At 38.3% G+C, this 144,179-nt stretch overlaps 2 protein-coding genes across 5 annotated transcripts; one reads left to right on the top strand and one right to left on the bottom strand.

Moving 5' to 3' along the window:
* Positions 1 to 56,385: 56,385 nt before the first annotated feature.
* PKN2 (protein kinase N2) lies at positions 56,386 to 109,521 on the top strand (the record flags this gene model as incomplete). 4 transcript variants are annotated; one of them, XM_082003306.1, is made up of 22 exons in its annotated part: positions 56,386 to 56,433; positions 80,195 to 80,495; positions 88,590 to 88,741; positions 93,291 to 93,408; positions 95,020 to 95,165; positions 95,270 to 95,483; positions 98,194 to 98,379; positions 98,688 to 98,797; positions 100,613 to 100,756; positions 100,895 to 100,970; positions 101,295 to 101,469; positions 101,744 to 101,861; positions 102,327 to 102,481; positions 102,578 to 102,653; positions 102,741 to 102,832; positions 103,892 to 104,068; positions 104,666 to 104,728; positions 104,831 to 104,907; positions 106,279 to 106,421; positions 107,424 to 107,531; positions 109,156 to 109,236; positions 109,318 to 109,521. In XM_082003306.1, the coding sequence occupies 22 exons, from the start codon at positions 56,386 to 56,388 to the stop codon at positions 109,519 to 109,521; spliced, it is 2,964 nt and encodes a 987-aa protein (XP_081859432.1). The 4 variants fall into 4 exon arrangements, with proteins under 4 accessions (XP_081859432.1, XP_081859433.1, XP_081859431.1 ...); XM_082003307.1 differs by having other exon boundaries at positions 101,744 to 101,873; positions 102,345 to 102,481; XM_082003305.1 differs by having other exon boundaries at positions 101,744 to 101,873.
* A 5,437-nt stretch (positions 109,522 to 114,958) lies between these two features.
* On the bottom strand, positions 114,959 to 136,783 carry GTF2B (general transcription factor IIB; the record flags this gene model as incomplete). The annotated part of the gene is made up of 7 exons (XM_082002661.1): positions 114,959 to 115,128; positions 116,757 to 117,038; positions 117,664 to 117,793; positions 117,930 to 118,076; positions 124,698 to 124,831; positions 134,077 to 134,183; positions 136,767 to 136,783. The coding sequence occupies 7 exons, from the start codon at positions 136,781 to 136,783 to the stop codon at positions 114,995 to 114,997; spliced, it is 951 nt and encodes a 316-aa protein (XP_081858787.1). The 3' UTR covers positions 114,959 to 114,994.
* Positions 136,784 to 144,179: the final 7,396 nt, after the last annotated feature.

Below are 144,179 nucleotides of genomic sequence, written 5' to 3'. Positions count from 1 at the left end.
ACAGCTTTTATTAATGTCTATTTTTTCTTTCTTTCCTTTCTCCCTCTCCCCCCCCTTCTGATTCTTAGGGTGCCTATGTACTCCATGTTCTGTTCAACTAAACATTCCAGTATTGTATCTACATAGACTCCATCCAGACAGCATCCTGAAATACAGATCTTCAGCACATCCCTGTTTTGTGCCCCAGTGTTCCAAAGAAAGTCTGACAGAATTTAGCAACTCTTGCAGGAAATTGTTTCATTTTAAGTTTCACTTGATCTTAGCAGATATTTTTCAGGGACAAGCAAATTACATTGCTTTTAGTCCAAATAAACTAACAGATTGGATGATATCTCATTGCAACGGAAGGAAAGGACTAAGGCTCATTCTTCCTTTTCCCTTGATTTCTGCAGTCCTTAAGTAGAGCTTGTGGATTTTATCTGCAGAGCTACTCAGTAAATCTGGCCAATGTCTTCATAGGCTAAGTCAATCTGGGAAGTTGTGTTAGACATTTTGTACTCTACCATTCAGCTGCCATGTTTCCCTCTATAGTCGTAATTAACTTGTCAGTGTAATTGCTAAGGAAACAGGCTTTCTTTGACCACTCCAACTGTTTATTTTCATTGCATCTTGAAATTGTATATGATGGTCTTCCATGCTAACTGTCCCTGAAGACCATAAACTTCAGCTAAGTGTCCTGCAATATTTGTAGAACAGAAGAATAAAAGATTGACTGGCTGACAGGACTTCTATCATACTTTGGGAATAGATTTATTCCTGTGTGAGATTTTTCTTCAAACCTTACACCATTAACTAAGTTGAATTTTATTGGAATTTTCATGTTTTAAATGTTCCTTTTTCTTTTTTATTTGCTACTCTGTAGCTTTTACTAGGTTAGTAATGGAGAAGACAGGTAAAAAGGGTGTCACATAAACTTCTGACCATGGCTTAAAAATTGAGAAAAGTATCTCTAGAGATTGTATTGCTTCCACCCATTCTCATAACTAGGGCTTTAACTCATACTGTTATGTATTTAGTCATAGCTGGTGACATCTGGTTATGCAATGTGCTTTTTTCTTCTAGTAAAGGAGGAGATTTATTGTCACGCTATACCAACTTCCATATAACTGCAAGTAGCAATGGGCAATTGAAATAATCTTACTGGAAATCTGTTGCTGAAGGGTTATTTTGCCAAAAAATTAAACTCACTATTTAATTGTACTAATAGCGTTATATAGAATGAAGAAAATCCCAGGGGAAAATCTTTGCCTAAAAATAGTCCTGTCACTACAAAACATTAGATTCTGGAACAATTTTCTCTAGATTGTTCAGCATCATCAAACCGTTCATTCTAGGTGGTACTTTCAATGACATTCCCTAAGAGGGACAATATTAGACATTCACTTGCATGATCTTCGCCTTGTATGAAAAGAATGAATAAAAAATGAAGTTCTTCACTGTGAACTATTCCAGCCTAGCCATTTTAATTTAAAAAACTGTTTATTTTACTTTGACAGTCTGAAGGTTAAATTAACTCTGAGTTTTCTGTTCTTCTACTGTGAAGCTAGTGGGAAGACTCAGAGCATACTGCTGCCTCTTAAGATGGTAAAGGTAGCTATAACATATGGCCCAAATGTTAATACTCTAAAACTATTACATGTGCAAGTCATAGACTCATCAAAAACTTTTTGAGCACTCATACCTTGTTCTGTCAAGAATGTACAGGATCTTGGTTACTGATACAGAGCTACTGGAAATAAAAATTAAGACAGTCTTTCAAAAAAAAAAACATTTTCAGTGATGCATTTTGAATGCCATGCAATGTTTCCTATGTGTTCCACAACACACAGCTACGTACTTTCAGTAAAGATACTATTCCTGAGCCAGAAACGGAAGGGATTTAGATTTTGTACACACAGAAGGATTTGATCCCAATACTGGATTTTACTGCCATTGCCTAAACAGAAGGGAAGGTTTTGACCACCCTGACTACGAAAAAAGCATAAAAGGCCATGCACTTCTTAATAACAACCATAAGTAGAATTTGGGACATACTCCGCATCACAGATTTTGTAATTGCCTCCACATCAATAGTGAATCTTAACTGAATTCACATGGAAGAAGAGTTTTCTAAACAGTGAGGATTTTTTGAAAAAGGTGAAGTTACCAGGCCCCATCTATGTGGGCAATTGTACATGTCACTGCAGTCATGTCACAAAATACATACACTGCACTGGGCAGCTACACTGAGCGCGCCATTCCAGCTTTTTCTAGAATACACCTGTAAAGCAGACCAGTACTGGAGATATTTGCTACTACCTCATACAGAAATGAGTTCAGAGCCTTTCAAATTACTTGTTCAGTGCTCTAGCTGATAAACCCCAGCCTATTTGTTATACTATTTATGCCTCATTGTTCAAAATTTACTTGCCTATCATGAAAGGCTGCTATATTGTAACTAAATGTAAATCTTAACTACACAAAGTCTTATCAACTGTATGTAGAATATCTTTTTAAAGTATACCTTTAGTTGGATAGTCAGACTGACTACTTGCCTTAATTTATGCAAATGTAGCCTATGGCTAAAAGCTTTGTATATTTTGTTTCCCTGTGGTATTAGTATTAAAAAAATAGGACATTCTTTCAAGGGCATTTTATAAACGCAGAACTATAATTTATATAGCAAATTAAAGCTCATACAAAATGTGTGCACTGTGGTACAGATTAACATATTTAATTTCAGTATTACCTGCAAACCTATTTTTTTCCATGCACTGCTCTAATTAGCGATATAAAATCAAGTCAGTATATTGTAAGCAATTATTTTAGTGGGAGTAGAAAGAGAATCTGAATTAAATATATGGTAAGAGATAATATCTTATGGAAATTAATATACTCATTTGTATCAAGAAAAATGTGTTCTAGCTAAATTTTATAAGATAGTTTGGAGTTCAAAAATATGACTCATGTAGAAGTTGTAGTTTTATAGTTACTAAGATGTTAGACTGTGGAACCGCTTTTAAGTTCCATATTAATGTGCCAGAGCTCATTCTTTGATATCTACAGATTGTCAGTAACTACTAATGTCATTCCATATTGTGAAATTTCTCCTATTATGAATATTCACTCCCCCTACAGTCAAATGTGTAAACTGTTAGTAACCCTGTGTGTTAAAATAAGTTTTTCTTCCATCATTTAAATGTATATATCATACTTAGCTCTTCGTATTTTCACTTTTGTAACTATTCACTTGAGAGGATTAAATGATGGTAAAAATAAAAATGCAATTTTTGTTTCATTGAAACCTAGAAGTAATCCTATAAACAGTATTTTTTTTCTTTCCCATTTTACCCTCAAAAAGTCTGAAAGCGAAATATGAGAATTATTTAGAGAATGAGAAAACAAAAAATTATCCATGTGATAATGAACTTCAGCTGTCTCCTCCTAGTGCAGTTTCTAATTGTGATGGGATTCAGACAGCAGAAACCATTTTCTAGTAGTAAGAACGTTTAGCTAATCAAGTTGCTGTAATTCAGAATTTTACACTCAATTTCAATTGTAGAGTCAGCAATACATGACATAGTTAAGTTCCCCTTATAAGAAAGGTAACAGACCTAGGAATTTCCTCCTACTCCTTATTCATGGCATCAGGATATCCCATGAAGACCAATACTAACCACATGGAAGTCTGATGCCTGCATAACTGTCTTCTGGCCTTAAAGCAACTCTTCCCCATCTCTTCGCACAGAAGTTCCTGTCTGACATGGCTGCCTCATACCTCCACTCTGCCCTGGGAGAATGATAACAAGGAATTTTATTGCTTGGGAAGACCCTCAAAAACAAGCAAGCAGATAATAAAGCCTTTTAGAAGAGAGGTACAAAAAAATTGAACTATGTTTTTGCCTTCCTGCCTCCAGTATCACACAAGAGCAGTTAATGTGCAAAAACTTCCTGGATGTAGAACTGTGAAGAAAAGTTTTTCCATCTCATGAAAATCCAAAACTTTCAAATACTTCATTGTTTCATATCTGGATAAACCAGTGACAACTACAAAAATACAGTGCACACAAGTGCAGACAAGCATGTTCTAGTTCTGCCTTTAGTGTTCCCTCACATCCCAGCTGAGCATCCTGGCCACCTGGAAGTCTGAGGTAAGTTGTCCTCAAATTGCCCACTGAAGCCTTTTCATCTTGTGTAAACAGAAAATTTTCATAGGACAAACCTGTACCTGGACAGAACATTAATTACTGGCCAGTCTTAAGCAGCTGAATTATATTTTTTTTTAATATATATATATATACTCAAATAGGGAAAATACATACATGTGTATATACATACACTTATACACATATTCCTATGAAACAGCTGGATTTGGACAAATCATCATCTTCGGTGAAACTCATCCTATTTTACAAATCCCAAATAGTTTCCCCAACTATAGGAGGAATAATTTCCAATCCTCTATATTAAAGTGTACAAGTAAAAGGAAGTGTGAATAAAATATTTTTACTTAAAACATCCCTTAACATTGTAGGACAAATTGGCAACATGGCCTCAACCCAACCTCTAGAAATATGTGGAAAGACTTCAGATGTGACAGCTAAACCTTGCACTCAAGATAAAGTGCAGTAGGAGTGACAGAAAAAGTGGCAGACAAATTAAAGAGCTACCTCTGTTTTAGCAATTTTTTGTGACAGCATTTTAAAAGATTGCTGGGCAATTGCTCTAAAATGACAGTGTGCTGCTGAGCGGGTAGTGCACTGAGTACGTAAAAGAACTTGTCAATAGCTATTTCAATAGAGACTTTCAAACTCACAGGAACTTTAGTATGCATCATTACATCATTAAAATATTAAATTATTTCAGCTTTCACAGATGTAAAATTTTTGCGGTGCCAATTTTGCTAGTTACCTACTTCAGAGATGGTTCATATCTTCAAGCTAGTTACGAGTCTGTGTGTTGAGTTAACCTGCTTGTAGTATCTTAGAATAAGAATGATCCAAACTTAGTTTACATCAGAATTATTCAAGTGATTCTAACGCCTTTGGTGAAAAATTTTAATCCTGGATAAACTCTGCTGACAGAGGAGGGTCAAGACACAGATAAATACAGTTTTTCATTTCCATGTTACCAGTTTGAACCTATTCTACTTTAGTACTGTCCAAAAATTATCACTGCTGTAAGCTGGCCTGTGTGAAGTTACTAGAACCAGTACTAAAACAGATGGAAGAGAATCTATGATATACAAGACAACAGTATTTTGTTATATACTGAAAAGACTGTTTATGAGCCATCCAAGACTCCATTCTATCCCTCCAAAGACATTTAATGTTAGCATGTAAACAGCAGGGGCGGGAAATAAATGCTATTCAGAAGGACCTCCTATCAACCATCACAAGTATTTCACATTGTGCTCTTTCCCCAGTCTTTTATATGGATTTGTTCTTCTTGTCATCTCATGACTCCTGTTTGTGTGCTTGACCTTGCATTCTGCTGCTACAGAGCAGAGCCAATGTGACAGCCTAGTGCCAGTCACATGAATTTTCAGTTTCTTAAATATTTCTAACTTTTAAAAGCAACATACTGAGCTAGTACTGGTGGAGCTAAAGCCAGTTCATAATTTTCTGAAACGAAAGTGTTTTTCAAAGCAACAGAATACATACCACTCCCTGCAGTTAGAGATAGGCTATAGCTGGAGTGAGCATGTACCCCACACTAGTACATGCTCAAACCCAGACTCAGATCAGTTTCTGCATTCAGACAGGAAATACGTGGGGAAGGTGTTACCAGTGAAACCATACCCAGTCCTGTAGTTAAAGTCCACACTGGAACTCCAGTGCATTGGCTCCAATGTGTCACAAAGTTCTGTATCTACCTCAATGCCTACCCTCTACCTGTCTAGAGACATTGCACTGCTGAAGAATAGTTCACAGGCTCTCGTGCACCATTTACAAAATGTATGTCAAATTTTGCACCTGAAGATTCTCTTCAGAAAAGTTTTATTCAAACAGAGACTGCAATACCTAGATTCTCATCAATAAGCATGGCATTACTACAAACTAACACAACTCCCTGAAGACCAGGTCTCCATTAGATCCTGCAAACCAATATGCAGGATGTGTGGTATTATGTTAAAATGGTAATCTTAATCTTAAAATATTTATTAAAAACTGACTTCATAATTTTTAGTTTTGAGCTACATAATGCCATTAGATTTTGACAAGTAGTTATATGCATGATTCAAACACAATTCTAAACATCTGAATGGTCACTAGCTTTACCCTATTTAAGTATTCAGTCATCCTCATTGATTTTACAAGAAAATTACCAAAACCCACAACACAGCAAGGAAATGCACTGCTTTTTAAAATGATACAATGGTTATAAAACAATTTGCAAAGTGATGCATATCACTACACATAAAATGTATCTTTTACAGATTTGTACCACCTCTTTGATCACACTCATAGTAAACGAAATAATACAAAAGCAACAGTACAGAATTGAGATACTATTCACATTAATCAATATATCAGCTACAACATGTATTATGAAGTAAACTTAAACCTACAACACCAAGGAAATTCAGCAGTAAGAAAACAGTTTTTCTCTGATGAGTATACAGAAACTTGCAATAGACATTTATCTCGCTGATTTAACTTCTTCCTAGCTACTACAGTCCAACTGGAGTGTTAAAGAATGGCTTTTGTAACACATGGGCTCAATTTGCATTCAGGCAAAACTCCCATCAAAATAAATGGGAATCTCTCCTACAGCTCCGATTCTGAAAATGCTTACACATGTGCCTAACTTCAGGCTTAAGTAGCCCTACTGAAGTCCACAGGACCACATGCTTAAAATTAATCTCACATAAATTTGTGGGCTCAGAGTCTGAAGAGGGACTACAAAACTGAGCCTTGCATTAACAATGTCTCAGAGTTTCCAAGAGGAATTCCTTAAGAAAGCTTACATTAAGGCTGCAATGCCTAACTCTTCTTGTCTCCTTTGAAAATCTCTTTCTTTGCCCCAGCTATTTCCTGAATAGTTCAAGGCTCCCATGGGCCAGAGAAAAAAGATAACACATATCCTCACTGCCTTAACTCCAGGATTCATGCACTATATGAGTAATTTTGATCTAGATCAAGTTCTACACTTTATCAAATGGCATAAATATTTAATATGATAATGCTAGACCTGTATTCATTAGTGGTTTAGTTGATGGGGACATATGTTTGTAACAGTAACACACTGTCATTTAAGAGGGAAGAGATCATTTTGTGACAGGCAAATTATTGCTATATCTCATTAGGAATGTTATGTTCCTGTGCTGAGTTACGACATACCAATTGCAAAGTGGTAATCATCATAATATTATCAAGATGTTGCTATATTTGAATATGACATGAGCTTACCATCAGAGCAGCCCATTGTCACCTACCAGCTTGGAGTACAGAGAAGATACTGCTCTACAGTGACTCATGCGCAGAGAAGAAAAAGTATCTACTATGAAAACCTATTAGGAGATGTATTTAGTAATTTGTTTCTAGAAGCCTGTGATTTTACAATTGAAGGGGGGAATATTTTGAAAGTTTCTGAGGCTGCAAGGAAAGGTGTCTGATTTATCCAGTAATGCTATCTGTCTACAGCTTCTTATTCTTATTATGTGATAGCTGGCGTCTTACAAAATTATACAAATCTGCAAGCCTGAATCAGTTACACTAGAGCACTGTTTGACTCTGATAGTGGAAAAGGCCACTATCCCCGTTTGGACTCCTTTTACTGCTAGCCAGCTCAGTCAGTCTTCAATGAAAAATTATACCCTCCCAATGAACAAGTCTTCAGATGCAAGAGAATTGCCTCTGACAAACCGAAGTGCCACAAGGGTTCAAAGTCTCCTACATTTGATAAAATTCTCTCTCCCATTAGAAAGTGTAAATATCTAATACATAGAAATTTGGAAAAATTTCCCCCTCTACTCTGCACTAGTGAGGCCTCATCTGGAGTATTATGTCCAGTTCCGGGCTTCCCAGTTCAAGAGAGACAGGGAGCTTTTGGAGAGTCCAACAGAGGGCCACAAGGATGATTAACGGACTGCAACATCTCTCGTATGAGGAAAGGCTGAGAGACCTGGGGCTGTTTAGTCTGGAGAAGAGAAGGCTGAGAGGGGACCTTATCAATGTCTATAAGTATCTGAAGGGTGGCTGTCAGGAGGATGGAGCCAGTCTCTTTTCAGTAGTGCCCAGTGATAGGACGAGGGGCAATGGGCACAATGCAGCACAGAAAGTTCCACCTCAACATGAGAAAAACTTCTTTACTGTGAGGGTGACGGAGCACTGGAACAGGCTGCCCAGACAGGTTGTGGAGTCTCCTTCTCTGGACCTTCAAAACCTGATTGGATGCATTCTTGTGCAACCTGCCCTAGGTGATCCTGCCTTGGACCAGATGATCTTCAGAGGTCCCTTCCAACCCCTACCATTCAGTGATTCTGTGATTCTTCTCAATTATCTTACTCTAATGTGAGTTCTTCAGTTATGGACGGCTAGAAGGTGCTTCTAAATGTATTCCAAGACAGTGCCACGTGACAGAAAGTATCTCCCTTGTTAAATCTTACTCATAGAACTGCAAGCTCATTTGTGACATTAAAAAAATGGGTTTTCATCTGCCCCCTCAATGCCTGAAATTCCCACTGACACAGTGACACACAGCTGCACAGAGATCCCTGGGACCTCACAGATCACTATGAAAGGAAGAAGCATGTTCTCTTCTTCCCAAGTTTACTGATGTTGGCAGTAGAAAGTTGGTAATTTTCCCATTACCCTTTCTCCTACACAACAAAAGAACCTAATACATACTGCAGAGTAAGCATATTTTCCGATGCCCAGAACAGCACAAGTACTTCAGTTACACGGGATCCAAAGACAGGTGAATAATTTCTTTCCTGGAGACTCCAATACAGTCATCTTCATTTCTGGCTAGCCAAGGGAAGTCTGGCTCCAAAAAGATTGTGTCAAATTTTAATAATTGGAGTGATCTAAGAAACCTTTGTTTTAGCCTGATGATTTGCATGGCTTGCATCTGCAAATACTTCTCTATATATACTTAAATTTCAATTAGATAAGTTAAAGTTTTACATTTTTAATTATCTGCAAATTATGTTTTAATTCATCTATCATATATACAGCAACATCTAATAATCAAACAGAAAATTTAAGGTTTTAAAATTACAAAGAAAATTGTCATTTACTAATGTGTTTGGCAATCACTCAGCTTCACAGCTGAATGACAGTATTCTAAGCTTTCTGGCTGTCTTGGACAACCTCATCTAATTACAGATCCCTGCCTTTTATTGTTTTACGCTTTCTCCTCCCTCAGCTACACCTGTGGAAAGTGAATCACAAAATACAATGAAGAAACACAGAATTACTAATCTGGTCCTAGATATTTCTCCACCACTACCAAAACAGTTCCCCATGATGAACCAGTGGAGCCTGCTGCCATTATAAAAGTGGAACCAGCACTTCCTTCTCCTTGAATATTTCCTCAAAAGTAAAAACAAAATAGGAAGAAAAGAACTGAAGAAATTGAGCTCTATTCTTCTAAAGGGGAAAATATTTTTAAAGTCTGTATAAGCTTTCATTAAGGCAATCTAGAAGTAAGAAGAATGTGTTCCCAGTAGGCCTGCAGAAAAATTTCAGTTCAATTATCAACACTTTCCAATTAATTTCTGCTACCCTTTCTCCCATAAAAGCAATAGTCCACACCTATACTGAAGAAACAAAGCTTTCTTTAGATGAGCAATTCAGCAAGATCCTGTGCTTATAGATACCAGCTGTTTCTCTAGTGCAGAATCAGCTGTGTAGTATCATCTTATTCAGCAAGGAGGTCTTAGAAATGTTTCTGCCTCGTGCTAGGGACTGATGATAGTTCCATCTGACCATCAGTTGGTCTTATAAGCAATTCTCTGTCCTCACAGCCTGCTGACTGTGCCAGTCTTATACGGGATTTTGTTGGATCTGTACTGAAGATGACAGAAACTTGGGACCTCAGAATTTAGGTTAGGAATACTGACATCCTTTCCTCCTGCTGACACAGCTAAAATAAAACACAAGTAATATCAATTCTTCTAGTAAAAGGCGTTTCAAATGCATCTAAAATTTCCTGTAAAAAGGAAGTCAGTTCTTTCACACTTACTGCACTGACGAGCCCCTCCTGATTTACATTACAGTATGTGAAAAAAAAATTGGTATCCTGTATGTCAAAATGTTACCTGATAAATTTTTTAGAATCAGAGATTGCATCACAAATATTTTTAATGGAATCTAAAAACAGATGAGTGAATTTAAGCCTCTAATTCATTAAGAACTAAACCTTCAAGGCTGAAGGACATATGTTACTTCTGAGGGATTTCAAAGGAATCTAAATTTTTCACCAGAATTTTAGCATTATAGGAAATGTGACAGTAGTAATAATACGTGATATTATATACTGCTAGACAAGTTGGACAAATTACATCTGCTACCAAATAGATGTGGAAAGAGTCTGTATTAGAAAACTTCCTGCTGGGTCACAAACATATATCAGTAACGGTTTGTTTTCAGCACAAGAAAAATTGCCGTTGTCATATTCTAAAGTGAGTGTAAATTGTTTTATTATAAACTCCCTGTTGGTCCCTGTTTAACTGAGAAATCATTCAATCTAAATTTATCTTCTCTCTGCATGGCATTGCCATATGTTGGTATCACCAAACTCTGCCTCAGTAACAAAAATAGTATTCCCTTAAAAGACAGACTGCACCCTTGATATTAAGCAACTTTGCCATACATTAACTCTTGGTTTGCCCCCACTTACTTTGATTTGTAATCCAAGGCTCTCAATTTCACGAAGTCATGGCTTCATTGTTACTGATTCACAAGCCAATCTCCTCAAACTTCCACCATGCTTGACAATTAGGCATTTATATTTCACATGTATGTATATTGATATATAAATTTTGAAAACTATTCATATGACTTCCTGTAGCTTCAATAGAGGAAAGCCTAGTCCAGACTAGCAATGATAGATATACCTATTCCTGCCATCCTCCATTCAAATCACTTTTTTATTTGATTTCCAAGTAAGCTGACCTGCCTAAATAATACCACATAGATGTACGCAAAACAAATATGTAGCCTTTGTAGTTCTCCTTTGCATTTTTTACTCTTCCATCACATTTTTAGCATCTGATGGAAGCAGGGTAAGTGCCAAAGAACTGTGAAGCAACCGAGGCTCTATTTAGCATGAGGTCTTATTGTTGTCTCCAAGAGCTCCACCAAGGAAGGCTTTGTTGAAGGTGTAATTTTTCACGCTTAGTGCCATGAAATGCCAACCTCAAGCAAAATCAAATCCACCACACAATATCACAAACAGCTCTATTATATCAACAAGAGCACATCTGAGGAAAGCAAATGAATCTGGGCCCCCAGTAAATACTTATCTGATAAAGATTGAAAGTTTTATACTTGCATTTATTCATATTGGAAATATTATAGATTTGATTTTGTATGTAAACATCTGCCCACATTCATAAGGGGACAAAGTTGTTCAAAATAAAACAGGAGGATTTCTGTCATTTTCCTTAATTGGTGATTACAAACAAGCAAGGCATCAGACAACACTTCCTATCTGCTAATTTAACCTCTGGGGAATAGGAATATATTTTGTGTCTTACCACTCTTCACTGGAAACCTGGAGCAATTTGTATATTTTCTTTAAGAAAAGACAGGATGTTACTAGAAAATTAGGTGATCCAACCTTTCCTGTATCCAGCTTCTCCACATTCTCACTACCCAAAGTGGCAGCCAGCTCAAACACTGTGACTTGCACAGGCAAGCCAAGCCAGGGCATAGGTGCTGTCTCAGAAGAAAGCAGGAAGGCAGAATTGCTTCTTTAATTATGCTAATCAAGGGCATCCTTAAAGCATATAATTCATTCCTCTATTACAGATTTTTCCAGAAGAGGAAAACTAAGGAAGGGTATAGCAGAAGGGTGACTCTTCTTTCCTTCTGGGTATTTTTTTTGTGGTTTGTTTTTTAAGAATCCATGATTTACTGGGTGGAAAAAACATCAGTCTTTCCAAATCTCTTTTTATAAAGGGGTTTTTCCAGTTCCTGCACCAGTTTCTGCACCAAGTGTTTTTAGCATATCTGGAGAAAGTAGAAGCCGTAGGTGGTGAAAAATGGTAGTTTGCTTCCAGGTGACTATAAGGTCATCTTCAAAATTAAGGAAGTTTGCCTATTATTTTTCCTCAGAAATTTAGGCGGTCATCTGGAAAGCAGGTGTTACAACACAGCTTTGACTTAGTTAAAACTGAATAAGGGGTATTTCCTATGAGAGGAAAGATAACCTGAGTTCGCCACTGCCCTTCTCTTGCCTGAGTGCTGTTTTTCAGTTCAACAGCATGCAATAGAGAAGCCGTGAGTGTTCCTGAAGCAGTCTGCCACTCTCCCTGGCAGCTAGTAGGTCCCAGCTAGTCCAGCTGTGGCTAATTTAAGAAGTCACAGGTGCAGCAATAATCTAGCAGCAGGAACTGAGTCATTGTGGATATTCTCTTGGATATAGAACTGCAGCTACAGGCTGAGATCTGTCTCGGGTATGAACTTCCATCAGATCATGGAAGATAGTTAAAGTAAATCTTCAGCAGGGACCTCAGAAGTTAGAGAGGGAGAGAAAATTTAGCTGTATTCCGAATTTTGGACATGTGTGGCATACCGTATTATTCTAGAGTTCCCCTAGACTAAAATGAGATAAAAATTAAGAGTATTTGTAATGAAAAACAGTGCTTGTCTTTATTACTGGGAAAAGCAGTATGTGAAATATTATTACATAGTTTGCTGTAGCTGCATGATATCTGTTTATTAGAACCCACTGATGTAACTAGGAAGCATAAACATTACATTTGCCAATAAAACTATTGCTACAGAAAAGCACACATCATCACAGTTATTGTCTTCAAAAGGGTATGTTCCAGAGAGACTTACATCAGACCGATCAACAATTTGTGGGTTTTCTGTTAAAGAAATCAGTGTCTCATGATACTCAAGCATAACTTTAATCTTGCTTTGGACAAGTATCTAAAAACAACAGGAGAATGATGCATTTGAATAAACAGCCTTACAGAAAAAAAAATTCCTATTAATCCAAGTCAAGAGCAATAACTGCACAGAAGAAATGCATCCAAAATACCATACGCTTAGTGGTAGGATCTCACTTACTCCAAAGCTACCAAAATCAGAAATCTCTTAATGAAGTATAACTGTATAATTCAGATGCAAAAATGAAGAAAGTGTTCACACTTGCTATTTTTATGTTAATCCAGACTGTTTTAAATAGACTCTGCTATTTGCGGTGCCCTATGAAAAGCAACACAGAGACCCCATTAAAGGAGGGATGAGAGCTGGAGGATGCAAGTTAGGAAACCAATATAGATAAAATTGGAATAAAAAAAGAACCAGCACATACTTGATTTCTGAAAACATTTGAAAAGGCACTAGCTGAGAAAAACAAAGGAGAAGAAATCAAAACAAAGCTTGTTTTCTGACATTCCCCTGCCAAGACCAGAAAAATGCAGATAGAAAAAATAAATGCAATATCCGAGGATGATGTGAACACACTAACTGGCAGGCTGGAGAGTGAGTAACTGAAAGGACTTACAAGGTGAACAACATTCTGAGTGACCAGAGAAATTACTTGTATGTTAATCATTCACAATCTGGGAAGGAATTAAAATGCCTACGCACTCCTCCATGATCATAATTTCTGGGTTTTATTGTGGTGGGAATATTGTTTAAATGGAAAAACATGCAAAAGAGTTTAAAAAAAAAATTCTGTTTCACAATACATTTCAGCGTGATCATTATTCAACTAACATGAAGTTCTAACTAGAAAAAGCCCTTTTATACCTGAATCTCTTGTTCCATTTCAAAATTCAGCTAGTCAATCTGTTTATCTCTACATTTTAAAAAACGTGTTTTGAATTAAAAATATCCATAAAGATCAGTTTAATGCCATGCTTTCTAAGGCCTCTTTCCTCCCATCTCCAATTTTGTTACTTCTAGCTGTTTGTTACTGCACAGCTGTAGTGCACTATGAACACTGCAGGGGGAAGGAGAGGTGAGGGGGTTTGGGAAGGACATCTGGTTCAAGGTTAAACTGAGATAAAGCCATAACTTGCTTCCAACTTATCTATGTCTTATCTCAACTGTGTGATACGACCCTCTCTTCTGGCTGAGCTGCATTATCTGATTTTAATACTGTGTATCAGCTGACAGATTCCTTGTTGAGCTTTATCCTTGCCACTTTGGTTTCAAAAGGTGGCTGCAATGAAGTATGGACAAATAATTTAGCAAACCTAAGGAAATTTTGAAATAATTTTACTAGATAGTTCTATAGTAAACTATTTGGCAACAATCAGTAGTTTTCAAACACAAATCAGCTAAACCTGCTTTTTGTAATAAAATAAGTACAATTATTCTCAGTGAAATTAAGGTTTCATTAATTTCCAGTTCATTCTTAACAGTGTCTTGCTATTTTTATGTTAATCTGGACTATTTTAAATAGACTCTGCTGTTTGAGGTACCCTATGAAACATTTTCAAAAGTAACCAATTGGAGAAACACCAGGAGCACAAGTTAAGGTAGAAAAAAGCAGCAGCAGAAGAAAAGGCTTTAGGGCCTTTATTTAAGACAGCCAAACACTGTCTTAAGAAAAGAGCAGGAGATGGCTAGAGAGAGCACAGCAGGTTTTGAGATTTCATTTGAATTCTGGAACTAATAGGTAGTGATATTATCCAAGCCACCAAACTTAAGAGGCTTTCAAAAGCTTCGGCTTTGGCCCACTTCAGTGCAAAAACAATGATGTTGACTCTAGAATACTTTTGACTTCCTGCATTACAGAAACAGCTCACAGTGCTCTACCATTAAAGACTGATTAGAGCTTTGAGCTTCAGCTGGAACGGGTCCAGAGATGCTTACATCTGTCTTTATACTTCAGTGACCACTGACTCTCACTAAAGAAAAGTAATAGTTTGGATTTTGATCCTATTCTACTCTTGTGCCCTAACTGTTAAAAGAAATCCTTGCCTTCTGTCTCCCACCAACCATTCCAAAATGTCTTCTCCCAAGCCTATGTGTTTGTTTATGAGATTAGCTTCCAAGAGTTTAGATTTTCTGTTCAGACCAAAGGATACTGCATTTACCAATAGATTCCATTTATGTTGCTTTTTGCAGGTCCCATACCTGACGTGTTTGTCAGAGCTTCTGATTTATAAAACTTAAAGTTATACCAGAGGACAACCATGGGCCCAGAAATACCCTAACTGTAAAATACTTGCTTCAATCTGATTTGATTTATTCTATTTCTTTGATTAAGCCTTATTAAAGGACAGTTAGGTCTTTAGTACAAATGTTACACAATGTGCAAAATCTGTAGGTTTTGTTATTCCGCTACCTTTTTGATGGCAAAAATAAATTTTCCTCAAACAAGACCAAAAACTATTTATGGACTGTGCCCTGCTCTGTTTTTCATTCAGCATCTAAATATTCAAGATAATCCAAAGATTAACTCCACAAATTATGAAAACTACGATTTAAAATTAATTTATGTTTAATATGACCTATAAAACCTTTCTTCTAAATATCAGTTGAGATATCTGTTGCTTAAACATATTCAACACATTTAGCAGAATCCTATCACCTCTCCTGTTCTTATTTAATTAAGAATTACTTTTGCCAGCCACAGAAGAATCAGAAGAGCTTTCTTTTGAGTTATTCACAACGTGGTAAAAGAACACATGCAGATACAGCAGCTGATAACATAAGCAGGGTCAGTGTTAGGACAAACTGGCCAAAAAGAGCAGCTTTCGGCCTAATTTTAATCAGTCCTTGGGTGCATGAAATGTCATAGAGTTTCATATGAAATGAAATTATCCCTTTCTCTTAGCTTATTTCTGTTCCAACTAATCCTCTAACTCTTTATTAAACATTATCTTTACCATCTGCTCTGGGTGAATGTTCAACACCTTGCAGAAGAACTCTGGGCTGATTGGTTTTTATGGGCAACATGATCTGAGTTTTATGCACATACTTAGGATTATGTCAAGGACAAAGAGGATAAATAATCCATTAACTATAATAAGCAAGAACCCATAACAGTGCAGCTAGAACATGTATTATGTTTCAAAAGCAAAAGATGAATTAGAGATATGAGGATCATAAAATACCCATAACCCAGGACCCTCTCTATACTAGGACATAATTTCCATACATAGACACTCCACTAAACAGCATTTCTGGAAGTGACATTTCAGTCTTGATGAATCAGACTTTTTAGTGCTGAAATGGCATTTCCAAGCCTACAACATGCAAAGAAATAGCTCTGCTGAATTGGACATTTCCTCTAACGTGGACCAGATGGCAGCAAGTATCTGCTCCATGCATAGGTCTTTCAACCACATCTATATGGTCAATAACATAATGTTACTCTATTTTCATACTTTTTGTAAGCCTCTAAAATAAGCCATCAAGGAACAGCTACCATTTAAAGTCACAGTCTAAAATTTACATTTAAAAAAGTAATTGTCAAAGATTAGTCAAATGTTGCTATCAATTAGATCCTGTTATTGCTTCCACTCTTCGATAACCACAAACATTAAAATAACATTATCACTATTAATCATAATATTTAGTGTAATGTGTATCATCCTACCAAGACCTCATTTGCCATAAAACACATAATTGTAAGAGTTTGGTTCCTTGCTCACAACATTTCATGTAATTACTCACCTCTCTCACCTTTACACATCTGTTGCAGTAATTTGTCTTCCTTTGGCTAACCTTTCAGGCCAAAGTATTTACCCTCTCTTCCACTATAAAGGTTTATGATCCCATAATGAACAACAATTATGATGGTATCTGATCACAGTGTGTATATTAATGGCAGAAAATAGCTGGACAATATGTCTTTACTCATCTCCTTGCAGAAGGTTTGCACCAGATATCCTTGCAGTGTGCTCTAAAATGTAATGACAGACTACTCTTCTAAATATTTTCAGCAATTTGCAGAGAATTATTTGACCCACAGTGAGCAATATACTTCACTTCCATATCATTCTATACATGAAGGGAAGGATCAAGGTTTTCTACTGGTGTAAGTCATCTAGACTCTGGTGGTTTCAGAACTATGTTAATTTAAGCCAACAGTGTGATCTATAGACTTTTAGAATCAGTGACACAGTAAGGGCTCTGAGAGAGGTAGACATTACTAACTACTGGATATGCTGCTACAGACTACAAGGGTTGTCCACCTGAGAGCTTTCACTGGCAACAGAAGGCTGTATTAAATCCTGGTATTCCAACCTCAGTACTGTACATGCTTAGGCTGACCACGGATCTTGACTTCTTTACCTGCTCCGCTAGTACCCACTAGGAGTAAAACAAGTAAGAAGAGAATAACTGAATCTTTCCACCATGTACCACGCTCCGGACCACTGCCCTTATAGCGCACTGGATTAGAGCGAGATCAGATTAGACCATAGCTCATTTATTGTATGGGAACCTGCTGAAGTTGCATACCCTAATCTAAATCTTAGGTGTGCTAGGCAGTAGATTAAAAATCTACACAATAGTTGCATAGCTTGGGTCCTTGGTAAACATATTTTCCTAAACTTCAAGACTAGTGACCAGCTTAGAAATACAACCTATTCATAAAAAAAGAATAGAATTGAAAGAGCCCCAAACTTCATTATATTGAATGGCAAACAATAACCTAGTATATTCTCCAAGCCCTCTAGCCACAGGCAGCATTCAGTGGTAGGAAGAGGTAGGCAAGGAAGGATCCAGATACCAGATGCAACACTGCACATTTCTTTCCTCTCTCCCTTTTCATCTGCAGGAGTGTTGAATATTTGAAAAGTCAAAAAAACCCACAGTTATCAGAATCAGCAAATAAAGATGTGGTTTCACCTGATTTTAAGTTTTAGCAATTGTACCCCATTTCACACTCCTTCCTCTTCTTCCATCCATCTATTCATTACAGATGTCAGATAAGGCTAATCCTTCATGTGATACTACTACAGATGATTACATAGGGGGCTTAAACCAGATGCTGATTGTATGGGAATACAATCCACCCAGGAATAAAACAAAAATTCACATTCCTACTTCATCACAAACACAAGCACAGGAGCCTTGGGGGATGAAGAAGGAAGTGAAAGGGAATGGTATAAGGAGTCCTATCGGCTTTTCTAGCTGAGATCTCAGCCTCCAACCATCAGTTGGATTTTTGCCCATCAGAACCACACTTCACTACTTTGATTAGTTTAAACTTGAAGTCTCCCATTCTCAGATTTAAACAGCCAGTACATTCTTCAGTTACATCTATTATATCTTGGAATCCTTATTTCACAGGAATATGTATGTACCAGTGAAATAAATACGACATAAGATGGCACATACTTTGAGTGTTGTCTACATTTCTGTAGTTGACTATGTTTATGTCACAGAATTTCTCACTGGCTGCTTAACACACACAGAGAGTTCTTAGACTATTCAGTCTTTGTGAATCCCCCAATTCAGAATACAAACACCATTACTAAATTAAAGTCTTCCAACTAAAAGTCTACATAATATTCAAAGTAAATCCCATTTAAGATAGGATACTTCCTACTCCTGAGTAGACAGAAAAATGGGTTCCAAACACTCAAGTCTGGTCAGAGCTCTAGGCCACTCACCAGAAGACACTCTTATCAGCTCCCATCCTAACCGCTGAAGTTCAAAGACTCTTTGAAAATACAGAATGGAGTTATTTTTTTCCTGGTAATACTTCCATTAGACCTCTTCATATGAAAGAAATTAAAGTTACTTTTCAGGTGTGCCTGTTGAAGAGTGCCAATTTTCAACCCAATGGGAATTTTAAAACAAAAGATAAAATTATCTAGGAAGTGTGTCTCCCCTCCTCAAATCTTGTTTATGTACATACATACATGCATGATTTACCTGAGGTAGGAGGACAGTGGGAGATGTAGAAGAACCCTCTCCAAAATAAAAATCTTGAAAGTATAAAAAGAGGAAAGCAAAAAGAGTTATGTAAAGTGTTAAAGGGAAATAAATATTTTATATATATCTTAACTGTTAGCATGAGTAATACACAAAATGGATTTGGTTTAGGTTACCAGCTTCTATCCAGATTATCCAGACAATCAGCATCTGGTTTAAGCCCCCTATGTAATCATCTGTAGTAGTATCACATGAAGGATTAGCCTTATCTGACATCTGTAATGAATAGATGGATGGAAGAAGAGGAAGGAGTGTGAAATGGGGTACAATTGCTAAAACTTAAAATCAGGTGAAACCACATCTTTATTTGCTGATTCTGATAACTGTGGGGTTTTTTGACTTTTCAAATATTAGCATATGTATTAACCAACACATCCTCATTGATTTCTTAAAGAAAAGCAGGCAAAGTGAGAAAAAAATAATTTAATATATTTTTATATTTGACCTTTTAAACATAACTAGATCATTAAATAAAAATAATTCTCCATGTTCAGTTATGACAGATGGGTGTGATCACAAAAGCATCAAAGGCAGGCTTATCCTAATCCTGTAAAGTGGTTAAGTGTCTCCTGAAAGGTCCTGAGTGCCTTCTAATCCTACTGAGGATGGGCTGCAAGTGCATCAAGACGTAACGGGAGTAAGTAGCAAGGGTAATAGTGGGCTTTCCTGTCCATAGGAGGAACAATGTGTATCGAAAAGATATGGTATGTCAGGAAATAACCTGATGTATCTAAACACAGAGATCAGAAACTGGGAAGATGTGTGTTTATTGTCCACTCTCGCTGAGCTTATATCATATGTATAGCATGGCCTTAGGCACAGAGCATGCAGCTCTAATTCAGAAAATCTGGCTTCTCTTCCAGGCTCTGTTATTTGCACAATATTGCACAGTGCCCCAAGCCAGTATCTTTACCTTTTGGCATCAGTGTCTTCTTTCCACAGATGACAAAATTGAAAAGACCTCTTCTCCATAGATCATGAAGTTGTGCAAAAGTGACAAGACATGAGAACCTATTACCATGATTAGTTTTAATGCATCAGAATGTATGATGAAAAAGCTAATTTTTGAAGCAGAAAGAGAAACTAAAATTAAATCCTATGAATTGTTTTTCATTTGGAGGGTTTCCCTTTGCGTGCAATCAAATATTAGGGATAAGGAAAATGAGATTAAAGGATCCTGTAAAGTTGAGGCACGTAGCACTATCTGTGGAAGAACAACTGAATGGGAATGACTATTGATCAGATCAAGTTCACCAAGAAAAATCTTTTCATTGTAAGATGGCCAGGTGAAAGGTCTAAATGAAGACTGGGCTGAGCATTCTGGGGATAGGTGATATGAGAACATAGTAAATAGTACTGCAGTGGAGTGTAGCAGCTAAACAAACAAGGCGTATTGTGACAATGTCAACCACTCCTCTCCAGTTTAAAACAAGCCCACTCAGTCATGCAGCAAAAGTACCTTGTGCAAAGTCACAAATGATATCTAGGGTAGTTTAAGAACTAAGCCTCAGCCAATTTTATCTCATCTCAGTGAAATTCTAGGATGATTCCTGTTGGCCATATAAGATGTAGATATCTTTGTGAAATGGCCATAATTAATATTTGATATTTTAAAAAGGCTTCTTCATATGTGTATTATTACATGTCACATGTCTGTGAGGTAGCTTGGTTTTTTCAGATATCCAGATACTGCTGTTACCAGGCAGAATGTCACTAATGACTACATTTTATAAATTTGTGTGAGACATTTTTATAGCACATGCTCATATTGGCACCATTGCCCAATACTGCATGCAATTACTTTGTTGTTGCTGTTGTTGCTGAGGGCCAAGCTCTAACAAATTAAATTTAGAGAAGGGAAATAGGCTTATATGCAAATGGAATTAAATGCTGACACAAGGATAAAACAGCACTGGATTTAGACAGGGCTCTCCCCCTGAATTTTTAACCAATCATTAGATTTAAATTGAGCAGACAGATTCATCTTTGATTTAACTCCACTGTAATCAATGGAACTGCAGCAGGGATGAACCCACAGCAATATGTTTTTGACAGTTTTTATGCAATGGCTATCTAGAATGAAGTAGATGAAACAGATTATTTTTTTTGCTTATAATTTATGAAATTATTTCCCCATCCCCAAATCCCTACATCAAGGAAATTAGTTAGTGCCAAAAATGGATAACATAGGCAGCTGCATGCCAAATACCAACTGCTGACCACAGGCTCTGTATCCATAAACCCAAAACCAAAATATTTATCTGATTTACCTGTAATCCAGAAAGAACTCCCTAATGGTGTAAGTACAGCCAGATAATTGCATGGTTTCTCCTCAATATCACTTGCACTGTATAAAAACAATGAAGTACATTTAGTGTTTCTGTAATGTTAGTATCACATATAAATAATTGCTGCATTTAGAAAATTATGTTCTTGATCTATGGAAGACCTAGGAAGAATAATGATTGTTGGTCTGATCATTGCATTAGATGAGATCCATGTTTCAGTACACTTTTAGAACCCCTGATTGCATTTTGTGCCTTTATTACATGACTGCTCCTATACATGGCTTCCTCCCCTACCTGTCTGCACTGGCACTTCTTGTGGAAAGAATAAATTGTTTATCAAAATACTTCGTAAATTAATGTAGGACCAAAGGACTCTGGCAACATGGAACTAATGAGGAACTAGGGATCATTGCTCGTACCAATCTGACAGACCCTGATTTTTTTGGCATCTTGTTTTTTGGCACCTAATCCTCTTCATCTTTCTCTCTCTTTCTAGTTTTTCATTGCTTCTTTTCAGCTGACAGCTCATTGCCTATTCATTTATTCATGGGTCTCATTTTTTTGGTTTTGAGGATTCTTTATTCAATGGTAAGTTCAGCGGAATTACTGTTTGTTATTCCACACAGCCACTTCTCTGTATCAAAGCCATCAAATGATACAGTGAACTTCTATATAGGTATGAAGTTCTACCCTTATTGTGTCACAGTTTTCACTCTTACATTACTTTCTCCCACACAAACAAAGTTCTAGCTTCTTTTTCATTATAGACATATAATGCTATTTTAGGTAACTGCTAATGGTTAGCCACCTATATTTGAGGGTAGTCTAACAGACCTCCTACTGGTGCCTATGAAATGGTTACCATCAGCTAGAGTTTGCAGATGATGTGGCTGAAATATTAGTGTAGAAAAGTGCTTTTTACTTTGAGGCCCATGGAGCCCCTGGGTCCACAGCAGGTAATTAAGAGAAATCTGTTGTCAAGAAATAAGTCCATGCATTGAAAACATTTGTTAACTGCTACAGTAGTTATCCTCAGCTGGCAGAGTAGCCTTGGGGCTGTAGGTTCTCTAGGCAAAGACAGCAAAGCGGACAGATTTCAAAAAGCAATGCTGATTTCAAAGCAAGACTCACTTCAGATTAAATAGCCTTAGCAAAATATCAATTTGCTTTATACACCTTGGCTTACATACATAAAAACAAGAGGTAAGAATCAAACAAGACAAATACCTAGCATTGCACTTAAATTGGTGGGATTACTGATCCCTGTTTACATTTGCTGTTCTGTAGCAAATCACGAGGGACATAGCAAAACAGTGCTTTTCAGTACATTATACTAAACAAAGGTGCTAGAATCAGCTCTGAAGCACATACAAACGTTTTTCCTTTCCTCAAACATATGTATTTGCTTCTTCCCCATCCATCAAAAAAAAAACCCCAGATATTTGCTACCAACGCATTTTGCTTACTGGAGATTTTTGAAAGCATAATCAGAATTACTTTGGCAACATGTAGTCCTACCAAATATGAACAACCAAGAGAATTACTGTGGTATCATGTATTTTAATGAAAAGTTAGTTCCAAAAAAATGTTTAAGTTATGAAGACATAAACCAATAAAAAGCGAGGAAACCAATTGCTTTCATTATACACATCCAGCTTTGAAGAGCAAAAATACTACTTTTGCAAGTACATAACTGTTTAACTTACAGAAAAATAAAGATTTTACAGTTCAGCTACTAGTACTTTGCAGAACATGAAGCACGAAAGCCTGAGTATTCTTTTTTCCAAGCAGTAAAGGTTTCAAGTTTTTACACCATTCATATTTGTTACTGTCTTCCCATTATTTATATTTCACTGATTTCTAGATGCTTACTTTCTGGAGCTCTAGTCCTAACATTTTGCTCTGTTTAGTGATTCAGTATGATCTGGTAGTAGCATACTCTAGAGTATTCATTATTCTTATGTGAAGAAAGCAGAGTTAGAGATGGTAACTAAGATTATCATGAATTCAAGAATCTGAGTAAAACTAAGATACCAGATGTGTGTTACTTAAGAAGTCAAATCTGTATTAAACTGTCCCTTTGAATATTACTAATATTAGTAAGAAAGTTTTCAACTCAAGCATTATAAGCATAGGGTTTTTTTCTAATCTTTCAACAGATGAAAAACAAAGAGCATTTTAAGAAGAGAAACTTGCATCAGGCCTTATACCCAGGAAAAAAATTTGCTGGATTACTGTCAGCCTCATAGAGTAACATTAACAGCTTGTCTTGAAACGTCAAGGTAAGAAGTCCATTAATTTTTAGATCTTTCTTCTCCTCTAGCTTTGAATTTCTCCTTTTTGTCTACCAAAATACCCAAATTGACTTGTAGTTGCAAAAGTGCTATTTTCCATGTGTTTCTTATGTCTGCAAAGAATCAGTTTCAAAACTAGTTAGGGCATTCAAACTGAAAAGATGCTGTCTATATAATGAGTTAATCAATTCACAGACATACTATAGGTTTTTATGCTGAAATAATAAATAAAATTAATCTATTTAGTACTCTTTAAAATGCCTTTCAGTTCTGCAGGGTATCTGGCTGCTGTTCAGTGAAATCTCTCTGCTGCTCTGGAGCCCTCTGCCGTAATGTGAATACATACCTTGCCGATGCCAAGGCAACAGGGTCGGCTGCATTTGCCTGGTCCCTTCATCTGGAAGAGCTAGCTAATTAAATCCACAGCTGCAAATCGTGCATAGCGCTCAGATGGACGTAACATCTTATACTCTGAATATTCCCTCTTCATTTTTCCCCAATGCTAGAACCTTATCTCAGCCTCTCACCCAAACTAAATGATGTTCCTAAAGAAAGTTTTTTATTCCTTTGGGAAGAAAGTAGTGAAATGGAGAGTCAGAAAAGAGTTTTTTATACAAAACAAAAGAAAAAAAAAAGGATTCAAAATATTCAAGTATGTAATCATCACAATAATCAAATGAATATCCAACATAGAATTTGGAAATGGGCTCATTGTGACGAACTGCCCCATTAGTTGATGAGCAGCCACTACAAAGACAGAAAAAGCACATTCAAGTAAAAAGAATCATCCAAACACAGAATCTGAGACTATTCAGTGAAAGCATTTTACCACCTCTAATATGATGAAACATCCAGCTTGCAAATATATAGTACAAATAGTGAGTGGAAAAAAGTTACATTTTCAACTCAAGTTAAAATGAACTGTTGTATGGCACTGAATTGTGAAACAGGAGAATCTGGATCCTGTTTGCTGTGCTGTGTCTGACTTGTTACGAAATCTGAAGAGGTCACTACTTGACTCTGTGCCTCAGTATCCTTCATTCTTATTCTCAGCTCTGGTGAGCTGCAGAAGGTACAGACCAGTTCTCACAGTGGACACATCTATGCCAAAATCAGAAGACTAACAGAGGGGTATCAGTGAAAACTCTCCCAGACTAGCTTTACTCTCACTGGCCTGCTCAACTATCCTAGTGAGATTTTACTCACTCCAATAAGCACTCAGGATGTCTGGCAGATTTTTGCATCCTGTGCTATAGCCCATGTTTCCTGTCAAAGTCCTTTGATAAAGTCTCTTTCAGCTGTGCCTATCAGTGTTTCACTCCCACCAATTAATTACAGTGTGCAATAGTCACTTTGTATAGGTGGCATCTGGATCTCAACTGAATCTCTTAGGTACCGCTTTACAACACATAAAACTAGGCACTGCTGAAATACAAGCAACTTTCTTGCACTGATGGTTGGTTGATGAACTAGCCCTGCTTTTCTTAAAATTTGGTGTTTAGAAGCATTTCCTGCAATTCTGAGCAATTCATACCCCATCTGCCTAGAGTGTAGATCCCTGCAGTTAGTGTATTGAGCAGTCAAAGAGCCAGTCCATGCGCTCTACACCAGTCCCTGCAGCACAGACACATACCCGTAACGTGCCAGGTAGCAGATGTATTGCCTGCTTGTGCAAGCACTGCAACAGCCACTGCACAGGTGGTTGGTTAATGCCAACAATATGATGCATATTTCCTGTGCTGTGGGGAACTGCATCTTTCAGGAATTGTATCAGGCTCTGGCAAAAAAATAATACAGCCAGGGAGAACATATTTCAATATGAGTGAGCTAATTATAATTTTGGCTCCTAAAGCTTTCTAACAGCCAAAATACAAAGTCCAGCTGGCATGTCCTTCCGCCTGCCTGAAGGAAATAATCCCAATTTATAGCATAATCAAAAATCATGTTTCCATATTTTGGGAGTTTTATAAGTTACTGCCAATACATCAGCCTATAGAAAAGCCTCAGATTGCTTTCCAAGTGATGGAGTGCCAGGAAGAAAAAGTTTCAATGTATACACATTTTACTGCCTCTGCCCTGGTTTAAAAAGCACACAGGATTGCCTGGCTTGAAGTGAGGGGAAAAGAAATATCAGCCAGTAAGGACTTTGTGAATCACACAGCCCTGTGCAATTAAGGGGCCACTGTTAATTTTCAGATTGTCATAAATACATTGGAGATTCTGAGACAATTCAAAAACCAATTACAATAGAATGAAGAAGGGATTGGGCAATCAGTGGAAATGAAATCCAGCCCACAAACAAAATGTTGCAAGAAACCAGCCCTGAAATATGCTGGGAGAAAAAAGGCATATGGAACTGAGAGGCTGCGCCCATATAGTCTTTTAAAGACCAAGGTTACTTGGCATGAAGTCATAGGGTGTTGCACAGCTCCGAAGACTGTTTTGCTAAGTACATCATGTCTTCTTTGTTTCAGTCAATTATACGCTAAAAACACTGAAACTACCACAGATGTACAGGGAAGCAGCTGTATGGTTTTCACTCACTATACCTAGTAGTAATAAATAAGTAAATATCTCTCAGAAAAACACTATAGCACTGCTTGCCCTGAAATAGCATTTTCAGCACACACCTGCAAGAGCAGATAAATTTTTCTACGTCTCATAACCAAAACACTGCACCACAAATAGCAGTTTGCAATGATCAAAACAGCATTCATATGTCTATTTTTAAGTGATGTTTCTTTAGAGATATAATTATGATTTTGATTACCTGTGCACCAATGTAAACTAAATGAAACATATTTGAGGTTTTACTGAAAAAGTGTAAGGGACCGATCCCACAAACTTTATAAATGAGCAAGACTTAAATAATCAACAACTGACTTCAGCATGGGTCTTTATGTATGTAAGAAGTTTATGTAGTAACCCTAAATGACTTAAAGCCTAGACATAAGATCTTGATTAGTAATCTTCCAAACCAAGGATAGGAAACCACATTTACTCTTTGGCTGATAGTCATCTTGTGGGATCCATAGTACCTGAAGTGTTGTAAAGCTTAAGGTTGGCTCAGGTTCTGAGACTGGAAGTGGAATAGGGTATGCCTCCTGCCTTCTGTGGTGCATTGTGACTTGAATGGAATTTTCTTCACCACACTCATCCATTCTACATTTGTATGCTCAGGTTTCAAATTCCTTCAGTTTAAGTCAACGCTTGTCCAAGCCATACTGTCTAACACCAGAATCTAGATGGAGAGGGCTTTGCTAAGTGCCTGAAGAAACTGCTAGTTTCAGCAATTTCTGCAATTGCAGAAATTCTGTAACATTCTTTCAGTAGTTCAAAAATGTGCAAACTTAAAGCATGCTTTGGATGGCAATAAAGACAGAATGGAAACCTGCCTCTACACTCTGCCTGCTACTTCAACCTTTGGCCTTTATAACACTGAACACTTCAACTGTTCCTTGTGCCCCTCCTCAGCGTGCATTACACAATTACACTATAAAGGGTGTAGTTTACAATACCAGTATTTTTTGACCTCCTAGTTCAATATATTGCTACATTATCACAACATATATTTCTCTTATAACAGTGAACCACTTACCAGTCTCCCAGTACTAATACCTAGTTATTTACTAGCAACTACACCCAGAACTCTGATTTTCCCTCAGGATCCCGGAGAATTTTCTCTCTTATCAGTTAAATACAAAATTCCATACATCTTTATACTTTGACTGTCTGGGTATCTTAACTACCTGTCCTTTTGAGATAACATTTCCTTGGTAAGGATCAAGTTTGTGGCCAACCAAAGCTAAGGAATAGCAAGCATTCAGGGTCAGTAATCACATAGCAAATTTACTGATAAGATTATAGGAGTAAGGCCTACCAGCACTGTGTAGCAGTGAAAATAGCCTCCTGCATCCAGAGAAAGAAAATACCAGGCTACTGAGTCACATGTTTGGGGGTAGTGGCAAGGATAGGAGAAGAAGGAATATTCAAAAAGCTGTCACTGTCACATGGTAGGAAGGAACAGACTGGCTTCCATATGCACAACAGCGCTGTCTGGAGCAACCACCCCTAGCACATCAGAGGTCTTAACTCAGCTCCTGAGGGAAGATGCAGTTCTCCAGGTCTGAGGCTGCAGGGATTGTTGGGGTCCTCTCCCTGGGGCTGGAGCAGGTAGAGACAGTGTCCTTGCCTGCCGCAGTGAGTTAGCAGTGTGTCTGGCAGTAAAGACAGTCCACATCATCCTGGACTGTATTAACAGCATAATCAGCAGATTGAGGTGAGGGAATAGAGACTCATCACTTGTTAGACCACATCTATAATATATTTGGGTTTGGGATCTCTACCACTAGAAAGACACTGGTAAACTGGTAAGCCACCAACATGGTCACAACAGAACATATATACACACACACACACACATATATATACACACATACATATACTGTCTAGTTTGTTTATATATATATATAAAAGAATTCCATGGAGAGTAACTAACTGCACAGAAACCACCATAGGCATTTCTTAACTCACAAGTGGCTGTAAGCTAAAAAAACATATAGGTCATATATTTGATGTATATTTCCATATTTTTCTCTAGGTGGGGTTTTGGGGTTTTTTTGCTACTGTTAGAAATAGGATACTGGGCTAGACAGACCTTTAATGTGACCCAATATGAAAGTTTTTATAAATGTTATTTTCAGCTGTTTCAGTAACATCCTAAGTTTACTATCTCAAATATCCATACAGCATAACTGAGAAGAATCCCAACAATTTAGAGGGGTTTGGATTAGTTCCTGTTTTCCATAAGGAAAGCATGAGGTTCAGGAAACTGGAAGACAAGATGAGCCATAAGACAATCAATCTGCAGACATGGTCCACGAAAGTCTGAGAACTACCAAATCACTAAGTACTCAAAATTGTGTGCAAAATATGAATAAAATATTGGTTTCATTAAAAATGTTAAGGACTACTTAATTCAACAACATTTTATATGTTTGCATATTTATTTCCAAATTTGCATATCTGTTTGCATATATCTTGTAAAACTGAACGTTAATTATACTTTAAAATCATGTATAAATTGTAACCAAGAATGTTGTATGAATTTTTGAAATAAGAGACAGGCTCAAGTACCATTAATTATAAACTGCCATTTAAAGCACACTGAAGCAGACCTCATATTGAAAAAATATTGAGCCCTTGACAAATAAAAAAAGGCAGCAAGAGTTATTAACTGGTCTAGCTGATTAAATGGCGTCTCCTACAAGCATAGCACAGATTATTTTTTTTCTCTTTGTCCAGAGCATCGCTTACTTTTACTCAGAAGAGACACATGACAATTTGCTGGCCAAGATAAATACTGCTATATACTCCAAGTACACACAAAGGTTTATAATTTCTGCTTAGGGCAATTCTCTTTTCAAAGTTTTCTTTGTATAGAAATGACAGTCAGTAATATGTAGCAACAGACAAAAAAAACTTCATGGGTTACTTTAACGGACTAGTGTCAAATGAGGTGAGTGGAAGTGATTTTATCACGTTAATTAGATTTGTGAAATGATTCTGAGTAATTTGAAAACCATTTTCACAAAGTCAAACCTCAAGCAGCTTCCAAAAACTAGACTTGCTAAGTATTCAAGATATGATGATGTGACTATCACTTAAAGTGGCAATTACAGACAGTCAAATTTCTAATAGTTTTACATATAAATCCAAGGTCAGGTATTCCGGTAATCATCAAGAGCCAGGAGTTTCCTAAAAACTGTTCCTTAAAAATATTGCGAAAGTATTATTTGCTCTTGTTATTTTTCAGAAGATGTGTAGAAGATACGCTGATATTGAAAGAGCAACGTTCAAACCTGCAGCTTGGATAGAGAAGGCTTGGCAAGTTTATTGGTGCAAACCAGTGTTGCTGGCCCCAACAGTTACCGATCTCTGCGAAAGGCTATCCCCTTAAGCAGGGACAGCAGAAAGGTAAAAATACACATCTCTCTCTAGTCACTCCAAACCTGACATCTTAATTTACATGAACAATGAAGCTGAGTTTGCATTAATACATCAGGTTGGAAAGTACATAAGCAGAGATACAAACTCACGTTTCTTGTTCTGCTAGCTTTGCCTCAGGGCTGGTAACTTCAGTGCGAGGAGCAGAACGCCAGTCAGGAGCAGTGAAGTCTCAAACTTCTGCATGTACTATGCAAATAGGACCACCTCCATCAGCTTTAGCGATGTTCACATACAGATGGAAGTTGGCCTGCATAGGTCTGGCCTAACATTGGCATCTTACCAGCCACTCACGCTGCTTGGTCAAAGGAGGGAACTTTCTTTAAATCTATGGAAACTTCTCTATGTGATCTGTGTTTCCCATTAGAAATATAGACCAGTACAGTGACCGGGAGAGCCAAGAGATGCGTCACAGAAATACAACTCTGTGGTTACCACTGTGTTGAAGTTTGATTACAGGAAAATAGTCAAAGAGCAGCCCCTTATACACACAAAACTCTCATTTAATTCTGTGTTGAGACACCTATTCTCCCCACACATCCCTTCTTCGGCCCATACTTGAGACTAAGCAAGTGGTTCCATTAGAGGACAGACATACTCTAGCACAGAGGACTATGGTTAAAATTTAACCTTACTTCTACCACCATGCAACCACTGTTCACATCTGCAAGTTTGTAAATTTTAATATCTGTGGATTCATAGTACACTATGGCAGTGGTAAACAATCAGGGTCAATTTTCTTGCTCTCTGCAGGAAAATGATGTGAAACGCCATGAGTTTTGACTTTCAATTTTTCAAGATTGTCTAATTTTTCTGATTTTTCTTTCCCTTTTCACAAAATAGTTCGCAGAATGAAAGAAATGCCATAATTCCTGTGATCTTTCCTAAAATCACATGCCAACATTTCTAACAGTAACTGCTTCTTGGCCTTGGTTCTTTCTCCTGTATCAGCCACCTAAGTATTTAACAAAAAAAAAAACCAAAAAACAAAAAACCTAAAAACCACACACCCAAAAAGCACAAATGGACAACATGGCTCTGAGCTTTCAGTGAATATTAATTAACCTGTTTAGATTCTGAGGTCAGCAATATTTATATGTGTGTGCAAAGTAAAGCAAGATAGTAAAGTGTAGAGCTTAGAGAACTTAGTTCTTAAAATTAGCAATCGGCACAGCATTAAGCATGGCTGTACAGAGCAAAAAACTTTCACCATGGTTAAAAATGTAATGACTCAGTTACCAGCCATGCGATGCTTTTCTTCCAATGCCCATGTCCTTCACCTACAACTGTGGAACATTTATTTTGAAAATAGGGAAAAGGAAAAGGTTGCTTCTGCTTCTTGAAATCAAGATGTTCCTACACATAGGAGAAAAGGAGAACCTGATAGATCCTGTAAAGTTCATGGCTGTAATTTTCCATTCTAATGAGGCTCTATAGAGAATGAATTACTACAGTGCTGGACAGGCAACAAATACTTCTTCCTCTGATAGATTACACTCTAATGGCAACAAAATGTCATGGTTGAGGCACTAATGAGTATTCCATAACCAATCTGTTTGTAATAGGAGTATTCTGTAGTTCCTGTAATACAAGGACATCATATTGTTATTTTGTTACAGAAGGGTCTAGAACTAGATTTTTTGAAGAATCAGGACTCAAATGCGGGTCTTTGTTGTAAAAGTGCCAGTTGCAGGGATAAGCCAAAATCCTGACTCAGTGCTATGCCCTCCTCAAACTCTGGTATGACTTCAGGTATCTAAGTATAGAATCCATTTCTTTCGCTAAGCTTTCATCTTTATAGTTCTCTATTTAGGTAAATATGGAAGTAATATGGCAGAATGATTTAAAAAGATCACAACACATGCTAAACTAATATAGCTCAAACTTTAATTTCCTCTATGCCTTTATTATGGCTTGCTACTTTGACACAAAACAGCAATTGTATCAAATCTGGGACTCAGTAACTAATGAGTAGGTGGTAGTGGTATTAGTTAATAATGGTTCAGAAATGTTAATGGTTCAGAAATGCTAATACAGCAATTCACATTTTGTGTCATCTTTGTTTAATTTTAATGTAGGTGGGTAAGTCTTTAAGGTCTGATAATAATCATTGTTGTTTGGCATATCCCAGACTTGAAAGACTAACAGAGGTAAGCTAATGTCTAACTAAAATCTTTTTCTTCGTTTTTCAAGACTAATCATCCTCTCAAGTGTTTTAACAGCAAATAAGTTTCTTAGCTGAAAGTAGTGTATCTGCAGCCATCACTTCTTCATTTGTGCAAAAAGTACAAATACCAGTGTAGTTGTTGGTGATTTTCATATGCAGCATGCCTTAGATGACTGCTTTGAAGTATGAAGCAAAAAGCGGAAGACCTGATAAATGTACTAACTCCCTACTATTTAGAAGTTTAATTTTCAGTGTGATTCCCAGTCAGTCAAAGAAATGGAGACAGAACAGAGAGAAATGTTATTTTCTCCTTTTTCAAATTAGAATAAAGAATAATTAATATGAAAAAAATTCCTGTGAGAAAGTAGAGGGAATATTTTAGTAGGATTACCATACCTTGTCATTGTAGTCTTATCAGTAGACCATATTCTGATCACATTTCATGAAGAACTGTGCAAAAATAAGTTTCAAATTTTACAGGACATTTTAGTCTCAATATTTGTAAAAAAAGGTCTGTACTTATTGCAAATATACCTTTAAACCATTAAAATGTTAGGTAGCTGTGGTTGGAAATGAGCTACTGTCTTGTGCTTTCAGGTACTCTACAATGTGTCTCTCCTAGTCTTGGTTCCTCTAAACATGCAAAAAAGGCCATGGGCCTTAAAAAATAGCCCATCAACTTTTGGACTAGCCTGTTGGATGCAGCTGTAGCCTTGATAAAAAAAGATCTCAGGCAATTTTCTGCATTGCTTCCATTCTACAAGGAGCTCTATGAACATAACAGTGACCCACAAAGGAAAACACAGGGGTTGCGCTCTTTCGCTGGTTTTATATATTTTACAGATGCCAAGATGATGTTGTTTTACAAGATGCTTAAAAGCTTATTTTTTGCTTTTTGAAATATAAGGGAGACCAGGTTTTGCTCAGCGCTAATCTGAGGGGATGGAAGTGCTGAAGCTTTGTCAATTATTTTTCCTCACAAACGTTGCTTAGCATTTGAGGCATACTGAATATACTTTTCTAATGCTTGTTATGAACTTGAAGACAGCATTTTTTGTAGTGTATTATCAGTTACTCCTGCTCAGCTCTGTGAATTCTGCCTGGAGAAATATAAGGATATAATATATAGACAGTTTGTAATGCCAGTCCATCTTTTCATGCACTCCCACATGCACAGAAAGCACTAAAACAACAAAAACTCATTCGATAATGTCAGGAAAGATAGTCTCTAATCCTCAATAGCTTGATATTTGCAAGTACCAGGCTAACCTAAGTGTGATAATACTACTTCATCCTCTAACATCCTGTTCTATAATGTGTAAGCAGTGATGTCAGCATTGCAATGGACCATTTTAACGATCCCATCACCTGCTTTCTAGCTAAGTGTCACTTTTTCAATGGTTGTAGAAAGCAGAGCCTGCCCAAAACTCAGTAGCAACCACCTGATATTCTTAACATTGTATAGCTTTGGGTTTTTTAGACTAACCATGTATTTCATTCTAACATGAAATTTAAATGATGCTTATGGAAAGAGTGAGAATAAGGGCAATAGGAAACATTCATGAGTAGGATATGATAAAGTTTTTGCTGAATGTATACAGGGTTGGCGGGCTGAGAAATTCCTCTGGAGAGATCTACTCTGAGCAATCTGATCAAGGAAGGGACAGAATCAATGGCATTGTGTGTATATAATAGAACAAAGTCTTAACTACACAGAAAGAGGTTTCCCCTCTTTTCTTTCCCAATATTGAAATATCCAGTTTCATGAAGATAAAACCAATGCTACTGGCTTATTCAAAGGTCAGTCAGTTGTATTAATAGAAAAGGCAGGGTTCATTTGCTTTGAGAAGTGCCTGTGCAATACATGACACCAGAGAGAGCACAGAGTGCAATGACACTTGCTTTTGTAGGATCACTTAATTTGTCTCTGAAATATGAATGCATTTATGGCTTTCTAATCTAGTTTTGAGATGAGTTTTGCAAGCTAACTGTACACACAGTCTTGTATTTCCAAATGTTATGCCAACTTAATTAAAAGGAATAGAAAACAAAGATTGCTTCCTTAATGCAAGATACTTTTCTAAATAATCAGTATATGAACATAAATGTATCCATAGATACACAGATATCCAGATGTATCCACCCTTAGAGAAACTGCTTGGCTGAGTTGAAACCAACAACCAAGGAACTCTGAATATGGGATTTCCCACAGCTGTGTATTAGAATCCCCTGGAAACCTTTGCCTTAGTCATGTTCTGAAAATTTTTCCAGCTAGGGGGCGTTCAACTGACATTTCTTACACGGCTGCACTTCTGACATGAACCTGTTAATAGTAGATGTGAAAGAAGCCTCCTGATGAGAACCGTAAGAAAAAAGACCCTAATATTCTGTGCCGATTTTAAATTTCTCCATTACTCTGTATCCAAGGGCCTCAAACTTCACTGTGAAGTTGTAGCAACACAAATAAATAAGTATTAGTATCTCATACAGAAATATGCCTGCCATTTGTTCATGCTGTAACCATACTATGAGCACTCTAATACAGGGATACCGCCAAAGTTCTCCTATTGTGAATGCGACAGTGATATGCATTATACCAATACAACGAAGCCATAATCCACAAAACAGATTACAGCAGTAATTTTTCCAGTATAGCTTCATGTACACAAAGCTTTTACTGGCATAAAACAGATATCATACCTCATGTTACCCCAGCTTTCCTACTTGTTACAAGTGACAGCAGCAACATAACTATAACCTTAAATATTTACAACTATGCAACTACTTTAATCTGAGATACTACACTTGGGATATTTACGAGGGCAAAAGCTTCATACCAGTTAAAGCTTGGCTTCCCTGACCACATGCCACACGTGGCTCCGAGGCACCAGCACCTCCACCTTGCTATTTAAGTTTCCTTGGAGGAAGTGAGAGGCAGTTTCATCACATGTCCGCTCTCCAGGCTCTGCAAGAACAGACCATTTATTCCTGCCTCTTCAATGTAGGCAAGATGAGTGCATCAGCACCTTTTAACCGGCTGCAATAAGGCACCCAGAGTTCAAAGTGTTGGTCCCTTTCGAAGCATATATAACCTGGACAATCAACAAACACCACAAACACAGGTCTATGAGCATGGGTTAGATAATGGTTGCTAGGCACTGAGGTAAGGCTAGTTAAACACTGAAATTTGCCTACAAAAACTGTAAACCCTTCAATACTGCTAATTCTCTGGCATGTCATAGGCTTAGCTGACTCTGTGTTGGGCATGGGGATCTGGTTAAGAGACTGCTATGATACCACTTCAGTCCGTATTGTAAGAGGTTTCTTTTGCTGACACCTCCCCCTCCACAGATGAAAAACACAGGAAAATACACATTGCAGCAGATGACTCATCATATTAGTAAATGCCCTGTATTAAATTTTAATTATGAGAATTTTCATGATTTCGTGGGTGTCACTTTAAGAAACAAAATACGCTGGATTGTGCTGTGCGAAGCAAAGCTGCAGTTATGGTATTACATATGGACTTTTGCTTCCTCCTGGGAGTTGTCTTCCTTAGAAACAAAGCTGATTCCTTTTTTCCACTTTGCTGATAGCTCTGTTCCTGCATAGTTTGTACTATGGTAGGAACTATTGTGCACCCTTCCCTCTCCCACCCACCCCTGCATACCCACACACTTCCTCTTCGAGAACAAAAGCATCTTCCAATTTTTTAGGGAATTTCACAAAATTATATTCCATATCCTTATATAGTGATAAAAATTATGAAACAATTAGTTCCAAAAACATACTTTCAACAGCGAAAGTATAATTGTTACCCTACCAACTTTGTATTTAATCTTAAAACAGTCATGAGAGAAAAGCTTTTGGGGAAGACAGGCTCCCATATCCAGCTCTGATTGCACTACCTGGGGTGAAAACAATTTGATTTCAGGGGATTACTTATGCAAAGATTCCAGAATCAAAACTTACTATAAATCCTGGTTACCTTCAGATATTCCCAGTTACTGTCTTATGGAACTACCATTTGGGATTTAGTCTGCAAGCAGTAATGATAGAAAAATCAAGACAGGGCAGGTTACTACAAGCGTACATATCAGACTACTTGAAAATACACTCTATAACCTTCAGAAAAACAAGATTCCAATAAACACCAGAAGGAGATACCAGTCTATGATCAAGAATTCTCTTATCTCTTAACCCTGGTTCACAGGCTAATGAGACTACTTTGAAAAAACTGTCTTTAAGTGTCTCCCCTTTATCCTTTCCAGAATTCTGCAGGCTGTATGGCTCATTACATGTTTCTCATAATAGTGACTAGCCCCTGCCATAATCTGTCTCCTTGCTGCCCGAGTGCAGGAACTCCTTCACATCAAATTAAAGGGCCAGAAGCACAGGACATTTAGAGAAGGACAAGGAGCTCTCAGGACACTGGCTCTACACGGAGCAATTGTTATACTTTAAGGGAAGCATTTCGTCTACTTCAGATGTCTGGAAGATGTACTTCCTGGGAGAAGGTGGTTCAGTGCTGATACAGGTGCTAATATAAACTGTATATAAGGCTACTGTTAGAATTTTAAAATTAAGAGATATATGGCCAATCTTTCAGGCTTTCCCCTCTCCCAAAGTCAGTATGTACTTTATTGTTTTTAAAGCTTTGCATTGACACAGCGCCGACCAAAGGCAAACACTACAAAATACAAGCACAGACCCAGCATGTCACTTCACACAATAAAAACAGAATGGGGAAGAAGTGCTACAATGCCATCTAAAACATTTCCACGCGTAATTAAAAAAACCCACAATTTTAGACTGAGTTCTTATCCTAGAAAAGGAATGGATTCAGACCCATGCGCTGGAACAAAAACAATGCCACACAGTGTTACATGAAAAAAAATATTTGGCTAAACTCCGTAGTATTCTGTAAATGAAGACTGAATGAAGAATTGCAAGCCCCTGAACAGTGAAAATTACTGTCTTTTGTTACAATCCATAAGAAAATAGCACCTGAAACTGGAGGCAGAATTTTTCTGGAACATCTAATTAACAATTAACTTGGTTCAAAACTTCTAGGCACACAGACAGGAATGGAGTACTTGAGATGAGGGAGTCATGAGCACTGTACTACAAAATACAGACAGAGTCACAAACCGATCTGTAATTAGCACAAGGCAGTGGAGCAGCCCTTGATAATCAAGCCTCAGAACGGGATCAGACTAAGACCAGAGCTCTTCTTGCCTGTAGCAACCTTATTAGGCAAAGCACCACCATTCCCCCCCATTTCTGAATTAAAAAGTAAAACATTTATTTTTATTGAGTATGCCTTTCTCTTTGAAGAGTAAGTTTTCAAACACCATGGTGGAGCTTAATCAGTGCTCACTGTAAGCCTAGTTCAACTTTCAGTGAATTCAATAAAAGGATTTTCCTTTTAAATTAATGGAGCTGTAGCAGGCCTCACTGGGCAAAGTTTACAGAGAGTACATCCCTGTAAATGTAGTCAAGTTGAAAACAAGTACTGATAATTTTGTTCAAATAATGCTCATCGGAAGGAAGGTGTTCAGGATACAACCCCAACAATAGCTTTTGTGGCACAAAATCATGTTGGCAAAAAAAAGAGTAACAGTACATATACTTTGCTATATAACAGACAAAACTAGAGAGTGTTTTGATACTTCCTTACCACACAAATTCCAAAATATCATGGAAAAATTCACTCAGCAGTTTCAATCATCCATCCAGCACGAAAATAAGTGTTATTCATTTCATAACAATTTGTGATGGTTCTGAAACAATAAAGAAAACATGCAAATTACACTGATACAATAAAGACTTGATTATACAACTGCTTTGCCTATTTCACTGCAGCAATAAGTAAATAGAGCCCGAATGGAACACAATTTGGCAATCATACTGCAAAAGAATATTCACTTGTGTTACTGGTTCAGCTACTTAAAATAAATAATTTTGGTAAATCATTATCATTAGGGGACATTATTTAATGAATTTTCACAAGCTACATCACAATAATCCTGAGACTAGTTTCATCGTGTTTGTGTTCGACTTCCAGCCTTTCAAGACAGAACTGTTTTGCTCTCAAAAAAAGGCAGAACACTTTTTACAAAACGCATTCAATGACTTTTTAAGGGTTCAGCATTCCATTTTTCAGAATTAATATTTTGAGAAAGCACTTAGGAAAGACTATTTAAGTGAGAATACTTAATGATATTAGAATTCACAAGTAGAATTTAACCTCATTAGAGCCAATGGAAGTTAAATACAGGCTTAAGTGTGTGGGGTTTTTTCCTGATTTAGGATATTCCATTGTATTTCAGATTAAGAATAAGACAGAAGAACACTGATGTTTATATTTCAGACAGCTTTCAGAGTGCACATAGAAGATATTCTATATAAAACAAAATAATATGTTAATAAACTCAGTTATTTCTTTTTTCCTGCTGTGGCAAGAAAAGACACTAACAGTGCTGTTTATGGGGGTGAAAGAAGGAAAAAGGTACCTTCTATTCACCTACATGGAATCCAAATTTAAAAGAAGGTTTCTCTTCCCTGGTTCCTTCTCTTCAGAACCACAGACCTTCCCATACCACTGCGGGTGAGAATCCACATTTAAAATTTGATTCATTATTGCTGCTTGAAACATCATTAACTCATCCTTTATGCTCTATGAGCTGCATCAGAAGGGGTCACAGAGTACTGGTGCTGGCCAGCAGCCAGTGACAGCATGGCGAGCAGCCAGCCATTCTGCTATGGACTGGAGGGGGTTCCTGAGGGAATTTTAGAGTTCTTCCGTATTTCCACTTCTATTAGAGCCCAAGAGCTCCTGCAGAGTTTGTATGTACAACCTATGGATACAAAAGGCTATGCTCCTCTTGCTGCATTTTTATGTTGTTGACTAATAGTTATTTGTTCACTGAATGCTTTCATAAAGTAATGAAATCAGCAGTAAGATTTTATACACTTTCATGCAGCTGAAGTGTGTGGACTTCTTTTGGCCACATCATATCCACACATGACTTTGCAGAATTGATAATTTAAGGTAATTCCTGCTTTCCTTGCAAGCAGAGAAAAACAAATATAGGAATTAATGATACTATCTTGTCCAAGTTCCCATTTTGGGAGGAAAATAATCTTCTTTGTTACAGTTTCCTGTACTTTAACATTCTTACCAATGAATTACCGGATTTGGTCCTGAAGCATTCTGTAGCAAGATTTGGAACGTTTGTACATACATTATGAAATGAAACCAAATTACAAATGGCTTCCAAGAAAATAAATTAATCAGAGCTTGTATATAAGAGAATTAGGCAGTATGGGTTATAGAGGGGGGGAAAAAAAAAATGCACTGTGGCATGGCACAACAGAAGTAGGCAATATCACCAATACACTGTTCTCTCATGCATGTTTATACAGATCCATATGTAAAAGCTCCCACCCGCAAATGCACAACACACGAAAATGCATAGTTCTTTGAGAAATGGACTTTGTATAATCTGACAGAAAAACTTCACTGCGGCATACTTGAAAATAGATTGAAAATTATTGCCCCAATTTGAACATTTCCTGAAATGCACTTTAATATCAGTACAAAGCTGACAGCATCAATCAGGAATTTTCAGAGATGCTTCATTTGATTTTTCAGAGAGATGAGAAAGAAACAAAGTGACTGGACCAAGCAATTCCAGATACTTACAGCACATTAATCAATTTGAAATGAACTCCTTTTGTCTACAGCTGTAATGGTTTAGAAGACATTTACTAAACAAATAGGTAATATTTTCTTTTCTATTATAACTGATCAAATTCTGAGACTTATACAGGAATTTAAAAAAAAAACCCACCAAACAATAGTAGGGGTTTTTTTTTTATTAAAGACCATGCTTACAAATATGAAATCATGGCTACAGAAGTTCAAATAAAGCTTATTTTTTAAATCCTATCTGACCTTGGATTTGATAAAACTGTATACGGGTCAAGATTATGAAAGGGCTTCCATTACGTGAAGTTATCTAAGTATTGTTCAGGCTGGTTTTCAGGATGAAATACTAGCTGAAGTTTGTATTTACTTCATGTGCAATCACTTTAACCTTGCTATTTGCACAGCAGATGTCTTCTTCACAAGACTACAGAAGCTATTGACTATAAATCTTGATAAGATAAGCTGTTCATTCCTTGCTTGTCAGAGCGCTCTAAAAAGTCGCATAAAAGAAAACAATTACTGAACGGAGGCAAATACTAAATGCTGATCCTAGAGTTCTTATGGGGACTTCAGTAGGACTTCTGTCCAAGTAAAACCAGCAGAATTAGAACCATTGTAAGAAAGTAGTTATATTTTTATTAAATTTATATTAAATTATATTATAATTTATGAATTTGATTCACTTGTGAAATTTAATTCATATGAATGCCAAAACTACAGTTACAATTCATTCTAAATTTCTGAAATCTCAATAGTTAAAAAGAAGATGAAATGATAGGAAATCATTTTGCAAACGATGGCAAAAATAGCAGTTCAGCTACCTCCTTTATCATTGCATCTACCCATTCAGTCATCAGTGACACAACGTGTGGCTAAAGTAGGAGTGAGAAAGCTTGTATTCCCCATCCTATGGGGGAAGAGAGGGTCAAGACTGCCAAGGCAATAGTTTCAATTAAGCCTCCACTGAGTGCTTTCCACTATCTCTGGAAATAGTTTTGGAAAGCAGGTTCCATTCACCTTTCTGCTATATTGAGTTGATTAAGGAATTTTGCTTCACTTACAAAAATGACACCAAATCAACACAAGAAGAAGGGTTGAGGGCTCAAACCTGTGTTAAGAGCAGAAAAGTATGAAGAATCCACAGCAGATGGTACTTTGCATGTCTGCATGTTCACAATAACGGTTAAAAACAAAAATAGATTAAGATGGACTACCCTGCAGAGATGGGAAGATTGTTCCTTCATTTGGAGAGTTATTAACGTGCTCAGGGCAAAGTTTCTAACTGATGCCAAAAAAAGTTTGGCATTTTTAAATTTAAATTCGTTGCCTTCAGAGAACTCACTATAAGGAGGAAAGTCTTAATCTCTGTCCTCAAGGTGAAACGGAAAACCACCACTCCTGTTCTTTCAGTTGTCTTCTACAAATGCAATTTCTAGAAATACAAGCCTGATTCTCCTTTTACTTATGTGATGCTAATGAGCTGCTCCTGAACTTTCTGAAGTTAATAAGCAGTCAGGCTATTTTCTAGGGCAAAATTGACTTTCTGTGGGGTAGTAATTCACTAATTCTAAGCATCAAAAGATGCATTGTGATTGAAGTTCTTTTTTCATAGATTCCATGCTTTGACATAGAGTATTCTACAGCTTTAGACATCCGGGAATCTCAGAACAACCAGAAAAGTTATCTGCAACCCTACCTTAAAAGAAGATTTAATGGCTAAAATCACCAAATTAGCCAGTCACACAAGAATGCCATATAATAGTACCACCTTTAAAGCATATGTGCATAAGGACAGGTCTCAAAACCCAACGTTAGAATTACTATATATATGCTGTTCAGCTAATTTGCCTATACTCAATCCAATAAACTGGATTTACTCAATTCATACAGGAGATTCTGCACTAGCAAGACCACAGTTCAGTCTCCTTTGCTTGCATGCTCTTGTCAAAGCCTTCTGAAAAGCAGAGGCTTCACTTTCTGAATTAAAAGAGCTTCCACAGAAAAAGTAAATTCAGACTTCAGCTAACAAGCAGAAGTTTCAAATGAAAAAAAAACAAAACAGAACATTGCCACATTTCCTATGAAACACAATTCTCCCATGCATACTAGTACTCAAACACACCTCTACAGTCCACAAGGAGCCATCCACAATGTTCAATTCTACACTCTAACACACAAATCTAATGCTAAACCTGGAAAGTAGACTGAAATATGCTACTTCTAGTGGATGTTTGCCTCCATTGCAATCCCTTGGTCTTTTCTATTCCAAATCAGTTTGCATACTGTAATCTACCTCTTACTCACAGGAGAGGAGGGAAAACTTAAAGCCCACATTTCTGCCTTGGGAGAATAACAGGACAAAGATCAGTTTAGAGAACAAAAAATACCCCCCCCCCAAAAAAAAAAAAAAAGAGAGAAAAGAAGCAATTGGAAAAGATAAGAGTCCTTAAACACCTAAATTTTTTCCTACTACGCCTGGTTCATATCTCCAGCTGCCAGTCTGTCAAGTCTGACAATAAGTGCTGTGATAGAAATCTGCTAAAGAAAATAGGATGCCGCAAACAGCCTGTTTAATGAAACAGTGGGAAGATCACATTAGCAATAAACACAGGAAGTGTGAGAAGGCTTGGCAAAAGCCAACTAAAGTGCCACTTTTCTGCTCTGTACTTGAGCAGTCCTTTTAATTGGTTATCTTTACAACAGCACAGAGAAATTCAGGACTTCTACATGTGAATTCATAGGTATGTTAATGTAATACCATGTGATTCCACCTGTTCCAGGATAAGAATGCTTTTTTCTGATTCAGGTGTTCTGCTTCTAAAGCTTTTGATTCATAATTTCATGGAAACATGAATGCGGACGTGGAGAGCTTGCTGGACTGGAACTATGCCTTTCAATGTGGATTTCTGCTTTGGTAGCAGTAAATCTGGAAAGGAGCACCAAGATAGTCCATGCAGTAGTTCTGCAGTCACAGGAGAGATGTAATGGAAATCAGTTCATATTAGCTACAATATTGGGACTGAAATTATTCCTGAAGACCACACTGTTTCAGAGGTTAAAAAGCAAAAACCTAAATAGAACGATCAAGTAGAACACTTTTTATCTGTCAGTATGGAAATATGTATAAGACAAGAAGTCACATACTGGTATTCTTTGTTCACAGTACACACCAGTGAAAAGGACATAGTTTATTTCTGATTAGAAGTGGATCTAAAAATAAGTCTTTTTCAGTTAGCTTAAAGGAGGCCAACTATGGAAATACCACAGCAGCTGGAATATCATACTCAATAAGAAACATATGAAAGAAAGTTTGGGAGAGGGTTAAACCTGACTGAACCAGAAAAATGCATCTATGGTAATAATACACTGAAAACAAAAATATCCAGAAAATGTTTGCAGTTGTTTCTTTTGGAAGGTAGCATCTATGTGATGAAAAAGGGTTGAATGATCACTAAGATTAGATTTTATGACAATCCAAAATGAAAATCTTTAGAGGTTAGCCATGCTGAGAGATCTAGAATCACTTTCTGATGAAGTAGTTAGAATCATAGTTATTTGCCCAATTAAGTCACACAATCCAGCATTAAGCTTATGAAATAAGCAACCTGATATGGTAAACAATTTAAAATCCAGAATTCCACAGGACAGATTGACGGCATCAAAACTTCATGGCCTTCGTCTCATTAAGAAGGTGCATGAGACCAAAACCTTTAGAAATCTGGGAGAAAAGCAAGCTCTTCAAGAACAGAATAAAGTTTAAAAAACCCAACCCCTCTGCAAGTCATGGCAGCTGGTCAGAGAAAAGGCTCAGATGTCTACGGATCAGCAGATAGGTACTATCAGTAACTTGTAAAAAGCTAAAAAGCCCACCAGTTGTGATACACCCATAACATTTTTTAAAAGACATTTTCTGCTAGAAACCAAGGAAGCATTATAGGAGTGAGGATGAAGAATAAAGAAGTGGTCAATACCAAATATTTATTTACACTGCATGTGGGTAACAGTAAAGTACATTTTGAAAAAAATAGAAGAGTACACATTAAATATCCTTTCCTTCAACACACACTTTGAAAGACTGTTTTCTGAGACTGTTGCTGTTTGTCTCAGGCTTGAAACAAATATGTTTCATTAGAAAAATAAGTCATTTTGGATGGGATGAGGAGTACCGTGGTTTAGGTGTTTTTCAAGATCAAAATCAGCAGAAAAACACAACAAAGCAACTCTAGAGAAGAGCAGAATTGCACCAAATTATTACAAATCATTGTAAAGCATACTCTGACAACATACGCGCCTCAGGAAACAAGAAAGAGTGCAAAGATTCCATATACATATTTTTTAATTCATTCAAAGGAAGTTTCTACTGTTTTAAGACAAAGCAATCTCGAAACCCTGGAGTGTTCAGTACCATAGTATACATTTAAAAAGTTGGAAATCTAAATAATTAAAAAACATCCCTCACAGCTGAGGACCTCACCAATAGGAAACAGTGAAGTTGTCCTTGGCCACCTTCAAGAAGATACCTTACCATGCAACAAATATGACAAAAACCAGATAATCATCATTTTTTCCTAGCAAGAAATGTGTGCCAGACTGAGAAAATTGGCATTGGTTAGCTGAACCATAAGCCATTTGCTACTACTGTCTATCATTGCCTAGTAATTCCCTCCAGAGAACATAGATCTAGCTTTGTGGCATACAGAGGCAAAAACTTGCCAACTGAATCTTGGTAACAGATTAAAGATGGGTACTTTTTAAAATGTGATGTAGATAAAATAGGGTAAATCTATAGCTAGATAATATTATGAGGAACCCTTCTTTCAAAATAAATACACCTAACCTAACCCGTCTCAAAATTACAATATGCATTAATTTGCTTCCAACTACTTGTAAGAAAAAAATGAGCTCTTCTAAATTAGTCTCACTTCCCAATGAAAATTTTGTTCAGAAATACTAAAACCATGCAATTGTGTATGTCAAATGATTTTTCAATAGACAGGATACATTCCTGAATTAGCAATACTTACCAAATTCGTGTAAGGTTAGTATAAAGGGATCACATAATTCCAAGTGACAAACTGGATGAAAGACACTATTCCAGACTAAAGTGTCTTTGGGTTGTGTATTCCAAAATACTTCAAACAATGTAGTTATTCAAGGAGTACTTTTTCTTTTCTCACTTTTGCAAATCCTTTAGTAGCCACCTCCCTGCCTTGAACCTTGAAAGTCAACAATTTAAGAAAAAAAAAAAAAGTCACTGATACCTCTCAGCTTCCCCAGACCAACAGAAGGAGGTGCAAAGGCCAAGGCTTTTTGTTCAGTTTTCTGTCACTACTGCTGTAGATACCAGTACTAGGGAAGAAACTCAGCCACAGTAACACTGATAAAGATTATCTGCAGGAGCTACACTCTTCAGAAAGAATAGCCCAAAACCCATCAGGCATTAGAAGAAGACAGAGATGGGATACACTTAACTGGCTTTATTGCCTAAGAAGGCCTCAGCTATTTATGAACCACAGAAGATGAAAAGCACCATTCTAGTTCACAGCAGTGTTAATTATTTGTTCACGCACTATTATCAGGATGTGTTACCTTGTATTTCAAACACTGCAAATTCAGTCAAAATTAAAACAGCTGAGGTTAAAATGCATGCTGCAAGGAAACTTTAGTTAGCATGTTGGGAAGTAATGCAATTGTGGTATTTAATGTGTTCATTTGCCTGGGAAAGGAAGATAGGAACAGTGATCTCCAATTTTAAGTGACCAACCTAACTGGGGAGAGGAAGTCTGGAAGTGCATTACAAGGTTTATGTTCCAGTATTCAAGTGAATAACAACAACGGCCTTGGAATAAAATGCAAGTCTTCTAGTGTTATACAGCATTTTCTTAATATAAAAGGAGTATTCAGTCATGGACTAAGAAGAAGTGAGAATTAATCTACCAGGAAATTAAAGGTGTATAAATTATTTATGTAGCAGATTAACCAAAACTGAAGAATAAATGACAAAAGCAAAGGACAGGGAGTCAGAAAGTCCAGTGCATCTGTCACATTCTCAAGGCAGCCTTTTTTTTTTTTTTTTTTAATTAATCTAATACTTAATATTTGGTTTTAAACTATTTTAGTTCTTTTCCTTTTTCTTGCTTTTAATTTTTAAATATTTTTGGGCTTCTGCAGGACTTCAGCTGCTGACTGCACAGTTTTGGGCTCCATTCAGAAAGAGAAAAATAATAGCATGCAACCATGCTGAAACTGAGTCATTGCTGTATGATCTTGCATTCTTAAGAGCCTGAGTTCCCTCTAAAGCCAGCTGCATGAGGGATCACAGCAGTGGGCAGAAATAGGCAAGCCTCCCCAAGAGCTCCCTTCTTTTTTGTCAGAATGTGTCTTTTCAAGATGTGCAAAGGAAGAAGGCATCAGAGATGTCTGGATTAAACCTTTCCTTGAACTTTTTCCTTTTAAATTTTCTCCCTATTTTCATATGACTGGGAAACACGGGAGTTTTCACTTTGATTGGCGTAAGGATTCCAACTGCTTACAAAGTATATTGATATTAACAAATCATTCCATTAGTTCATTATTATTAAAAATATGGTATCAATGCCAGTTAAGGTTTGAGTGAAACAATCCACAACAGAAATTTATCTCATGTTAGAATTCAAGATGCATCTCAGTATGCTCTACTTGGTACATGAGTCACTGTGTATTTTAACTCTTTGCCAAAGAATCAGACACTTCATCTTTATTCTATTAATTATTTATGCAATCCAGCTTCTCCATTTCCCCTCCCAGCCCTAAGGAGAACTCGAACCAAAGGTATTAAGGCATTAAGACCAAGTTCTCAAAAGCAGTTCAGACACGCAGACGCGTAAGGCTTGCTTCCATTGAAGTAAACAGTAAAAATCCTCAGAACTAACTGGAAGGAAAATCAAGGTTTGTACCTTGTCACATGTGGAGTTCCCTTAGTACAGGACTTCCCACGGAAAAGAAGAATTCAGTCTCAGATTCTTAAAAGGAATAATCATTACTAAAGGATAATAATCACTAAAGAAAAATTATCAGTTTTAGCAGTCTGCCACTAGATGGAGCAATTTAATATTACAATTTCCATTTATTAAAAAAACCCTCTTGACATTTCAGATCTTTCACTAATACTCCTTTCCCAGTACCAAATTTACATTTTTCCCCCCTTTTTATGCTAAGGACACTTAGAAATATCGTGTCCTTGCAGACTATGCAAGAAAGAAGAAGGTTGCATATGAATAAACACAAATGCTGCTGTAATACAGGTAAAATATAGAAAAGACTGGAAACAGTGTGAGGTAACCTGCAATTCTAAAGCACTTGAATTAAACTATTAATTTCATTTATCCACCAATCTTCACCACATAATCTTCAGAAACATTAAGCATTAAAAAATATTAAGCAGTTTATCAAAGTATGATGCTCTCTGTTCATCACAGACACCAGAAGAACTTTTTGCCAGCAAAGATTATTCCAAGCTAGAAGCCTTAAGCCTACCTTGAACCTTAGCTTAACTATTACATATTTAGAATTCTTCTACATTTTAATATTAGAACTGAGAATTAAGATTTTGCATTGGCACATGAGAAAAAGAGACATGACCTCATTAGCCTAAGTCCCAATTTACATCAGTTGTACCTAAGATCCCTGTAGAACTACAGTGCCTTCTTTCAGTGCAAGACAAAAAGTTGAACCTATATCTACTTAAATTTCCAATGTTAATTTCAAGCAACAATTTACAGTTGTTGCTATCCGAAACACTTCCTGGTAACATCCATCTGTACCTTGTAAAGGTGACATGTATGTTTAAAAACCAAACAAAACAAGAGCATTGTCCCTGAACGCAGCTCTGAGGCACCAAAGGAAGTAAATCCTCAATAATTACATGGGTCTTACAATCCATCTTAAATACTGGATTTGCTGGGAAAAGGGGAAGCAATAAACAGAGTTAAGGACAGACCGCGAATGGCAATCCCCAACTGACTTCAGCTTCACCTTTTTCTTTTAAATTACTTCTGTTTAATTATACTTATGAAATATTCTTGGTTTTGAAGTATGATTTGATAATCTGAATGTTATTAGAACAAGTTATAATATACTGTCTGCTATAACTAAAGTCTGCATGCCTCATAATACAGTATACAACTTTATTACTCTGCCTATTATTGTACTTTTCTAATGTTAGATCAACTTCTACCTGCATAGCAGGTGTAAATAACAACTGGATTTACTGTTTTGTTTAGGTCCATGGTGAAAATACATGCTTTTAATGTCTAGATGTGGTGCTTTCTTCTAATAACTGTTACTATTATCCATCACTACTAATAAAAAACCCCAAACATTAGGCTGCTTATGCAACTCAAGGTAATTATGCACTTCTGTCCTACAGAATTCAGACATGGTTCCAAAGATACTGAGGACATATCATTGATATGTCCCCATCATCTCCATCAGTATTATGACCACATTCATCTCAGGTCCAATTAAGCTACGCTCTCCTATCTCGATCAAATAGTCTTTAAGGGCACCAGTTCAAGACTGGCCTACTAGATGGATCTCAGGAAGAAGAGAAAGAATATAGAACAGGAGGAGGGTAAGCCCTATGATTTTATTTTTAGATTATTACACTTCATTTTCATGCTTTGCTCCATTACTGCACTACTTCCGGTAAGGGGAGGGGGGAGGAAATGTGTGGTGCATGTAGGGAACAGAAAAAAGCAAAGAACAAGTCAAGAGGAAAAGAATGAGAGCAGGCTGAATAAGGCATTCCATTAGTTAGAGACCTTTCTAACACTTGTGTAAAAGCTGCCTCCATTAAAGCTAACATGTCAACATTGCAGCAAGCAAAGAGGTATATGAAGTTAAGAAAATCCAGGTTATCATGTTTCAAATATCAACCCAGTACACTTCAGCCCTCTCCTCCATTAACTCCACCTCTGTGTTTGCCTCTAGCTGACTGCTCCTCAACAGTGTACAGAAAACAGATCAAGGCTCCAAAACATTTTTCCACACATTCTTCAGTACCTTCTAGTCTCATTTTTCTTACAAAGAAGAAAGAAGTCTACTAACTGCAAACCACCTGCTAGGCATCAAACCAACTTGAAAGTGTTTTATATTTCTATTAGAATATTTCATTTTGTGATTAGAATAAATGGTTCAAATCTGAATTGTGTGGGATTTCAGCACATGCATTTCAAGATACTTCGAAGCTACTTAACCAAAATTGATTCAGCTTAGTTCTTTAGACATCCAGTGTTTGCACTGACATAAAAACAGGCTAAACCATAACATTAAGTGTTTACAAGAAAATGCATTACACTGTTTAAAAAAAAAAAAAAAATCACTGGCATCTATTTATCTAAGCAAATTAAGAGAAGAACAAGAATTTAATTGTTGTTGCTCTTTCAGATACCTAATCATCCCACTTTTGAGTCAGAAGAGCCCCTCCACAATTGATTTTGCAATTAGTCTCCAGTACAGAAATCTCATCTAAGCCTTTCTGCATTGTGTGTATTTTCAGGCAACATGAGAACGCCAGCAGACTTATTCACACAAGAGAAAAAGCCTTGGATCGTCCTGAAGATGTGTGAAAGTTTCAGTTACAGCTAGTTATCCCAAGGTATCCCAAACAGAATGTGTGTGATGAACTTTCCTGCGGAAAAGAAGCGGAGAGCAAAAAAAAGAAGGAAAAAAAAAAAAAAAAAAAAAGAGATACTCTTCCTACTTCCTCACTTATGCCTAAACAATAGTATATTAAGTGGGATACACTGTCACAAGGCATCTCTGAACCACAGGGCTCAAAAAGCTGTGGAACATGAATCAAAGCAACATGAAGCTGCGCTAAATTACGCGAGACCAAGTTTGTTTGCTATAGCATGAGAAGAAAAGAATTGGGGGTGGGGGAAGACAAAGAGTGAAAAGAAAGCACTAATATATCTGTCATCAGCACTAAAGTTTTTTGAATGTGTGTTTCTCTTGACATTGCTTGATGCAATTGTCATTTTCTCTGAAAGTTCTTAAGCTCTCTTCTCTCCTGGGGATGTTAGTCCCAGCAGAGCAAGGAGAATGCAATTAGAGCTAGCTATAAACCTGCCCAGTAACTCTCTTGTTTTAAGTGTTCATTAGATGAAGATAGATCTGCCCTTTTAATTCGGAGACATTGCATACAAGTTAATAACTACTTAGGACTTCAATCCCCGAAAGAGTTACATAGGCAGGCTACTGTCTCTGAGAGGAGATAAAGACAAAGAGAGAAAAAACAGCCATCTAGTTAATCATGACCAAAAATCATTACCATTTAAGACTGTCTGATGAAGTCTGTTTCAGGATCATTGGGCAAAGCTGTTTATAATGTCCACAAACAAAAGAAAACTTTGATGTATGGACACTACATCACTAGACATGTACAAGGCAGCTGTACATGTTTTCAGGCAAAGGGCTTGGTTCCTGTTTCTGTCAGTCTTTGCTGTAGATTTCAAAACAGCAAATTAAAATTGGTTGAGGACAACCAAAAGTTCATGAGTCACACACATCAACTTCCACAACGCAGAGACCAGTCAGTACCACGATGCAGAGGCAAATGGACACAGCTTTCTGCCTTCTGCACAGCCTGCTGGGAGCTGCTAGCAAATCTGCGGCCTAGTATTGCTGGCAGCAACCGACTTTCCAAACGCAGGTCAAATCACACCTTAGAAGCATACAACAGACATCCTTGCAGCAGCCTTTCAAGCACAGACCTCCTACTTATTAAAGACTTCTCTGGAGATTCCTGTGTCTTGACTCATCCTTTGCAATACATTTCCCTTTCCCCCAAATGCAGACTGGGCCTTCAGCTATGTTGTGACTCTCAAACTTTCTTTGTTTGTTTTATATTTGCAAAGCCTTTTGTAGGAATCTCATTTTCCTAGAATCATGGAAAGTTGCACAGCCTAAAGTTGCATGTGAAAATGCTTCAATTATCTCCAAAGCCCCAATTTTCTAATGCCTATTCATAGCAACTTTAGGTCACAGCCACCTACATCTCTTCAGAAAGACAGTCTTCTAATATATTTTGAATCACTCTTGAATGCATCTTGCCTTGTTTTTGTAACTGTGGTACTTTAGATCAGCCACCACTTGAATTAATATGCTTAGAATTGACAGAAATAAAGCAGAGAGACCAGGAACTATCCAAAGGTATAGTTACCTTGCTTGTACTGAGCTCTTACCTACATTCTTAGAAAACAAGGCCTTGATGTTACCAATGCTGCACCAGACCCTATTAATTTCAGCGGATTCAATGAAAACACAAGAGTCCATCTCTGCAGAGCTCACTGCAGAAACACGATCAAGTACGTTAAGCTTGATCCTATGATCAAGTTCAATTAGAATCACTGGGACTTAGCATAGGTGTAAAGATCTATCATGTTGATCCACTTGTAGGATCATAGCCTTAATAACAAAATGCTTTATGTGTTTACATTACTTCAAATGATCCAAGTTGATCTCCTTTAAAGAAATGAGGTCTGATTTTACACCTGGTTCTGCACAGGTAGGGCACTTCCACAGTTCCACTGACGTTAGCTGGCATAAGGCTGATTTTCCCTCGCAAGAGAAGGAGTGAAAAGAAGAACAGGAGGCAATAACAGGAGTGAAACTCCTTCCCCTGGAGCACTCTTTTCTCGCTGACTGCAAGTCTTCCCAGGGTCCAGAATTAATAAAAGAGATAGTAAGATAAGGTTTGTTGCACTCCACTCCTCATAGCATCTGCCTACTTGGCTGGCTGATAATATGCCTACACCTAGCCCTGGGTAACAGTATGTAAACACAGAAGACAAATTTTAACTAGACAGCGTGCAGCAATTGCTAGCAGGGTTATGATTACATCACAGTAATCCACTCAAAAGTTGTAAGATTAGCTATGTAATTAAAAGAGTAATAAAGGAATAGTTTAGGAATATGCAAAATTTGCAAGCACCACAAGAGCTTAATAAACTTACATATTCATTTTAGTTTTCTTTTTATGACATGTCATCATCTTGTCCTCTTCATTGTCAGTGGTACACCAGTAAGAGCCTCAGAGAGCTCTCATGCGCTCTCTCAGGAGTCTTTTCTTACATGGAATTCCCTTTAAGAAACTGAGTGAAAGGCAGGTAATTAAATTCTAAGAAATACTATGGAAGAAGTGAATTTTCAAGAAAGGAAACAACATTGTCTAGCTAAACACATTAAAAATTACCCACACCTTTGATTTTTTTTTTTCTCCTGTTTGGCATTTTCTTTAATAAAAAAGATAATTGGTCCAAAAAAGATAATGATATTAATTTCTTTTTTATCTCAAAGTTTAACCTGATCTAGACACATTTCCTTCTACATCTATTGCAATACCTCCTGTTCTTGGAGGCTCTTTAAAGCAAAGCTTTCGCCTATTCCCACAATGATTTGAGAAGCAAAACAGGAAGATGAAAAGTACTATTCTTCATTAATATACTATTTTTTCAACATCTCCAGGCTGAAGTAAACAAATAAAGAAGGCAAAGACATATACATTCTCCCATCTCATTTCTTCCTGTGCCTGATAGCTCCGGGATTTCTTAAGGTTTTCAGAGGATCCAACCGAGGAGGGCAACTATGGGAATACAAGACCAACACTGCTATGTCTAGAAGTCAGAGAGAACAAATGGTTACATTATTAAAAATCTGTTGTGTTGGTTGGTTTTTTTTTTAAACTAATGTTGGGACTACATTTCCTTTACACATTTGTCTTTATTCCTAAGCAAAAGAACTTAAAAAAATGCTATCCTAAAGTAGAGTTGAACTGTGAATTTTATCAGAGAGTTCCCTTTAACAGGTATCAGTATTACTTGCAAAATTAACTAATCTTTACTCCACCCTATCAAAAACGCCACTAATTCCTAGAGCTTGCTCTGTACCTAAAAAGGTGGTGGGCTAGCCTACTATGGCCGTGTTCCCACCCACCTACTAACACTGTGCAAGTAGAATGGTATCTTCCTTCCCAAGAGTTTCATTTAGGTCACACCCAAGCATGTCTCTACATTGTTGTGCCTCTAGAATACATCACTAATTTAAAACAGGCAAGATTAACCAGAAGCTTAAATAAAAACTTACTTTTTCCAGGTAGAGTCTTGCTGGTAGTAAGTATAATAATAAGATAATTAACACCTGTCTCACGTTCTTCATATGTCCTCAACCCTCATTTCTGTATGTATCACCAAGTGAAGGCAAACTCTTCCTTAGATGATATATAGGACTAGTTAGACCTATTCTAAAAAATACCCTAGACTTTGCTTACAGTATCCCAGATATTTTTCTAAAGAGTTCTGTATTATGCTCAAGGGTTTACCAGATGTGCTTTGCACCACCCGGAACACTGGAAGTGTCAGCTATTTACTTTTCCACGTCTTTGGGACAAAGGCATTAGCCAATAGTACTGAGATCCCTTTCATTCAGTTTGTTTTTCTAGCACGTTAATTGAGGGTAGGGAATGAGCTAACAGAATAATGGCTGAAGAAACCGCATTCAAATATTTTAAGGCACAGGCTGAACTCAGGATTCCATATAATGCTAAATTCTTGGACTTACATACTTAACTGCCTTCTATTTTGGGGCTCACTCAGAATGTTCTCTCTTGCTGAGTAATTCACTGTCACAGTACTTAAACGCAGAGCTACAGTTGTCCAGCACTGCCTTGTGTTTTCCAGACTCTAGAGGAAGAATGATTAAGTATCAGAGATTTAGCTAAGATAATGTTTTTTCAAACCAGTTCCTCTTTTGATTCCTGTACCATTACATTTCTGTCAAAGAATCTAGGATGTTGTCCTTCCAAGTTGTGTAAATAACATTGGGAATACAAAAAAGATTATAAGCCCTGCCTTGACTGGGTTAACAATATGTTTTAGGCCACACTCAACAGGCAGGCTAGGTTAAGCATGGACGTTAAGCATGGACTGAAGTCAGCTGCCTGTTTTAGACAGGATCTCAAAGCTTCACTAGCTTTGTTGATACCCACTCATATATCTATTAATTTTTGGGGGCACAATCTGTGTTTCCCTCTGACCACATCTTGTAAAATATACATGCTAGCACATTGAATCCTCTTCCTTTGCAATGGGAGCAGGCTAGTAGATGAGCTGCAGTAACATACACACTGAGAAGTCTACAAAGTCACTAAATCACAGCAATCCAGTCATTCCTAATTACTTCTATATATCCTTAAACATCTGTTCTCAAAAACAGTTCAAATTCATTTTAAATACTGTTTGGGATCATTCTATCATGCTCAAAATGAGAAATTATTGTATAAATGTCTGCCTTTGCCCTACCACTCACACCTTCTTATGTGATGTGCCCCAAACTGCACCAGGCTCCAAGTGCCTTTTGACATGAGACTGCTAAAATAAGACTACTTTATACAACTGACAGTAAAGCTGTACTAGCACAAATTTTACTGGATGATGTGAAACTTTGGCTATGGGAAAAAATGAGCCATGAAGTCTGGTGAAGAATAACTAGGATTCCCCCACACTGCCTTTTTCACAATTGAGTCATATGAATGATGTCTGAAATTCTCCATCTTTATAACTAAGGCATGAGTTATGTACCTTGTGGCTCTAGATCACATAAAGATGTTTACCTGGTGCCCAGACTCAGAAAAGTGACCTACATGACCTCCCAAGTTAGCATTCTTCAGGTAGTTTAAAATTGCACAGTGGGTAAAAAAAAAAAAAAAAAAAAATCATTCAAGTACCCAAACTGTATTTGAGGAATTTACATTCACCACAGAAGGTGTACGCTTCAAAAATTTTATCCAAGTGCTAAGCCAGTTTCTGATAACACAATTTAGCCTCAGATGTTTTATATTCCTTTGTGATATCTAAGATACATTTTCCTCACTGATTGCTGTCACATATCAATGCAGCAATGAACAGTAATTAAAATCTTGCATTAAAACTCTGTTAACCCCAGATTTATAATCTTTTGATATTCTTTGTAAAATAGTGGCTGTTAGACAACTGGCAGGTAAAGTTTTCCTCCACTTTACTTTCCCCTTTTCCTCCCAGCCTGTAATTTTCTGTCCACACAGAACCAAAATTAAGCCATCGGCTTGAAATGGTCTTTGTGTAGATTTGTGTATGCACAAGATGATGAACTATATCAACACAGTTACTTAGGCATAAGTCAGTGAAAATGTCTGATTTCTGTAATGATGTGCATTGTTACTGTAGAACTACCTAGTATTTCTTTTATGTGAAATTCACTGTGTGCATACATTCTTTTGTACTGCATGATAGACAGTATTTCAGATTGCCTGGTTTGTTTGGTGCTCAACAGTGGAAGCATAAAAACACTTAAAATGTTTCAAATTTGCTAGGAACAGTAGTGGTAATTTAATGTTTAGTTCTCCCATTCCCTTTTTCCTCAAAAACAAAACAACACAACCAAAAGCCAACCCTCCAAAATTTAACTTGCAGTTCTATAGCAAACTAGCTATAGAGATGCACTAGCATAAGCAGAACAAATGCTGATGCTTGCATGAAGACAAATCTACCAAAATTGCCTCAGCTTACATATATGAGTTTGACTTGAACTGCACAGATAAAAAAGTTTTAATTGCTTCCACACAGCGTCTTGCATGAGTTCACTGAGACTAATGGAACACCCAATGTTAAGGTGGAGTGGGAATGCATTTGTGTATAGACTAGCCAACAGAAAGTACATGTTTTTGGACAGGTGGGAAAAAAAAAAAACAACCGCCACCGGCAGGAAACTGAGAATAAATGCTCATGTCACATGCTGCCAAAAGGGAAGAGAAACCACTTCCTCCCAGGCACTCAAACTCACTTTGAAGCTCTCGGAAGCTTATTACCCTGCAGGCTAGCCAAACAGTGCCAACCCCCCGAAAAAACTCACCAAGCACCAAGAACGGCGTTAACAGCCCCCACTCACCACAACCTCCTGGGCCACTGCTCCAGGTCCCCAGGGCGGCAGGTGGCTGCCCTCTCTCCGGGCGCTTGAGACAAGCATGACCTCTCCTGAGCTAGCTGCTTTTGCTAAAAAACGGCCTGAACGTTTTACCGTCTCCTAGGCCTGGCGGAGCCGAGGCCCCGCAAACCCCAACACCAGGGATGCGCCACACGCCCCCCTCTCCCCGCCACCACAGGAGGAAACGACGGGACTCCCAGCGCTGGAGTGTTACAGAAGAGGAGAAGCGCCGTGACGCGGGAGGAAGGCGGCGAGGGGGCCGAGGGGACACTGAGGGGACACTGAGGGGACAAGGCCGAAGGGACTGAGGGCTGAGGCGAGGCGCGCGCCCTCACGTCCTTCCTCCCTCCCTCCCGCCCAGCCCGCGCTCCGCGCCTCGCGCCGCTCTGCCCGCGGGGGGGCGGGGGCGGGCTGCCGGCCGCCTCCGGGGAGCCCGCTCTTCCTCCCCACACACACCATCACGTGCTCCGGGAGCCGCAAAGCAGAGACGCTTTTGCGACAGGGTGACAGCCAAATGGTGCGACATCCGCGGCAGCCGCAGGAGCAGCAGCTGCGGCGGCCGAGCGCTGCCAGGGCCGAGCAACGCGCCAGGGCGGGGGAGCGCACGGCGGCCCGGCGGGGACCGCACCGCACCGCGCCCCAGCGCCTGGTGCGACCCCCATGAGAGGAGGGGGGGCGGCGGCGGCCCCTCCCGCGTCCCCTTGCCTGCCTGAGCACGGAGCTCTCCCCCCGCCCCCGATGCGCCCTTAGTCCCGGCCCCGGGCCCGCCTCCCTCGCTCCCCTCCCCGCCGGCGGCGGCGGCGGCAGCAGCAGCAGCAGCGTCCAGGTGCGGACTTCAAACCCCAGCGCAATGGCGTCCAACGCGGCCGAGAGGGAGATTCTCTTCACCGAGCTCCAGGTAAGCGGCGACAGCGTCCTCCCTCCGGGCGCCGCCCCAGCCCCGCTCCGCTCCCCTCCCTCGCGGGGAGGATGGAGGCGCCGCCGCGCCCCGCCGCCCCCTGCCCGCCGCTCGGCGCGGGGCACCCACCCCACCCCGCGGCCGGGCCGGGGAGGCGGCGGCGGAAGCCCGTGCCCACCCCAGGCCTCTTCCCGCTGCTCTCGCCCGGGAGCGGAGGCGCCGCCGCCCGGTCACGGCCCCACCCCGCTGCCGGCCGCGACCCGCTTTTGTCTGCTCTCGGCTCCCTCCTTCCCCCCGCTGAGCGGCCGCGTCCCTCCGGCAGGGCCTGCCCCGGGCCGCGCCCCCCGCCCTGGCCGCGGCCCCGCCGACGGCGGAGCGCTCTCCGCCCGCCCGCCCGTCCGCAGGCTGCCCGCAGCCGCCGGCGCGGCGGAGCCACTGCGGTGGCTGGTAGCGCCTCCGCCGCCCTGGACACGGCGCTCGGCAGGGCCCCGGCCGGAGGGGCTCCCGGCAGCCACCCCACCGCCTCCGTCAGGGCCCAACAGAGAGCTTTTCCCTGTGCCTTGCACCGCGCAGGAGCCGGAGCAGCTTCCTTTATGTAGGCCTTCAGCGCGGAGCCGTGAAGAGGAGAAAATGGTCTCACTCACGTTATTTGTCACACGGCGAGGGTTCTTGTCGCTACAAAAAAAAGAAAAAAAGCCCCCAACAACGCCCCAACACTGTAAAAGGCCCTGAAACCTCAAGGGTTGGTTGTTTCCATCTCTGTAGTTTGACCAGTTTCGGTTGCCTGTGCAACTGTTACTTTTCTGCCTGTCAGCCGCAGGGTTAGATGCAATTCAGGAGCTTCACTTTTGTACCCTTATCTTTAAATGTCAGCTCAACCTGCTAGCATATCCGCTTCCTTGTCCAACAGAAAGCTTGCTTTTTTCGAGATGTTTTTTTGTTTGTTTGGTTGGTTTTTTAAATATACACCACGAAGTCTGTGCAAGTTGTTATGGTTAACCAGGCAAAGAATGTGTCTCTGAATTTATTAGTTGGACAATTAGCCAAAGAAGTCCATAAATGGAAAACATTGAATTTAATGTTCAAATGGAAATCAGAAAGGCATGCTTTGAAAAGAAATTTTATTTTCTAAATGCTGTTAAATTCTCCTATAATTTTAAACGTTAGCGATGTGCTCACTTGAGCAACAAAGGAAGAGATGGCACAACAGAGATGTAGCAGTCTATTTAATATTGTAGCACAGGAGATGGCTGAAGGCTAAGAATCCATCTAAGATGCTGAACTTTAATCAGTGGCTCGTAAGTGTCTAGGAAGAATCGCTATGTTAATACAAAGTTGATACGATGATATATAAGCTGGTAAACCTGTTTGAAGTGGTGAGCTGTGTGAATAAGTAACTATGGTAGTGTTACAGAAGCAGAATTTCTGTAGAAGTACTGAGAGTGAGGTTTGAATTAATTTAAACAGAAATGAGCAGGGTTTTTTGTTTGAGGGGAGTTTTTGTTGTTAAGGGTAGGGAGGTGTTGTTTTTGTTGTTTTTCTTTTCTTGGAAGATGAGACATACTAATTTAAAAAAAACAAAACGGGATGGATTAGATCCTTTGGTTGCACTGTCTCTTCCATTATATGTGATTACTTCTGCATGGATAACTACAGTTCGTTGGGCAAGACAGAAAGGTTACAAAGTTAACATGGAAATCCCAGTAGGGTTTAAGCTTTGTAAACTGCTACCATTTAGGTATTTTTAAGAGGAACTTCCATATCAGGAAGAACCACTTTAAAGGTGGTGTTTTCTTTGCAGTGGCATGTATGAGCAGTGGAACGCAAAGGCATCAGTATCATTTTTCTTGGGAATTCTTCAAACCATATTACTCTTAATATACCTGTGCAGAAAAGCTAGTTTAGTGGCATGTTCCCAAAGCAAAGGGAACCACAGTGAAATGTGACATACGCCATTTCACTTGTGTTTCTTCAGGAGGAAACTTCCTCAATCTAAAGAACTCTTAACTTAAAAAGCGCTTGTATGTAAAATGGGCTTTTACTTGCATATTGCAATCTTGCACAGAAAGATGAGGAAGTTTTAGAATGCGTGGCTACAGTAAAGGTCAAAAGTGTCATGTAGTTGGGTTGATCTAGATCATGAACAATGTGTGGTTTAGATGTTTTGCTAATACTCATGAAAACCTACTGAAAACAAGCTAAGCCCAGTGTTAATCCCAAGCTTGATCTCACATGGAATCTAAAGTGAGTATCAGTGATAAATATAACACATTGCTTACTGATATCATATATTCTGCATGCATTTGGTTGTGATAGCCCTGTGTACTCCAGCATGATATAAGTAGATAACCATTAGGTTTGGATGAAGTTAATAAAAGTTGATCAGTGGTCATGAATCAGTTGAACTCTCATGATATTAAGATTGACAAACTTTCACAACTACATGATGTGAAGTGAGTTCTGAGAAAATACAAAAAACAAAAGGGCAAAATAACTAACTGCTAAGAAGAAAGTGGTAAAACACAGATGTGGTATATGTACTCGTTTCAAATTGTACTGGGTTTAGTTAAACAGGCCTTAAATAGGCCTTAGATCACACTTCTGACAGTGACAGTTCTGTATTTAAAAAAAGTGACTCCATATCTGATCGAGCAGTTTCTTATAATCTCTGCTAGCAAATATCCACTAGACATTTCTGTCCTGCTTTTTCTACAGAATATCTTCCCCATTCTTCTATATCTTACTCTAAACATTTCACAGACAGTTAATAGGATGTGGAAGGTATCTCTTGCTGCTAAGCAAATTTTCACGTAAGTTTGTTTGAGTTGAAAAATGCAACACTTATTCCTCAGTAGTTAACAAATGCATAGTATGAAATAAACATGGCAATAAACAAATCCTCTTTTCAGTTTGTTCTGTTCAGTAGCTTCACCAGCAAAATTACCTGATTACCAAAGATTGAAAGATTATATAAAGCCAGCTTACCTTTTTACCGCCTTTTATTTCCAGTACAGGTTCTTTTGTAGGAGGGGGAAGGAGCTTGGGTAAGGACCAGTATTGGTGATGTTGCCTTCCCTTCCAAAATTCTGCTGTCCTTCTCTGGGCTTGCATCCTTTTAGAATTTTGTCCAGCAGGTAAACTAGCCTCTCCGGTGCTTGCTTTCAGGTTAATTGCACAGCCTTTAACTCTTTGCTTTCTGGTAGAAGTGGCAACTCTGTTACCTCATAAAATTAAACTTTTAACTTATGATGCTGTAGGCTGTTAAATAAGTCATCTATAAAATAAAACCTTTTAAGTTTTATATTAAAAAGCCTGTCTTTTTTTTAATCATTTTTTTTAAAAAAAGTTTTTGAGAGGTAGTGTGTATTTCCAAAGATGTGTGCTTTCTTGGGAGTGATGATAGATGCCAGCATAATAAGTTGATATGGCTGAGGTAACAGAAATTATTAATTAGTATTTAAATGAAGCCATTGTGTATGCAGAGTGCTTGCATTTTTGTACTTTTAGGTGTTCTCTACCACCTCTTTTCTAGACAGTAATGTAAATGTTTTAAATTTCAGACTTTCTCATTAATGTTATAGGTTTTATTTGAAGCAAATTTTTTGTTCACTCAAAATTGTGCTTCCAAAACAATACCTATTTAATGACAGGAAAAAAGTATATTACTTGGTTTTATTTGCTTAAGTGAAATTGTTTGGTCGAGGTAGAGAACTTGGGCTATGCCCTGAAGTACATAAGCATGTAATAGACCCTTACTCGCTTCAGATGGAAGCATTAAAGGCTCTACTTTGAAGGAGTTTTTCAAACTTGGCCATAATACACATTTTGAAAATTACAAAACACTGGCAAAAATGTCTTTATTTCTGTATTGGTCAGAATAAAGAGGGGTTTTTTTAATGGATATTTTGTTTTAATGGAAGCGCTAGTCATCTAATTTGCTGAGATGCTGTACTCGGGGCTCTTGAAGCATAAATTTCTTGCCAGAATCGGGTTTAAAGGCCATTGGTAAGTTTTTTTTTTTTTTTTAAAGTAGCGATGAACAGTATCACAACTGAAATGCATGTAAATTATGCTTACACGATGGCACATCCAGCACAGCTTTTAGTTTGTTTTGTTTTTCCATTTCATTATCTGGGATAAGGGTATTCATAAAATTAATGTGATTGAAAAATGCTCAGTATTTTGTTAGTCTGCATGATATAAATTGGACAGTTGAGTCTTAGATTACACAACTATGTCTTGTATGTAAAATGAGGCACTTGTACCTCGCCTTGTTGGTTAAACTACTACATGGGACTCTGAAGTCTGCATTGGAAATCTGCATTTCATTCCTGGCTGCTCTACTCTCAGCTAGGTGACATTAGATAGATGACTTTGCTTATCCATGTCTCAGTTCCCCCATCTTTAGAATACAGGTAATGATACTTGCTTTTTTAAAGACAAAACGTACTCGGTATTTATTATTAGCTGTGGTCAAGTGCCTGAGGACACCTTAAAAAGGTACAAGTAACCTAATTAATCTGTTTTTAACAGACGTTGTAATTAGACTGAATATTCAGCAGTAAGACTGCCTTCAAATACTGTTCAGCTAGGACAGATCAGCCTCAAATAATTTTGAATTACTAGTGTTTCTTCAGAACAAGATGATGTCACATTCAAGTGAAACTAGTAGTCTGCAGTTTAGACGTGAAAATGTGTGTACAGCTGCTTGGGACTTCTCAGGTCCCTACAAACACTTCCAAAACTGGCGGATTTAGGGAAGCACTTCAGTTTTTTTCCATTTGTGGATATATATTACTCTTTAAACAGTACTCTGTTCAACACTTGTATTAGTAAAATATACATCCTGTTCTCAGTGGAACATAAACAGTCCTTAAAATACCTTTAGGTATTGCATGGGTGGAGGTTTTGGTTTTGTTTTGTTTTGTGTTTTTTTCCATCTTCTGAATTCTGTCAGTCTGCCTGTTAACATAGGAACTTGTAGACTTGTATACATTTGAGTGAATTTTCTTTATCAGAGCAGATGTCTTTCTAAGACCCAGATCTGTTATTTTAACTCAACATAAATTGTTAGTGATAGAAAAGTATAGTTAGCTACAGAATGTGTAATAGCTCTGCTAGAACAGTTTTATACATTGTGAATGGTCATTCATTACAATGTAACCTAAAATCTGTAGTAGGATAACTAGATAAACATTTTGGGAAACAGTGGTTTAAGGGCTTAATGATGGGATTAAGAATCTCTTCATCAATGTCTCAGTGCTTTGCTGAATTAGAGACTAAGACATTACACAGCCTCTACTTAGGTTCAGAGTAACAAAGCCTTATGGTGTGTTATATGCAGCGCAAGGGTCTCGGTCTGCTTTTTCTTCTTGCTTTTTCTAGAAATCAGTTGTACAACTGGTACGAATTGCTTGGCGGTAAGCTTTTTGTTTATTTTGTTTCCTCTGTGTGGATCCAGTAAGTGAATGGGTTCAGGAAAGGACTGAGCTGAAGTGTCTCTCATGAGATACTGGTCTGTATTATGGGCAAGGCATTTGTACGGTACTTTGAAGCTTTAATTATTAATGCTTGGTCTGCAATTTCTAGCACAAGCAAAGTAGCTTCTTTGCTAGTGTTTGGGAGTGGGGATGGTGGTTTTGTTTTTAAAGAAATTAGATTTATGTTGTAGGATCCGATCCGTGACTTCTGCTACTTTGAGATATGATTTGGAAGTACTGCATCGGAACAGAAACTAGTAGTGCCATTATTTAACAAAATGCAGTAACATTATACCTGATTAGTTTGTTCATTTGAACTGCAGCAGTATAACTATGTCACACTGACACAAGTCCACACCATTTTTGTTGCTGCCATTTTACAGTTACTGATTACTTACTATGTTTGACAGCTCACCAGTGCATTGAGCTACTTGCACGGCAGTCTGGGCATGTATCCTGTGGAGCAAAGTTCTAATCTATGGGTTTTCTCATGGTGCTTTGTGGGGTGCCTTCCCGAACCTTCAGAAATTCTGTGACTGTGTGTCAAACTAATGCAGTTTTGTGGCATCCATGAACTTAGCCAGTGCAACTTCTGGCAGCTGGTGAGGAGGGTATGGCAGAGTTCTGTGGTGAGCAGACACTACTATGAGCAGATCAGTGGTGTGCAGTTGCAGGGTTATGTTCAGCTAAATGGATCAGCTCTGCTGGGAATTCTGCTGTTGTACTATGAGTAATAGAAGAGGCTGAAATCAAGCTATCCAGGCTAATGCCTTTAGCTTCATAAATAGGGTGCGTTGAGAGACTTATGTGATCAGTTACTATGGCTCAGTTGTGGGACCACCAACTGTGGTTAGTGATGATCTGATTGGTTGGGGTTTTTTAGAGCAGGCCACACTATCGTATTAGATATAGATGCAGTTTCCTATACTGTGGATCAACATTATGCCCACTTTGGCTGTAGTTCCTGTTGGCTGCTACAGTGGCGTACGGAGCACTTCTGGAGGGGATGCACCGTGATGGCAAAACTGCTCTCATCAGTGTAGTTTGTCACTTCTGCTGGGCAACCAGGGGAAAAAAACAGGAGTGTTAGCATTAAGTGTAGTCTTGGTAGGACAGCTGCATCTATACTAAAGGCCTTTGTTATCTTATTATAGATAGCTATCAGGTACCAAGTAAGAAATGGCTGACTCTGAAGGGCTGGGCTGGGCTATGAAAGGTTAATATATGCAGATTTTTCCTGTTCTTTTGTTTTTTGCCATAAAGAAGGATTGATATGCGGCAGGACCCGGGGGGGTTTGCTCTGGCTCATTGTGCAAACCAGGAAAACTGGGCCATATTGGTAAAAAACTTGAAGTGGACATGACTAAATTAGTTAGCTTTTTCTGCCTCCAATTCCTGTGGATTTCTTTAAGCCTTATTTTCTTCACTGGAGATTTACTGGTTTTTAAATGACAGTGAATTTCGGACTTAGCTTTCTGCTAACTTTCCACAGTTGTTAATAGTGTCACAAAATACAACAGGTGGCAGATCTGTAGCCAGGAGAAGGCATAATTAAGTCTGCAACACCAAGGTGCTAATAGATGGTATCAAAGTTCTGAGATAAATCTCGGGGATAATGTAGGGCTCTGTCTGTTAGTGTGATAGAAACATTTGAAAACAGATGGGGTCAGAAAGGAGAACTTCTCATGTGGATTACTACAACAGCAGTAGTTTTCTGCATTAGTGCTGGGCCTTAAATCCAGAAAATATGGCTAAGCTCTTGGCATCTAAGGGCTGATATACTTCTTTTGTTACCTCATAGAAGTTAATACTCAGAGCACTTAATGATCACTATCGCATACAATTTCTTTGTGAAATTTAAAAGTAAAATACATGTACATGAACTTCGTAAGTACATATGTAATATCCTTCTGTGTACTTACATTTGTTAGATTATTGAAATAAATAGGTTATTAAAAGTAATAAGAGCTGATAGTAAATGTAATTGTTATTTACCTGATTTGGAAATAGTACTTGCAAATAACTGTGGTGCATAGCTGTTCTGAAATTATTTTTCTTTCTATCTATCTGTATGTATATAATTTTTTTCATATATAAACATCATGTAACTTTTGAGAAGAAACTGAGAGTTGATGATTGAAAGAAGCAGAAAAATGTCCTTTTTTTCTTTTTTTTTAAAGTTCCAAACACAAACTGCCTAATTAAATAGGAAATTACACTAACGATAATTTTAGTATGTCACTAATACTGTATTTTGCTTATGAACTTAGGAACTTTAAGGTACATATTTTTTTAAAACTGTCAAAAAGTATATTCAGTTTGGGTTTTTGCTGCAGATCACTAAGATGCAAGCAAGGGCTGTGACATAAACTTAGGATGGAAGAGTTCTAGTTGGTTCACTGACCACACCGTGTGCTGGAACTGGAAGTTTTGCCCATACGGACTTGAGGCTGCTGTTCAAAGAAAGCGTCAGACTTCTGTCAGCTGGTACTGCTGCTGAAAATGAGATGTGCCATGTTCTGTTGCATTATATTTGCACAGACAGCTATATGGTGAACACATTCTGTTGTTGGTTTTGTTTTGATGGTTTTTTTTCCCCAAAAATTATTTTTCATCCAGATCAGGTTCACAACCCAATTAACTGTGTGACCATATAAAGGTTTGTACTAGCGTATATCAGCGAATGGTCTGGGGCAGGAACAAACTGTTAGGGGAAGTTAGGACTGCTGGTTCTTCAGGGTGCTTTTTTTGCCTGCAATGCTGGTTTGTGCAGTAAAATGTTCATCAGATTACAGGCTGAGATTACTCTCGGTGTATGTGGCTTTTAGCTAGGGACTGTGAAAAGAGTCCGGTTCTGCAGCAGATGAATGTACAGATAATGAACAGTCAACACACTGTCTATGGCAACTCTTTTCTAGCTTTGCATTCTTTGACTGGAAGATTTCACAGTATGCTGCATGTGACAGTACAAACCCGTTTCTTTGAAAAAGCATTGAAAATAGAATTGTTCTGGACATCATGCATGGATGGAAGATGTAGTTTCATTTAGTTTGATGTTGAAGGCTGATAACAGTGTTAAGGTTTTGTAGCAGTGCGGTAGGTGTACGTGGGCATATGACCACAACTTTATTTGCTAGTTTTCAGAAGTTGCTGTTAAACATTTTATGCACTTGGGGCAAGGAGTAGTTTTGAAAAGTCTTGAGTCTTTTTGTTACTTCTGTAACTTAAGCGAAAGATGAAGTGAGTATGCAATTGAAACAAATGGGATCAAATTCTGGAGTGAAGAAAGCTTACTGTGCAAATAAATGTTATAAAATTACTGTCCATAAAGATAATGAAGAATGTGAGGTATTATAGTTTGATATGAATACATTTGTGAGTTACTGAATAGTTCAATAACTGTGACCCATTTGAATATTTGGTGGGTAAAAGCCCCAAACAATCATGAGTTGAGCATTTGCAGTAACAGAATACCGCTATTTAATGGTCACAAGCATCAATTAAAGCACCAGTTAGAGGACTTTGAACTACTGTGTACAAGATTCATGCTGCGCTTCAGAGGACTAGCCAAATTTGGGGAGAAAAAAGGCCTGAAAATATGGCGCAGAAATAATGAATTTGAGGTAACAAAATGATTAAATGTTTTTGAAGTTTTCATGGTGTTGAATTCATTTTCAAAATTACCAATTCTTTCTCCTTCTCCTTTCTTGCACACGTTGACAAACTCTGGGTGTGTTACCTTCATAACTCAGCTATGCTGTTAGAATCTGGGACATGATTTTTTTTTTTTTTTTGTGCTGTTGGAGTGAAGGATTATCTTTTTAGAATAAACAAGGAGAGGTTTTGGTGATTCCAGATGTTCCAAAGCTCGCTACTAACAGCTAGCTTATTTGTGTAACGTGTAGGAAATTTTATGCCAGTCCTTAGGTAAATGGAAAAAACTTGCCTAGTTCTGTTCTTCTGCCTACCTTTCTTCTTTCACAGTAAGAGGAACATAACCCCTTTTATGATAGATTTTAGGACTTACACTGTTTACGTCAGGTTATTAGATGTGAGATTGAAATTGCTTTTTCATCATTGTGATGCATGTTACCACTGGGATTTTTAAGTAACATAAGTTCAAAAGTCTCCAAAACTATTACTGAGAATTTAGGAGGAATGCAAATTGACTGTGTTGCCTTTTGCTTTTTACAAGCATAGTATGTAAAACCAGCAACTGCTTTTCTACTTCTTGTGTTTATTTATATGGGAAGACTTTGCAAAACAATTAAGTGGAATGTGTTTTAAGAGGATGTTCGCTTTATAGACAGATCTGCATATGACATGGCAAGATTATTTCTTTCCTAATTCTCAAATTGTATAGGCTAAAATTATAAGACAAGTGATAACAAAGAAGTGCCAGCTTTTCTTAAAAATAAAAGACAAATTACCTTGTTATCCTCTAAAGCTGTAAGGATGTATGCTGCTGACAACCTGTCCAGAGCACAGAAGGAACTATGTGGGTGTAATGAGGGGTGGGGAGACATAATATAGTAAATCAGATTCTAGCAAAAGGTTACAGAAGACAGAGTCAGACTGAAGGCAGGGGTTTCAAAGACTTGTATTGAAAAGTATCAAAATAAGCATACTACAGATCTACAGAACATTTTAAAATCAGCAAGACCTTTTAGCAGGATATGTTCTAAACTTAGTGGCAGCAGTAGAAAAGTAAAAGTACTGTAAATCGTACATGCCTGACTACTAGTGTAGCATTCTTGAACTGCTGCCCATTTAGGACTCGGCAATCTCCTTTAATGGAAGCGTGTTTTCTTCAATATTTGAGTTTGTTTATTGCTTATTTATAAGCTCATATGAAGCTGGTGTTTTAGGCTGAGAATGACTGGATGTTAAAAGTTAGCATTTGCAAATTATAGTACCTGTATAAATAGAGATCCTCAGGAAGATTGTCTAAATTTTGTTCTTGAAACTTAACCCATTATTTAATGATTTTTCTTCAAGTTGCTAGGGTTTGTGTCTTCAGTCTCTCCTGTCCTGAAGAGATGGAAACATGACATTCTGAAATTCAAAACAGATAGTACTTTAACATTAGAACAAAATAACTTATTTCAGAGGGTTTTTTAGTTGTTGTTCTCTACTACTTTATTCATACTGATTAGTCTGAGTCAAACTAAGTATTCATCAGGTGGGAGAAAAATGGAATCAGTTTTAACTATTCATCTTTATCAAGTTGGTTGAAATATGATTCCTCATCACATAAACCACTTCACAAAGTAGTATGTGGCTTCTTTTAATTTTGTATGTGCGCTTTTCAAATAAAATTAGTATCTGTGGCAAAGTACGTGGCATTCAGCGGCAGCTAATTTTTGTTTTGGGGGCAAACTCTTGAATCCTGCCTTTTGTTGTAACATACTGCAAAATGCTGAAACAATTTATGATTGTTAATTTAAATGCTTTAGAAATTGGTGTTCCTCTGTATTTAGATTATGTACAAGAGAGTGAGTGAATGTATTCATATATTCTCAAGCTTTAATTAACTCTAACAATTTACTTTTTTTTAAATCCTTAGAAGTTTCTTAAGTGAAGGTAGAAAAAGAACATCAGCCTGCTGTAGAGTAGTATTCAGTATCATCTTCTATTTTTCAGGTTAGCAGCCAGCGCTAATATTAAACTGTTCTTTTTTGAAGTGTCTCTTTTTGATGGGAGTAACTCAATGACACAGTCAGGGCAGCAGCTGCCATGCACGTGGGAATTGGTTTCTTTAGCTCCAATTTGATTTTTGAACCAGATGACCTTGAATATGAAAGAAAGGCAAGGAAAATGCAAGTTTTGCAAGGGGTCTCCCATTTTTGTAACTTTTTCCTTTCTGTAATAGACAACACTGTTTCATGGACTCAAAAGTAACATTTCATTTCTTTGGCATTTGTCTGCCTTCCCATCTGTTGCATTTACTCAAATTACTTTACTGTCAAGTTAAGGTTTATAGAGTACTTCAAGTAAACAGATTTGTAAAACTTAACTACTGGCATCCATATACTGAATTTATTCACATACATTTTCTAAACTATGCCATTATTTTCATCTTGATTTCCATCTCGCATATAATATTTTCTGCAGATTTCCTTCATTAATTTTTGTTTTGCACTTTGCTAATCATGTATGTTGAAAATGTCAGATGTTTCTAATGACTTTTGTGAATTTTTCCACTGTTATAAAATAAGCTGCCTACTGTCCCAAAGTATTTAATGATTCTTTATCACAATGAATATATTTGAAGCTTAGTACATAGTCAAGTACATCTACTGGGAATTCCTGCAAATCTGAGTTAGAGCAGCAATAAGCATTTTGGTGGCATATACGGGGAATGATCAGAGATGCCACTTCGTCCCTCAGGTTTAGCAGAAGGACAAGGGAAGGGCTGGCTGTGGTTCTGGCATCCTCAGAAAATGAGGAGAACCTGTGTCTAGGCAGAAGCATTGGCTGTACCCCAGGATGTTTATAATAACACTGGCTCATTGTGTCCTAGCTAGCTAAAACAGTGGGAAGGGTGTGAAAAAGAAACCAGTAATGCTCAGAGAGGTCAGAGAAGTGTACAGTTGAAAGGATGCTAGCGTGAGCTAAATATAGTATCTTATTTTGGAAGATGGTGTAGACAGACTGAGACTGTACTTTTTATGTAGTTTAATTTCTTTTTTTAATTATGGAGCCTGCTTTTTATTTTTCTCCTGTGACTCTTGACATCTTTAACAGAATGCTTGCGAGAGCCTCAAAAAACACACACACGCTCTCTCAAATACATTTAGGAAATAGCCACAACCTCCTAAAATTTAAGTTTCTGTGAGAAGATGCTGGTCCCTTTGATTGACTAGAAGTTGTATTCCTGCTGGTATTTTTCAGTCAAAAGTTAGTTTGTATATTTTTGTCTCCTAAAGATGACATGCTTTAGATCAGATAGCTCATTATAGAGGAATACATAGTAGGTACTCTTGGGAATGCAACAGGTTAAACTTCAACCATAAATAGCTTCTGACTGCAGTATTTTCTTTCTTTAGCTTAAAGGACTTCTTCATGAAGGTTTTGCTGAATGTCATATCTAGAGTATTATTTGTAGCTCTTGGTTATTAATAAAGCAGAATATCCTACTTCTGTTTAACGTATTTTTCATGCTGCTTTTTCTATTACTAACCAAAGGGTTTTCTCAGGCTGCTAATTAAAATGCTTCTGAACTGGAATGAAGTGGAAAACTTTTAGCCTTGAAGAAGAATGTCTTGAAAGTTATGAACATATCAAAATCAGTTACACTGGAATATTGGCAACAAATATTCCTAGGAAGTTTTTTTAAATTGTGAGTGAAAAGTACTGTGTATATATGCCCTGTAAAATAGGGTGAGGCTTTTTATATTAAAAAATGGATCAATACAATGTTCAAGATTCCATTCACATAATTGGTTCTGGAAAATGCATCGAATTCATGTGTAATCTTACCCACTCTGAAAAAGGTAGGGCATTGAAATCACTAACAAGTATGCCTCACTGTGGGCTTTCTGAATACTCAGAACTATAAAGAGCAATTCATTCTGGTAGTTTAATGCAGTTGTAAGGTGAGAACTTTTTGCCATTATTATGTAAACTTGATTTCATAGCATGTCCTCTAAGATTTACTTTTATAGGCACATGTATACATGATAAAAACTGTTGTTTTATGCTGCTTTATTTCTGTTGTGTTACAGGTCTCGTTGGTGCATTGATTATTTGGAAACTGATGCTTCCCATTTTCAATTTAGCTGATACTGAAACTGCTGGTAACAAGAGCTAGATAGAAGAGAGCCCTACACAAGTATATATGCAAAACAGGAAACAGCTTACTTGGGAGATGGTATTGAGACTGAATATAAAAAGTAAAACTTGTTAAATGAGCATTAAGAAATCCTTGGGCTAAAATCCTGGGTTTTTATTCAGCATTTCCCACTGTCAACTTCATATAATTGTCAGAGGTTCATTTTGGGTCATAAGAAGGTATATCTGGATTACTGTGGTGAGTGGGGGTTAAGGGCTCCTAAAAAGGAAGAAAATGTAGAAGGTTTTTAAAACCAAAACTTTAAGCAGATTTGTATTTTGAAATGTAAATGTATTAAGAATTTTTTATAGTCTACAAAATCAGTAAGTGAAATCATCTGCCTCTTTTTCATTGCTATTGCATATAAAGCAGTTAAGTGAGGAAATTTTTTTTTTGCTTGTGTTGTAGGTTAAGACAGGCTTCTGTTTCTTCTGTTTCTTCATGACATCTCTAGTACCTGGGGAATTATTAAATAGAAAATGGACATTAAGAGACAGTAAGAAATTTCCTACCAGAGAAATGGTAGGAAATTTCTTTTCAGAGAAAGAAGGGTTGCAAAAAACGCTATTCAGATGTATCACAGCATACATCAGTGATACTCTGCAAGTCTCAGACAAATGGGGATGTGAAGTAATGCTTCTAAAAATAACTCTGTGTTCATCCATAAACTTTTACTGGAAAGGCATGGAATGAGATGCCTGCATCTCTGCAAGCAGAATTTTGGGTGTGGCAGTACTTATCCCTGAGCATGAAAAGTGCTCTTTTCTAATGACCACCTGTAAAGATGAGGAAAGGATTTTAGGAGGCTTTTCCATCCTTCTTTTATTGCTGGAGATAAAAACAGGATCAGCATTTCCAGCTGGTTGGAGTGTAGGGTGTGAACTTAAGTAACTTCAGATATCATAGCCAAAACTACTGTGAAAGAGCTCTCAATCCTAGAGTATAAAGACATAGTTCCTTGGTGTAAATACAAACACATATCCCTTTCCTGTAATAACAGATTCAACTACCAAGCTGGGGAGCGCATAAACTGTGGTGAAGGCACTGTTACAGAGTCCTAGAAAGCAAAAAAAATCTGGTTCCTTCACCAAGATCTAGTATTTAGCCACTTGGCCTGTTGCCTCATAAAACAGATGTTAGTATTATCTCTGATATGTATTGCTGCATTTATAATGTACAAAATAGTTGGCTGCTAAAGATGATGGCTTAATTAGAGTGGAATGTAGACTCTCAGTTCTTCCATTAGTTTTGCAATGGCTAAAAATAGCTCCTCTAAAATACAGTAAAGTTAAATGGATTAATGTATCAGTTGTCTGCGCTGAAAACTGGAATCGCCAGAAACAAAGGGGTTGGGTTTTTTTTCCAAATCATAATAATCCATCCCAGAAATGGTGATTCTCATAGATGGATCACTTTGTGCATTTCAGATTAAAGAAATTAGTGTATTGTTCTTTAACAGTGTCCTGACACTTGTATGTGTCACTGAGAAATTCCTGTTTATTATCTGAAGATTTCTTTTACATCATTTCAATGATTTAAGATTTTTTAACCTGTAGTGAAAGAACAGAGAAGTTCCAAATTGGACTGACTTGTTTTTGTAGTAAAGCATTTAGCATTCTTCTCTTCTAGTTTAGTTAGAATGCGTAACAGTTTAAGTACCACCACTTATAGATGTGGCAATAGCTGGTACTGTAATGTGTGTAGGAGCAGAATGGTCAATCTGAGATAGATAATAATACCTATTAAGTACATAATAGTAGGTATTATCTAATTCATTTTATCATAATAGAAGAAAACCACCTTGCAAATGGGAGTGGACCTGTTTTTCATTAAGTATTAGTAACTGGGGTTTGGGTTGCTTGGGGTTTTATTTTGGTATTTCTGTGAAGTGATTAAAACTTCTTCACGAGCAGAAATTTAACCATGCATGTTTAATATTAATTAGCAGTACAGCCACTGAAAACGTATAGTTGCAATGTTAACTTTCCATTAAGGTAAGTGTATTTTTTGGATGCATGCCCAACAAACTATCACCTTTGTACAGTGTGCATTGTGTTTGAGGAGGAGTTACCAAAGTCATAAGGCATGATTGTGACTCATGTCTGTTGACTGACCTTTTTACCTTTGAAAATCTCTTCTACCAAATTAAATATCATATCCTGTAGCTTGGATAATGTAGTAGTAGTAGTTCTTCCAACATCTTGAGCTATATGTGTAGTATTATTCTGCTCTGAATGTTATACAATGATAGTTAAATGTTTTATATGACAAAAACAATACAAGTATTTACATTGGGCTGACATAAAACAAAATTATACTAGCTATCTGTAGCAGGAGAAATGCTTTATTTTAGGTCTTTGCTTTAACACACACTTCAACATATTCCTTACAAGTTATGTTTGATTTGGGGAAGGGGAGCATGTTTATCTCGTGGACAGATTAGTAGTTTCTGTATCACCAGTACTTAAAGGCAAATTCTCCACACAACATTTGCATGACTTTAGCTTTATCTTAAACAGTTATGCTTCTTCAGTAAGTTGTGTTGGACTGCAGGCATTTCAGAACGGTAAAACAATGGCTTGCACCAAACTTGAGTTTAATGTAACTACAGAGAAATCAATCAAGTCAAACTGAGACAACTCTAGTGATAAGAGTTTCTCTCAAAAAAAACCCTTCTATCTAGCAGTAATTCAAAATGAGTATATTAATTTCTAAAAGAAATGGCTATCATGCATACCCGTATGTAGCTTTTAGCAAGACTATTAAAATATACATTTTATTTTAAAAGTGTATGCTGTATATATTCCAGAAATAGTTCTAGGATGGTACAGAAAATTATAGATGTTCCCATGAAGAAAACAAACTCCGTGTTTATTTGAAAGTGTTTAAAATAACAAGCAAACAAAACAACTCCAAAACCTAGATCCCTTTCAGTGCTTATTTCTGCTATCAATTTTAAAATTTAAGTTTTTTCTTCAAAGCAGCCTCAAACTGTCAAACACAGAAAACCAGTAATTTCTGTGCTATTTACCAGGCTTCACATTTTATTTGTGTAATGGGATCTTAAGATTTTTTTTTGAGACATACTTTGGGAAAAAGAAGACTAAATTTTCGAGAATAAATTTAGAAAATGCAAAACAAGTTTGTGCATGGAATTCCTGTGTTGGCAGTAGGAGATATGACACATACGCATATCCGTTTTCGCTGCCCAGTCCGGTACATTAAATGTACAGCTCCAGTTCAGAATCTGTGACTAAGGGACTTCTTTTCTTAAAATATACTGCCCTTCTTTGAACTTGCTTCTCCTTCATATATTGAACTGTCATTTAATCCACCTGGTTTTCTTCATTTTTTAAACAGGAGTGTGTGTATTCAAATTAGGAATACATGATATGATAATGTTACAGGAATTAGATAAGAAATTCTCATTTCAGTGTTTCTACTGCATGCAGCTAGGTGAGGCAGCATTTCAGGGGGAATTACTTCAGTCCTCTGGGCACAGTTCTATGATGCATCATTATTGGAGATACTTCCAGCATGCAGTATGGTTCATAAAATCTTTTTCCCTGTATCTTGAAAGAGCTTGCCTATATTTTGGCACTTAATAGAGCTTCTACTACTGTGTGTGGTCTGCTTGAAACGTATTAATTATGTAAAATGCAGTTTTCATCTGAGTATGTATTCTGCTTCTTTATCTTGTTACATAACTCAGTTACTGTAGCACGACTGATAAGCGTTGGTCCTTCACATGCACTTAAAAATGAGAAGCTAAATTAAAACTAAGACAGCAAGGTCTCATAGAGAATGGAGGAGTGGCATTATTATAGGCATGATTTCACATGCCGATTTGGTTTCTGGACACGTAATAAAAGTTGTGATAGCAGGCCACATTCATCATAATGGGGTCTTGTGCTGTTTCTTTTGCACATCTGAAACTAGAGAGGGTAAGGTTTGTTTCCACTGGGCTCTGTTGGAATTTTTTGGCTGGGAGTAGGAACTTGAAGTTATAGATAAAAGTTCTGAAACTGCTGAAGTGTCTGTACCATGCCTGTTGCCAGAATATCTCGTCACACTTCTTGGATACTGTGGTCATCTGCTGCTCTCAGATTCAGGTGCTCATTGTTTGGGCTGTGCAATAGCCCCCGCCGAGTCCTCGCAATGATGAGAAAGGTGACTGGGGATTTTTCTTTTAATGTCGTATTTCTTTGCAAGCCTCCTTGCAGGTCCTTCTCCTCGCATAAAACCATCAGGGAGCTGCTACAATGAGAAGCAGCTGAAAGCAGCATTTCTTGAAATGTTTTCCTTTCCTTCCATGGCGAGGAAGTCTTTCTCTCTTATGCCCCTTTCTGTAACCGGTGTTGGCACAGTGCTGCAGGGCCACAACTTCCAACTCTGTAAGCTGGTCTGTGCTGCCGTTGGAGCACCTTTTGGGGAGCGTACTCCTTGCGTTAGCAAACACTGGCCTAATCGGGGATTGTGGCTGGAAGCCCAGAGGTTAGCAAGGAATCCCCGGGGAATTTTAATACCTGTTTAGGTGCGATGTTCTGGCTGAGGCGGGCCACACAGCTTTTCATACAGGTGCTGTAGGACTGAGTGCTGCAGCCCAGCAGCTATTGCGTAATTAAAAGCAAACATTCCTCCTGAACTGTTCATCCAGGCAACAGCTCAAACTGGGAGAGAGGGGCAGAGGGGAACAGCTGATTGAAGACTGTAGGTTGGACATCCCTATTTTAAGGAATACTTCTTTGTTTAATCTATCTAATCTCTTTTAGGTGCAGCCAGGAACTTGCTGTTTGCACACAAGAATTGAACCTCATTTAATTAGTGTCCTACTTGAATTCATCCACGTATAATGCAATGCACTATGGCCATTTGTGCCTTAAACAGCCTCTTGTTACAAAGCAGAGAGCCGTGACTTAGATTAAATTTAAATCCTGATTTGTGACATGTTAGCATAGCAAACTAATGCCAAAATGTATTAAGCCTCCAAGGTTTTTTTTTGTTCTTGACGTTGGGTGAGTGCTGAGATCTTGACCACAATCACATTTGCTTCTGGGCAGGAGGAAATAGTCCATGTAGTTCCAGTAATCCAGACAAGCTGTCACATCTGGTTTTATGAATGACTCCAGGGGGGAAGGGAAGTTTGCAATTGATTAACATTGTTCTTAAAATCAAAGGCTACTGTAGTTTCAGGAATTACTTTAGAAAAGCTTCAGAGACCTTGCCAGCTAGCTCAGAAAAACAATTTTTTTTTTCTTTTTTCTTCCCTTTTTTCTAAAATATTGTACAGAAAATTATAGTTCCAAATCTGTAATTACAGCTTTTCAAAATGAAATGAAAAATTAATAAACCTTTAGTCTTTCTGAATTATGGTAATTTTCTTAATCATACATAAGATGAAAATCCTGGTTTTATATTTGAAATGAGTATGCTTATATTAAATAGCCAAGTTTTTTTTACTATAGTAGCCAAACAGGTTTTCTTTTTATTTAATTGTCTGTTATCGTCTATTGAAATGGTTATTAAAATTCAAGAGCATATAAAAATGCTAATAGTTTTAGGAAAAAATATACACAGTTCTACTGAGTTTTGATATGGTCTTTTTTTTTTTCCTAAAGGCAGGTTGAGTGTTGCACTAGTAGCAAGTCAAGGTGAAGTGTAAATAATATTGTGTGTGAGTACTCATCAGCTGTTAAGCATGCTGTAGTTTAAGGGTCCACTTACCTGTCTATAAGAATTCCTACCAGAAGTCAGCAATCTGAATTCTTGCTCTATTCAATATTCTCTATGGTGAATACATGGTATAACGCACTGCAACTGTACTGTGCTCTTATGAGCAAGTCTTTGGGAGTTACTAATGCCCAGGATTTTAGTGTTATCTTTTTCTTCTAAGAGGTGGCAATTTGAGAATCTGTTTGATTGGAAGTCATTCAGTTTACACAACTTAAGCAGATTCTCTGATATGTTCAGCTTCGTGGTACTCTTCTATTCAGCAGTGCCATTTCCATTGTTCAGCAATTTAGATTTTTTTATTCTTACATGGGAGTTTAGGTGGTAAATGCAGTTTGGCAAGGCACCTGCTTCACCAATTATTTGGCTCAGAATTGACCTGAGGAAAAAATGTGCAGGGCCCCCATGGGTTTTCATAAACAACATTACTACTCTCTTTTACCACATCAGGTGGAATAGACTTTGTGTACTATTAAAAGACATGTTCAGACCACTACCCATTATTTTCAGCAACTATACTTAAAACATTTTCCAGGAGTACAGAAATTGAAGGCTGGCATCTTGAATTTGTCTGTGTAAATAGATAGTCTTTGAGCCAGCAATCAGTGAGGTTGAGTCATTAGGCCATTGCAGTAGGAAAGCTATATATGTGGGTTCCTTTTTTTTTTTTTTTTTAATTTTATTTTCTACTAAGCGGTAGTATCTAATTTGTGGTCCTTGATAGTTTATTGTAGTAAACATAGCTTTGGTTTCATTACATGCTGAAATGTTTCAGAAATCTCCAGTCTGGCTCATAAACCTGTATTTTCCCATTGCAAAGAAGTATGCACCACTGCCTCTAATCGCTTTCCTTACAGCCCAGAAGCAGGTTGCTACGAGCCGCACTGGGTGCCTGCTGCCTGTTTCTGCTGCTGGGGCAAGGAACTAGGTCCCCAGCAGTCTGCTGCGGCGCAAGGGAGAGACAGACGCTGTGCCAGGTGGGCCGGTCCTGGGACCACCCAGCAAAGATTGGCTCCTCTCTTTTAACCAGCAGTCGAAACATCACCAGAATTAAAAAAGAAACTGGCTGCCCGTTCTTTTGTTGTGGATTTTAAAGCAGTGAGGCCTGTTCCCTGTTTTGCCAGCAGGAGTGGTTTAGTCATTATCTGCTTCAGAGCATTTCCACTCTTTAAGATATTTCATGTTAAATGATTCTGGGAGGGAAAGTAAAGGAAGTGGCTGTGCAAAATCCATTGATGGTTTCTTGGCATAGGGAACGTGAATGATTTCTTCGGTCTTTGCACCCTGCCTGCTTCAGCAGCACAAAGGAAAGGACCTGGCCCCTGCCTCCAACCGTTGTTTCTTTTGACATACTTCATGTTCAAGTTGAGGGGACAGAACATCTATGTCCTAATGGATATGAGGCTCAACCTGGAAGGGAGTTCCAAAAAATAATTTTTTGGAGGAATATTCAGCTCTAACAAGAAACTTGTAATAGGTTGCCATCAAATAAAGCTGGAATATCCTGTGTTTTAAGTAATTTCTCAGTTTAAAAAGGGAGTTTGAGTTTGGTGTTTTGGGAGGTGTTTTTCTTAAAAAAAAAAAACAAAAAAAAAAAACCAAAAAACCTCACATCTCTTACTCAACTATCAGATGTTCTGTCCAGTTGTGTCCATCTTGGCATTATCTCCATTTTAAAATGGAATGTTGCTGAGGCTGCTCATCCCTCTGGCATGAGGGTCTGTCTCAAACCTTCATTGCATCCCAGCAGCAAAACCTGTCAGCGTGGGAGCAGAGCAACTTTGCTTGCAGAACACGCTCTTGCTCTGCATTCGCAGCGACCTTCAGCGTCACTGTGGTTGCCTTCTTGGAAAACTGTTTATTTCACAGTGACCTTTGTGCCAGGTGACACATCTAGGTGACTAGGTGACAGGATACTTTTAGTTCAAAAGTATAATTAACCCTGGATGACAAGAGAGACAGAACAAGTATCATCTGTGGCTTTTGTGGGGATTTAAAGATGAATGCTTAAATGCGTGGGCAATGTGACCATTTCCCAGTGTTAGCATCCAAACTATTGAAATCTTAGCTGTCTCAGAAGCAGATTGAAGAAGACTTATCCTGAAACCTTTAAGTCCAGGGACAAAGTTGCTACTGAGACTGCTTAAGCTGAGGAGAACTTTAACTTAATTACTGGAAATTTGGAATGCAAATTACTAATGATCATGGAGATTTAATTTGATTGAAGACTTGCTAGAGACTCTGTATCTAGAACTAGGGCTCCAAAAAGCTGTTTATGGAAGAACGTATCATCCCTTTAACAGGTGGGATGTAGGTCTTGTAGAGGGATAAAAACCTCCCCCGTAACAAAATACATTATTGTCCAATAGATAAATTAGCTGAAGTCTCTTTGGGAAACCCTAGTCAAGATTTCCGAATTATTTATATTTTAATTACATTGTTCTGTTTGAGAAGTGTATGTTTTTTAACATTTATGACTTGTCTTTCTCCGCTGAACTTTGAAAAGTGCAATATCATACTCTGAAGGAGGTAGATGTTTATTTCTAGGAAGCTTGCAGAACAAGTGCAAAGGATTACAGCTTAAAAATACACACTTTTTTATTTACAAACAGGGAAATCAAAGATCTGAATCTAATTTGGATATACTTACTACTTAACAAACAGTTTGCTATACTAAATGCTATATGAATTTATTTCCAGTTTCAGTTGTTTCTCAAAACAACACACTCAACACATGGTGGTTGACTTCCTTCATTACGGATATGAACCTTTGTACTAGTTGCTCCTCACTATTGATTATTCTTTTTTTAAAAAAAGTTGATTCTTTGTTTCCATATATAGGCGTACAAAATGTCATGTATTTCCCAGTACAACTATTAATAGTCTCTCCACATAGGCATAATAAATTATTTAGTTTAATCTGCATTAACAGAAATGTACTTACAGGAAGCACAAGTGCACTTTAAGTATAAACTTGCATTATTTTTTTTTCCCTTTTCGTTTCTTACTTGGTTTGTCATTTCTAAGTTGCTTGCTTGTTGTCTTTATCACTGCTAGACAAATTCTGTGGAAGGATGGTGATTCTGACTACTTTTAATATTTAAGAATCATTGAGTTGCTAGCTTTTTGTACTAAAAGTAGCATCTATGGGTAGAAATGTTTTAATGAGGGGTTTAAAGATGGTTTAGTAAACTTGTAAAATTGTAGTTGAGGACTAGTAGATTGGATCTTGCTTATGGAAGGCAGTATTACTGGAATGTGCATAGATTGAAATAGTTTGACCAGCATTATCTGTTGATGTGTACGGCCCAGGCACAACCTTCATGATCCTCATTTCCCCACATTCTTTCAAAAACAAACAAGTCACTGTGGACAATATCTAGAGATCATGTGTTCTGGTATGTTCTTACGGTTTATTAGCCTGATGCTGTGCTTCTGGAACTCCTTCCTGAATGTTTTCTTCTACTGTTTCCTCTGCTGTATTGTTGGTGTTTCCAACAGCAAATACTGATGACAACAAATTTTACACTCAAAACTTTCAAATTTTTAATCATCCCTTCAAATACCTACTGTCCACCCAAATATTTCAAAAGTCTAGGCAATTTGTTCATTATGTGTAAGAAAATTTATGGGAATTTTGGTCTTTTGGGTAGTTATGTACAGATCAGGCCACACATTTACTAAATACATCCTGAATTATAACTTAGATCAGATTCCAAATTCAGGAGACCCCTTCTTTGATCTATCACTCACTCAGCTCTAGCTAAGACTTCCTTGCGTAGAACCTAGTGTTTACTAATTATACAGAGTCCATGTAGAAGACACACAGGAAGTCTTATTACATATGTAATTCATTGTATTCGTACTTTATTGATGTAGGTTCTATAACATGCCCTTTGTACTCCTCAATAATATGTTTGTGCCTAGTAGATGTTTACATGACCTCATCTGTACTGGTGGTCTGAAGACTTTTTCATCCCCTGCTCCCTTACTACACCAACTCCTACTCATCACTGCAATTTTTTATTTTTTATTCATTTCAGCCTAGCTTGCCTGCACAAGACAGTAAGATTTTTTATTATTACTATTTTCTAAAGTGAAAGGCTTTACTTGAGGGATTTAAAAAAAAAAAAATCTAGCAAACTTATTTTCCAGTAACATCTTGATGAATCTATAAAGAAGCCAGTATTTCTTTAGACATTTGTAAACATCACTAAGTTGTGGGTGTTTTTTTAACTTTAAAAAATTTTTGTACAATCTTTAAGGGAATATATTCTAATGAATGTATAAAAATTCATCATAGTTAATAATTGTTAGAAGTTAGGCTTATTTCCTATATCCATTTGGTCTGTTAAAACGCACAATTAAATCTAGAAATTTACAAATGTGAGTCGTTAGCTCTGAGGCATATAACTGCCAGGCAAGCAGCCATGACAAATCCAGAAGTATTTAAATCTCTTGCTGTTAAAAATAGGCATAGTAAAGATGTCACTAAATTTAAAATAAACCTTTTGTAAAATGTAACTTCAGTTAACATGTAATGTCTTGTGAGATCATTGCTTTAGGGCAACATGAGTGCAGACTCATGGTTAGTAAATGGTCTTATGAAGTAAGAGTTTAATACACAGAGGCCTAAAGCCTAGTCATTTTAAATTTGCAGCATGTATTGTCAAGAAACAGTGTTTCCTGGTAGTTACATTACTGTTTTTCTTTCTAGGGGGATGCCAAAAGTCTTCTACCCTCTGAGAATGTGAGCACTGCCCAAAAGTTGGACTTTTCAGATACAATGGTACAGCAGAAGCTGGATGAAATAAAGGACCAAATCAAGCGGGAAATAAGGAAGGAACTTAAAATCAAGGAGGGAGCAGAGAACCTCAGGAAGGTCACAACGGATAAAAAGAACTTGGCGTATGTGGACAACATTTTGAAAAAATCAAATAAGAAATTAGAAGACTTGCATCATAAGTTACAGGAGTTAAATGCACACATTGTTGTAATGGATCCAGAAGATGTTGCAGGTACCATACGTTATTGAGAAATCAGTTTTTCCTCTTAGCTTAGAAAGCGGTATGCCATTTCACTTGAAAAAATTGCTTTGGGAATGAGTAAAACTGTAGCTGGTGAGCTTGTTACTTACGTATGCCTATTTGTTTTGATTCACAAATAAGTGTCCAGTCCCTGCTCTGGGGAGCGCTGTATTTCACGGACTGTTTGATGATGCTCTAAAGACTAACTTAACGTGTGCCAGTTCTTTACTTTCAGTTATCACTATAGTAAAACATTTTCTCAATCACTGTAATATTTCCTAAAACTTCTCACTGTATAAAAGCAAATCTCAGTAGCTCTTCCAGTGACCTTCTCCAAGTTACGCTGTAGGCATCAGCATTAATACACCTTTTTATTCTGGGGGGGGGGGGAAATTGTACTTAAAAGTTTTGTGTTTTGTTGGTGTTTTTTTTTTTTAACCTAAATCTAACTTTTAAAAACTGGTTTTCTGTTGCACTGTTTCTCCGACTAACTTACCAAACATTTCTTACTGTGGCAACACTTTGTTAAGTCTTCAGGCTTTTCCATGATGAAGCTACCATTTTGAACACAATTTGAAATTGTTTTCACAGAATCACAGAACGGTTGTAATTAATAGTTTTAATTAGTGTTTTCTGTGGTGTGGCAGCGAGTCAATACTAATTTTGAATGTTTTGTTGTTTTTTTTAAAATACCAGGCTTGGTATTTTAAGATAGAATGTTGTAAAAGTAAACAGTTCTTTTTCAGCTTTGTGGAAGGACTTGGGGCATATTGCCAGCCTGGTGATTGCACATTGCACATGCCGTTGAAGCTGTTTGTGAAGTGAATGCCAAGCCGTAAGAAGCTTGGGCAGTAGAATAAAAGACCACATTATCCTTGTGAAGAAAGGTTGGTTACAGGGAGAATTTAGGAAAATACTGGCAGGTGATGTCAGCAATTCATACTACCTGACACCGTGACATGCTGCAGAAGCGTTGAAGTGTCCCTGGTGGCCTGCACAGTATTCTCTGCATTTTTTGCTTTTGATCTTTGTGAGATACAAGGGGCGGGGTGGGGGGAGCAGCTGGAACTAGTGAGGCAAAGTAGTTGCTGCAGCATGAAATGGGAATGAATACAATAACGTATGGTTCATAGATAGCCATTGGGGTTTTTAGTAGGCATGAAGCATTGTGTTCCATGTCGGCTAAGGTTTATGAAAATCTGCTTCAGCATTGACAATAGTGTGACTTTTAAAGGAACAGGAATAATGAAACAAAGAAAATTGTATACAAGCTGTGTGTAGACAGAATATAAAAATCTGTGCAGGCATAAATTTGAGAAGTTATCTAGTAGTAGTAGTACTTGAAAAGTGGATGAGCACAGAATGCTCGTGTTGGAGTACTCCCTTCCAGTGTAGCCTTTTGAAACTATCACAAGTTAATGAGCAATATTGTCCTTGTGTGTGATGCGGGAATACAGTAGTAGACCCTAAGAAAGCATTTACTAGTTCTAAAGAGATGGTTTGAGTACAAAGATCTAAATAATGGTGTTCAGATCCTTAGTTCGCTTCTGAATAGGCCAGCAGTGCCCATTGCTTTTGTGAATAACTGTTAGAAGCCAGGCTCATCTTGCCTTGTGTTCAAACACCAGAGACTTCATGAAAGACTCAAGGGGTAAAAGGTCAAGGCTGGTAAACTTATGTGCTTCTACCTACTTTGATGCATGCTATACTTAGTACTAGGTTTTTAACTTTCATTCCATTCAAAGTGTTATTGGTAGATAGCTTTTACGGTCGAACTTAATTGTTGAAATATGCAAGAAAAAACTTAATAATTCTGTTGAGATCTTTATATTCTCTGTATAGTATCACATCAGGTATTCCTATATAAGACCCATTTTAATAGAATATATTGCTTAAGAGTCTAAAAAAAAAACCCCTGGTCTTTAATTCTTTTAATATCTGGTTTTTTAGATCAAAGAACTAAGCACCCACCCTCCAAAATTGAAATGCTTGAGTTTTTTATACTGTTTGCCTTGTAATTTAATTGCCTGTCATCTTCCTCATTCATGGTCACTAATTCTTGGGGGGCGGGAGAGGGCTATCAGTCTTGTCTTGACACTAATGGGTGCAAATCATCTAGGTGATATTCTGATTTTTCATACTAAAGTCTTAGGTTTGACTTAAAGTATTAGTGAGCTTGGCCTTTGCAAAATAAGCTTGGCAATGTAAAACTTAGGACATGCCACCTGTGCGGGAGTTTGTGTGTGTGTATATAATATCCACCAAATTCAGAGACACATAGTCACTGCCATCTGACAGAGGATACCTCTGTGGAGAGGTCACAGGTATCTCAGTTTGGGAATTCTTGCTTTTGCTTGGGATTGAGAGTGAATTTAATAACCATTTACTGATTAATATGGGAGCTCCCTGAATTCTTTCCAGAGGTTAGCTTTATTCTAAGTTACGACTTTTCCCTTTAGCTCGTGTTTGGCCTTTTTCTGGTCAGTTAGTGACAAATGATTTAAAAGAGAGAAGGAAATATATGGGAAACTTTTAGACTGTGCAGAGCATAAAATGCTGAAGATAAGGAAAAAAGGTTCAAGAGCTGTGGGAGTCAAAGTCTGTGTTCTCTTTACGTACTTTAATATTTTGGGGGGCTGGCCCTATGTTTTACTTGTTTTCTAGAGTATATTGTATAGATTTTTGCAGGTTTTGAGTAGCAGAGTCAGGACTAAGATCCATTGAGAAGTAACACTGAGAGAATCATTGCCTATAAGATCCCTTTGACCTGTCAGGCCTGAACTCTGAAGATTTTTTTTAGACTGTTTCTGTTGATTGGTTGAAAAGTCATGGTGGTGGCTTGGAGAAGTCATTTAATCTTTCTTTGTTCCTGTATCTGAAAAGTGGGTATGAACATATAAAGTAAATGTAAGGTGCTCCAGATTTAGAGCTGAAAAGTGCCACGTAGCTATTGTGACTTACTGTTGCTTATGGTATAAAGCCTAACTTATATTACTTTTTTAACAAACCACTAATTTGTAGTGTAACTTCTTTGTAATCAGCACAGTGTAATTGATATATGTTAAAACCATCAAATCTAGTGTTAATGGATCTACTGTAGAAAAATGTGCTTTAGTAACATTCCATTTCAAGAAAGTTAAGATGTTTTGATGGTAGTTTGCCTCAAGCTGAAAGCTTTCCATGTCCTAATACTATATTTCATAACTATTTGAAGAATTGATATTAAATTTTAACCAAAAAGTCCAGTTTGCCAGAAAGCTATATTACTGAATGTGAGGGTAGATTTGGCAACGATGTATGATTCGGAAACAACTTTTAGCATAACATAGGTTTTCTTTACGTTATGGGGTTGCTGGTGAATCTAGATTTGTTTTAGAAGTGGGACTTTGTACCCAGGTCTGCCCTTATCACACAGTGTATTAGTTATACTAGGACGCAGAGTTTTAAAATTTGTAGGTCAGCACTTCAAAGTGAAGCAGAATGCAGCAATACAAAATGAGTAGGACAAGCCTAGTGACCATTACTGCTGAAAATCTGAGATTTATTTTAATGTGTAATATGGGGATAATTACTTCAGTCTTAGAGAAGAAGAAATTTTGTATCATAAAAACACTTCTACACAGTAGCACAGATTAAATTGATACTCTTTTTATGTGTCTAAAAAGTAGCAGTAGAGATTGTGGGTTTTAATATGACTCAGTGAGGTGTAAGATTGAAATAGTTTACCTACAGCGAGTCACTGGTTTAATTAGGCATATAGTTGATACATAGGATATATATAAATTTGGAAATTGATCTGTTCCATAGAGCTGAAGTAAAGGTGGATACGGAGGTGAGATGATAGAAAGACCTTTGAGGGAATTGAGGAGACTGGATAAAACAAGGAGAACGTGAAATCAAAAAGACTGAAGTTCGTGCCTCCTAACTAACAGCTAAGCTATCCACTTTACACCAAATTTGGCTCTAGGAGTAAAAAAGAAAAGTAAATTATTTTGTATAAGACTATGACTAGCTGACAAGGGAGAGAGAGAGAGAGACTGTTTTCAAGATTTTTTTTGTCCCTACAAATGGCTGGGTTAATCCGTCAGACACCAAAGAGTCCATATAAGACTGATTACTGGAAATTGGTAGAGGTAGCAAACAAACTGTAGAGGTAGTGACTTTTTAGACAGCAGACTCCACCTACAAGGCTCATATCCATAGGAATCTCATGGTAACTTTTGGGAACCTTAATGTAGAATAACATTATTTAAGCAATTTGAAACAATATCCTGTCAATTGTTTAGTAGTTAAAATTAGCCGTTATTCAATTGAAATTCAATTCAACTTCAAAAGTTTCCAGGAAGTCAGTGCTGGATGTTCTTTTGAGTGCAGAATGTCCACTTCTGCCTTGGACTTACTGATGGCTTAGTTCAAGTACTGATGGAAGCATCTGACTCCCTGAGAGAAGCCTGATGATGCCTCTTTCTTCTCCTCCTCCAGCAATGCCTAAACATGTATCGCAGGGACTTCTGTTGGGTATGACACTGATGAGGCTAACTACAATTAAATATCCTCAAATAAGATTAAAATTAACTATTTACCAAAGGCCACTTGCTGCTAATTGAGTAGCTTAGCAGCATGCTGCAGGACCATCTGGAAGCCAAATTCAGAAAGTTACATGGGATCCTAGATTTCACACTGAGCTTATCAAAGAAATTGTGTACCTAGCATCTGGGGAAGGGTCCCCAAAGGAATAAGCAGCAGTCTCAGAAGAGTAGAGTTGTGTCACTACTCTAATAAATATAATTTAGATGGGAGTGGTGGTAAGAGGCAATTTAGAAGCAAGAAGTGTTTGCTGGTGAGCACTATGCAAAGACTCAAACTCAGAACAGCAAACATCATAGTTGAGATAAACATTTCAGTCTGAAAACTTAAGTGTCCTGGTGCAGTCCAGACACTTTAAAAAAAAAAAAAAATCCATTGAAACATCACTATTAACTTATTTTAAGTCTTATGAGTATATTTTCATGAAAACAGCATATTGCAGGTGCTAGGGAATCAGTACTGCAGCTCTTCCAGCAGCCTGGATGTATGCTAACAAGCTGCACTAAGCTCGTTAGTGTTAAGCAACCAACATTCATAATTGTTCAGGAAAAATAACATGCTAGTTACTTGAAATGAAGTCAAGTTCACTTGAAATACATCTCTTACTTCACTTGATATTGACTGTCAAGAAGAAAATGCCTAAGGGTACTAATCCATACCCCAGCAAAGCTCTTGCTGTCCTATGCAAAGCTGGACATGAATACATCTAAAATGGCAAGTATTGTACTGTCCTTATTGACCAACAAACGCAGCAAACTGGAGAATCTCTTTATTTTCCCCAGTCCCTACTTACCTACTTGGTGAAGTATCAATTTGGTATGAGTACTTAACTCTTGTTTAACTTAAGCATATACACAAATACCATTGATTGCAATTCTCTGGATGAATTTATTACTTATTTGTATTATGAAGAAGACGCAGTGTCTCCAGATGAGATTTGAGCCCCTCTGTATAGTGCTTTACACAAATAGATCAGAAATAACTAGCCATACCAAAGTGATTACGACCTCAGTAGACATTACAAAGAGAGAGGGAAACAGCTAATACAGATGTAGCTTGTAGTGCTGCTGCCAAGATTGTCAACACTTTCCATAATAGGACCAGTTTGTCCGGCTGACTTAAAACTTTAATCTGAATTCTTCTATAAGAAGCTGCCTCAGGCTGCTTACTGAATTGTAATGGGGTCGGAGGGGGGGTGAGGGGTGGAGTCACTTGAAAGCCATTTCTGAAAAGGTGTTGGTAAACATTTTTTTTTTCCCCTTAAGAAAAAGAAAATCTCTGTTAAGAAACCATAGTGTTCCATCTTCAGGAGTTTAGTGAGCAGCTATTATGCCTGAGAGCAAAAAATTATTTCTTCCTAGCAATGAGTCCATATACTGCAGAAAAGTTTCCTTTGCTGCTGGTTACCAAACAAAGCATATAGTAGAACCATTTAAACTAAATGGTAAAAGGGAGTTTAGGTCCACAAGTGCAGACAAACTCTTGAGGTGACCCAGGTAAGTTATGTGGCTACACCTTCACAGTGCAGACATGCAAAGGAGATAATAACAGATGCCTGGGCAACCTGAACACGGTATCTCTAATTAGTCCTTGACTTGCAACTTGAGTGTTGTTTTAATGCAAAGGAAGACTGCTTGTATGCATCTTTAAAAGCTGTGAAAACAGACTCAGGAGCACCACAGTCTTCCCAGGGATCATCAGAGCACTGGGATCTTTAGATTCAGGATGCAGGCCTCTACCACTTAAAGTCCGTAAATATTCATTTGTATGATTAACCTGCTTTACAAGGAGATGTGACACTGTGACATTCAAGTTTCACATTTGTTCTGATTTTGAATAGATTATTAGGTGAGGATTAGTTGAATGTGAAGACATAAGCGAGAGGAAAGCATGTTGTTAATCTTTGTTTTATTGATAACAGATTTAAGGTAAAGCTGTTCAAGTGCAGTTTCAAAGAGAAACCAAGCCAAAACATTGAGGAGAAGATGAACAACAAAACAGCTGAGGAATTACACAGATATTTTTTTTTTAAACATCTGGTATTTTCTGTACTGCCTTTAAGTAATGAGGATGCAGTAAGAGTATTAAAGTGGCTGGAGGGGAAGAGTGAATTAGCAGCAGAGGAAATTAAAAATTCTTCTTACATGAAATCTGTATGTAGCAAGATTGCAATTTAGGGGAAGATTACGCAGCAAACTTGAAAGTAAAATGTAATAAATCTCCAAAACTAGTTATCAGAAGCTTTTACAGAAGAAATATGAAATGGCAGATAAGACGCCTCCTGCCCATGACTCTTCATAATTAATAATTTCTAAGTTACTAGTGCAATGCCTGTGTCTTCTAGTAATTGAGGATTTCAGGAACTTGATCCATCATCCTAGTTTAATTCAAGGGAAATTGATTGAATATTATCTCCCAGGAGACCAACTAATGTGATTTGCCCATAGAGAAGGTATTCTCTTAGTTGTTAGAGTAAAAGAAATCAACAACAAAAAAACATTATTACAGTGGACATAATTTATCCTCTTTTACAACAAGTTTGAAAGAGAAGCCATTGGGACTGTTAGGGAAGATAATTAGCTAAAAGGACAGTTGTGTTGAAAATAGTTAAGCTCTAGGAAATAGTCCAGTGGCCGCTTATTTTCAGTTCATTAACAGTTCATGTTGCAGAAGCTGAAATATGAACCAGTAATTAATAGACTTTTATAGAGGAGAATAGAAAAGTTAAGGAGTTTGACTATATAATTTGATTGAAAAAACTAACTTGCATTCCATTAAACTAATCCAGCAAGGTGGAGATCTAAACACAGTAATATTGTCAAACAAAAAAGCTTTATCCTTCCCACAGATCACAGTTGTTCAATAACCTGTCTGCCTATATATCCAATTATCCCAAGATTCTGTTATGATTCCAGAGCAAAAATCATTCAGCTTTATGACTAAGGAAGAGGCTTATTTTGTCTGATCTTAATTTTGACATAAACAGCATCTAGTTCGCACTAGAATCGATGAGGATCTACTTAATATCTGTATTTAGACCATGCTCATTAGCATTGAATATTATTGTCCAAGTTTGTTTTAAAAACACTTAGATTTAAAATCAGCAGTGTAAGACAGCTTAATGGAAAACTGCATTTTTAATTGACTCAAGATGTTCCACAAGAAATAAATCTTCTTTGAAACGAAAATAGACCTAGCTGCAAACCTGCCTATTTTACCACTCCCGGAAGTGATTCATGTGAATTAGGGCATGTGTAGGAGTCACTAGGCTTTCGTGAGGCTTTTCATATTAAGGCGCATTTGCAGTGCTGTTGCAAAGTAGCTCTGGACAGGAGGGTCAGTCTTAATACTTAAGTATGATGTTCCAGCTTTGTTTAATCTATAACTTAATAGAATAGAAAAATTTAGGGTGCTTGGGGGGAGTGGGGGGTTTGTGGGGTTTGTTTTTTTCTTTTTTTTTTTTTCCTGCACACATTACATCTTACCTTTAATTCACAGATTGTCCTAGGACTCCTGATACTCCAAATAGCGATCCTCGTTTTCCTACTAACAACAGATTGATGGCCTTAAAGAAGCAATTGGATATAGAACTGAAGGTAAAACAGGGAGCAGAAAACATGATACAGATGTACTCAAACGGCTCTTCAAAGGTAAGGCTTTGGAACGCTTAAAGAACATGAAATAACTGTGGATTTTCATATTGCTGTGGTGTGAATGTACAATGTATAAACAGTATGCCATTTCAGTTTTTTTAGTTATATAGTTAGGGTATATTTTGTTAAGTAGCTATGTGAAATCTGCTACAAGTTGCTCTACCATTTTTTGTTGCGGTTTGATACCCACTCAAGTGATTGTTTTATCAATTTGTCCACATGCAGTTCAACCTAAATAACAAATCCGGCTTACTAGATTTAGTACATCTAGTAATCTTTGATCATGTGTGATTCACTTAGCAGCAAAGCTTGGTATAACACTGACTGGTGTCTGATGCTTTTACTAACTCCACTAAAAAAAAAAATCCATTAGTTTGACGTTGTAATGTGCATGATAATTACACAAAAGGTGGCATTGCCAAGTATGCTTCTGAAATGGTCATTTAGTTGTAGATGGTAGTAAAAAGATTTGTACCAAATACTTGTTTTAATAAGATGTGTATCGTATTCTGATAGAGTTGCTATAATCTGCCTTAGTACACATGCACATAAAATACTTTTACGGAAGTGTGGTATTTTAGAGGTAGCATCCAATAGCATCAAACTGAAATTAAAAATAAAGCCACACATCTCTAGATCTGAATTTTAAACACATGCTCACTTGCACTCACTCTCTTCATAGCACCAGAAGCTCTGCAAGGGGAGGGGAGAAGTGTTTGCTAACCCCTAAATGGGTTTGGTTTATTACATAGTCCTAACGATGTAATAAAATTCATCATATACTAAGGATCTCTTAACTAAACTGAAAGGGGGGAAAAAAACCCAAACCCCTAAATGAACCACAAAAAACCCGAAAATATTTTATGAGTATAAGGGAGTCATAGTTCTCAAATGAGAAAAAAGGAGGGGCAGTCCTCTACTTACCTGCCCCTTCACCCTTCGTTCGTTGCTCATTAGCTGTTCTTTCCATTTACTTTTACTAAGTCATTAAGGAGATGAGTTTCCAAACTAAGGAGAAACACAAGCATAGATCTAACAAATAGTATGTAGTAGCTTGGTTAGATGTTTCTGTGTCCAGACAATAGTAAATAAAATTTAAATGTTTTAAGTTCTTAACTGACTGACCCAACACCTAGTTAGGTCAGTGAACTTATTAGGAAGAAGTGTTTGACTTGAAGAGTAGACACCTGTGAATTGTGTTGCTACCCCCTTATAATAGATACTAACCAAAAAGTGTTGGAAAGGAACTTCATGTTTCCAAGTGAATTTCTGCTAGGGACTGGTGGAGAGGCAGATTACTTTATATCTGCCTACTGTATGACTTTCTTATACCTTGCAAAAATTACAGCGAATGCTGCTCACTTCCAGACAGATGAGTTCAGACTAGGTGGACTGTAGGCGCCATCAAGCTCATTCTGTCCCAGCAGCGCCTTTGTTGAACCAGCTGGTACGTTGGTAGCCTTATCTGAAAGTGTAACCTGTAACCTACTAGCCTGGGGCAGATGGAAAAAATATCTGGAGTACACCTTATGACTAAGGGCCTGGGAATGCTGTCCATGCACCACAGTCCCTCACCTCCTGGAAACCCTGGAGTCTACATCCTCTGGGACCATGTACTTAACATCAGGTACACTTGAAAATAATAATCGGCTGACCCAAATGGATCAAAAGGCATACATGAATTATATTCATAATAAACCCTCAGCAACTAACCTTATAACAACCTGAAAAAACTTACCTAAACACTCAGGCTATAATATTAGAGATTGTTAGCAGGCTTTGATCAGACTAGGCAGAAAGGATAAATTCTGGCTTGCTTTATGATTGAGGCATGTAATTAAAATTGATGATTGAATCTTGTATTTGCAATTGGTAGATGCTTAAATCAGCCTACCAGATGGGGTGTATATAGTAACTGGGCTGGGGAAAGCAAGCTGGAAAACACAAAAGCATTGCCAGCTGCTTCAGCAAACAGGATGGAAACGGTGCGTATTCATTCTCTCATGTTTTTAATACTCAGTAGTGAGTTAATTTGGCAGGTTTAAACTGTAGGCTTGAGCATGGTGATTATGTTTTAAAAAGCAGAGCTTAAAACAACTCAAAGTGTCTTGGGTGAGGTGGGCTAAAGGGCAGAAGATTCCCCATTTGAATCCAACCCTGGTAATCCAGTGGTTCTTTAAAAAGTAGTCACACGATCCTCTCTAAAACATATTAAACTCTTTTGTGACCTTTATTCAAGTGTACTATATGACCTAATTTCAAATATGTCTTATTATTTTCAGACCTAAATTTAACAGAGGGAGGTCATAATTTGTTTTTTAAAAATGAAAAACCAGTCTGTTAATAAACCCATCATTTCATGGGAAGGTGTTCCCTTTGTATTTTGACTCTACTTGCTTCTGTAACATTCAGCTCAACCTATTTGGACTTAAGTGTTTCTGAGATATTGATCATCTTTCCTTGGACTTGTGTTGGATTCTCTGAGATCCCACGACAGCTTTGCAGATCAGTTTTACAGACATTGCCAGTTTTTCTATACTCAAGAGATGCCTTGAAATACTTTGTATTCAGCCTTGAACACTGAAAGAGCTGCTGAGTATAACACATCCATTTTGATTCTGAAGATGGGATTTTCTGTCTCTTGAAAACATAAGGATATCTGAATTACTGCCATTTTACACATTGAAGGGCTGATGTTGCCCCTGAGCAAGCAAATCCATTGCAGTACGAGGATATGAGGGACAATCAGAAGCAGCAAGCTTGGTTTTTATAACAAGATAAAAGTGAAGACACAGACAAAGAAACACTTACAGCAGTTTTATACATCAGAATGATGCATCAAAAAGGTTTAATACAGGATTCTAGAGTTGCTTGTAATCTGTTACATACATCCTATACTCTGCTGCAGACAGTGGTTATTTCAAAAGTTGACGTTTGTATTTAAGAAGGCATTCATTTAGGAAATTCAGTGTACTCATTAGATAATTGGATAGCCAACATGGAATCTTAAAATATGAAAACTAAAGGTATCTCTCTGCAATGCTGATTAATACTAAAACTTAAAACCAAGAGTTCTGAGACTATGGTATGCAGAGTGGGCACATTTTCTCCCCATGCAGTCAAAGCCTTTTCACATGTATGTCTTGGTGTATCTACCCTGCAGAACATAGGGTAGCATTAAAATATCTGAGTGAGGCGCAAGGTCATAGTGGAGCTTTGTGAAGGTGAATTTCTCTCTTCTCAGCGTACTTATTTTTCTCACAGTATACTTCATGGTGCCAGTATTTCTAGCTCTGTGTGTCTGTGCTACACTGAAGTTCTTTGTCTTGATTGTGGTAATGGGAAGAATTGAATTTCTTTAACTTCTAAATAATTGATAACTTCATTATAAAATTAAAAACATAAGTATAAACCATGTCCATGGGACAGTAACTTATTAATGTGGTTATAGAGTGGCTACAAAACGAGTTAACCGAAATACCCTTTGGGCTATAACAAGTGCGATACTCATCTATGCTGACTACTGTTAATTACTGTGATTGATTGGTACTGAACAGACAGGACAAACACACTGCCTTAAATTTTCTCATACCCCTTTTTGTGTTCTTACTGCAAGTCAGATCGCCTTTAAGGAATTTGGTAGTGCCCAGAACATTTAGAGAGCCATGCAGCAGCTGTAGAAGCACATAAGCAGTTCCACATCCGAGAACCATTTGAGAATCCATTGTTAGTCAGATCTCCTGTAGCTGTAAGACAAAAAATGGTATACCTGTAGATGGCTGTCTGCATGCCTGACAATGAAATGTTATTATCAGTTAGTTTGAAAGTTCATTTTCAGAAATGTTCTCTTCTAAACTGCTTCTTGTGTTACTGCACTTGAAAATAAAAATCAATTAGCTTAGTTTATTTAGATGAAAAGTACTGTACTTGAAGTTGCTGATTAAATAGCTAGTGAATAACCCTGGTATATTACGTATTTACTAATGCAAAAAAATCTTCAGCTTTGATTTGTTCAGAAAAATTTACTGCAGATTTATTTATAATGTGCTATGTAAGCTAACTTTGTATTTCTAATTTCAAGATTAATCAGCTCAAGTGAATTAGTACAATGATTTTTGTATGGTTTTAGTCTAGCAAATTTGTCTATTAGAAGAGTTCTCATTACACAGTAAATTTAAGTCCATTCTACATAGGGTAGAGGTATTTTGTCCTTAATATCTTGTCCTTTCTTTAGTATCAGCTTACAAAACATTAATCTACATGTGTAATGTTGTTAGATCATGCCGCCTTTATTCAGCTTTAAACAGATACAGTTTCCCTGGGAGTGGCTTGTAGTCTTTAATCAACCAGAATATGCCTCTGTCCAAACTTAATTTCCAGAAATGTCCTAATGTGGTTACTTGAATTGGTATGCTATACCGAATGAACTACAGAGATTTCATTCCTCTTCCTAAAGCATGTGGTTTTTGAAGCTTTCAATGTGTTTTGTTCCATGAAGAGTTTACGATTTTAAATTTGTTTGTTTGTTTGTTTTTCGTTTTAATAGGATCGAAAACTTCTTGCCACAGCTCAGCAGATGCTCCAGGACAGCAAGACAAAGATAGAAGTTATAAGGATGCAGATTCTTCAGGCAGTCCAGACCAATGAATTGGCTTTTGATAATGGTGATGAAGTAGAAAGGAAATATGAATCATTAATGTCAGAATGCTCTGTAGATATGTACCCATATGCACACAGAGTTGTTGTTCTAAATTTCTAGTAGGAATGTTAGACAAAACTTGCATGAACTGAAAATAATCAGAGACTAGGCATACCATTGTGTGTGTTAGGATGCCAGATACATCTGACTTGACGCAAAGTACCTTAAGCTTAATGAAGAGAAACACAGTCTCTCTTCATCATCCTTTTTATGCCTTATGCAGTCCAGTTTTGCTTTGTGGTCTTCGTTCTCCCTTCATGCATGCTTTCTTTCAGTAATTTTCTTTAAAGCATATAATCTTTTCAGTATCCTAAAAAAACATCTGACGCAGGTACAAAGTCTGCTTGTCATACTTAAATAGATTGACCTTATTATTGCTAATGGAAGCACAGATGGAGGAGAATTTTTGTTGTCTTTATGGGTATTTAGGCTAGATTGAGTAGTAAACAACTATTTTAAAAACAACAAAAAAAATCAGTGTTTTTAAAACAACCTGACCTGAAACATAACTACATTTCAGAAGTAGGTTTAAACTTGCATTTCTTTGGAAATCTTTAAATAAAATAAAATTTTAAAAAAATTTACCCCTGAGCTGTAATAGCATGAGTGTACTATAAAATTGTGGGTATATCGGTACATCTCTAAATCTTGAACTTTATTCATATGCGTTTCTGAGTATTGAAGTTGTATGACAATGCTTATAATTGGGGCCTGAGTATATCCTAGATAATGAACAACCTGTGTGTGTGTTTTGTCTTGTGAGGTGTAGGGGTTTGATTTTGTTTGTTTTTTACATTTATGACACTTCTGGCTTTTTTTAACACCCCATCGTAGCACATGGATTATGTATGTCATTTGTTCAAAAGAAAAAGAAAGGTATCCAAACTAGAAAGGGCTTTCAGATGCCATTTTGTGTTCCTACTTTTCTTAGAGCTTTAAACAGAAAGGAATATATCCAGGAAACTTTCTAATTCTGTTTAGGAAATCTAAACTCTGTAAGAAGTGGCCGTTAGAATGGTTAACCCAAACCATTTGTGAAAGGCAATATATGGGACCTCCTACATTCTCTGTGCTGGCAGAAACCAGATTCCATGTGATTTTGTGGGAAGCAGGGGAATTATCAGAAACCGATGAGGGATCTACTTACCTACAGAGCAGTTTGACATAAATCCTCGGAGCAAGGTTCAGAAATGTTGCAGTCTCAAAACCTCCTTCTTGCCAGCTGACTGATGTTTGGGAGATTTAGCTTCTGTCCCTTAGCTCCCCTGAAGACCTGTTCTTTTTCTCACATCCCCTAGCAATTGCAGCTGTTCAAGGAGCAGGACCTGTTTACTGGGTTGAGGCCCTGATCTATTGTTTCTTCCTTCAAATGCAGATGCTTAAAATTTCACTGTTGCTTTTATGACATACTTCAAGCTTTTCTTTGGACTACCAAATCTGCACCTCTCACCTTCCCCCCCGCCTTTTTTTTTTCCCCTCTCCTCCTCTTTGTTTGTATGGGGGAGAGGTTAATAGTAAAAAAATTAAACATGGGCATGGTCTTCAATGAAGATTGTTTGTTTATCTCTTTCTGCAGCAAAACCTGTCATAAGCCCTCTTGAACTCCGAATGGAAGAATTACGGCATCATTTTAGGATAGAATATGCTGTAGCAGAAGGTGCAAAAAATGTGATGAAATTACTTGGATCTGGGAAAGTTACCGACAGAAAGGCACTTTCAGAAGTAATTTACATTATTACAATTTCTGATACTTTATTTTAAACGTTCTTCCAAGAAAAAAGAATTTTAAATATTCCTTTCGTTTGTTTGGTTTTTTTGTTTTAAAGGCACAAGCAAGATTTAATGAATCAAGCCAGAAGTTGGACCTCTTGAAGTATTCACTGGAACAGAGATTGAATGAACTTCCAAAAAACCATCCTAAAAGCAGTATTATTATAGAGGAGCTTTCATTGGTCTCTTCACCCACGTTAAGTCCTCGTCAAAGTGTAATATCTACTCAAAACCAGTATAGTACACTGTCCAAACCAGCAGCTTTAACAGGTATGATTTATGGAGCTTTTTTAAAATTTTATTCAATGGTTTAAAAGAATTATTTAATGACAACTTTATTTCTTTCTGGACATATTTTATTGTTGTTCTTTTCCTAGACAGGCATTTAGAATTTCCAAGTGCCTATTGCACCAAAAAAAATCAAATAAGTTTCTTTGATTTATTCGTTGACCTTTTTAGAATCGTGTTGAAAAAGTGAAGTTCTGGCCTTAAGTTAGGTCACTGTAGAATGATATTACAAGCGTTTACTTAACGCCTTTCATCTTTAGATTATCAAGCACTTTAAAAGGTGGGTAAGTATCATTATCCCCATTTTACAGATGGGGAAACTGAGGTGCAGAAGGGTTAAGTGACTTGCCCTGGTCATACAACAAGTCAGTGGCAGAGCTGGAGATTGGCACCCAGCTTTTCTCCCAGTCCCTATTTTACCCACTGGACCACACTGGCTTCCTAGAAGGTGAGACTTATGCTACAGAAACATGCATTGTATTTCTAAACCAAAGAGGGAGATCCTAACACACATGTATAGAACTATTGAATCCTCTATTTATTGGTGTGAATTATTTTCCTGGCAATTAAACATGGAGATTTTTTTAATTAATTTTTTTTAGAGACTTAGCCTACTGTGAGGGAACAGTACATCCATATATCAATATAAGACTTAGGAACTTCTCATAGTTTGGGTTCACCTGGAATTGTTGCCCTTCATTGGAAGTAAACTGTTTCAAGAGGTGAGCCATACTTTAACAAAGCTCTTAAACGTTTGCTTCCCAGCATTCTTAAACGGTCAAATACTTTTGACTACTTGGGGGTAGGTTGCTTTACTAAATTTATTTAATAAGTGGTCGTATAAGAATTAACTGAGTAAGTTTATTATTACAAAAACAATCTGTAATTCAAATGTTACTCTAGTTATACATACATAACTGAAACCAGAATTTAATTTTTAAGTACTGTGAGGTTACATTTTAAAACAAAAAGAGGAACTCTTCTGCCAAGCTGCAATAACAATAAAATGGAGCGAGTCTACTCGTCTTCCATTTTGGTTCAGTAAGACATAGCAAGGGGTAAAAAGCATCAGGACCTCAGCCCAGACCCCTTATGAAGTTGCAGGGTGGTGAGGGGAACTCTTTTTCATCATATGGAATCTCAAATGATCAGTGACCATGGGCAGGAAGTATCGTGCCATGGTTTTAAAACAGCTTTTTTTTTGTTTCTTTTTACCCTTTTTCTGTAATACATAATCATGGGTCAGATACATTATAGTGACAAATAATTCCTCTTTAAATGTGATTTACTGATACGTATGGACAGTTTCTAAGAGGAATTATCAAAACAGAGTTACTTGCTTGTGAAGTTCTTAATAGTTTCACTTTCATATTAGCTACACAAAGAGCTTTTGTATTGAACTGGATATAAGTAAACGGTGTCTTTGTGTTTTGCCTCTAACACTGTGAAAAATAGATCAGTGCTACTGTCATACTTTCTAAAGTACATCAACAGAACTTTCTGATACGCATCCAGTCCTTATACAAGATTCTAGCCTTTTGCCTTATTGCTTTATTTAATTTTCCTAAACAGAGTTTGGGAATGAAGTATTCTTTTACCTTTTAACTTGTTTTGGGAGCCAATAGCACCTCTCTGTCTTCATAGCATAATACTTAGCTGTCACTTACGGCTGTTAGTTCCTTACAGGATGGGATTTCTTCTCCGACTGGTTTCTTGGTGTCTGTTCTGTGGTCTACAATGTTGCCAGACAATTTTTAGGTCAAGTCTGACTTAAGTTTCTGTTACAGAAGAGTACTTTTAAGTTAGGTACATTTGCTGTCAAAAGAACACTGCATTTAGGAGCTGCATTTCTAGATGATAGTATGATTATGAACTGGGTAATTTCACTACTTCTAATAGTTAGTTTTGTTAGTATCAGTGTTGCCACAGTTTTACAGATGCTATCTTGTACAGGATGAGGTGAGCCTACCGTTCTTGTAACCATCTGTGGTATTCAGATGTTCCTGTGCTGCTGGAGGAAACTCTTAAATTAGAACAGCAGCCTCTATTCCTCATTTGGATAAAGATGTAGAAGGTTTTGAAGAGTAGCTTCTTGTGTCAGCTTTTATAAATTCAAATTCATTCAAGTTGGAACAATTCAATGATTTTAAGTTATGTAGTAACTCAAATTTTACTTCAGCAAACGTGATTCTGAATGTATCTTAAACAAATTTGTAGTCTCAATAGCCAATGTGTTAATTTTAATTACTGAAGCAATCTATCCAATATTAATTGGTTATCTAAAACTTGTGAAAAATTGTTGTTGTCCCATCTGCAAGATCCATTGTCTTAATAAGAAACTTAAAATTTGTCATCTTAAAAAATGACATTTCTTACAACTTGAACCCAAGTCAGTTAGGTTCTTAAGTGAAAAAAACAAAGATACTTCTGGGAGACAGAACAAAAACTTACTTTGTGTTATTTTGGTGAAGTGTTTCTCCTTTTAGAAGGCTGTGTCCCACATATTTGACTTCTAATGCTTATTTTTAGTATATTTGTCCGTCTGAGATCTGTCTCTTGATTTCATGTGATATTTCTGTTGTACCCTGCAGGGGTCAGGATGTGAGCTATTGCCATAAATCAATCATTAGTCATTCACTTTATTTACTCAGGAACAGAAATCTTTGATAAATAGTTGTCTGTCTTGTTCTAGGTACCCTGGAAGTTCGGCTGATGGGCTGCCAAGATATTTTGGAAAACGTCCCTGGTCGATCAAAAGCCACATCGATTACACTACCTGGTTGGAGTCCAAATGAAGCCAGATCATCTTTCATGAGCAGAACCAGTAAAAGTAAAATTGGGAGTAGTAGAAACCTTCTGAAAACTGATGACTTGTCCAGTTCAGTATACTCTTACTTCTCTTATTTTTACGCATATCTTCTGTTTACATTTTTACGTGCATGCCATTATTCTGTAATTTAAAATACTAAATTGATTTGAAGCTTTAAACTTACCTGCTTCTTCATCTGTCAAGTTGCTTAAAAAAAAAAACCAACACCACCAAAAACCAAACACAACCACACTATTATGCCCATAAGAACCAATTAAACATGAGATTACATTTTTAAGGGAAACTTATTGAAGATTTTTTTGTTTGTGGAAAATCCTCTTAAAGATTTAAGCTGAGTTTGTGTACTTTACTTACAGATGAAGTCTGTGCCGTACTGAAGCTGGATAACACTGTGGTTGGTCAAACTAGCTGGAAACCTATTTCCAATCAGTCATGGGATCAGAAATTTACACTGGAACTAGACAGGGTAAAAATGTGTTCTTACTTCATTGACAGCTGTAGTCGGTTCTTTAGATTAGTTTCATGTTGCAGGTTTTTTTCCTGTTGTTTTGATTATGTTCAAATTTCGTATGTGCAAGTATTCCCATCCGTAACAGAATGAGCTCCCTGGCATTGTTTTGCTGGGCTGGCATTCTAGAAATTTTACCTTTTTCTGGCCTACAAACTGACACAGTATTTTTATCCAAGATCTAACACTTAGCATCTTTTTAGCCTCTGATAGGTGGTGCTTAAATTTTTATTAGCATCATCAACTTTTTATTATTTATCAGGGATTTCTAGTATTTTCTAGTATTCAGATATAGTTTGGATATTTTGGTCATAGATTTTTTTACAGTGCTTCTGTAAAAGTGTTCTCATGTGACGCTGATCAATTCTTCAGGAGTAATAAATAAATTAACTAATAGTTATTTCCTAGAACTTTAAATGTTACTTGGAGGATGCAAGTATCAAAATGATATTTGATGTTTCTTTCCTCACACCTTTTGAAGAGAATTTATGTTACATAGGTTTAATCAAGCATTTGTTTTTTAGATACCTGATAGCCATAGTATTTTAAGGTACAAGGATTTTTTTTTCTTCATCGGTGTTTAAAAGAGACTGAAAATAAACTATATTGTAGGAGCCTAAATGTCATCGCCAGTATATATTTAAAACAAATGAGGAGGAAGAAAAAAGCCACCTTCCTGTTTTTGCTCTCTCCCCGCCGAGCCCCACCCCTCTGAGCCCCAGACCAGACTCCCTCCATCGCGGAAGGAAGCAGTTTTAGACCTGCAGGTGAAGAAATTCAGGTTCTGGTTAGGAGTAGTACAGAACAGAACTAGCAGCTGTGCAGTCCCGAAGCCTTGATTATTCTCAGATTAAGACTAGTCAAAGTTTAGTAGCTGCTCCTACCAGCCTAGTATGTGCCCTGTTCACTACTGTTTTCTAAGAAATCAGTATCAGATGGCCTTGTGGTGCCAGAAAAGGACCTTGCTTCTGCTGGGCATGACCACGCATCCTGCCGTATTTGAAACACACGTTCCAAACCCCATCACGTTTTTACCTGTTGCTGCTTCTTAACTTTTGTTTCTTTTAAAACCCACAGCTATCATATAAAGACAGTAAACTGATGCGTCATGATGGAATTAAGCTATGCTAACTGAACTTAATAACGTACGATGCTGCTGTTATGTTGTATTGTAGGAGTCTTCGCATTTTGTAACAAGCTTTTGTAAAACACCCTAAGAATATATAAGTCCCACTGGCAAGATACAGCAGCAGTTCTTGTTAGTTTATTTTTAGCCCCTCTTCACAACTATGTTACAAAAACTGTATGTATTTCTAGAGATACCGTATAAAGTTTTGCGTCATGATGTATATGCAGGTACTAAAATGTCACTATGCAGCCGTGAAATGCAATTGATACCTGTAAATAACATGGAAAACTGGTAAAGTTGAGGTTTCTAAACACAGGTAAAAATTTGTTGTCAGAGCATGAGCTAAAATATCTTGAAGTATCTGTTGTTAGACTGACTCAAAAAGTCTGGTGACTCTCTCGTCCTATTCTTGGGGGAATTTTACACTTGTAATTTTATTTGGACGCTAGAGATCACATCTGAACTGAAGTGAAATGCTACGATCATCCTAGTGAGAGCTTGCTCCATATGGCTAGTTAGCCCTAGCCCTCTTTTAAAGTAACAGTTCTGCATCTTGATCCTTGAGTTGCTAGACCTTGAGACTGTACAGAGGTAACTCTTGCAGAACAATTACTAATTTCCTGTGTATATGTTTCCTGTCATAGTCACGTGAATTAGAAATCTCCGTTTATTGGCGTGACTGGAGATCTCTGTGTGCAGTAAAGTTTCTGAGGTTGGAAGATTTCCTGGATAACCAACGGCATGGCATGTGTCTCTATCTTGAACCCCAGGGCACTCTCTTTGCAGAGGTAAGAATATTCCTTTGAAGCACTTGCGCATACTTGCAAGTACTATATTGCAGAATAGTTTAAGAAGTTTTTCTTAAACTTTTAAGAATGCATTTTGTTCTGAAACTTGAATTATAACACACATTATTTGAACTGCAGGTTACGTTTTTTAATCCAGTTATTGAAAGAAGACCAAAACTCCAGAGGCAGAAGAAAATTTTTTCAAAACAGCAAGGTGATTGTTTAATATAAACATGTAAAGCTTAAAAATTGTACAGTACTCTGATGTTTTTTATACAGAGACCTAATATTTGTCTATGAATAAAGCTGTTGATAATGAAGGATTCAGCATTGCATTTAGAAATGTTTTGTTTTAGAATTCCTTATTATGCATTAGCATTTAATAATGAATAATTAGGAATTGCTAAGGAATATGACAAATTCAGTTTGTTCTTCATAAACTATAAACTGATTAATATGAATTTTTTTTAATTATAGCTTTTGGTAATAAGTAAGGAAATTACTTGCACTCTATTTTCTTTTTTCACAATATCCACAGGCAAAACATTTCTCAGAGCTCCTCAAATGAATATTAATATTGCCACTTGGGGAAGGCTGGTAAGAAGAGCTATTCCTACAGTAAATCACTCTGGCACCTTCAGCCCTCAAGCACCAGTGCCTGCTACTGGGCCAGTGGTTGATGCACACATTCCTGAACTAACGCTGTCAGCCAGGTAGGTGATATCTACAGCTTTTAAATACTTTTAAGAGCAAGAGTAACAGTGAGATGCTTAAGCCCCAATGTACATAATGTATGTCAAATCTGTTTGTTCTGCAAGACTGCAGACCTTTCAATGTTTTAATTTTGGACATAATTTTGTAGACAGATCTACACATACAAGATTTGGTTTAGGAGAAATCTACGTAACGTGTAGTTTTAAATTCATTTTGATACTATTAAAACCGTCTCTGTTACATACTGAGGAGTTATTTGGGTTTTCTTGCCAGTGACTCTCCTGTAGCCAAATTAGACTTTGAACTTGAGCCTGAGCCTCCACCTGCTCCACCCCGTGCGTCTTCCCTTGGGGAAATATGTGAATCTTCCTCTGAGACAAAGGCTCCTGATGTGCCATCTCAGGCAAGTAACTTTAAGAATTTTGGTCCATACAGTTTAACAATGATATTGTTATTATTGTGTAATATTGGCATCTTTACGATGGATTTCTTCCCTTAAATTTCAGCATACGCTCCCTTAACTTACACATACATAACTGTCTCAACAGAATGCTCCGATTGCTCTGGGTGGCAAACTGTTTTCATGATTGGTGTGTTTAACACTCCATGTCATTGGTTCTGACACAGAAAAAACAAAAGCCCAAAATGATTAGTCTGTTCAGGAAAAAATGGTTTTATTAACAAAGAGCAGAATTGACTGGAGCAATAGGTTTCATCGGTCTGTTAAAAGCTTGCTTATCTGTGACATCTTGAAGTATACCATTTTAGCGTAGATCATTTTTGTGTTAAGAATTTCACATGCTTCTAATGCAATTTCTGCATTCAGTTGCCTTCGCAATCAGTTTTAAATTTTCAGACTTCTTTTTGTTCACAGGATGAAGTGACAAATTTTGATTTTGAAAATGGCAGAAATAGTATTGTCCCAAAACTCCAGCCTGAAATAATCTGTGATCCTGATGCTCCCCATTCAGACGTAAAATACACCAACACCCGAGAGCCTGAAGAGAGAAGGTAAAAATGCAGTGATTTTGCTGTTGATCTGAGTAATACCTCTTACAGGTAACGAACTAGAAGAGTTTTGACTCTCTTTTTTTTTTATTTACTTAGAACACAACAAAGATTTCAATTCAGTCTGAAGGATTTCAGATGTTGTGCTGTACTGGGCAGAGGACATTTTGGAAAGGTAAATGTCAAAAGGCTATATCAAATGTCAAGGCTATATCAAAAACTAGATATAGCTCTTAAATTAATTGCCTGTCTTCTGTTTTAGGTGCTGTTGGCAGAGTACAAAAACACAAACGAGATGTTTGCTATTAAAGCCTTGAAGAAAGGAGATATTGTCGCTCGTGATGAAGTAGACAGGTCAGTTTGTAAAATACAGTACACAGATTCCATAAATCATGTTTTCCTTCTGTATGCAACACAACTGTAAGCTCTACCAAACACAAGTTAAATTCAGTGAAAGACCAAAACAAGTTGTCCTCACCCTGCTTAGGTGGCTGCTGCAGATGTGTAGTCTCTCTTCTGGGGTAAGGAGGGAGCAGTGTAGCCTAGGAATGAGTACTGGTTCCTTTAGTGCCGTCTTATCATGCCTGTACTACAGCTCTGACTTAAAGCTGATCTTGTTTTTCATTCAGGTTCTCTTGCAATTATTTATTCTAATTACTGGTTCTATAGGCTTCCATCACATTTCAGGAGGACAGTGACTATGTTTTCTTTACTGGCAAAAACACCTATGATGGTGTTTCTCAACCTATAACATAATGTCATATTTTGTCCGTCATATCTTCCCTTAAGTCCTGTGTATACTCCACTGTTGTGTTTTTTTAAATCTTTTTGCCCCAAAACTCAGATACTTCCTTTGCTTGAAAGTGAAGTGGTAGTTCTGTCTAGTCCTAGTGCAAGAAGGTCCTTTTACAAGTGTTCAATAGGGACTATATTCATTTGACTTGCAGGAAGAAAGACAACTATTAAGAATAAGCTACAAATTAACCAGTTGGCTTAAGGAGAAATAATCCGGAATTATTATAGATAGATGTCTATAATATTGTTACTGGTTTTCCACTTTATGTATTGTATGCAATTAAAATAAAAATGAATTGCAGCTAATGTCACATGATACTGATGCATACTTAATGCAAGACTGAGTATTTGGAAGGAAAATTGGCAAGGTACAATTTTCATGGACTGCTAGGTTTCCTTTTTCATTTGTGAAAGCTAAACACGACTTTGTGGAAATCCTGCCATCAACTTAATGGGTGTGCAAATATTAAAAGCTTTCTCCTGAAACAAAAATGTTCTTACCTTATCCTGAGGAACAGAGATAAAAACGTAAGGTATAAATTACCAATAGTTTCCGAGAGTTGAAAAATTGTGGTTCAGGATTCAGCTCTAAATTTTTACTGATTTTTCTGTTTGCAGCTTGATGTGTGAAAAGCGAATATTTGAAACTGTGAATAGTGTAAGACATCCTTTCTTGGTGAACCTTTTTGCTTGTTTCCAAACCAAAGATCATGTTTGCTTTGTAATGGAATATGCTGCTGGTGGGGATCTGATGATGCACATTCATACTGATGTCTTCTCTGAACCAAGAGCAGTGTGAGTATCCATCCCTTTTTGTAGCATTAAGTGAAGGGTGTTTTGTTCTTTGTGGATAAGCACTAAAATATTTATGACCACATGCCTCTGCATTATGTCATTTCAGTAAATACCACTGAAGTTTTTAAAAGGGTCAGAGATTCTAACCGATTTTGTTAGAAGACACATGCAGGCTTAATGTGCCTGAATCTACACTGAATTCAAAAATTATATACAAATATTCTAATGTTTATAATACTTTTTTTTTTAAAAAAAGACTGCATTAAAAAAGCTAAATGAAAAGTTTAAATAGCAGACAAAGCTAAAAAAGGAAAGAATAAGCCACCTTACAAATCCTTGAATGCCCTGGCAGTGGACACTACAGAAAACTTATCCTCCAGGCTGACCAAACATACTACAGTTTGAAAGCTGCAAGTTTAAGCACTTTTGCCATCTGGCTTTAAAACTGACCTTGTATAGAACTAATCTGTACCTGACAAAACAATCAGTAATCTTCAGAGGACGGTTAATAAAACAGATCAATAATGATGGACTTCACATTCTGAAAAACAAGACTGGATTTTACCATTGAAATTTTAACTTCAATGTTTTGAACAGATTCTATGCTGCATGTGTGGTTCTTGGACTTCAGTATTTACATGAACACAAAATAGTGTATAGGTAAGTAGTCATTGACCCGTTTCCAACAGATGAATTGCAACTATTCTGAATAGTTCTGCAGAAACATCAGTGATGCAATTTTGTTCTCAAATGTTCATTTAGAGATTTGAAGTTGGATAACTTATTGCTGGACACAGAAGGCTTTGTGAAAATCGCTGACTTTGGTCTTTGCAAAGAAGGTAATGGCCCTTAATTTTTCTTTCTAGGGGAATTCCGTAGTCTGTCTGACTCCTGACTGTTTCTTGAGACTTTTGGACTGCCAAATGTGTATAGTGTGTGTCATTTGAAGGAAAAAATACATCTCCGATTCATTGTACAAATGTGGAGATAGGAGGAAGTCCCGTAGCAGGGAAATAGCAGAAGCATCAGAGCGACACCCCATTTTAAAAATTTATTTATTAGTAGTGAGCATCACCTATTCTGATTCTTACTTCATCATCTCTCTGCTTATTAATAAGGCATACTGCTGCATTTCAAAAGTTAGCAGAAAAAGCATTAGGTATTTTTCCTTATTCTAAATATGTTGACACCGTACAGTGAAATCAAGTACCATTATAATCCATACCTCTTACAAATTCATTTTAACTTTGAAATGGTCACAACTCTAAGTATATGGAAATGACATGCAAAGTATACTACAGCCACAATAAAGAAATTTATCCCAAAAGGGAAGCCTAGATGCTAGAAAGTTACTTTTCAAGCATCATGCTACCTTTCAAATAAGATGTAAAATAGAGGTAGCAACTGAAATTGCAGTGTCTTTCTCAAACCCCAGTGTGGGGGAGGATCCCGAAAGGTCCATTTCTTTCTCCGATTTGTATAGCCTGTCCTCCGTATCTCTTCCTTTTAGGTAGCCTAAGAAGGAATTTTGTAAACTCTGTAGGTGTTCAAACATTACTGCTGTCTTTAATATCCTAGGGCAAGTCCTGTGACTTAGCTACAAACAAGTTGCATAAATGACAAAATGAAACAAGGACAAGGAAAGCTCTTTGGTTTACTGACTGCTACAATAAATGGTTTTCTTAAGCTTTCGGCAGCCCTTCCACTTGTAGTGGCACAGCAGTCCTTGTGGTGCTGACCGTGCCCCTCTTGCAAATATACTGGGCTTGTTTTGCTCAAAGGTGTTTCACTACGCTCTGTGTTTTACTTCGCTGTACGTAGTTTTGCCCCTACAGAAGCACCCACAGTAGGCACGTTTGACTGAAACAGCGTAGCATGTTTTCTTCTACTAGCCAGTATAAATGCAGCATGAGATTGTTTGTATCTTTCCAAGCAAAGATAACTAAGTGACAAAGGTGTAACTGGGAGCTTAATTTGGCTCATTGCATATAGTTAGGGATAGAAAAATTAGCACTGAAGTGCACATGGAACAAAGCCGTGGGAAGGAAGAACGGGGGTATGTTTTACCTGATTGGCCTGAGCCTTCGGGACAGGCCCTGGAACTACAGTATCAGCTAAAGTTGCTCTGGAGGGGGGTTTTACTTGCTAGAGGAGTAGGCTGTAGAGTGGCAGAAAATACTGCTTGCTTTTCATTAACTGTAACTTTTCAGGAATGGGATTTGGAGACAGAACAAGCACATTCTGTGGCACACCGGAATTTCTTGCTCCAGAGGTGCTGACAGAAACTTCCTATACAAGAGCAGTAGACTGGTGGGGTCTTGGTGTACTTATCTATGAGATGCTAGTGGGTGAGGTAAGTTCTAGTAAGATACAATGGAGTCATAAAACTAATATATGTTAAAAAGGTTACAAAACTCAACATACTAGTCTGTCAACATTTAATACACCCTACCTGTCACAGTTGTATCAATACTTGTATATACAGTGAGCATCTTAATGTGTTTGTTTCATCAAGAAGTATTAAATACTGAGCAGCTACTTACCTGATACTAGCTGCTGTAATGCTGTAGAAATTGATGAGTCATGTTAGGAGCCTGAATTATCAGCAACTGTGGGAAGTGAGTGAGTTGTATTTGGTCCAAGACTTAACCTCTAGATTTTTGTTTTATTTTGGTTTTAATTACATCATTGTGCCTTAAACCAAATTGTAGTAATGGCACATTAATATCGGTGTCTCTAAGCAAGAACATAGCACATCTGGTTTTGCGGAGCTCAGTTTCCAGCATGCATCTATTATTGTCAAATTTGGATGCATACAGCTATAGCAGTCTTCTGCTTTCAAATGCTTTTGGGAGAAAATAAACTCTTTAACTCAACTCCTGTAGCTTGAATGGAAGTGAACTTTAGTTCATAAAACTAGATAGCAGTGAAAGATTATGCCAAACGCGGTTAAGCCATTTACCCTTTGAATTACGCATGCGCAAATAGAATGCGCCAGTTCCATGTGAATGAGCTGGTATAAATAAATTACTATCAAAATAGTTATTTACCATTGTGCATATTGCTTTACCTCCTTGTGCATTTTGTTATGGTATCTCCCAAGGTAGCACAGTGATGGCTTACGTGCTAAAAACTGGAGAAGAACTCTAGATTTGCTCATCATATTGTTCTCTTTCAAAAATGATGATCATTCACCTTCCTTTCAGGTAAAAAAGGACAAAAAGCTTGTAGGGCATCACCTACAGCTGTCAGGCCATTTCAAAACAGTTTGAAAACTCTTGAGGTGTGCCATGCTAAAGATACTACAGAAACTAATTAGTCTTGACCACATTATTTTTTATTACTTTCATGATAGTCTCCCTTCCCTGGAGATGATGAAGAAGAGGTGTTTGACAGTATTGTAAATGATGAAGTAAGATACCCTCGATTTCTGTCGACTGAAGCCATCTCTATAATGAGACGGGTAAGAACATAATATTATTACAGTATTCCCCTCTTAGCCTGTTTCCTCTCCAACATTAAGGAAATTAATTTACTTCTGAGAGGAGCAAAATGTTTTAAGAACCTATGTTGCTTGTTTTGGGTTTTTTCCTACAATTAGATTTCAGCCTGGCTTTATTTATGCTGTGCCATGGAGTGTATCACCTTAAATGAAACTTGTCAGCGCCATTCCACTTTATTGTTGAGGAGCAAGTTTTTCGTTTTAAAATGTAAAACCCTCGAGGCACTGTTTTCTCCCTGAACTAAGTTTCCTAGTCACATCTATCTAGAGAAGTTCAGCTCTTATTTCCTAGCAGAACACTGCTGCATTGACCTATTTGGTAGATTAACATTGTCACATGAATGTTTTAATTCAAAGACTTCTAAATCTTTTTGGTTTCATTCCAACTGGGGCAGGGAACACTGTACATGTGGCATCTGCAGTCCCATTCATGGCAAAGAACAGCTGATATTTTTTGTTTATGATTGATTGTTATTAAGTGCTATTCCTTAGTCTAATGCCTCTACTTATCTAGAAGAAAATGCTTGAACCTGTCTTAAGTTACAAGCTCATCACAGTTGATAGAAAGGCATCTTACTGGAGGGAATTGGAAGCCTTGGGAAGCAGCCTCTCTGCTTAAATGTCTGACACCGAGTATCAGTCTAGCACCCAATTCAGCAGTGTGCTGCAGCATATAAGTTATAGCATGCCACAGGAACAACTGTGACATGAATATTTAGGCTATTACTTAAATACTTAAAATGATTGCTTCCTCCCTTGGAGTGTTTGCCTAGAGAAAGAAGGAAGAATACAGTTTTAATACAGTACCTAGGGAGGATATTTTTACTGTGAAAATTATGCCAATATCCACTGGGGACTGCTACGCTGCACCCAGAATACACGTACCATGAACTTTGTGCTTGCAGCTTACTAGTTGTAGCTGTGTGTGCACTCCTCCCATCTGAGAAATTCTTACATAATACAGTGGACGTTGTGTTTGGATGGCTGCATCACGAATGCTGTTGGGCACTCTGCCTCGAACTGGGGTCTGCTTACAGCAGCAGGATACGCAAGCAGGAGCTTCTGGCGTTAACTAGAAACCCCTTTTATTTATCTGGGTGTGTAAAAGCAGCTTTATTCAACCCTCTCTCGGTCAATCAGCTGCTGTGAAATAGCTGGGCATGGGAGACAGCAGATGAGTCTCTCTTCTGAGCCAAGCAAAGAACACTCACTTATGTAAATTCTGTATCCTCTCCAGCAAAAAGCATGTTTCGCAGTATCTCTGTGCTGAACGCTAGCCCCACAAATCCCCTCAGGTAGCAAAACAGGTTAGTCTGCTCTCTGTATGCTCACAGCTAGGCTACCGCTGGAATTGTGCTAATAGGTTCAGGCATCTCTAGATGAGCGCTGCTATCTCTAGCCACGTCCTGCTAAAGTTCTGTCTTTCCCTTTCTTTGAGGGCCAAGGATTTTCTATAGGTCAGGCAGTATGAATTTCCTATTCATCCCATCTTGGTGTTGGCTCTGACACAGTAGCACTCATCCTCCCTAGTTCTTCCAGCTACCCCCTCCTAATTTTTGCACTGAGATCTTGCATGTTTTGTCAGTTGCTACGAAGAAATCCAGAGCGGCGTCTTGGAGCTGGAGAGAAGGATGCTGAGGATGTGAAAAAGCATCACTTCTTCAGGGTGAGTACAAACCAGTATTATTTCTAAGGACAGTAAGGAGTAGAGACAGGAACCTAAACATCAGTTGTTTTCTTTTTGCAGCTAATAGATTGGAGTGCTCTACTGGCCAAGAAAGTGAAGCCTCCTTTCGTACCCACCATTAGAGGACGAGAAGATGTTAGTAATTTTGATGACGAGTTTACCTCTGAAGCACCTATCCTCACTCCACCTCGGGAACCAAGGATACTTTCAGAAGAAGAGCAGGAAATGTTCAGAGATTTTGATTACATTGCTGATTGGTGTTAACTTCTAGACACTGTGAAACCCCAGCTGACTGGCTCACACGAATGCCTCTCTCAGAAGAATACCGACCCTTCAGTTCCTCTCTGTGCCACCTGTAGCTTCTGGGTTTTTTAAAATCACATGAAGATCCTTTTAAGTACTGTTTTAACACTCTTGTGAAGAGTGGCCTCTTTGTATATTGTTTTTTATCTGAGCACTGGAAAGCAGGTCTATGGAGTTCTTAAGCTGAGTTGGTGAATCCAGGCTGTATTAAGCTTCCCACACACGGGCACACGTGGATCTGTACTGTTTCTCTCACTCTTCCACAGCAGATAACATCACATTTTTAAGTATCTGCCTTAAGTGGGAAAAGCAGACTTTGAGCTAGGTAATCACTTATCTCTACTCAGCCACATTGAAATAGAAGTTTGGGATACTGGTAACAGTCATGCAGAACATGGTTCTAGCTGGATAAGGCAAATTATTTCAGTTAAATATGATCTTGTGCAGTCTATGAAACTACACATTTCTATCTACACCTTCATCTTGTGTTCTTAAAATAATGGTATTGAGAACAGATATGCCTTGTTTTGTAAATTTTCTATGGTATTTATTAGGAAAAATGTTAAATGCCTTGCCTTTGAGTAACAACAGCATAAGTGCTTCCATTACAAAATAAATCCAGAAAAATGCAGAAAGTTTACCAAAGCCACTTGCCAAACAGTTTTGCCTTCAAGCTTTTTAAACATGGCTTAAAACCCTGGTCAATAGGAAGAATGTGACAAGGATGTTGCTCAGTCTAACCACGAAGAGCCAAGCACATGCATTTCCCTAGCCCATCCACTTCTGTACTCGAACTCCTGCCTTTCCCACTCACTGAGCGGACAGAGAAGTTAACCAGTCTCTATCTAAGCACCCAGATCATCCTCTATCTGCTGTACAATATCATATCACTTTTAGAAAACACAAGGATTTTCAATGTATACATGCTGTGAACATGTATATTTGGAAGTTGTAATGTATTCTTATGTCCAGGCAAGTAATTTAACTATACCACTTCATTAGTTTTGCACAGTGGCCAAGTGAACAACATAGAACTCTGAGTGAAAATAATAGTTGTAGGCATATAGGCCACTGAACTCCAGAACTTGGATTGGCAGTTACTGAGGGTAAAAGCAATATGTTGTAACAGAATGTATAAATATTTTTGATAAAACACAATGTATATTTTATAAACCCCTTAACACTAAAAGCTGTACCTCAAAAGCCAAAAAAAAGTTTAGACCAGACACTGTGCATACTTGTAAACCAAGACCTATTTTTGGCATCTGGTGTTCTGTGGGCAAACATTAATTCTTGGAAAATAAATTTCCCACATGGTCCTTAGCTCTAGCACCGTTCAGAGCTGATGGCCTGTGTCAACTCACAGGTTCATCCTAGCCAGGAGTTTGCTGTTCATGGGCCAAGAGACAGTGAGAATCAGCACTCAAATTAATCCTTCAGAGAAGAAGCACAAACCACTCGAGTGTGCAACACTGAGGTGGTGGTTTAAAATCATGATGCTGGACAGACCTGCAGGGTCAGGCAGGGGAGAAGAAGAAAAAAAATGGCTAATAGGTCTAAATCAGGCACCCCCCTGCCAGGAGGGCGGCAGGCATCTTTGCAAATCATGTTTGGCAGAGTCAGTCAACTTTTCAGCATTACTTGTTTCCAGATTCTAATTAATAAGAAACAAATTCTGTTCCTGTATCTAGCTGAAATCAATACTTTTGAGGTACAGTCAGCTCACCCTTTTTGGTTCCCAGATATATATATGAGCATCTAACAGGGTGCTTAACACTTATGGAAGTATCCTCAAAAATACCTTTTTGTAACTACATCTTGTACAGAAATCTTTTTTTAATCTAAGTAAATCACTAAAAAAAAAAAAAAAATTAGAGGGCAGGGTATGTTCACCCAGTTATGCTGAAAGAAAGCACTAATTTTATCTCTGTAGTTTTTAAAATATTTTTAGGCAGATTAAGATTTTAAACCCTAGATTGTAAATATATTTTGCTATACTTTATCTGTATGTGGCTGCTCAAGCACTTTGTAAGGAAATTAGGATATTTTAGAATGGTACACTATGCATTAAAATGAAATGTGCCTTTAACAAATGTCATTCTAAGTGTTTTGCAGTCATTAATATCACAAATTAAAGTTTTAAATAGAGTAATTTGTAAATTGTCTCCCAAACATGATTTTGCTGTTTCTTGAAGGGACTTATGTTTTTTCCACAGGTAACTTCAGAAAAGAACTTGCAATCAGGAGGGGACTTACAGAAACCCAGTCTCTTAGTGGTAGCTCAGCATACTCCCATTCATTTAAAAAAAAAAAAAATCAAAATAAATTACTAACTCTGAGCGTACCTTCTTTCTGGGGCTGAAGGAGAGCAGCCACCTCTTGCTTGGGTGAGCAGTACTTCCGCAGGGAACAGAAGACCACATCTATGGAGGTCTGGCCAGCTCGAGTCAGCATTCTGCCTTCACAGGCTTCCTCTGTGGGCAGTGGAGACAACACTCACTCCCCTTCAGGGTGTTTCTTCACTATAGTCTCTTCCCACCCCCGTGCTGTAGGAAAGCTCTGCAAAAACCAAAAAAACCTACACCCAAGCCACAACGAGCTTGTTCTTTAAACAGAGAATGAGGCTTTCTTTTCTGAGTGCATTTAGAAAAGAAATCTTTACTCTCAATAACAAACTACAGTTTCACATAAGACCAGTGCCTAGAGACACTTTGCTTCTACTTAACTAAGCCATCATCCCAGAAAGGGCTGCCTGTGACTGAAGATACAGGCAGCTTTAAATATCCAGTCTACATCGCACCTGAATTAACATAGGAGGTGCCTGAAGCTACTCTACCCCTGCCTTAGTTGTGTGTGGGGAATGCCCTCCTTCAGCGCTCCCATCTTCTCCCTGCTGAGCCACCACCTCCCAGCAACAGGGCAGAGAACCCGCAACCTACCACCTCCTGAGCTGCAGCCAGGCTCCTTGCTTGCACCTTAGGCTCTACTCGTCCTACAGCCTTTGCTACACCTTGGCTTCAGTAACACAACAGGAAGGTAATTAGCTAAAACAGGCTCAAAGCTAGTACAAAACTCAACAGGAGAAAGTCCCATCACAGGTCAGTATGTGGCCCACAACTCCCAGACCATGACAAGTCTCAGGAGGACAGAGGCAATTACAGTGGCTACAGGAGTGCAGCCGAGGTGCAAAAACCTCTCCAGCTCCCCACACCTATCCCTGCAACCCCAAGAGCTGCTGGTGGTCCATGCACACAGCTGCGCACAGGCACACCCCCCACACACCCTGCCCAGGAACACTCCAGCCCCGGACAAGGAGAACTCGCTTACGAATGGAGAAGCCACGTTCCTTAGCTTCATCAAAGCAGCTTACTAAAGGCATCATCACCCACCTAAAAATGAATGCAGTCATCCTTTCTTTTTTTCCCTGGAATGCTTCACATTAACCGTAGTCTACTGGGACCAGGAGTAACTGGTTTTCAGATCATATGGTCCCTTCCAGCCTACTCCTAGTCTCACCCCTCTGGGCTGTGCAGTTACTACCACCTCCACACCAAGGGAGGTACAGGAACTGCTTGTGGAAGGGTCAGGCCAGGACAGCGCCTGCCCCCACCTGCTGCCCTCCAGAGCTCTGCACAAGTATTTAAATTTCAGTTCAGGCAGTTTGTTCTGTGTGCAACAATTTCAACCACCAACACTCACATGGCAAGTGCTCATCCATAATACCTGAAAGTATTTACAGCAAGAGCATTATCACAAGTCTAAGTTTCAGCCATTTTTAACCTGCATGTAGTAGACTGAACACACTGATCTATGCTGGAAAGTACACTCGTGGTAAGAGAACTCTCACCTTTGCATTGACAAACTGTAACCATACATGAAAGGTCAGGCCCTGCCTATTTGAAGCATCGTGCCTTCTCCCACAGAGGGGACAGACAGTAGCTCGGAGCAAGACAGGGAAAGCCGGGGTAATAGAAAATGGTCAACGCAGTTTAAGGAAGCGCATTAGAAAATACCTCTCCCAACTACCAAGAACACAGCCTTTAACGTTAACCTGCACCAGAATTTTTCATAACTGCAACCGACAGCTTCAGTGGTATAACAGAACTGTACACCCTTTGTTATTTGTTTACAGAAAAAAAATGTTGAGCTGCCACATTTCAATAGTCTCAACTGGCACAAGAGGATTAAAACTGAACCAGCAAGAAAAGAGTGAGGGCTATTGACAATTACTGCTACTAACACTGGACTCACAGCCTTCCCTCTGGTGAGCTTAGGACTAGATGTGTAGCAAGCTGACCCTCAGCTGTTCATCTTGCCAATTAAAATGAATTTGCGCCTGTGACATAAAATTAACTCAGGAACCAGTGGACTCCCAGTACAGTACAGTAATTGCTTTGCACACAGAGGGACCCTGTCAGGAGGCAACTAGTTTTCAAAGCTGCTAGTTTGGGGAGGGATGAATAACTCCTGGCCTTCCCTGCTCAGCACCTGGTGCATCACCTCAGACAAGCAAATGCTCGCTTAGAACATAACGGCGCCAAAAGCTGAACCACTGGCCAGCCAGACCACAGGGTGGACTGATGGGTCTGAATATATAACAGAAACTTTTACTAGAAATATTTTCTACCTTCCTTTGTACAGCACCAAGCATCACAAAGTTGTCAGGAATTCAACTAAGGTAAGAGTCCTTACATTTCTCCTCAGCTGCTTTGTCATGATGTCAAATTCACAGAAGGAAGGCAGAGAGACATCAGTGAAAATCAGGGAGACTGTGCCAAGGAGGTGCCTAATCCTTTCATGACAAGTTTGGAAATCTTCAGCAGTTGTGCAAATACTCTAACTGCTTTCCAGCGGCTGTCTGCGTTCTGGGTAAGTGATCCACACTGTACTGTACAGCTAACTACAAATACTAAAGCCACAGCAGAGATTAAAAATTGTCAAGAAAGCGAGCATTTAAGCAGCCTTGTGACCAAGTCCATAAGTGTGAAGCTAACTCTACCATTCTGTGGACTGCATTCCAGTTCTCAGCACGTGGCACTGTATGTGCATGTCAAGTTGCAGTGATATTCACAAGATGGTAAGTGTTTTTGGAAAACAGTTTATTCGGGAATTACATAGTATTTTCAGTGTTTCAAAATACGTCTTACTAGGTCCCTACAAAAGAAATCTAAGTAAGTACAACAATATGAAATAAAGTTTGTTGCAACAGTCATTAAATATTTACTTCTACTAATATATACATACAAAATGCCACACAATGAGCTTGTTTACCCTTGGAATGTGTGCTGCGTTCCAGCAGTTATGCTCCATCTCCATATCCTCCAGTTCCACAACATGAAGACTCAATATTAACACTTTGTACATCCTTTATTGTAGGCAAAAATCAAAAGTTTGTTGTTGTTTCAATAGAAATTAAAAGTAACACTCTGCAATTTCACAGCTGTGGTAGTTTGTCTACTGGGGTATCAAACTTGAAGTCTGCTGGGAAGAGATCTGGAGCTCGAGGATAGATCAGCCTGTACGATTGTCTAATCGTAACATCAGCCACACCAGCAATATCACCAATTTCTAAGACAAAAAGCAGATGAGCAGTTAGTTTTTACTTTTGCCATTTGTATTGAAGAAACCAGCAAGCGTAATTTATGAAAAAATGCTATACGCTTAGCTTAATCCCTAACTCTTGCAAAAGCCTGGAAAAAATGGTTTTAACCACCATGACTGTAAGTCTGTCTTCTCACATGCCATAATTCAACTTATGATTGATACAATCATGGAATAGTATCAGTTTCAAACTGACAGGGGGCCCAGAGTACAGAAGTCATTAAAAACATCTACCACAAAGTCTACGTGTGCCCAGCAACATTCTAATAAATCATTGTCAACATCGGGATCTTCATTTTTGCACTTTCATTAAAAATAAGCAAAACCAGCAGAAAACTTAAGCATAGGCAAAAAGGAATACCTTCAGCTAAACATGAAATACATTTACCTTAAAATGCACAGAGAAGTAAGTCAGAGGCACAGAGCAAGCTACTGCTTAACAGGCAATGGAAACACTTGTTTGAGATGCACAGAAACTTAAATTTATTCAAGCTTTAACCAAGTTTGGCATTTAAACCTTGAACTGCACGAAAGCCTCCAGTATTGTCCAAGGACACTGAAGGAGTATGGAGTCATGTCTGTATCCATGGCAGGCAGCTGTATTTTAACGATCACTCTTAAGAGAGGTGAGCAAGGATGACAGCACCATACTGCTTGGGCTCTAGATCACCCACGTGCCCAGGAAACTGCCAACTTGATGAAAGCTCCAGGACAAAATAAGCAGTGATGAATGCAGAACAAAGCATCTTAACCTGACACATAAAGGCTATTCTTTACCTAAAACCAGATCTCCACTAAGAAATGGCTACATTTTTAACATTTCTGATCTGAAGGACTGGATGCATCAACAGAGCTTCCACAGCCAGCTACCGGCACTTGGATCCGTTTGTCACACCAAGTTCTAAGCCCTGCTGCCTTAGCTCCCTTCCTTCCCTATGCGCTGCCCCCACACAGGCACAATTCTCTGGAGCCCAGAGGCTAATCCGTGCTGCCCTGAAGCTCAGTAACAGCCCTGAGCTCTTTACTGGCTTCCTAAGGGCTACCCTACCAGAAAGGAGTAATGCCAAAGGTGATCTACGGCCAAGCCCGCTGTCCCACCGCTCTCAATCTTTACCACAGGCTCGCGAGAAGTGAAGGAACACGAACCAATTTAGACGAGCGATTAAAGACTCGATGTAATCTGAAGGCACAATGTTACCCGTGACTGCCCCCAAGTTTGCACTTGAAGTATTTTAGAGCAGCAGAATGTACACATGCAAATACTAGCATAGGTAAAGTTAAATTATGCTTGTTTGAATGCACTGGTCTACTGCATTCAAGAATCCAACTCCTGGTGCCAGAATAAAGCGAACTCAGTTTACACTGAGCATAGCCAATCACTCAGTTTTCATGTCGGGGAGTGGGAGATCCTGGTTTAATTTTTTTAATTGCATAGAGAGATCCCTGCTCTATGCAATTAGAACAGCAGCTTATCACTACCTGCACAGACCTCATCCAAGTTTTACAATAACACTGAATTCTCTTTCAAGCAACAAAACCGGGGGGAATTAAAAAAAGTAAAAATAAAAAAAAAAAAAAAAAAAGTGAAGTTTTACCTTTTTGTGTCCTTTTCTCTGCAGAAGCTTGTGATGCCATATAAATAGCTGCAGCTGCTACAGAGATAGGGCTTCTGCCAGGAACCAAATCTAATTCCACAGCTTTACGGGCAATGTGTGTTGCTGCCATTTGTACTTGCTTGGGAAGACCCAGATTGGAGCAGAATCTTGACATGAAGTCTCCAGTTGTAATCAGATCAACACTGGTTTCGAGAGCTTTCAGAATAAGTTTAAAACACCGCCCTATTTCCTTCTTTGAAATCCTGGACACTGCACATATTTCTAAACAAAGAGTAAAAATTAAACTTCAGGCTCAACAGCGTTTGCTCCCGCAAAATAATCAAATTTGATTCTTAATATTAATTAATTAATAATTAAGACCCACAAAGGCAGCCCATGTCATGAAGGCCACCATCACTAGATAAGCTTTGCACATTTGTGAAACTTCCAAATCACTTCAGTCAGTGCACAATTTTCAGAAGGAGCTAATTAATACAGCTTGCTTAGTACAGGAAATTTGGTACCCAATGCCAAAAAAAGTTTTATCCCTGTCAGGGAAGAGTTGCACATATTTACTGCAGAACAATTGGTTCAAATTCAGTTACAACAGTCCCCATCATCTTCTGATCAAAGCAGTACCATTTGCATTTCACCAACACTCAGAACGAGTTTCAAATGCTAAATATTTTAATGCATTAAGACCACAAATCCCATGCCGAAGAGCCTACTCACTTCGTGGATGTAACAAGTTTCCAGACTCGCTCCTACCCTCCCCAACAAAGGTGAGCTGTAGCTGGTGAACAACTAATTCAGCAAAGTCCAGAAGTGAGAAAATCAACCTCCCACAGTAAAAGTAACTAGATCTTTACTTCAGAGCAAAACTGAATCTCTATTACTGAAAACTTACCTTTAAATGTTCTTGGAACACCCTCTTGCCTACAGGCTATGTAGAGACAAGCAGAAGCAATAGCATCATTACTCCTTCCCTTCAGGCTCTTTTGCTCATACACTTGCTTGAATAAATTATTTGTTCGATCCTTCAAAGCAAGAAGACTAAATTTAATTAACTCTAGGCCATTTAATTAGCAGCAGTATCAAAAATTCATGTGCTCATTATATTATGCTAACTAAGTCAATGCCAGAACAATTTAAGGAAGGGAGACATGAACTTACAACTATATTTCTAGGGAGGTTGATTCTGTCTGCCATATTCGTAATTTCTTTAAACGCATTCATCATTGCACGATCAGAGCTGCTCATAGTTCTGCGATTTTGGTACTTTGAATTCCCAAATTCATCAAAACTTGCCGCACCTGTGCCCTGAAAAGAAAATTTTTTGTCAATAAAACACAAGCAACTTCCTCCTCATTTCAAGAGCAAGTATCTTCCAGCTTTATACTTCTTAATTCAAGATGTTCGGTTCCAACAGTTGTGCAAACAAACATCACTGAAGTAAAGCATACAACCGAGCATTGTTCCAAACGTCAGGTTCGATACTTTGCACAAGTCTCAAATCATGACTTGATTTCCAAGGACCACAGATTATGCAGGGATTTTTCTTTCCTAATATAACAATAGTTTAAAGAATAAAATTAGTAATATGTAGTCAATGCATGCATCTCAATACTCCCATCACCAGTGCTAAGGTCCAAGATTACATTTTATGCAACCCGTATGGCATTTGGGCTGCATCTGCACTATGGCAGACTGGCTAGTCAGAAAACCAAAATTTTGTCACCAGCTGGAGACCAGTTGTTACAATGATAACTCAAATATAAAAATGAAGGCATGGGCAGAGAGAGCATCCAAACCAATGACCTATTCAAAACCAGTTTGACACTGTGCCTGCTAGCAGTTGCAAGCCTTAACTGTGGCACAATGTAAAAATCCATACATTCTGCCTTTACAGGAAAGCCAGAAGCCTCATAAAAGAAGTAAGAGCCACCAACTCAACCTGGTAACTTCAAAACAAGCTTCCAACATGCATTTTTTGTACCTTCACCTGATAGTACAAATTGCATTTTTCTATTAAATATGCAATCAATTTTGCCCAACTAAGAGGGTCTAAAATGTTTAAGGTCTTCACTTAGCCATCAGCCTGAAACATGTCTGTAACAAATCAGGCCGTGTCAAATTAGGAAAAGCTGATAATGACAACACAGCCTGTAAGTTCAGAAGAGCAATGTCTGTAATTTATATTGTTTACTTATGTGTTTGCTGTCACAGTGTGTGGGGCCATGAGTCCTCTCAAGTGGAAAATGCTTCTTCACAACAATTCAACATCATGAGTAGAAACCTGGATTCCCTGAATCAGCAAGCATTTATTCCTTGCTGGCACCTTCAAACAATTTCGCTGGGTAGGGGCACCCAACTTTCACTGCGAATCAAATTTTCATTGCAGACAGATTTGGTCATTGAAACAAGCAGATACGGTGGTCGCTGCAGACACAGACTGCTACATTGTTCTGTTTTGCCAAAAACAGTAAGCATAAAGCAGGTCTTGATCTATGATTGACTGCTAACCTGGCTATTCACATCCAGCACTTGCACACAGACTTCTCAAGCTGAAGACTCAGCAAAGTATCAGGCTGCCCACGTGGTACATTGTGGGACCTGGATATAGTGTACAAAGGGCAGACCACATCCTGGCACCACCTTATCCCTCTGAGCTGCCCAGATGGAATCAGAGCTCATTTCTTCTTTGCTGATCGATGTTCCTGGGAATTGTCCTTCTACTTTAAAACAGCTTCTAATTCTATAATCCCTCCCTGGTGCACACGGCATTTAATACCTGCTCTTTGGCTGACACTAATAGCGCTCACTCTTGACCATTAACTTACACTGTTCCACTTCCCTACACCCAGGGACTGCAGTTACACCCCATTTCTGACGAGCTCAGTGGATACCTCTACTGTTGAGACCTGTATCTGTGGTGCCCACGCACTTTGATACTGCTGTGGGGATCAAGGACTCTGGCACAGAACCTTCCCTTGCAAGCTTCCCTAGCCCATTGAATAGGCCCTCTATTATAGATGCTAGATTCTGAGACCATTCTTGGATTTTTTTCTGCTCTTTCTAACATCCTTTAAGATGAGAGAATGACCCAGAAATGATCCTGGCACCACCACAGCAGAGGACTGCTCCGAAGGCAATCCTATTTCCTTGACTGGATGAACACCTCCAAAGGTGCCCAGCAAGGTTTAAACATAAAGAGCAAGAATCAAGCACAATAAACTTCAGGCCACAAAAAGCATAACAAACATATCTAACACTAAACCTTCCTTTCAGAAATTATGCCAGAACAACTTTCCTTAGCCCAAAATACACACAAGTCTCGGGTCAAAAGGCTCCTTCCTGGCCATCACTCATACCCCTGTTCCCTGCAATGCACTGCAACATTAGCATGCATCACGGCCTCCCAGAGTAGTGCTATGCACAAACACTTACAGGAACCGCACATGCTCAAAATCTTCTAGATGCCAGGAGACTGATCAAGGCCTATTAACCCTGACAGCAAGTGCCCAGTCCCTGTCTATTCAGGCTTCATGCCCGATAGTCCTTTACCAGGAAACACTGCTCTGTCCTGGGCCCATCAAGTATTCCCCACAGGGATTTTTCCCTGGTCCACTACACAGCGCCTAAAAGATTTTTTTTTTTTTTTTTTTTTGGTAATGGTTCTCCTTAACCTCTCATTTTTTACTTTCTTACTGGTACTTATGGTTACCTTTTCCTTTGAATATCTGCAACATATATTGAAACTACCAATGGAGCTATAAGCAAGTACTGTTAGCCAACGGATTTTACCCTGTTGGTATGAGCACTCTCCAAGAGCCATACCCAATATACAGCTCACAACTATAAAAGGGTTGGAAAAATACTCTTCCATCTCAACCGCTTAAATAAACCACAGCAATTCTCCCTGCATTTGCTATTTAAATACACCATCTACTTTCCTTCTGGAGCTTTCAATTGAGGGGACAATGCTTTGTTGGCTTCAGTCCTTGACAACCATGTTAGGAGTTCCTTTCCCTTCATGGCAAAAAACAGAAGCCATACAGTTTTAACTGAAATCAAACAGCCTTTAAGAATTGTGTGTTTTACTGTTGTGGCCTTTACAAGACATTTACTTGTATCTTTACCATTTCAGCAAGAAATGTACCTGTTAAAGCCAGGAGTTCTACCTGTTTGGCTTTCAAACAGAGCAGAAACCTCATGGATACAATCCTGGAAACAGCCTCAAAGACAGCTAGAGTGAGAAAACACAGTCCAGTAAACACTAGTAATCTCTGAAGAGGCTCAACAGAGGTTAGGTTTACAGTGCTGGCAGCCAACAGCTTTGTACCCCAGTATATCCCCTCTAATAGCAGAAAGTACCACCAACATCATTCACATCATTGATTTGAGGTTGTTCACCATGCCGAGGAATGCCCCCAGATCTGTGAGTCTTCTTGCCCAGTACATCCAACTTATTATACAATCTGATGGATCCTTTCTTCTTTTTCAACCATCAGCCCTTGATATCTTGACACTGCTTATCAATATAGCACTTCTAGATCCAGGCCATGCAGTCTGACAACAGCCAGCTTCCTTTCAGAGGCATCTCATCAAAGGATAGGATTCTATACCAAGAGATTGCATTAGTTTCCTGTTCAACCAACCCAAATTCTCTTCTAGTTGCAGTCACTAACAGAAGGAATAGATTAACTATAAAGGGTGACAAAAGACAAGTTTTTCCACAAGGTAGGTAGCAAAAAAAAGTTTTCTTTTAGATCCATATAAACGAGTTCTTCATATCAAGGCAGATCTAGAAGCTGCTTGTTCAGTTATTTTTCTTGAATTTTACATGACTATTTTAGAAATAACTATAATATTCTGGCAATCAAGTCATAACTAATGCCAGACTTCACCACATCTCCAATTGATCTGCACTGCCATCAGATTAACTGCAGCACACAGTATCTACTTTCAGAGAGATACTGTTCTGTGCCAATATCCTAAAGATCTGTCTGAAGAAGGCAAACCACCTCCACCACAGCCAACTATGCTATTCATCCTCCTCTTCACAGACACATTAATCTTTCTTCCAACACAGGCTGTTGCTACCTCAGACAGATGGGTCCCTTAAGTACTAAAACCAATTAGGAACTAATCCCTTTGCATGGGCAAAGCAGCCTCTCTTTTGCTGCTAGCAGATACAGACCACATACCCCCAGCAGAAAGGAGTCCCAAAGCAGCACCTCCTGGTTTCAAAGAGGAAAGAGTGACAAACCATTCTGTGAAGCAGAACTGCTCCCTTTCCTTTACTATTTCAAGGCAGCAGCCAGTCACCGGAACTTTACTGTTGTAACCAGCAAGTGGTTCAGACTCCACTTCCACCTACGTTCCCAGAACTTTATAATAGATCTCTAATATGATGTGCCATGAGAATTATCAATATCCTTCTCATTTGGATTTTCCACAACACAGGTTGTGTTTTGGTTTTCATTTGGGGTTGGGTTTTTTTTGTTTGTTTGGTGGTGTGTTTTGGTTTTTTTTTTTTGGCAAGGACAGTGTTGGTTTTTTGTTTTAAAGATTCTATTACCTGCAGCTCTACCTCAAGCAGAAAGGAATACCTCTGTTCCTTGTCCCATGTGAAATGCTAAAGCAATGCCTGAAACACAAACTGGGGTCCACTCCATTCTAGGCATTGTTGTTAACTGAGAAAATACAGTCTTACACTTCATCCTCTGGAATTCACGAAAGTTGTTCTGTACTCTGTCGGATACTACTTATCTTCTTCATGACTACACCAATTTCACCCTTGTTCAACCACTGTGCATATCTAGGTCAATCTTCATCCCAGCCCACTGCCGGCAGTGACTCCAGAAATGTACTACTTCCTTGGTTATTCTTGCTGCAAAATTCATGCCCTTTCTGCACTGATAGGAAATTCCTTCAGCATCTTCTGATATAAGCCATTCTCTTCCTTCCAAATGATTGAGGAAAAAAGCAGCTCCTGACACAGAGCTCACATCAATGAGCTAACACCCCAGAGCCCCTGCTCACTGGCAAGACAAACACAGGAACTCTTGTCCAGAATACATCCTGGTTTGTCAAAGAGATTCCCGATTTCCTGTAGAAAAATAATGTGTCTCTTCTGTGATACCTCCCCATGCAAATATCCACAGTAGGACAGACTGCCCCCTCTACATTCTCCAACACGATCCCGGCAGTTCCAGTACTTGGACATTTTTACTCACGGTTCACATAGGTTAAATCATGCCACACTGGGATGTTAACTGGTGCTGGTTAACAGCACAACTGTTTCATTAGATGAACATCCATCTCCAAAAGTTTTCAGTTTTCAATGAAAAAAAAAAAAACAACTTCTCAGTCATTTCTTTACATCTTTAGTTCTCCCACTGAGGCTGTTATCCCTCTTGTTCTAAATGAGGATCTGACCCTCCAGAGAGAAGAGGGTTAACAGCACAAGTCACTGTTCACCTGGATACAAATTCTACCTTTAGCTGAAATATCTTTTGTCTTTTCCAACACGCAGATTCCAAAAGAGCTCAGAAGGTCATCCTATCTACTGAATCAGAGTTCCCAGAAACAAACCATGTATTTACACAGCGCCAAAACCAGACAACAGCGTGAACCAGGAGAAAACAGTCCACTTCTCCAACTGTCTATAAAGGTGTATTTCTGATCCGTACCATAGCCGACCAAACCAATGACAGAAATCAAAGCCCTGAAAACTACCATCTTTCTGGACCTGTACAGGTGACATTAAAACTCCAGTGACTTCTACAGCACTGCTTCACAGAGCTATTTAGCAATGTCAGCTTTTTTCATGGAGCAGTGCAGAAATTTATTTGCCTGAGAGGATTCCAAAAGCCACCATAGGGCATCCTAAAATCTGGTGGGCAGCAATGCCTGGAGTTCTCTAAAACATAAGCATCTACTTGGACAATCCTTTGAACAGAAGGTTTCTTTTTCACCAATGGAGCTTCAAGATTAGCTGTCCATATCAGTATTTATTAGTTGTCTTCAACTCTTTGAAGAATTCTTGGTTGAGAAGTATGGTACACACTCCCCTATATATATCCATACGTATTTAGGTAAGTCTACTTCTTCACCCTGGAACAAAAACTTTTGAGAAATCCTGGTGTGCATGTACTGAAATACATAAAGCAGCAATACAGTTTTTAATAGTTACTTACCAGCAACTGAACCACCTTTCCTGAAACATTCAAGAAATCCACAAGTATCAATTTGGATCTCACAGTAGAAAATGTAACACAAAGTACAAAATGAAAACTTACCTGGGTCACTACTTCATTCAAGGGAGTGCAGTTGTGCAATTAATCTTGCTTGCTCTCTCATGGAAAACAGCAGGATATGGTTGTACCACTAAATTTCAACTCAAATGTATACTGAATACTTTCTTTTGGAGCACTTGCACCATAAAAGAATTCTACATTTAGTGCTTTAATGTTAACTGGAAGAACACGTACAACATGCATGTAGATCTCTGGGTGTCCAGTATAAATCTGATATATATTTTATTCATTATAAAAAATGATAGTTCAAGTTAGGCAGTACTAGCTATGAAGACCTCAAAAGTAAGTATCTGTTATTTCAGGATCATCTCAAATACATATGCTAAATCAAAGTGTTTCTTTAAAGATTGCAACATCACCCTTTCTATTTATAGCAGCATACCAAAGAGTGGCAAATAACCCCAGAGCACTGCAAACTTTCCTTCTGTTGAAGAGATCAGCCCTTTCCTGCTACCCCCAGGGAAGAGCCACATTTACACACCACTGAAATGCAAGAGTTCAGTTTAGACAAAACCTCTTTGCACATACATTCTCTGAACAGTTTCCCCTATGGACATACAAATATGTACTTGACATAAAAATACTCAAACTTAGTAAAATTCAGTAGTTTAAGTGTTACCTTGCCAATCATTGTACTCAAGTCACCATCGCTCAACAAAGGATTCTGGGTATCCCCGACACGAGATGGATCTTTTGTTGCTTTGTCATTGCTGAAAGTTCTCCACTCTGACCCTACGTCTATAACCCGGTCACCTGAGTTCACAGAAAGCAATAGTCTGTATTAATGTAACATTTTGAAATATTTCGTGAAACATGAAGTTACATATCTGAGATCTCCATTATAAAAAGGCAGTCTGTTGGCGTACCCAAACAGCACAGTAACTTGCAGGATGATGTACCAAAATGTTTAGGATTTACAAGTTCAGTTGAAGGCAATGGAGAAAAAAAATGCAAATAGACCTGGACAGAAAACATAAATAACTAGATAAATACCTCCAGAACACAAAGAGTTAGAGTTACCCTTAAAGAGTGTCATGACATCTTCAATACACAAAAGGAAGCAAGACCTTGATTTCAAGCTGGAGGTCACGGTTGCCTACAGACGTTCTCAGCACTTAGACAAATAAGTAAATTACTGTAACTTACCAAGTTCTCTCACATTTGCCATGTGTTCCAAGTGCACAGGTGAATTATCTATCATGCACTATTTCACCAAGCTGTAGTAAATCACTTATGTACATAAGCTCCAGGGTCCTTGGTACTCTGAAATATGTCACCTTCTAACCCACCATAACAACATTTTGCAGCTCAATTCTTGTTCTTGAAGGGAGGTCTGACCCTGCCCAACTCCACTTCATTTATGATGCTTGACAGTATCAATACAATATATATACACACAATTATTTCTTCTTAAACTCAGTCTACCCTTTTATACCTGGGTGAGTTAAATACAGATTCAGAGCAAGCAAAAAAAGCACTAAACCCATATTCTCTGAATGAAATGGCTTTCCTTGCAGTCCTCTCCATCTCACATTCATCTAAGCCTTTAATACAGCAACTTTCCAGATTGAGAAGTAACTCTAATCAATGTGTTGATGCAGGAAAAAGCCCTACGCTAATTATGATGATACAATTAAAAAAAAAAGTACCCACACAAAACCACCCCAAAACACAAAACACCACCCCACCCCCCCCAAAAAAAGACAAACAAACAAAAAAACACCCCAAGGAAAAAACCCACACCCCCTTGCTCTTGGCGGGGCAGTTCATTCTATTCACAGGTCTGGTAAAAGCTGCATCTCAAAAGTGTTGCCTCCTGAGCAATACTAGAGAATTTTTAAGAATACATGTACCGAAAAGTACAAAAAGAACACACTTCTTAGTGTTTTGCAGTAAAGCAGATTACAGCTCTGTGTAGGATATCAGAAAAAACTTCAATATAATTGTCACCCTGCTTTGCTAAACCCGAGGAAAAATTCACTAATGTTATCAGTGTATAAGCATGTTCTGAAAGAAATGTCTGCAAAAAGTAAGTAGCATTGACTGCAAGAAAAGTTTCCGGTATGGAAGTCTTAGTACAAAACCACAGAGGCTGATTTAACCTGGTGAAGACAAACAGTCAGGAAAAAAAACACTCTCCAAACAATGCAAATACAAGATATGAAGCTGGAGAAAACACAGTACCAATAGGCAGAGCAGAGCAACTGCAAAGTTACTTGAGTGGTGAGGGGAATCATTCTGAATGAGCAATTTTATCCTTAACATAAAATTATGCAAGGAATATGCTTGAAAATGAAAGCTGTGAATGAGCCATAAGAAATTACCACAACCAAAAAGAATCAATTTAGGTCAGAGGCGTTCTCACCAATATTTGACAGACATGCTCACAGCTATGCTCCACCTTTATTTACTGCTCCAACGAAAACCAAGGGGGGTGAGGGGTAGGTAGAAATCATCAAAAACTAGAAGATTAAGAATATAGCAGAGTAAAAGACGACACAGATGCATTCTTTCCACTACAAAGGCCTCTCCCCACTACGCCTTGCAAGCTTAAATTAGCAGACAGTGTGCTCCTCTAGCTCCTGGACTCTCTGTAAATATTTGATTCAGTAATGCTCCTTCTATGGCCTAGCAGTAACTTTACTTTAGGACAATCCCCCAATACTGTTTACAGCATCTAAAAAAAGCAAAATGTACTTAAAATTCTGGCATGGTATAAATAGAACACTGAGTACAGGGCAATGATGTAATATTTTTTCCACACAAGTGGGAATGACCTAAATGACTCACCCAGGGATCTGCCTCTTGCAAGTTATGAACCATTCCTGCTCAGACAAAAAAGTGTTATATCACTGCCTGCTTTGGCAAACATACTACAAACAGAAGATTGAGACTACTATTTCAGAGTGAGAAAAGATTAAATAGAACAAATCACTGAATATAAAGCATTTGTCTAATTAAGATGCAGTCTGCAAATACCTTTATTTTGTCAAGAAATCTGCTATTGCAGAAAAAGAAGTTTTTTGTATACTCTCAGTGTCTTATTTAAAAATATACAGAGGTCCCAGGAAGTACATTCCACCTTTCAAAAGGCTTCTATAAAAGTGACACAAGCTAGAAATATTAATAAAAATGGAACAACTAGGCCAAAAGGTTTCCGTAGATGGAAAATATACTCAGCTACAAGTAGCTCATTATCCCACTCTACAACAAAACAAAAAAATTGGCATTTATTACTTTTCGCTATTCAAACATAAAAACACTTTGGAACTGTGATGTTAATATATATGCAATTTAAGCCCCACCCTAAGTGATTGAAACAGAACTTTAAAATATTAGTCAGTCTTACAAAATGTAGTGTAAGGCATCAGCCTTGAAAGGTGGTCCCAAGTTAACATTTCAAGTCCTAAGCTGAATTTGCTGGGTCATACACTACTGATTGGCTTTCATGAAGCACCTGGAAAATGGGTGTAACAGTCAAAACATCAGTGTAAAAGGAGGTCCCAATAAGTAGCTTATGTGCTTTCTCACATCATTATTATATTTGTTTTGGCAACAGTATCAAGCTGTGATAAGTTTGGGAGTGGCTGCATATTCCCTTCACTAATTCCTTTTGAACAAAAATAAGCTTCACTAGATGTAGTTACATTAGAAACTCCTTTATTTAATTTTCATCAAACCGACAACTTATCTCCTCAGCCTTCTCCTCTGAAGTACATACAAAAAACACAGTTTACCGGACGAAATCTTTGCAGAACCCATCTCCAGACCGATATCCTGAAGCGTCTTTCTGAACGTAAGAGTTCTTCCTCCATTGCCCCATTTTGTAAACCATTCTTCCAGTATGCAGTTACTCTTTCAAATACAGTCTAATAGACTAACACACAGGCCTTAGTGGAAATACACACTGCAAACCCAGCCATCTGAAAAGCTCATTTAGTAAAATGCAGAACTTGTTATTCAGAACAGAAAACCTCAGACCAAGGTTACTTTTCTTCACAACTGCCAAATGCAAAGAGCATGCAATACAGAAATGCAAGAGTAAACTCAGGTCAGTATCAACGATTAAAACATAATTTTGAACAGTTTTTAAAAGTTAGCTTGAAACATCTACACATCACAAATTATGTATGTTTACCCACCCCCAAAAGTATAAAGTGATTTCTCAATGGAAAACATTTTCACTCAACAAGCCCTGAATTTGCAATTAAGTACTTGTAGAGAAATAACACCAGCTATTTTAATGTTGCACTCCACTTGCAGTAACTCATAATACAGATGTATTTTATTCTTTTTGCTTTTTGTATTACCTGTTATATGAAGACAATATAGCTGCAAATTGAAGATGTTTAATAAAAACAAGAAATAGGATGAAATTCAAGCCTCAAGTAATGTTATCTTCCATACCCAGTCTCGAAACAGTTCTGAGAAGGTATGTTCTTGTCCTCTTCAGCAGAGCTCTAGTGTTAGCTGTACATTGCATCAAGTTCTACATATTAACTCCTACTTTCATCTTAACGTATATACTTCATTGAAGTTTACTTGCACTTTGAAGGACCAAAATACCTATTGTTTCTACAGAATGCTTCATTCTTACAGTTAGTTAAGGAATCTGCTGCCACCTAGTGAGCATATACATTACACTTTTCATTAACAACATTTCACAATGCCGGATTTTAAAAAAATAAACATAGAATTACAATTAATTTCAATGAACTCCTTATTAACCAGAGTAATGCAGTGCCGAGACAAACTACAATGAAAAACCTAGGCAGCAGACAACAAGCTGAGGAGAACCGTGAAGACATGTAACTACACAGAGCCAGGCTGAACTGAGCCTTCTCTTTTCCAGGATAACAGTTTCAGCCCTCAGCCTCTCCTCATATAGAAGGTGATCCAGTCCCTCAATCGCTTTTGCAAGCTTCTGCTGGCCTTGCTCCAGCAAGTCTCTATCTTTCTTGTACCAAGGAGCCCAGGGTTAGACATAGTACTCCAGACAGCTACTCCTCCACACTCTATTTATTAGTTTATGCACTGCCCCATACACTAGTATTCAACTTTATAGCTTCCAAAATATAAGCTCAACTTTTTTCTTTTTTTTTTTTTTTTCCCCAGCTTTAGAACTCCTATTTAAGATCAGATGTATTAAATGTTACCAAAGAATAAACTCTTGGGGTGGGGGGAACCGCCACACAATTTTACAGTCACGCCTTTTTTTACAAAATTTCCAGCCTTTTCAATATTCTTTGCAAAAAGAATGTAAATTGTGAACATCACAAATGCATCATCACCAACCACAACACCAGTCTATTCACAAGATTCAGCTGAAATAACAAACGGGTCCAGAGCAGGCTTTGAGATGTCGGCGGGGTGGGGCAAGAATACTTAGACTAGCTTACAGACATCAACAGCATCATACCAGTACCTACAGGCAACTATGAACTGAAATGGCCAGTATAGCACTGCAGGCAAATGCCTGTTACAAAAATAAAGGCTTCGCAGCTCCTGCATATCAAAACAATGACAAATTTAAAAGGACTTACACCCAAATATGAAAAGATTTTTCACCACTTGGAGGTATAAAGATACTAGAATAGATGTAACTGCCCTCTACTGGATCCATGTCAGAAGTACTTAAACACCTCCACTTACAGGGTACTACCAACAGCTGAACAAAAAAAGGTTTCTTCAGTTTTCAGAAAACAAGCATCTATGTATAGACACAATCGATCTTATCCCTAGTGGCAGACATCCTGAATAACTCACTGGCCAGCAGAAAGGCAACTGTAAAATCCCTTCCTACTCATTTGTTATACTATAGAGAAAAAAAAATCTGCGGTATAGTCAAATCTATTCTTCACAGACCATACCTGAATTGAAGATGGGCCATTTAGATCTCAGACTTTTCAGAAGCATTAGCCAACCGAATATTCTGCCAGAATTTTATAACAGCCTTACTGCTGACCACAGGCTATTGAACATTTTTCCCCATAATTGTTTAACTGAGCACTCAGGTATGTACAGAACATGGAACAAACATCTGAATACAGGTCATAATCTGATTCAAAGCTTTAACAAGTTGATAGTTATCCAAGGATTCTCATCAGCTGAAAACAGACTTCTGCTTTTTTAAGAAGTCTATCTGAAAAGAATCCATAGAGAGCACTTGTTCTTCCCTAAGACACACCTGCCTACTGAAGCAGACAGAGCTAATCAGTTAAGAGAAAATCAGTTACTAAAGGCTGAAAATAAACTCCTCGCTGCTCCAACTCCTGCACACTAAGACACCGTTTAAAGAAACTAGAGAGACGTTTAAGGAAAGTGTTAGATCACAAAGGTATTCCTACCTAGCTGAGATGCTACACAGCTGTACATGCCACTATGCTCATTCTCATCCCCCGCGAAATTCAGCTCACCACCTTGCTACGTCAAAAAAATTCAGTGCTTTGCGTTCCACTTTGATTCTGCTTTCTCCAGCCCCTTCTGGCATATCAGCTGACTTCCAGCCTTTTTTACTGCCTAAAAGGTAGTAAGAAAAATATTTACCTGTCAAGAGGATTTACTTAACCTTGTGTTCTTGAACAAAATGCTCCACCAAGCCTGTCTGAAGAATGAGCTATGGTCAACATTTTAAATGAACACAGAACTACCTACTTCTCCAAACCCTAAGAACTCGGTTCATGAATTCTCAAGCCAGCACATGAACACTTACCATACCATATATCCTAGAACGATTTATTTGAGAAAAGGATGTATAATAAGATACAGGATTTATGACAGTAGATAAACTTGGACATAGACTTGTAAAGTTTCAGATACATATCAATCCAGATTAATATCAAAATTTGGTCATACTGATATTACAAGACTTAATTAATACTGCACAGCAAACCTGCACAGTTTATTTAGAACAAGTGGAAAACACTGTGCAAAGAAAAAGCAGCATACTGGATTTAACTTAAAGTTTCAAAGACACCAAGAACAACACCTGTAAGTATAAACCAACTTTAATTAGAAAAAAAACCTGTCTCAAAAATCCCTTTAAAAAGCAGTACTTCCAGTATACAGCTCTTCCTAAGGCATGGAATTTGACTGTTAAAAAGCTCAGCTCCTCCTTCTTCCCCAAACTTTTCCATTGCTTCACCCTTTCAGCTACAGACCTGATAAACGCAACCTCAGTTGTAATACTAACACTACTGATTTCATCTCATATTCCCAGAAGATTGATTACAAAACACGAAAATTGTCTATGCACCAGATATTTTATCCTATGATGCACTGTTCTACATTTAACAAACTCACGCTTTTTCCACAAATGGGAAACCTTAGTACTTTGCCATAGCAAGCAAGAAAACAAAGAACAAAAAGTGGAAATACATTTAGTCAAAGACTCTTTGCTCTGATTTCAGCCAAACTGTACCACAAAAAAAAAAACAAACAAAAACAAAATCAGTTAAGTCATATCACTATGTACTTTACAACATATAAAATAAATGCACAAATTCAGCATTTACCATTCTGCCTCACGTAGACCAGCAGTGCTCTGCAGACACCAAAATCACAAAATATTTAAATAAGCCTCTAACAACTCTGCCTACAGAGCATATTGAGTCTTTTGGGTTTTTTTTAATTTGTTCTAACTGATCCCCCTCAGTGATACAGATCTCACTAACTTCCAGCCCACCTCAAAATACATTCCGAGTGGGCCCTATTCACATCAGCTACACAACATGACCTATGTAAGTGTTGAAACACAAATTCACTTTGCTATGCGAGAACAGGAAATAAAACCACTCCTCTTAAGAGGAACATATATTGTGGAATCTGTAACAAATACATAAAAGTTTTCTCATTTGAAAACAAAATTTTGTCTTCACTCCTTTAAAACATCCCCACTTCACAGGCATCTCCAGCAAACAGGCATCAATAATTGGATCTGTTTTTCTCCTCCGCTAAATTTTTTAACAGACCAGAAAAGAAAATGTAGAATGTTCACACTTCTGTTTGGTCATGCACTCTTCAATTATTGATCTTCATGTGATTTAATTGGTTTTCCAAACTAGCTGCTAGATATCCTACCTAATGAATTGGACATATGCAGGTAAACCAAATTGCTGAAGGCAGGCAAGACAGAATGAAAACCATCAGCACAACAAAAGTAAATGTTAAAGTCTTCTAGTGGTAAACCCATAGAAAGGCCTACTTAAAAAACACTGCATGCTTAAAGAAAAAACACTTTTTACCCTACCAGTAATGTTGGCTGTAAAGAGGACTAAGACCATTTTAAACACATTTTAAGAATTCAACTCAGCAAAAGTTTGTATTAATATTCTAATGATTCTGCTCCTCAGAATTGCTGACAACCTGAACTAACGTATTCTGTGATTCTCCAAGGCTACTGATTCAGAAGAGACCAGAGAGTAAACCTCTAAAGCAAGAACACCTTGTGACTGTGTAACAGAAGGTACATGAAGTGAGATTTCTGATAAACTTCCAAGTTCCTAAAAATGAAACACATCAAGCAAAAACTCTTTCTTCTAAAGCCAGTAAGCATTACCTTAAAAGTTATGAACTGATCAAGACTGGGCTTTTCTAAACTGTGGTTCAATTCCTATGGCCACCACACTAAGAGCTGAACATGTACCAAACTATTTTTAAGCAATAACTTATAAGCCTATTACCATATTTCAACAGGAAATGTTGCTGTAGACATTTGAATTTTTAACCAGAAAATGTATTATGATTCATTTTCTTTATCAGAATTCATAAAATTTCATCCAGCCCTTCTTTTAACAATGAACATAACAATCTTCCCCAAGCCTTTTAAATGGTTTCATAATTTTAAAGGAAACTGGTACTCAAATTTAAACATTTTAACATTTACTTTAACAAGCTACATAGAAGTTTCCTTTTTGCATAAACATGACACATTTTACTCACCTGGCTAAATTAGTACTGCTTTTACTGCAAATTATTAAACCTTCAGCTTTAAGCTAACAGCATAAATTTTTAATTCAGTGCAAGACAAGAGCCAAAACAACATCACCACAGTCTAGGAGAGACTGATAGAAAACCACCTGAAATATTTAGCATCACTGAATGAATCACCTGAACATGTACCCTCAAAACAGATGATTTTCTTTTGGTCGTGGCATGTCTAAAAAAACTTAATAGAAATAAACAAGGTTTAAAGAATGATCATAACATGAGCGTGAAAAGTTTCCCAAGCAAAAGGAATAAAGACAACAGGACGCACAATAAGATGCTCACCCTAGAAAAGATCCATAAAAATGCATATACAGAATGTTCTATGACAACACAATTCTCTCTCCCCCTCCTTCATTCAAATAAAGACAATGCCTAAAAGACCTTTCATTTTAAATGTTCCGTTATACTTAGAAATACAGTTTAGTCTGTGGAAGTTGCTGCCACATGAACCAAATAAAAGAGCTCAGCAAAACTCCAGAGGAAAAACTGGCTATTTACTTTGCATAGTATTAAAAGCCTTAGGAGAAGTAATTAACAAAAACAGGTGCTAGCAAGGATATAAAGAGAAATCATTCAAGGCAGAAGATAACCTCTAAGTAATGGGAAACAGATTTTTTTTTTTTTTTTGGTAAGCAAGTTATTTGACAAAGAGCTTTTATTACATTTCTTATACTTTCCCAACTGAAACAGTCATGATCAAAGATAAAATACTGGACTAGACAGTAATTCTAATTGGATATTAAAACATATTTTAAACTACAACATATTTTAAATAAATTTAAACTAAAGATAGTTCAATTCCTTTCATAATGTAAGAAGTTACCAGAAGACAGACTGTTAAAAAAAAAAATAAGCATTTAGCCAAGACAGTATCAAAAAAGAAAACATTTAGGCACCAAGAAAGAGCCCTTAAATACCTAAATTATTATATACCAGTTTTGTGGGAAAACAAATCTACATGCACAGTTTAAGTTATACAGTAATACATAACAATATGAATAGCTACTTACCTACTACTAGCCCACACTCAGAACAAATCATATCACCAGCTCTGTAATCCTCTACTAAAATGGAATCTGGGTGATTTGGGCAAGTCACTCGTGGAAGTACATCCAAACTAAGAAAAAAAATTAGACATATTAATTACTATTAATCAAGCAGGCTGCATATTCGAAAGTATGATAATTCCTTGATGAAAAGAACAATTTAATAATACAGAATTTACAGTTATTTGAATGATAGCATATTAACCTAAACACTTGCATTTCAACTTTTCTTTAAATGCTGTAACACTACATTTGGTAATCAAGACTTCGAGTCATCTTAAATTCCAATTTTTTTGTGATGTATCTTGTACCAAAAGCACTTCAAATAAAAACATCAAAAATCTAAGTAACAGACTTGATTAAGTGTAGTCTAACTCACCGTCTACCACTAAATGAAGCTCCCCAAGAATTTAGTGGTGATTGCTTCATTGCAAATAAGCATTCTCACTCATTCTAATCAGAACAATATTGCTTACCAGGTCCTTAATTCCAGAATTAGTGCACACACAACATATATTTTTAGAAAATAGCTGATTCTACCACTGTTTTATTATTTAAGTATTTGAAGAAAAAGTCCTGTTTTTAAATTAAGCAAGTCATTAGTTGTGAGATCTTAAGAGAAAACAATCAGCTCATGAAGGGGATTATGTCAAAACTGCTTCTTATAATAAGAATTTGTCTCATACCCATGCATCTTCAAGAGTTACAATAGATATAAAAAACTATGAAGCATTAGCACTGTTTAACACAACAGCTTTAGTTACTGGCTAGAGTAATAACCAACTGCTTCTAACCACACATTTTAAAAGTAAATACCTCATTCAAACTACTAGTGACTGTTCAATAATTCTGTTAAAACCAACCATTTCAAAAGTGAAATAATAAACATTTGCAGCTGACATCTGTATAGTCAACAAAGCTATTTGTCTCAAACTAAAAACTAGAGGGTACAGAGGTTGATTACAAAAAATTTGTCATGAGTACCCGCCAACCTAAATCTGATTGTGCCAAAAAATAACTACTAATCCTTTCAATTGTAGAATATACCCTATTAAAAGTTAAATTAGTCCATGTTCCCCCCTTTCGCATTAGTCCATTGTTTCAGCCTAATTTATACATTCCATCTTTTTACTTTTTAGATATTTCTGATGAGACAAAAAGCACAAAAAAACCCAAACATTTTAATCCGGTGACTGTTCAGAAAAACGTCTAAGACTAGAAACCGAAACTGAAAATCAACATCATCATTAATATTAAAGCCTCCAGAAAGAACATGTACACACAAGACCTTCAGATGTAAACTGTGATCAAAATACTACATAAAAGCTCTTTAAACTACTTTCCTTCTCACTATTCCCAGCCAGTAGTTTCATATGACAAGACAAAACTGTTGACAAAGCACAGAGTCATCTGACATTTGGCATTACGCAAAAGGCTAGCGACACACTAAGCAAAAGAAAAAAAAAATAAATCCAGAAGCCTGAAAGAATACTTACTGTGTTTTGTTTCAGACTTTACCTTCACAAAACATCGTACAAATTAGTCTTCCTAGCCCAATTTTAACTCACTTATCTAGACCTACAGAGAGTACTCCTTTAACACACAGGTTCAATATACTAAGTAAACTGCAATGAAGGAAAGCGCGTGGCACGTGTGTAAAGGTCCATCTCCGCAAACAGCTCCCGAGTTGCAATAAGACTACTAGGAAACGCTCCCTAGATCCTAGGACAGGTTTAGCAGCAGTAAGAGTCACCCCACAGTCCGCTCCACGGGCCTTCCTCCATTCCTAACTTGAAAGAAAACCTCGACACATCTGCAAGGAAAAAAGAACAATTCAGAGCCCGAGACCTGCCTGGCCACTGATCAGTGCCGGTAGGGATTTAGGGCGTGAGCCTTAAAAGCTGTTTTCGGGTCCCGATAACCTGGAGCCAAGCCAGTGAGCGGCCACCCGGCCGCGCGCTGCCCGGCACCGAGGGCTCCGTGCCCCGGCGCTGCCCGCCGGCGGGGCGCCGAGCAAGGGCGCTCGATACCCGACCGACGGCTCGAGAGCAACCCTCCCTCCGCTGGAGCCGCGCTCAGCGGCACGAAGGTAAGGCGCTGCCGAGGAAAGAGCTCGGCCCTACAGGAAAAAGAGCTCGATCACACGCGCCGATAATACCGAGCTCACAGGAACGAGGGGCCCCGAACCAAGTCGCAAATCGCCGCGAAATCCTTTAAAACGCTGACTTCCCCTCGGAGCCCTACCGACGACACGAAGCAGTAAGGCGGCGAGCGGCGGCGAGCGGCGGCACTCCCGACCTCCGGCCGCCCCTCAGAGGCCGGCCCGGCCCACAGGGAGAAGACCAAGGAGGTCCACTTCACCGCGGACCTCCCTCGCCTCCTGCCACGCCAGGAGCCACACCCAGGGCGGCTCTGAAACACGGGAAACCGGAGAGCGGCCAGAGGCGCCGCGAACCGAGAGAGCCGCGCCGAGCCGGGGACACCGGGGCCGGGCAAGAGCCGCGATAGCCAGCGTTCTCCCCCGGACGGCAGCAGGGACAACGCGGCCATCTTCTCTCCTGTGCCACGGAGCAGATGGCAGAACCTCCCCGCCTCCTCCCTCGCGGCCCTCCTCCGCACGGGCCCCTCCGCGCGCCCAGGCCGGCCTCCCATACCGGCTCGTAGACGCCATCTTGGCAGCCTCCTTCTGCAGCGCCCTGGTGAAGTCAGGCAGTGCAGCACCGTTCCCCCTTAAATACCGACAGCGCTGGGCGGGGCCTGCCGCGCGCTCGCTACGGGTCGCGCGAGGGGACAGAGGGACGCGAGGCGGCAGGCCCCGCCCTTCCTTTAGGGCCTGCGCGTAAGCAGGTGCTGGTTTGTCAGGCCCCGGCTGAGCCGCGCGTACAGCTGAAGGCCCAGCGCCGCCCCCGCACCCGAGAGACTGGCGAGAGCAGGGAGCCGGTCTGGGGCCTGGGTCTCCGGCAGCGAGAGCAGCTCGGGGACCAAACTCTTGTTCTAAAAAATCAAACGGCGCTGGGTCCCTCGGGGCTGTGGGCTCAGAAAGGCCTTGTCACTTCAAATGCCTGAGCTGTGGGAGGCAGAGCTGGAACTTTAGCCCGTTGGCAGGAGCACCACAGCCCTTCCTGCAGACGCTCTCGCCACCAGCCTGCGCCTCGCCGTGCTGCTAGCGCTGCGCCAAAGTAGAGCTGCCCACGGGATGTGCCTCTAGTTCAGCTGTTTCTGTGCAAACGCCAGCAGTTCAGTGAAATGCCATAGAAAACGAGTTCAAGCAAAACTGCCAGTTTTTTGTTAGGTTTTTTTTTGGAGGGGGTGTTTGCACAACATGTTTTTTGGCTCTGGAACTGAGAGCAAGGCAGAGACCGATTCCCAGAAAGGGGAAGCAAAGACAATAAAAGTTTAGTTTCCTTTTACTGGCATCATGTGCTACAGGTGCTCTGGTTTGCCACTCAGATGATGGCACCATGAGAAAAAAAAAATGGCCTTTCTGCAGGACCCACAGGTGGCAGGCAGCCCAGCTGTGACTCATGGAAGCCCTTGGCAAACAGGCCATGCACAGACACTCAGCCTGACTCACGCAGACACGCACACACCTGCTGGTTTGCATGGGTCTCACAACACACTCTGCATGACATGATCAGCTCCTCTCCTGTCTCTTCCCCTCACACCCACCTTGGCAGCAAACATCAGGCCAAGGAGAAGGAGAAACCCTCAAGAACTGTTGCAAAACCAAAGCCCTCCAGCCCTAGACTCCAGCTCAGACTCTAATTCTCCAAGAGATTATCCATATGCAAAATTAGTCTGTATATTGAGCAGCAACAACAGGTTTTCAAGCCCAAACTGTAAAACAGTAGGAAAAAAAAAAGTCTATTCCTTTGGTATGAGCTTCTCCTCGCTGATAAAGAGAGGGATGAATAGGACAGGAGTGTCTGTGGATTTTGGAAAGTGCCATTACTCCAGTGCTTTAAAGTGATCAGTATTGAAGTCTCTGAAGAGTTGTAAATTGGCTAGCTATTAATCAGATAAAAAGGACTGTTCACACCACGTAAGACCACATCTCCACTATACAACGAGAATATTTTTAAGTTTGATAGCTCAAAGAAGGAAATTCAGCGGGGTTGAAAAGTTCTCTAATACTTGCTAATATTAAGTCGCAAATCGCCGCGAAATCCTTTAAAACGCTGACTTCCCCTCGGAGCCCTACCGACGACACGAAGCAGTCAAATTCATTATCACACACTTATAAACATTTTTCTGCTGACTGAAATGCTGTGTGCTGGTTGAAAACAAGCTAGTTTGAATTTGTCAACACATTCCTTAGATTTAAAGAAAATACATACCTGTTGGAATAAAAGAAAGCTGAACTACATCTTAGCTGTTGCTAAGACATAAATTTAAAGCTTCTCTTTTTCCATTTGCAATGACCTTTGTCACAAATGCTCAATAAACCCAAAAGATGAAACAGTAATGAAAAGAAAAAAAAAATAATCACTGTAACTGTCGATGTGAATACAGCATGCAATATTGTTTACCCATAACCTCTGAAATGTATGTAGCAGTGTCTGCAACAGATGTGCCCCCATCAGCACTGTCAGTCCCATCAAGCTTTCCAGGTTTGTCCTGGCTTCTTATATAATCTGTCCTATGAAAAAGATCTTCTGCTGGCAATCACTGTCAACAGCGGGTCCCTCCTGACCCTATTCTCATTAACTAGAATTTAAAGAGTTTAATTTCCACCACAGAAAGACAATAATTTTCAGAAATGTTGCAAAAAATATGATAGATCATATGTCAGCATTTCTTTATTCCCTGTCTGCAGCAATTTTTAAAGCACTTTGTCCAGAAGCAGCAGAAAAGTGGTTGATGTGGCAGACAGGAATACCACTATTAACAGTCTCTGTCAACAACACATCATTTTAATAACTTATAGAAAGTTCACCTTGCTGTCTGCAGCTGTATCTGTTCTTTCCTATCAGTGTAGTTATGACAATCATCCTATTTTAAAATTTACTTAATTGTCATTCTGGAGTTTCTTAATATTTCACCCAAAGTATCGCATTGATAGCTGCTGTCAGTAATAGAAATGTGTAATTAAATTGCAATTCTGACATTGCTAGTATTACCAGCATCATTTCAACAATAACGCAATGGGATATTTGGATGCTTTGCAAACACAATGAACAGTACATTAATGAAAACAAGTCACTGGTTCATACTTGTATGTGTAAAAGTCCTTTGTAACGGTTTGTTGATTTAGCCAACTGTCACTTTGTTAAAATAGCAGATGTCAGTCAAATGCCTCAAAGGAGCAAATGAAGGAAACAATAAATAGCCAGAGCAGCTGAATTATGCTTGGTATGTTAATTCATCTCTGTGCAGCATCTTATGTGTTCAGATATTTGATGAAACAAAAAGATTACAGCACCTGGACAAAATAGGAAAAAAGAAATATAAACTACTCAAGTCTAATACAATGGGTCCTATTGTAACCGAGGTGGTGGGAATTATAATAAGGTTATATAGATGTAACCATAAGAACATTATGCACCAGCAATGCTGCTCAGAAGTCCACCCAACCCTTTCCATCTTGATTTAAACATCAAGGATCTAATCAGTATGTAACATTGTAATTGTATAAGATCAGAATTAAGAGTAGTATGTCTCGTTCTTTGATAGCAAATAGAGAACAGTGTAACTAGTCTGAATGGTGTAGTATAACACAGTGAAGGCAATTTTTCTGTCTTGAAACAAAGACTTTGGAATGAATAATTACTTATTGTGCCAACGGCCCGTAAAGGTCTATTTAGTTTTGCCAAGTTTAAATGAACTTAGAGGGAAACGTAATTCCGGCAGGGGGACATTGCGACCACCAACTCAGAGACCACCCACTCAAGAAACCCTCCAACCCAAAATATCACGGAAGTAAATTCTTAGAAAGTTATAGTGAGCATGCGTAGTCATTTACATGTTAGGCGAGGAATTTTTAACCAATCATTGTATAGAGGATAATGAATATATATTTGTGTATCTATAAAAGAATGTTTCTTAGACTGATTGAACGAACACGATTTGGGAAAACTATTCCCTGTGTTCCTGGTGCCGTGAATACAGAATGCCTGCCTTTTAACACTACGTTGGTGTTACGAGGCTTATTCCCGATTTCGGTGACAGTTTTGGCACCCCAGATGGGACACCGCTTGTGAATCTTGACGGATCGTGGGATCACGGGCCCTCCAGCCGGCACCAAGGGATTCTCGGGGAGAATCTCTGATCCCCCGACTGAAGAATTCTGAGCAAGTCCTCTGGAAAGGTAATAAGGCATTCTTTAAGGGATTGAAGTAACGTGGGTTCGAGTCCCACTAGCCTGCTCGTAAGGCACGGCGAAAGCTACGCAGAGTAGGGCTGAAAGGTATCTCTGGAAAGGGTGAGGGTACGAGACCCTCACAAGTAACGCCTGCCTATAAGTCACGGTGAAAGCCTCGCAAGGTTGTGCTAGGGGCCCAGGTAAGGAGGTTGGGATTTCTAGCAGAGGGATAGAAATCCCGGAGGGAGCCTCGACAGTAGAGGCTCCTCGGACTAGTGCCTGTGATAGTGCATGATCACAACCACTAGTCTTGGGAAAATGGGAACATTTCCGAGTAAGAAATCTATTCCACAAAGGACACCTTTGGGATGCATTCTAAGACATTGGAAAGATTTGGGAGGTGATCCTCTGACTCGGAAACAATTAATTGAATATTGTAATCACTGGTGGCCAATGTATAGGTTGGAGAGTGAAGAGAAAAGGCCAGAAAACAGGACATTGCAATATAACACCATTTTGCAATTAGTGTTGTTTTGTAAAAAGGAAGGTAAATGGGAAGAAATGGCATATATTGATTTGTTCTTTACACTACGAAATCATCCAGAATGGCAGAGACAGTGCGGAATACACCCGCATGATTCTATGATAATGATTGTGAAAAAAGGAAAATGTGATGAGAACTCGAAAAGAGGTTGTTCTACTTAGAATACCAAAGAGAATTGTTGGAAAAATGGAACTGAGGAGGAAGATATTGAATTAATGGTTGCTCCTCACCAAAGGTGGGAAAGGGGAAGAGAGGTCCAAAAGTCGGAGGATGATAGTCCTCCTACTTCTCCTGTGGAAGGGGAAGCAGGGGGATTTAGCCCATTTTCAGGAAGAACATGGGGAAGGAGGGGGAAGTAGGACTAACTTCCCTCCAAGCCCCTCTCCGAGAAGCGGTGGGGAATGATGGTCCAGTGGTGGTCAAAGTTCCTTCTTCAATTACTGATTTAAGATCATGGAAAGAGACTGCAGGTACCTAACAGGAGCATCCTGAAAGGGTGGCTAGGGTAAAATGCCTGAAATTGCCTGGGCTGTATATGACAATAGAGAAAAAGAAAAAGAGGCGAGGCAAGCGAGAAGGGATGGAATATTATTAGTGATTTTAACAGAAAATCATAGAAGAGTTAGACGAAGAGGACAGGGCATAAATATTGGAGAAAGGAGGAAAGTAGCAGAAGACCAATGTGCTTTTTGCAAGGAGTGTGGGCACTGGAAAAGAGAATGTCCTAAGGCAGGAGAATTAGGTCCGGCTCTCTGGGCAATTAAATTAATGACTCTGGATGAAGAACTATGAAGGGGACCGGAGGAATCAACCCTAGCTGAACCTCTGGTTACACTGAAGCTAGGGAATGAAGAAATAGAATTTCTGGTAGATACAGGAGCTACTTATTCAGTATTGAATACATGTAAAGGGAAATTTAGTCACAAATCAGTAGATGATGTTGGTGCGACAGGGCAAAAGGAAAACTGGCCATTTTTAGAGCCATTACAGTTTAAATTGGGAAAACAATGGGTAACTCACCAATTTCTGTATATGCCTGAATGTCCGCTGCCTTTGTTAGGACAAGATCTGTTGAGCAAATTAGATGCACAAATAACATTCAAAGATGGAGACATTAAATTGGTAATACCAGAATCAAAAGCCATAGAGGCAAGAGTGTTTATGTTACAGGATTCCTACAGGGAAGAACAAATTCCAGAAGTGGAAAATGCAGTAATTCCTTTGGTCTGGGCAAGTGGAATCCCGGGACGATCTAAATTGGCAGAGCCGGTAAAAGTGATTTTAAAACCTGGAGCCAAGCCGGTAAGACAAAAACAATATCCTATTAAGTGGGAAGCCTGAAAAGGATTAGAGGGGTTGATTACAAAATTTTTAGAATATGGACTATTGGTAGAGTGTCAATCAGAATATAAGACTCCCATATTACCAGTAAGGAAATCCAGAGGCCAGGAATATCGATTAGTTCAGGATTTAAGGGCTATAAATCAGATAGTCCAAGACACACACCCAGTAGTAGCTAATCCATATACTCTACTGACTTCCTTAAAAGAGGAACATAAATGGTTTACTGTACTAGATTTAAAGGATGCCTTCTTTTGCATACCTCTGGATATAGGAAGCCAAAGCATATTTGCTTTTCAATGGGAGAGCCCCGCCACAAGACGAAAGACACAATTAACATGGACTGTACTTCCACAAGGATTCAAAAATAGCCCTATGATACTTGGGAATCAATTGGCAAAGGAATTACAGATATGGAAGAAACAGAACCAAGGGGGAGGCACATTGTTACGGTATGTGGATGATATTCTGATAGCAGCAGAAAATAAAGAAAAATGTTTTGAAATCGCTATCAGTTTACTAAAGAGACAAGGCCCAGATAGGAAAAGAAACAGTGATTTATTTGGGATTTGAAATATCTCAAGGACAAAGACGATTAGGAAATGAAAGAAAAGAAGCTATTTGTCAAATTCCTGAACCTAGTAGCCCGAAGGAATTGCGAGCTTTTCTGGGAATGATTGGGTGGTGCCGACTTTGGATTTTGGATTGTATGTAAAGCCACTATATGAGGCTTTAAAGGAATCCAAGGATCAGTATCTGACTTGGACACCTGAATGTCAGAAATCATTCAAAGAACTGAAAAAGACATTAATGATGGCACTTGCTCTGGGATTACCTGATGTGACCAAACCTTTTGAGCTGTTTGCACATGAAAGGCAACATCTGGCTCTTGGAGTGCTGACACAACGGCTGGGATCCTGGAAACAACCAGTGGGGTACTTCTCTAAACAACTTGACAACATGAGTAAAGGATGGCCAGGATGTTTACGTGCTGTAGCGGCAACGGTATTGCTGATCCAAGACGCTCGAAAATTGACCATGGGTCAAAAGATGGTGGTGTACGTACCGCACATGGTAATAACTGTTCTAGAGCAAAAGGGGCGTCATTGGCTATCCCCCAGCAGAGTGCTGAAATATCAGGTTGTCCTACTGGAACAAGATGATGTGGAATTGAAAACCACACCGATTGTTAATCCAGCAATATTTTTATCAACAGAAAATCCAACAGGAAATTTAGAACATGATTGCCTGTTAACTATTGAGCAAGTCTACTCCAGTAGACTGGACTTGAAAGATGAACCTCTGGAAAACCCTGATCTGGAGTTATTTACAGATGGAAGCAGTTTTGTGCAAGCAGAAAAACAAAAGGCCGGATATGCTGTCGTCACCACCTCCAAGGTATTGGAGTCAGGGACACTACCTATAAATACCTCAGCCCAGAAAGCAGAATTGTTGACATTAAGGCAGGCTCTGCAAATAGCAGAAGGAAAAAGGGTAAATATTTGGACTGATTCTAAATATGCATTTGGTGTGATCCATGCTCATGGAGCCATCTGGAAAGAAAGAAGACTACTGTCAGCCCAAGGAACATCAATAAAGTATAAAAAAGAAATTCTCCAGCTCCTGGAAGATGTGCAGAGACCAGAGGAGGTGGCAGTAATGCATTGTAAAGCTCATCAATTTGGTCAGATGGCTGTAAATATAGGTAATCGATTAGCAGACAGAGCTGCAAAAGAGGCCGCAGAACGGGGTATCCTTGCACTAGTACCAGTAAAACAAATAAAATTTCCAAATTCAAAACCAAAATATAATAAATTGGATAAGCAGTTAGCAGAACAATTAAAAGCATCACAAAATGTAGGATGGTGGGTAACGCTGGAA

This window comes from Phaethon aethereus (genome assembly GCF_964289735.1).
Source record: "Phaethon aethereus genome assembly, chromosome: 8".
In the NCBI taxonomy this organism is placed as follows: domain Eukaryota; kingdom Metazoa; phylum Chordata; class Aves; order Phaethontiformes; family Phaethontidae; genus Phaethon; species Phaethon aethereus.
The sequence above is the reverse complement of the archived record's forward strand: the minus strand, read 5'-3'. Positions and strand labels throughout refer to the sequence as shown.